Consider the following 144179-nt stretch of genomic DNA (forward strand, 5'->3'; position numbering starts at 1 on the left):
ACTTTACCCTACTTGTGGACCAAGAGAGACGATCAAGCAAAGAAGTAATGGAGGGCCTTCAAGGCAGCACATTTAGTGGAATAAGAGGGCTGACTACCTCCACACAAAAGTTTAGTTTGAAATAACTGCCACCACACAGGCTGTCAGGCACTGGGACTGAGGTCATAATAAAGAAGTTTATTTAAATCTGGAAGCATTACTATTTTCCCCAGCCTAAGATGTTGGTTGCCATCGTATAAATCCTCCTTTCTAATAAAAAATGACATTTCAGAACCAAATAGTGCTATACACATGAATAGTCAGAATTTAACTGGTTTATGTGCAGAGTAATGAAAGCTAGTTTCTCCAGAACAGTAAATTTCAAATTGTGTCTCCTGTCTGACTGTATTCTTTTATCATCCTCCAGTCCACCCACAAATGAATTATCAGGCACGAACCTGGAGGCACGTATCAATGAAAGGTGAGCTATGCATATATGTGTCTTTATTTATCTAATTAGAACTGAACATAGAAGTATTCACACATACAGGCACATAAACAAATATATCTATCCATCCATCCATGCGTCCATCCATCCCCACTTCTCTCAACACACATCCACTAACAACCCATGCACACAATGGAAACATACAATAAGGAGACAGATGGACGGACATTTGTGGAGTTTATTCTGAGAAGCCTGCATGGCCATAGAGAGTGGTTTTTCACAGGGTTTTGAATTCTTCTCATCATAGCTTTTGCAGGTAGCATTGCATCCTTTTCTAATGCAGTCATATAGAAAGGAGCAGGTCACAGGAGAGCTGCTGCTTCCTGTTAGTGTATTTGTCACCCTTAGTTCCTAGTAAGCAGCTTCTTAAAGGACTCATATTTCCTGAGTTTGAGAGCCTGTGAGATTGACAGAAGGCAGGAGAAAATCCTATTTGTAACACGGAGGAGATGGCAGCCGACAAGGAGCAGTGAAGCCCTGGGCAGAAAAGAATGGAGCTAACGGAACATGGACTTGTCCATCACACTCTAGAGCTCTGTCAGCACATGAGGTTGGTGCTAAAACACAAACACAAGCACAGCACCTCATTGGATGCAGCCCTTCCTTAGGCCCACAGCTACTTGCCTGTGTCTCCTGGACAGGAAAGACTAGCATGATGGGTGAAAGGAAAGAGGTGACAGAGAGATCCAGGAAGTGGGCCATAGATGGGATTTGAGGGAGAAATGCCTACAGAGTGGAGTTGAATTCAAAAGAAATTCACCCACAAAAGACTGTCGTGCATTGGCCAGCTCCGGTGGTAGAGAGTTTTGGTGAACTCTTGAGTCAGTGAGTCTTAGATAGGTGTAAAGTATGTGCTGCAATCGTATAAAGTATGATGTATAGGGTAAATGGCATGGCAGATTCCAAAGAACCAAACACACACATGACTTCTGTAAGGGTAAGGCAGTTTACAGGTTGAAAAGTAATTGGAAGGTCGGGTGCGGTGGCTCATGCCTGTACTCCCAGCACTTTGGGAGGCCAGGGCGGGTGGATAACAAGATCAGGATTTCAAGGCCAGCCTGGCCAATGTGGTGAAACACCGTCTCTACTAAAAATGCAACATTAGCCAGGCGTGGTGGTGAGTGCCTGTAGTCCCTGCTGCTCGGGAGGCTGAGGCAGGAGAATTGCTTGAACCTGGGAGGCAGAGGTTGCAGTGAGCTGAGATCGTGGTACTGCACTCCAGCTTGGGTGACAGAGCGAGACTGTGTCTCAAAAAACAACCACAAAACAACAATAAACAAAAAGAAAAAAGCAATTGAAACTATTATGAACTGAACATGTTACATCTAGGAAGTTACATGTTGTCTTAGTATGTACATTTTAAGTTCTTTGGCACTGCCCTGTGTGTGAATTGAGAGTATCTTCTAGTAGGCTGGCCAGTGCAACATGCGATATAAAGGAATACAGTTATCCATGTATCTATGCATATACAAACACATACATCCATGCATTCATACACACAAGAGAGACTGAGTTGGGCTATTGGCTATCACAGGCATCCATGGGAACAAGGAGTTCCCTGGAAACTATTTCTAGAGTCCTCTCAGGATGAGCTTTGTATGGAATATTCTTTTGTTTTTTGGATGGAGGTAGGAAAATGGGGAGGAACTCATAGAGGGAGGCTTTTTATGTTAGTGTTTGTCACCTTTCCTTTCTGTGGGAATGAGACTGTACTCGTAGTGTGGACCAAGGGAGAAGCGAATCCTGCTTGGAGCGAGAAGGAGATAGGAGTGGACAAAGCTCAGAGAAATGCCAGCCAAAAAAAAAGAACAGAGCTAATAACCCTGGAATTATTTCACACCCTCCAGAGCTCTGCCATAATGTGAGGCTGACTCCCTTGGCCCATACCCACCATCACATGGGATGAAGCCCTTGCTTGAGGCCTGCAGCTACTTGGCCACAACTCTTGATCAGGAAAGACAACTAGGATGGGTGCAAATTGAGGAGGTGATTGGAGGTGATAGAGAAGGAGGAACTCAGATGGGATTATAAGAAGGGGGACTTACAAACTAAAGTTGAACTGGAATTAAATGCCCTCCAAAAATGCTGTTACACATTGAGGTGTAGATACAGTTACTTAATCTGGATGCATCGCTATGTTCACAGCCTAAGATACGCACTGTTGGCATATAAAACCTCATTTCTAATAAAAAAGCAAATGCCATCTCAGGTCAATTTAGTGATATACATACATGTGAATAATTACAGTGTAACTGGGGAATAACTCATAGACTAACTGTAGCTATTTGTTGCAAAACATTAGGATTACCCCTTGTGTCTGACTCTGACCATATTTGTCCTTTAGTGCCCATCCGAATGCCCTGGCGGGAGTCGTTATTGAGAGAAGCCCCAGTGACAGGTGAGTTACTAAAGTTGTATACATGGCCAGGTGCAGTGATTCGCACCTGTAATCTGAGCACTGGGAGGCTGAGGCAGGCAGATACCCTGAGGTCAGGAGTTCAAGACCAGACTGACAAACATGGTAAAACCCCGTCTGTACTAAAAGTACAACAACTAGCCCGGTGTGGTGGCAGGTGCCTCTAATCCCAGCTACTCAGGAGGCTGAGGCAGGAGAATTGCTTGAACATGGGGAGGTGGAGGTTGCAGTGAGCTGAGACCATGCCACTGCGTTCCACTCTGGGCAGCAGGAGAAAAACTTTGTCGCAAAACAAAAAAAGAAAGAAAGAAAAAAATGATGTACACACACACATGCACAAAACGGTAACAGAGAAGGAGACTGAGATTGGTGTGAATCACTCTCAGAAGTGTTCACGATAATACAGAGTGTCTTTGACACAGTTTCTTGATCATCTCACTGTATCACGTATAGATAACTTCCACATTTTTACAGTTGTTTAGAAAAAAAGAAACAGACTATAGAGAGAGGCTTCTGTCTGTTACTGTCTTTTCACCATTTGTTAGTAGCAGTCAAATGCCTTGGAAACTCAGATTTTCTGTGTATGAGACATACTAGAGTGGGCCGAGGGAAGAGAGAATCCTATTTGGAGTGAGGAGGAGGTAGGAGTACTTGGGGAACTGTGAAGCCCTCAGCAGAAAGGAACAGAGCTAAGAGCCTTGGAGGTGTTCTCCACCCTCCAGAACTCTGGCACCATGGAGGCTGGTGCTCCAAACCTCATATCACCATCCTATTGGATTGTGCCCCTGTGTCAGTCCTCTAGTTACCTGACCCTTTTTGTGGGGCAGGAGAAACCACCATGCTGGGTGAAGGTAAGGAGGTAATGGAGGGCCTTTGAAGCAGAACATTGAATGGAATAAGAGGGCTGACTACCTGCAAACAGGAGTTGAGTTTGAAATAGCTGCCACCACAAAGTCTGTTACACATTGGGACTGAGGTCATAATAAAGAGGTTTACTTAAACCGAGAAGCATTACTATTTTCTCCAGCTTATGATTTTGGTTGTCGTCATATAAATCCTAATTTCTAATAAAGAAAAAAGACATTCTGTATTCCAACAGTGCTATACAAATGAATAGTCAGAAATTAATTGGTTTCTCTCTAGAGTAATGATAGATAATTTTTCCAAAATATAAATTCAGAATTATGTCTCCTATCTGACTGTATTCTTTTATCATCCACCAGTACACAGACAAATGAATTTAAAGGAGCAACCGAGGAGACACTTACGAATGAAACGTGAGTAATAAATAGTTAAATAAAGACTCCCATCAGCATAAGTGTACACAGAACTAAACACACACAGGCACATGAGCAAATCCATCCATCCATCCATCCATCCATCCACCCACCCATGCATCCACCCACACACACTTCTCTTCAGCATGCGTACACAAATTAATCCATGCACATGATGGAAACCTAGAACAAGGAGAAAGGAAAAAGATGGACATTTGTGGAATTTACTCTCAGGAGCCTGCATGGCCATATAGATTTTTTTTTTTTTAGGAGAGTTTCCAATTCTTCTCATTGTAGCATTTGTTAGTAACTTTGCATCCTTCTTTGGTGGAGTTGTATAAAGAGGAGCAAGTCATAGGAGAGTTGCTTCCTCCTGTTAGTGTATTTGTCACCCTTAGTTCCTAGTAAGCAGTTTTTTTATGGGACTCAGATTTCCTGAGAGAAATTAATTGGTTTCTGTCTAGAGTAATAAAAGCTAATTTTTCCAAAAAAGTGAATTTAGAATCATGTCTCCTAGCTGACTGTATTCTTTAATCATCCTCTAGCCCACACAGCAGTGAATGTAAAGGAGCAGCCCTGTTGTCACCTATCAGTAAAAGGTGAGTTATCAATCCATAAAGACACACGTATGCATAAGTGTGCTTAGAGCTATACACACACACAAGCATATACACAAATAGATCCATCTATCTCCATCCATACACACTTCTGTCAACACATTTACGCAAACCCACGTACACAATGGAAACACAAAACACGGAGACAGACGGACATCTGTGGAATTTACTCTCAGGAGCCTGCATGGCCACACAGTGTTTTTGACAGGGTTTCCAATTCTTCTCATTGTAGCATTTGTAGGTAACTTTGCATCCTTTTTTGATGGAGTTGTATAAGGAAGTCAGTTCATAGGAGAACTGCTTCTTCCTGTTAGTGTATTTGTCACCCTCAATTTCTGGTAGGCAATTTTTTAAAGGATTCAGGTTTCCTGAGTTTGAGACCCTACCATAGTGTGCCAAGAAAGGAGAGAATCCTATTTGCAACGTGGAGGAGGTAGTGGCCAATAAGGAGTCGTGAAACCCTGGGAAAAAAAGAATGGAGAGAATGGAATGTGGACTTGTCCTACCCCCTCGAGAGCTCTGTCCACATGTGAGGTTGGTGCCCAGACCCACCCCAAACCACCACCTCATTGGATGCCGCTTTCCTTAGGTGCGTGGGTACTTCACTGTGTCTCACGGGCAGGGAAGACCAGGATGATCAGTGAAAGGAAGGAGGTGGTGGAGGGTTTTCCCAGTCATGCGAAAACCTCTCCTGGAAATAAATCATAAAGGTGTACGTAATACGGGAAACCTGATTCAAGTTAATTATAGTGTAATGCTCAAGAAAATTTGCAAAATGAATGAGATTCTACAGAAGGAATAAAAGGATTGTGTTTAATCGGTGACTGATTAAGGAAACATCTAGGTGAGAATTCTGTAGTTGCTCATTAGTATCATTAGCAATAGTATGTGAGTTTTGTATGTAGTATTGATTTTTAAGCCAATAAATCTTGAAAAGATTTATTAAACGTTCTTATTTTATAGGACATTGGAGGCATGGGCAAATTAAAATGCATTTCTATTATTATTTTTTGAGACGAAGTCTCACTGCTGCACAAGCTGGAGCACAGTGTTGCGATCTCAGTTCATTAACCTCCACTTCCCAGGTGCAAGCGATCCTCCTGCCTCAGCCTCCTGAGTAGCTGGGACTGCAGTCACGGGCCACCATGCCCGACTAATTTTTTGTATTTTTCATAGGGGCAGGGTTTCACTCTATTGGCCCGGCTGGTCTTGAACTCCTGACCTCGTGATCCACCCGCCTCAGCCTCCCAAAGTGCTGGGATTACAGTCATGAGCCACTGTGCCTGGCTAAAATGTATTTCTAATCTGTACATAGGTTTAATTTATATATAGTTTAATTAATCTCTGATTAATTGACCATTGATAAATGAGTCTTTGTTAATTGTTGGACTTTACTTACTGGGCTTCTGTGGTAGGATTTGCATACCCTCACTTACATACGTACGTATTTCATATTTATGGAAAATCTACTCCTTTTGGTACAAAAAATGTATTTGCTAATAGTGTCAAAAAAGAGAAATTCACTCTGTGCCCATGTACCTTTTTGCTCCATCAGCACTGCCTTCAGTGAAATGACAACAGTAACACATGAAGGGACTTTCAACAAAATTTGAGGTTTAAGTAAATAAAAAACTAGATGTAAACATATATATGTAAATACACACATAGACACACACAAAAGCATACATGTAGAAAAGAGAGATTCAGATTTGGGAAGTTCATTGGAGCATCCATGACAATACAGAATGTTTTAGACACTGTTTTCTAAAGTCTTATTACTGTAGTATCTGCAGTTACCTTTCTTTCTTTGATCTAGTTGGATAAAAGAGGAATAGGTCTTAAGAGAAATGCTTCTTGTTCCTATTCCATTGGTCACCCTTATTTAGCAGCACCCTGAAACCTTAGGAAAATATGAGAATGTGTGTGTTGTATGACACTCTACTAGAGTGAGCCAAAAGAGGCAACAGTCCTATTTGGAGCAAGGAGGAGGTAACAGTGAGCAGGGAGCTGAGGAGCTCTCAACAGAAAAGAACAAAGCTAATAGACCCCGGTCTCTCCGTCTGTTACCACATGAGGCTACTGCCCCAAAGGTAAACACACCGTCAGATCGTATGGAGGCCCTGCCTTGCGTCTGTAGTTACTTTTAGCCCTATCTGAGGGGCCGGAAAGACATCCAAGATTGGTGAAGAGTTACTGGTGGTATTTGAACGTGAGAAGGCAGAAAATTACAAGGGCAAGCAAGGTGATTATTTACAAACTGAAGTTGAATTTATGTAAATTTTGCCAGAAACAGCAACTTGGGGATTACGTTTAGGAGTAAAGAAATGTATATAAACTTGAATCATTAAGTTTTTTTCACAGGCCAAAAAATTTCATTACAAACATCTAAAACTTCATTTCCAGAGAAAAATTAAATACCAGGTTTCAAATAAATAACTGATTAATGCCAATTTTTCAGGGTAACTAGATTATAGATTGTAGAATAATTTTTGCTAATTTGTATCAGAAAATTAAGTCTAGGATAACATGTGGAGTCTTGCTATGTGCATTTTTAATCCTTTAGCTACTACCCCATTGAATTAAAAAGAGTAACGTGTGGTATAGTCATCAATGATGGGTGAGATTTCAAAACATGGAGAGAAAGAAGAGAGGGATGTGTTGAGATTGGTGAAATTCACTCACAAATGAAGTGATAAAGAAGTGCACTTAAACTGTGATTCATTAGACTGTTTTTTTTTTTTTTTTTGAGACGGAGTCTCGCTCTGTCACCCGGGCTGGAATGCAGTGGCCGGATCTCAGCTCACTGCAAGCCCCGCCTCCCGGGTTTACGCCATTCTCCTGCCTCAGCCTCCTGAGCAGCTGGGACTACAGGCGTCCGCCACCTCGCCTGGCTAGTTTTTTGTATTTTTTAGTAGAGAAGGGGTTTCACCGTGTTAGCCAGGATGGTCTCGATCTCCTGACCTCGTGATCCGCCCGTCTCGGCCTCCCAAAGTGCTGGGATTACAGGCTTGAGCCACCGCGCCTGGCCTAGACTGTTTGTTAAGGCCTAAGAGCACCTTTACATAATGTAAGGTTTTCTTCTAGGAAAAAATGATGTATTAATAGTAGACTCCAAATCACTGACATATACATTTTCAGACTTCAACCAGTTTATAAATGTAGAGCAATAGTATATAACTTCAACCAGAAAAGTATGTCTCTGAAGTCACTTGACCTGACCTGTACATTTTTAATCCTTAGCACTGGCCCGGATAAAACGACATCATTAGTCTTTCACTACTTTGATATATCTTTGATATAAGTCGCCTTTCAAAGGTGGTGTCATTGAAAACTACTGAGGTTATTAATTTGGGTCCCTTCTAAAGGATCTATCTACACACACACAACACACATGTATATATGTGTGTGTGTGTATATACAGATATATCTTTTAGCTATATATGTAGTATATATAGGTATATAAATATGTATTTGTGTGTATGTAGATACACATCTCTATACATATGTCTATATATTTGCATATTTAAATGTGTGTATACATATCTATATATAGACATATTCTTTAGCACTGATCCAAATTAATAACATCAGTAGTCATATATATATCCTTTTATATATATAAGCGTGTATGTATATATGAAAACATATGTATATATCCTTTAGTTTATGTATACATATGTGTGTGTATGCAGATATATCTTGTTTTATTGTGCTTTACTTTATTGCCCCTCAGATATTACTTTTTTATAAACTGAAGGTTTGTAGCAACCCTGCATTAAGCAAGTCTCCTGGTTTTATTTTTCCAACAGCATGTTCTCACTTTGTGTCTCTGTCACATTTTAATAATTCTTGCAATATTCCAAACTTTTTATTATCATATCTGTTACGGTGATCTGTGATCAGTGATCTTTGATGTTACTATTGTAATTGTTTTGGGGCAACACGAACCATGCCCATATTAAGATGACCAGCCTAATCAATGCCATGTTGGTTCTGACTGCTCCACTGACTAGCCATTCCCCCATCTCTCTCCTTCTCGTGGGCCTCCCTATTCCCTGAGACACAACAATATTGAAAGTAGGCCATTGAGTAAGCCTGTGATGGTCTCTAGGTGTCCTAGTGAAAGGAAGAGTCACATGTCTCTCACTTTAAACCAGAAGCTGGAAATGATTGTGAGGAAGGCTAGACTTGCACCAGTTCAGCCAAGTTGTGAATGTAAAACAAAAAACAAAATGAAAAAGCCAAAAAACTTCTTGAAGAAAATTAAGACTGCTACTCCAGTGAACATACAAATGATGAGAAAGCAAAACAGCCTGATAGCTAATGTGGAGAATGTTTTAGTGGTCTAGATAAAAGATCAAACCAGCCACAGCATTCCCTTAAGCCAAAGCCTAATCCGGGACAAGGCCCTCACTCTCTTTGATTCAGTGAAGGCTGGGAGAGGTAAGGAAGCTGCAGAAGAAAAGCTTGAAGCTAAAAGGTTGGTTCATGAGGTTTAAGGAAATAAGCCATCTCCTTAACATAAAAGTACAAGGTAAACAGCAAGTGCCAATGCAGAAGCAGCAGCAAGTTATCCAGAAGATCTACCTGAGATAATTGATGAAGGTGGCCACACTAACCAACAGATTTTCAATGTAGACAAGATAGCCTTTTATTGGAAGAAGATGCCATCTAGGACTTTTGTATTTAGAAAGGAGAAGTCAACGCATGGTGTCCAAGCTTCAAAGCACAGGCCAGTTCTCTTGTTAGTGGCTAATGAAGCTGGTGGCTTTAAGTTGAAGCCAATAATCATTGACTATTCTGAAAATCCTAGGGCCCTTACGAGTCATGGTAAATCAAGCAAGATGGGTGACTAGAGATGCCTGGTGTTTGTCTCCCCTACAAGAAAGAACCGAGGCAACAAATACACATCTAAGATTTGATGAGAGTATCAAAGGGATAGTCCTGGAGTGCAGCAAAGGAGTGGAGACACACCTGTGGTGGCTGGCAGTCCCCACAGCATGGAAACACTCAGCCTCTGCAGCCCCTTCTCCCCCATCTGGATTGAATTGGCCCAGAGAGAGGAGGGACTTCTCATTGCAGGGTGAAGGTAAACAGAAGATCCCCACCAGCCCCACTGCCATCACACAAACACAGAGTCTTTACAACAGGAGAATCTCACAGTCTTTGCAAGCCCTGAGGCCAATGTGGAGTACTGCCAAGAATTTACGTAACCGCATGTCCTGGACTAGGAGTACAAGGTGAAGACTTCCCACCCCCAGAGACCTAAGCTGCAGCAACACAGCACCATCTTGAGACCAGAGTCATCTCTTGAGTGTGCCCTCCTCTGGGGGCCAGGAGCCACTGTGCCTCTCCAGCACTGGAGCTTTATCTTCAGTACACCAAGCCCACATGGGTGGGTTAAAGCCACAATCCCAGCTGTGTGGAGGTTGGTCCCAGGATTGGCTGTAACTCAAGTACTGCAGAGCAGGGAAATCGAGCCCCACCACCACACTTCCAGATAGAGGATTAATCTACAGTCCCATCCAGGGTAAACTCACTCTTAAGCCAGTCAAACCACTACCTGCCCTCTCCCAAGTGGGAGGGACCCCTAAGCCTCTCAGCAGCTGATATAGCCCCAGGTCAACAGAGTGACTACGAGCCCATGCTCAGGACCTGAGAAACAGCCCTGCAGGCCCCATCCACCACAGACATGCTCCTGGCCTGCCCAGGAGCCCTCTGCCTTTAATAAGGGCCTGAAAAACAGTCCCCCAGGCTGCCCCCAGCAGGCACACCACTGAGTGGGCCTTGCACCTGTGTCTCAGACCTGAGAGACAAGCAACCGTGTATGCCCAAGTCTCAGGGCCGAGAAACAACCCTGGGAGCTTACTCTGGCCAGCATACCCTCAGGCCACCTAAGCAGCCACATACCTATGTCCCAGGTTGAGGAACATCGTGGGTCATAGAAGCATTCCCCTGGGCTTCCCCTGGCAGGCACCACCCAGGCCACCTGAGCAGCAGTGTGCCCACATCCTGAGCTAGAATAGCCCTGTGGACTACCCCCAGCAGATACACATCCAGGACAGTTGAGAAGTCATTTGACTGTATCCCAGGCCGGAGAAACACCCCCTCTTGGGCAGTCCTGGCAAAGATACCTTCAGTCCAGCTTAGCAGCCGTGCAGCTGTATATTTGGCCTATGAGTTCCCCCAGCAGACTGGCCCCAAGCCAGATGAGCAGCTGTGTACCCACATACCAGGTATGAGAAACAGCCCTTCAGGCCACTCTGGGAGTGCATGCTTTCAGGCCAGGCAAACAGCTGTGTGCCTGCATTCTGGGCCTGAGAAACTGTCCTGCAAGGCACATCTGGCTGGCATGTCCTGGTTGAGCAACTGCATCCCCATGCTGCTGGCTAGAGTGACAGCACCATGGCCAGCCACATAAAGCCATACTCCAAGTTTTCTGATCCACTGTATGCCTGCACACACCCCTACCCTGAGAAACAGCCCAGTGAGCCCACCCTTGGCAAAGCTGCACCACCATCACCACAAACTTCCTTAGCCTAGGCCACTGAGTAACTTGCAAATGTTACTAGTGTGGATCACAGCTGAATAAACTACATGGAGACGACACTTACTGCATCCATGTAGAACCAAGGCCAATATACCCCAATGAACTGACATCCAAGACCCATTCATACAAATAAATTCATACAAGTAAAGCTACTCCATAAAATTGGAAAAGGTGACTTTTACACCAGGTGTGTAGAAATCAGCATAGAAACACACCAACCATGAAATGCAAGCAAACATGTCACCTACAAAGGGAAATAATAATTATCCAGTAATAGACCCCAATCATAAATATATGAAATGGCAGAAAAAAGAATAATCTTAAGGAAACTCGGTGAGATATAAGGTAATACACATAGACCAGTCAATGAAATCAGGAAAACAGGATTTGAAAGAGAAATTCAGTAAAGATACAGATATCATAAAAAGAACTAACAGAAGCCCTAAGAGCTAAACAGTTCAAGGGATGAAATGAAAAAATACAATCAATGGCTTTACAGACAAGATCAAGCAGAATAAATGATTTCTGAACTTGAAGACAAGTCCTTTGAAATAACAGGCAGGCAAAAAAGAATAAAAAAGAAGGAAAAAAGCCTACAGGATTTATGGGACACCATTAATTTGATCAAATATTCATATTATGGGCATTCCAGAAGGAAAAGTGAAGAGAAAATATGAGGAAAACATATTTAATAAAATAAGAGCATAAAAATTCCTAACTCTTGAAAGAGAGCTAGACATCTAGTTTCAGGAAGATCAAAGAACCCCAAATACATTCAACCCAGACATTATAATCAAATTGTGAAAAATCAAAGACAAAGATTTTTTAAAATAGCAAGAGAGAAGTAAGACACTTATAATGGAATCCCCATTAGACTTAACAGCTGATTTCTCAGCAGAAACCTTAGGCTAGAAGAGAATGGGATGATATATTTGAAGTTCTGAAAGAAAAAAATCTTTCAGCCAAGAATATTATACCCAGCACAGCTATCCTTTACAAATGAAGAAAACATAAAATCTGTCATAGATAAACAAAAAGATAATTCATCACTACTAGACCAGCCTTACAAGAAATGCCCAAGGGAGCCTTACATCTGGAAGTAAAAAGATGATAACCACTATCATAAAAACATGCAAAACTTTAAGTCACTGTTAGAGTCAATACATAAAGGGGAAAGAGAAAGGAATGAAACCTTATCACTACAGAAAACTACCCAACTTCAAAAGTAAACAGAGAGGAAGAAAGGAACAAAACATACACAAAACAACCAGAAAACAATAAAACGTTGGAAGTAACTCCTCACCTACCAATAATAACTTTGAATGTCAATAGATTAAATACACCATGAAGGATATAGACTTGCTGAGTGGATTAAAAAATAAGACCCAACTATATTTTATCTAAAATAAACTCACCTTACCTGTAAAGAAACACATAGACTGAAAATGAAGGGAAGGAAAAAGATACTCCATGCAAATGGAAGCCAAAAGTGAGCAGAAATAGCTATGCTTGTATCAGACAAAACAGACTTCAAGTTAAAAACCATAAAAAGTGACAAACAAGATTATTATGTAATAATAAAGGGTTCCATTCAGCAAGAAATATAACATAATTGTAACATGTGTGTAATTGTAAATATGTATGCACTCAAACACCAGAGCACCTAGACATATAAAGTGAATATCTAGATCTAAGGAAGGAGATAGACCCAGTTACAATAAGAGTTGTGCCCTTCAGTATCTCACGCTCAGCATTGGACAAATCATCTAGACAGAAAATCAACAAAGAAACATCAGACTTAAACTCCACCGTAGACCAAATGGACATAACAAACATTTACAGAACATCTCACCTAACAGCTGCAGAATACACATTCTTTTCATCAGCACAGGAAACATGATCCAAGATAGACCATATGTTAGGCTGCAAAACAAGTCTCAACAAATTTTTAAAAATTGAAATTATATCAGGTATCTTACCCCAATGAAATAAAACTAGACATTCATAACAAGAGGAACATTCAAAACTCTACAGACATATGGAAATTAAACAACATGCCCTTGAGTTACAATGAGTGAAGAAAGAAATTAAGAATGAAATTTAAAAATTCCTTGAAACAAATGTAACTAGAAACACAACATACCAAAACATAGCGGACACAGCAAAAGCAGTTTTTAAGAAGTATGTTTTTAACAATAAATGCCTGGATCAAAAAAACTAGGAAACTTTCAAATAAGCTACTGAACAATTCTACCTCAAGAAACTAGAATAGTAAGAACAAACCAAACCCCAAATTATTAAAAGGAAATAAATAATGAACAAACAGAAATAAACAAATTTGAGGCAAAACTTACAAATGTTAACAAAAAGGTTTAAAAATATCAACAAACCATTAGCTAGACTAAGAAAAAGAGAAGACACAAGTAAATTCAGAAACAAAAAAGAGACCTCATAACAGATATGACAGAAATAAAAATTATTAGAGACTATTATGAACAACTCTACAATAAATTTGAAAACCTAGAGGAAGTGGACAAAATCCTTGACAACCTATCAAGACTAAACCAAGAAGAAACAGAAAACCTGAACAGACCATAAGCAAGTAATGAGATTGAATCAGTAATAAAAAGGCTTTCAACAAAGTCCAAGGACCTGATGGCTTCACCACTTAATTCTCACTTGTGAAAGGAAGAGTCATTTGCTACAGCAAACTTCATTGTTGTCCTATTTTAAGAAATTGCCTCAGCCACCCCAACCATTGGCAACCACCACTCTGATCAGTCAGCAGCCATCAACATGGAGGTAACACCCTCCGCCAGCAAAAAGACATCAACATGGAGGCAACACCCTCCGCCAGCAAAAAGACTGTGACTTGCTAAAGGCTCAGGTTATCATTAGCATTTTTTAACCAATAACGTAGTTTTGAATTAAGGTATGTACATAAGTTTTTGAACATAATGCCATTGCAAACTTAACAGGCTATAGTGTAGGGTAAACATAACTTTCATATGCACAGGGAAACCAAAACATTTGTGTGAGTTGTTTAATGCAGTTTTTGCTTTATTGCAATGGTCTGGAATGAAACTCACAATGTCTTTGAGATATGTCTATACACATTATTTATATATTATACATCTGTAGACATGTTCTTTTATGTATCTTTATATACATATATGTAGAAAGAGAGAGGAAAGAAGACAAAAATATGTAAAATTCAGTGTTGGGAGTATCAATGAGGAAAGAGTTTCTGGTTAATGATTGTAATTTTCTTTCTTAAATATTAGGTCTTCCAGTGAGCTAAGTCATGTTTACTATATCCTTTAGATTCATGGGATTCTTGTTATTCAAATATATTTTTCATCACTATTTTGTGTAGCAAATATCTAATGATATATTTTTGCTTTTTTTTTTTTTTTTCGGTGGCTAAAGTATGTTAGAACGACTTTCCAAGTTTGAAGTTGAAGATGCTGAAAATGTTGCTCCATATGAGTAAGTCGGTTTGAAGTTTGAAAGGAGGGAGCCATTGATGGATCTCTTGTCTTTAGTTAAACAGGGCTTATGCTGAGGCAAGAAGGAAAAAGGGAAACTATGGAAGGATATCAAAATGTATGGGTGGGAAGGTACACCACATTTACTCCAGTTGAATTCTTGGACAAGTATTATTTTGAAAAAAAAATTCCATCCATTCAGAAATAAATGTTCTTCTAGCTTGAAAATGTAAAAAGTATTCTTAGAAGAAATTAATTCCATTAAAAGTTTTTTTTTTTTTTTTTTTTTAAACAGGGATGCAGAATGCTCCTTAACTCATCACTAGTGAACATTTCTCATTTTTACTGGATATATTGTGTGATTCCCAATTTTGTAGATTTTGCCTATGAGCAAGTGGTATTGATAGCAAAAGCAAACATGTTTTGCTGACTAACAACCTTTTTATGCTCATTGGGATTTTATTCTTATTTGTTTCAAATCTCACTAGATTACTTCCTGTTGCACTGACTTGAAGGCATTTTATCATGTACTCACTGTAATGAAACAATACATTCTTAAACTGGCTTGTGTCTGAACTGCAGACATATTCAGGAGATTTTTCTTCTGCTTCTTTCTTGCCCAGTTGTATAACCATTCGCCAGCTTGTGTCAATGCTGGAGAGCAAGTACTGCCATAGAGGAAGTTAACTCGCCATAGTTGTAAGCTGTTGGTGTCTAAACAAAGATTGGAAACAAAGAGGGCAAATACAAATAGTTCTTCAAATTACCCTGAATTTGCCACTGAATTAAACTGTGTGTCTACAAATTAGCTATACATTTTCTGTAATGGAGCTCCCCAGGGCTGATGCAAAATTAGACAGATTAAGCAAGGCAAGCATTTCCTTCTCCCCACTCCAAACAAAATAAAGCAGGTTTTAATTTCATTTTATTTTTAAATTACAAAGTCTCATTACGTAGATATAGGAGGAATTCGCAGTAGTCCCTGTGAGAAATGCTGTTTCATACCAGGGGAATGATCTTGGATTTATAGCAAAAGCTGGAATCCGTGCTGGGCTTTGACATCATATATTCATTCACCTGATACTCAGCAAGTCACTAAACCTCTTTAACTTTCAGATTATTCAAATGTAAACTGGTTATGATGCTATCTAGGTACTGGATATTGTATTGTAAAAAAGTAGTAATAAAACTAAAATAACATGCAAAAATACTTTGAAAACTCTGTAGCTCTGTGAATAGGTTTTATTCTAAAAACTGAAAATAACGTAAGAGTTCATTAAAGGAAAATCAGAAAATACAGTCAACACATCTACCCACATATAGTCATTCTTAAACCTGGATGCATGTACTTCTAAGTTCTTCAAGCGTATGCTTTTCTTGTTTACAGATGTGAGGCCATACTTATTATTATTCTTCTGTAAATAACCTCATTACTTCCTGACATCATGACTATTTTTTGTTAATACATGTTCATGTGCACTTACAACATTATTTGTAACAGTTGTGTAGTATTTCATGGTGTAGATGTGCTATAATTAATAGTCAGATATTGCTGAACAATTAAGTTGTTTTTACAAGTTTTTAAGTGTTACAAAACATGAATATATTTGAGGCTAAATCTCTGTATATTGTTGGTTATTTGCTTGTCATAAATTCTCAGAAGTGGAAATTCTGTGTCAAAGGGAATGATTGTGACACTATTGATATTGATATGTGCTTTAACATCAAGAGGCAAAGTGTACATTTCTCCCCTCCCACACTTAGCACTAGCCATCATTGATTTATTTGATATTAGTAAATATATTTGTTTTAATGCACAATCTTGACACACCTTCATTTGCCCTTTCTAAGTTAATATTTCATCATTTGCAAACTACCTTTGCCCAATTAAAATTGGGGTGTTTTTCTGTCTTTGGACTGAAAAGTTAAATCTATTGATCCTTTTTCTGTTTTATGTAATATAGGTAATTTCTCGCAGGTCGTCTTGCTTTTCACTATATAAAAGTATTTAATCTTCATGTAATCAAATGTATCTGTACTTTTCTCTCTTTTTTTTTTTTTTTTTTTTTTTTTTTGAGACAGAGTCTGGCTCTGTCGCCCAGGCTGGGGTGCAGTGGCGCGATCTCGGCTCACTGCAAGCTCCGCCTCCCGGGTTCACGCCATTCTCCTGCCTCAGCCTCCCGAGTAGCTGGGACTACAGGCGCCCGCCACCGCGCCTGGCTAGTTTTTTTGTATTTTTTTAGTAGAGACGGGGTTTCACCGTGTTAGCCAGGATGGTCTCGATCTCCTGACCTTGTGATCCGCCCGTCTCGGCCTCCCAAAGTGCTGGGATTACAGGCTTGAGCCATGGCGCCCGGCCTTATCTGTACTTTTCTTTGTGATTTTGCCTTTAATGTTATTCTCAGAAAGTCCTTCTTACCCAAAGATTTTAAATATATTCACCAAAATTTCTGTTTTGAGTTTATTTTCTTCATTTAAATAAAATATCTGCCCTGAATTTACTTTAAGGTATAAAGTGTAGAAATTTACTTTTCTTCTAAGTGACTCATAGTTTTCTCAGCATGAAAATGTCATCCCCCTGTATTGTCCTTACCCTGTTTTAGTGATCCAGAGTGAGCAGGAAAACCAGAGTCACTGCAGTGTTTTTAGTGCTTTGCATCACAGCCATCTCCCTACCCCCAGAGTCTGTACCAGAGAAAAATGTGTCCAGTGGGAGAGATAGCACCTGCCTTCAATACAAATCCCATTTCATTAAACATGGTCTTGTTAGTGTCATGTAGCTCCCACCTTCTATTGATAAAAAATAAGTCATGTTCATAGTTAATATTTGTGCTTTTAATTCAACTTTGATATTGATATTGGAACTTTTAGTGTTTTAAGGTTTAGTATTGCATATCTTTTTCTGTCTCTCGCTCTCTTTTTTTTTTTTTTTACCTGAGCCGGAGTCTTGCTCTGTCACCCGGCTGGAGTGCAGTGGCGCCATCTCAGCTCACTGCAACTTCTGCCTCCCAGGTTCAAGAGATTCTCCTGCCTCAGCCTCCTGGGTAGCTGAGACTACAGGCACGTACCACCACGCCCAGCTAATTTTTGTATTTTTGGTAGAGACGGAGTTTCACCATGTTGGCCAGGATGGTCTCGATCTCTTGACCTCGCGATCTGCCTGCCTTGGCCACCCAGAGTGCTGGGATTACAGATGTGAGCCACCGTGCCTGGCCTCCATCTCTTTATTTTTAAGTTGTCATTTAAATTTAGTTTTTGTCTCTCGCGTATAGCACATAATGCCTTTAATTTCAAAGTTATCTGAGAGTATTTCTTAATATGCAATATGAGAGTAATATATTTGTATTTATGATTTCTGGTATGTTTGGTTTTATTTATCATCTTTTTCTTTATTAAAAATACTTTGATATTTTCTTTTTAAATTGGTCTATATTTTGCTATTGATTTGTTTTTATCCCTTGCATTTTTTATTGATATGCAAGTCAGAAGCCCATTTCTAGTCTATCAATGTTTATATTTAAACATATAGAAAACATATCATTTTTCTCCATCATTATCAAGAATAAAACTGGGCTTACACCTGTGAAAGATAAGAAACGCAACCTGCCTTTACTTCTGTCTTCTTCCACACCTTGAATCCTAGTGTAAGAATGCCTAAAAATTCAAATCAATACTATTATTCATGATTTTATATGATTTATCTTTACTTCTAGAATCATTTATTTACATTTTCACCTGCTACATTTTTATGCTACATTAACAATTATTATTTAGACTTACCTAATTCTGAGTTTATATTATTTACCATCTTTTCTCTGCAAGTCATCTTCCTTAATTCCATGTTCTTCATTTTGATTCATTGCTCAGCTGACTCAAGCACTCTGAGTAATTGTTTTTAGGAAAGGTACATGGAGGCTATGCTTTGAGTTGCTGCATGTTGGAGTGTCTGTCTATTGCTCCCGAGTGTGAACAGTACTTTTCCTGGATGTGGATTTATTGAGTCATAGTTATTTCCCTGCAAACTGCACATAACTGCTTGAAGCTGCATTTACTTAGTACACTTTTTTTAACCAAAAAAGTCTCAATTGTATATTTACTTGGTATAGTTTCAGTGGACACTGAAACAGATTAAGGGGCTAAAGCCACCCAAGCCACTCCTTCATGTCTTTGTAATCTGTCAGGCTTGGTTCTGTATGGTGACATTGTCAAGTGAGTTCAGATTTATGACATTTCCTTGATACCCAGAGATCCAGTAGACTGTGTGGGATCAGAGGTTCTTGTAGTAAGAGAATGACAACTTGAGGAGAGAATTCACCTCTTTTGGCCAATTGATCCTCCATCTGCATCAGCCTTAACTCTCCAAGCCTGGGTGGAGGTGGTGGGTCCAGGTGGAGAGGGGAAGATTAGAAGGATTGGGGATTTCCTTGATCTCAGGTTAACCTAACATCATTCAGCAAAGTCCAATTTTTTTTTTTAACTTTTATTTTAGGTTTGGAGGTACATGAGAGGTTTGTTACTCAGGTAAACATATGCCAGGGTGTGTTTTTTTTTTTTTTTAACATATCATTTCATCATCCAGGTATTAAGCTCAGTACCCAAATAGTTATCTTCTCTGCTCCTCTCTCTCCTGCTACCCTCCCCACTTAAGTAGACCCCAGTGTCTATTTCTTTCTTTGTGTTCATAAGTTCTTATGATGTAGCTACCACTGATAGGTGAGAACATTCAGTATTTGGTTTTCTGTTTCTGCACTAGTTTGCCAAGGATAATAGCCTCCAGCTCCATCCATGTTCCCACAAAAGACGTGATCTCATTATTTTTTTATGGCTGCATAGTATTCCGTGGTATATATGTACCATATTTTCTTTTTTTTTCTTTTTTTTTTTTTTTTGAGACGGAGTCTCGCTCTGTCGTCCAGGCTGGAGTGCAGTGGCCAGATCTCAGCTCACTGCAAGCTCTGACCCCCGGGTTTACACCATTCTCCTGCCTCAGCCTCCCGTGTAGCTGGGACTACAGGCACCGCCACCTCGCCCGGCTAGTTTTTTGTATTTTTTTTTAGTAGAGACGGGGTTTCACCATGTTAGCCAGGATGGTCTCGATCTCCTGACCTCATGATCCGCCCGTCTCGGCCTCCCAAAGTGCTGGGATTACAGGCTTGAGCCACCACGTCCGGCCGTACCATATTTTCTTTACGCAATCTGTCATTGATGGATACCTAGGTTGATTCCATGTCTTTGCTGTTGTAAATAGTGCTGCAGTGAGCATTCATGTGCATGTATCTTTATAGCAGAATGATTTATATTCCTCTGGGTATATACCCAGTAATGGGATTGCTCATTCAAATAGTAGTTCTGCTTTTAGCTCTTCAAGGTATCGCCGTACTGCTCTTTACGATGGTTGAACTAATTTACACTCCCACCAACAATGTAGAAGTGTTCCCTTTGCTCTGCAACCTCGCCAGCATGTGTTATTTTTTGACTTTTTAGTAATAGCCATTCTGACTGGTGTGAAATGGTATCTCATTGTGGTTTTGATTTGCGTTTCTCTAATCTGTGATATTGAGCTTTTCTTCATATGCTTGTTGGCCACATGTATGTCTTCTTTTGAGAAATGTCTCTTCATGTCAAGGGCCAATTTTGGCAGTGCCCCAGTTCTGCTCAGTATCTGCCCTCTTTGTTCTGCAGTGTTAGGCCCAGACTGTGAGCATTGTCTTAGGATTCATGGCTCTCGGGGTGGAATTTGAGTCCTGTGTTGGAGGCTTCAGTATGACAGAAACTTCCTGAAGACTTCTCCTCCTGAAGAGCCTCCAACACAGGAGGCTTCAGCAGGACAAAAGAATTGTTCCTCATCAGCTACCTTGTCTCCAGCCATAAGGTAAAATGAGGCATTATTGGAGGCTCCATCAAACAAGTTCTCCTTCCTTTGGTTAATGGAAGGAGCCCAGTCTTTTGGGTGTTTCTCCTTTGAAGTATATCTTACTAAAATGTCTTACCTCTGAAGTTCATTTGCAACCTCAAATGCGACTCTTGCTAATGTGTATCTCTTCACTAGGTGTCTAGTTTGGAGAGATGACAAGAGCATCATTTGCTCCCTATGCTCATTCCTGAAATGCCTTATTTTATTGCGGTGGAAACTGAGATCTGGCCAAAGTTTGATGACTTGCCCAGGCCAGCATTAAAATACAGTTCTCTTCTACCACCCTTTTCTGTCTTCATGCTAAACTCCTTGAGTTGATGACCACAAGTTTAAGTTTAGTATTGCCATAAAGTTGGGGTTGGGGCTTTGCATGCAATGGAAATGTTACTAAACATCCAAAGTTTACTGTCTTATTTGCATATATTCTGGATAGCAAAGTAAAATACTTATGGAACAGAAAGAATAAAATTTTAGCTGTTAGTAAAAAGCATTTTGTCATGCAACTTCTGAATAACTTTCTTTTAAAATTGTATTCATAAAGGCCTTTGTTTTTTGGTTAAACTTACAATATATGTTAGAAGAAATCTGATTAATTTTATTTTTACTTCTTTTTGCAGCAGCAAGATTAAGAAAATTGTGCGTTCAATTGTATCATCCTTTGCATTTGGGTATGTGAGACATAGAAAACACCACGTATTAAATATATCTGAGACTTGACTGGGCATGGTGGTTCACGCCTGTAATCCCAGCACTCTGGGAGGCCGAAGCGGGTGGATCACCTGAAGTCAGGAGTTCAAGACCAGCCTGGCTAACATGGTGAAACCCCATCTCTACTAAAAATACAAAAAGAAGGCACAGGTTGCAGTGAACTGAAATTGCACCATTGCACTGTGGCCTGGGTGACAGAGCAATACTCCATCTTCTAACAAAAGAAAAAAAAAATATATATATATATATATGTGACTTAATACTTCAATGAGAAAGACTGAAATAAAAAAACAAAATGTGCCCCATCTAATGTAATCTAATTTATCATGGAATTTTGGTTTAAGCTGGACATTAAGACTTGCAAATAAATGGCTTTTGCCTAAGATTAATAGTAACTTATTAATATTGTTTTTCTTCCATCTGCAAAAGTAACATTAATGAAAATCAAATGTTAAAATTCTATAATTATTAGTAAAGTGTTTTATTAAGTACCTTATACATCTAGAATTACTCTTTAATTCTGGAAACAATTTACTTAGACTCTTCTCTACATAAGAGTAAGATTTCATACTATGATACAGATTTATGCAATGTAATTGTTTCCTTTTGAATTAATACTATTTTAATTTGAGCTGCAAGTTTTTAAAAAACTACTTCGAAGACTAATTCATCTTCATAGATTAGGCAAATAGTCTAATCAATTTATGGAGAATGCATTTAGAATATGTAACAGCAACTGGCAGGAGGTACTTTAGAGTTCAAGACTCATGTGCCCATCACTATGCTAGAAGCACCCATAAATATGGAATCATGTGCTTGTTGAGAAAGTCACTGATGAAAAATCTTGGTCTTTTACGAGCATATGTTACTCATGCTTTCATTTGGTTTTTATTAATAAATTCTTTAGAATTATCCAGATTGAGGGTTTATTTTTTATGAGAAATTGGTATAAATTTTTTATGACATTCTCAAATTTTAAGAAGAATTTACAAACAGCTACAGGATATTTTAATTCAGTTTTACTTTTCTCTTGAGGTGTTGGTCTGATGTGTCTACTATAAAAGGGCATGATAATATCTTGTGAAGTGGTTTGGTGAGAATTTTGTTTATTAAGAACTGCTTCTATTGGGTGAAAACAGTGACTTTCTGAGATTCTAAGGTGTTACAGGTTTTCCTGCCACTGGGCAGCTTAATACTAAAGAATAACATTTTGGTACCCGATCAGTGGCCTAAATATAGTATAGCTATAGCGACAAAGGCCCCTTTATCTTTGCATTTATTTATTTATTTATTTATTTATTTATTTATTTATTTATTTATTTATTTATTTATTTTAGAATATTTGGAGTTTTCCTGGTCTTACTGGATGTCACGCTCCTCCTTGCCGACCTAATTTTCAATGGTAGCAAACTTTATATTCCCTTGGTGTATCGTTCTATTTCTCTAGCTATTGCCTTATTTTTTCTCATGGATGTTGTTCTTCGAGTATTTGTTGAAGGGTAAGTGTGATTATTTTTATAATGCATTAACTGTTTTGTACTTTTATAAGAAGCACTGTCGGAGGCTAAGGTGGGAGGACCCCAAGGTCAGGAGTTAGAGACAATCCTGGCCAACATGGTGAAAACCCGTCTCTACTAAAAATAGAAAAATTAGCTGGGCATGGTGATGGGTGCCTGTAATCCCAGCTGCCTGGGGGGCTGAGGCAGGAAAATCATTTGAACCTGAGAGGCAGAAGTTGCATTGAGCCGAGATCACGCCATTGCACTCTAGCCTGGGTGACAGGGCGAGACTCCATGTCAAAAACAAAACAAAACAAAAAAACAAACAGAAACATTTAAAAATAATTCACAGGAGCATTCACCACAAACTGACTTAAGAGCCTTTGGGCCTTATGAGAACATTGGCGGTAGTCTGGCAGTACCCACCATGGCCTGTGTTTGAGGTGGCCATGGATTGATGCTCCTCTGCCTTTGGAGAGGGGTGGAAAGAGTGGGAGGGACTGCATCTTGTGGTTTGAGTGACAGCTCAGCCATAGCACAATAAAATACTAGGTAGACTTTTAAAGTTTTTGATCTAGGCTGGGCGCGGTGGCTCAAGCCTGTAATCCCAGCACTTTGGGAGGCCGAGACGGGCAGATCACAAGGTCAGGAGATTGAGACCATCCTGGCTAACCCAGTGAAACCCTGTCTCTACTGAAAAATACAAAAAACTAGCTGGGCGAGGTGGCGGGTGCCTGTAGTCCCAGCTACTCGGGAGGCTGAGGCAGGAGAATGGCGTGAACCCGAAAGGCGGAGCTTGCAGTGAGCTGAGATCCAGCCACTACACTCCAGTTTGGGCGACAGAGTGAGACTCCGTCTCAAAAATAAATAAATAAATAAAGTTTTTGATCTAGGCCCTGATTCCCAGACAGCGCCTAGATCAAAAACAAATCTAAGTGGTATTGGCCTTAAAGGGGAGATGCGAGGTGTAGAAAGTGTATTCAAAGGGATAGTAACAGAACTTCCGAAACCCCCAGAAAGATACCAATATCCAAGTACAAGAAAGTTATAAAACACCAAGCAGATACAACTCAAAGAAGACTACCTCAAGGAATGTAATAATCACAGTCTCAAAGATCAAGGATAAAGAAAGGATCTTAAAAGCAGCAAGAGAAAAGAAACCAATATATACAATGGAGCTACAGTATATCTGACAGCAGACTCTTTAGTAGAAACGTTTCAGGCCAGGAGAGAGTGGCATGACATATTGAAAGTGCTGAAGGAAAAAAACATTTACCTTGAAACAGTGTATCCAGTGAAAATATTCTTCAAAGTGAAGGAGAAAAAAAGACTTTTCCACACAAACGGAAGCTGAGGGATTTCGTCAACACCAGACCTGTCCTAGAAGAAGTGCTAAAGGGAGTACTTCAATCAGAAAGACAACGACATTAATGAGCAATAAGTAACAACCTGAAGGTATAAAACTCACTGGTAATAGTAGGTCCACAGAAAAATGCAGAATGTTATGACACTGTAACTATGATGTGTAAACTACTCTTACTCTAGGTAGAGAGACTAAAGGATGAGCCAATCAAAAATATTAACTACAACTTTTCAAGACATAAATGGTGTAATAAGATAGAAACAAAAAGTTAAAAATAGGGACACAAAGTTAAGTTGTAGAGTTTTTATCAGTTTTCTTTTTACTAGTTTATGAAAACAGTGTTAACTTATTATAAGATTAAAATAATGGGTTATAAGATAGTATTTACAAGCCTCATGGTAACCTCAAACCAAAAGACATGACAATGGATACATGAAAAATAAAAAGCAAGTAACTAAATCATATCACCAGAGAAAATTACGTTCACTAATGGAAGACAGGAAGGAAAGAAGGAAGAAAAGACCCCAAAACAACCAGAAAAATAAATAACAAAATGGCAGGACTAAGTCCTTACTTATCAATAACAATGTTGAGTGTCAGCAGACTAAACTTTTCAATCAAAAGACAGAGTGGATGAATGGATGAAAAAACAAGACCCAGCCAGGTGTGGTGGCTTATGCCTGTAATCCCAGCACTTTGGGAGGCCAAGGCAGGTGGATCACGAGGTCAAGAAATAGAGACCATCCTGGCAAACATGGTGAAATGCTGTCTCTACTAAAAATACAAAAATTAACTGGGCATGATGGTACGCACCTGTAGTCCCAGCTACTCAGGAGGCTGAGGCAGGAGAATAGCTTGAATCCGGGAGGCAGAGGTTGCAATGAGCCGAGATGGCACCACTGCACTCCAGCCTGGTGACAGAGCAAGACTTCATCTCAAAAAAATAAAAAATAAATAAAAAAATAAAAAGACCCATTGATCTGTTGCCTACAGGAAACACTCTTCTCCCGTAAAGACACACATAGGCTGGAAGTGGTGGCTCACTCCTGTAATCCCAGCACTTTGGGAGGCAGAGGTGGGTGGTTTACTGGAGGTCAGGAGTTCAAGACCAGCCTGGCCAGTATGATAAAACCCTGTCTCTACTAAAAATATGAAAATTAGTTGGGTGTGGTGACCGGGCGCCTGTAATTTTAGCTACTCCTGAGGCCAAGGCAGGAGAATCACTTGAACCTGGGAGGCAGAGGTTGCAGTGAGCTGAGATCATGCCACTGCATTCCAGCCTGGGTGACAGAGTAAGACTCAGTCTCAAAAAAAAAAAAACAAAGCAAAACAAAAACCAAAAAAAATGCCAACATATCTGATAAATATTGATGCAAAAATCCTCAACAAGATACTAGAAAAGTGAATTCAACAATATATGGGAAAGATCATTCATCATGACAAGTGGGATGTACCTCTGGGATGCAAGAATGGTTCAATATTTGCAAATCAATCAATGCGATACATTATATCAACACAGTAAAGGATAAAAACCATAAGATCATTTCAGTTGATGCTAAAAAGCATTTGATAAAATCCAACATCCCTTCATGGTAAACACCCTAAAAAAACTGGGTATACACACTTCAACATAATAAAAGCCATATATGACAGACCCACAGTCAATACCACACTGAATGGGGAAAAAACTGGAAAGCTTTCATCTGCAATCTAGAACACAACGAGGATGCCCACTTTTACCACTATGTTATTCAACATAGTACTAGAAGTCCTAGCTAGAGCCATCATAAAAGAGAAAGAAATAAAGGGAATATAAAAAGAAATCCAAATTGGGATGGAAGAAATAAAATTATCCTTGTGTTTGCAGATGATACATTTTATTTGGAAAATACTAAAGACGCCACAAAAAACTTAGAATTGATAAATTCAGAAAAATTGCAGGATACAAAATCAATATACAAAAATCAGTAGTATTTCTGTATGTCAACAGTGACCCATTTGGAAAGGACATTTAAAAAGTGATCCTATATACAATAGCCACAAATAAAATTAAATACCTAGAAATTAACCTAACCAAAGAAGTGTAAGACCTTTATAATGAAAATGATAAAACACGGAAGAAAGAAATTGAAGAGGACACCAAGAAATGGAAAGAGATTCCATGTTCATGGATTGGAAGAATCAATATTGTTTAAATGTCCATACTCTCCAAAGCAATTTACAGATTCATTGCACTGCATGTCAAAATATGAATGACATTCTTCACAGAAATAGAAGAAACAATCCTAAAATTTATGTGGAGCCACAAAAGACCCAGAATAGCCAAAGCTATTCTAAGCAAAAAGAACAAAGCTGGAGGAATCACGTTACCTGACTTCAAATTATACTACAAAACTATATAACCAAAACACCATGGCACTGGCATAAAAACAGATGTAGAGACCACTGGAACAGAATAGAGAACCCAGAACCAAATCCACACACTTACAGTGAACTCGTTTTTCGTAATGTGCCAAGAACATACATTGAGCAAAAGACTTCTCTTCAACAAATGGTTCTGGGAAAACTGGATATACACATATAGAATAATGCACCTAGACCCCTACCTCTCACCATATATAAAAATCAAATCAACATGGATTAAAGACTTAAATGTAAGACCTCAATGAAACTGCTATACTACAAGAGAACATTGGGAAGAATCTCCAGGACATTGGTCGGAGCAAAAATTACTTGGGCCATACCCGACAAGCACAGGCAACCAAAGCAAAAATGGACAAATGGGAATGCATCAACTTAAAAAGCTTCTTCATAGCAAAGGAAACAATTAACAAAGTGAAGAGACAGCCCACAGAGTGGCAGAAAATATTTGCAGACTACCCATCTGAAAAGGGATTAATAACCAGAATATGCAAGGAGCCCAAACAACTCTCTAGGAAAAAATCTAATAATCTAACTATTTTAGTGAGCATAAGATTTGCATAGGCATTTCTCAAAAGAAAACATACATAAACAGGCATATCAAGAGATGCTTAACATTATAGATCATTAGAGAAATTGGCAGTGTAGAAAACTACAATGAGATATCACCTCACCCCAGCTAAAACGGTTTATATCCAAAAGTCAGGCAATAACAAATCCTGACAAAGATGTGAAGATAAGAGAACCCTCATACACTGTTCATGGAAATGTAAATTAGTAGAATCACTTTGGAGAACAGTTTGGAGGTTCCTCAAAAAACTAAAAATAGAGCTACCATATGATCCAGCAATCCCACTGCTGAGTAGATACCCACAAGAAAGGAAATCAGTATATAGAAGAGATATCTGCATTCCCTGTTTGTTGCAGCACTGTTCATAATAGCTAAGATTTGGAAGCAACTTGTGTCCATCAACAGATGAATGGATAAAGAAAATACAGTACATATACACAAGAGAGTATTATTTAGCCATAAAAATCAATAAGATCCTGGCCGAGTGTGGTGGCTCACACCTGTAATCCCAGCACTTTGGGAGGCTGAGGTGGGCAGATCACCTGAGGCCAGGAGTTCGAGACCAGCCTGACCAACGTGGTGAAACCCCATCTCTACTAAAAATACAAAAATTAGCTGGGTGTGGTGCTGGGTGCCTGTAATCCCAGCTACTTATAAGGCTGAGGCAGGAGAATCACTTGAACCTGGGAGGTGGAGGTTGCAGTGAGCCAAGATCGTGCCATTGCACTCCAGCCTGGGTAACAACACTGAAACTCCATCTCAAAAAAAAAAAAAAAGAGATCCTGTCATTTGGAACAACAGTGAATGGAACAGGAGATCACTATGTTTGTTAGGTGAAATAAGCCAAGCACAGAAGGACAAACCTCACATGTTCTCACTTATTTTGGGGCTCTAGAAAAAAAAAAACAATTGAACTCACAGCTCTAGAGAGTAGAAGGATGGTCATCAGAGGCTGGGAATGGTAGTAGGGGCTTGGGGGTGGGAGATAGAGATGGTTAATGTATACAAAAAAATAGAATGAGTAGCGCCTACTATTTGATAGCACAACAGATTGACCATGGTCAACAATAACTTGATTGTATATTTTTAAATGACTGAAAGAGTGTAATTGGGTTGTTTGTAACATGAATGACAAATGCTTGAGGGGATAGATACCCCACTGTCCACGATAAGGGTGATTGTTACGCATTTAGTTGTATCATGGCACTTGAATTGCCATATTGGTGCTTTAGTCATATATATATATGTGTCAAATGATGAATATAACTTTATTGTTTGAAAACTTCCCATGAATATTGTATTTTCCCCTTAGTCTACTCTAGAAAATACATTTTAAATAATTCATGAAAGTAGAATTTTTAATGTGGATGAGTCAATAGTTTGTGTTCTTTAAATATTCCTATCTCTTCTTGCAGGGGGGAATGAACTTTGTTTGTTTGTTTTATATTACAGGAGACAGCAGTATTTTTCTGACTTATTTAACGTTTTAGATACCGCCATTATCATGACTCCTCTGCTGGTTGATGTCGTTTACATTTTTTTTGACATTAAGTTTCTTAGGAATATTCCCAGGTATGAAATGTAAGACTTACCTCTCTTAAAGTTTTTCATTAATTTTGCATTTTCTGTGGCTTTTATTCTATATAATCTTTTTAACTTCAAATGTTCTCATTCTATACCAAATACATTGCTTTAAAATGAAATGTTTAGGTAAATTCCGACATACTTTGAAACTAAAAGATCGTGACATCTGGGGAGCGGTGAAGAGCATACACACTACGTATTAATTGAATAAAGAAGATGGAGTACCCAAAGAAGGACCTTCACTCTTGTACTAACTTTAACTTCCTACATTTTGAAGTTCTCATCAAATTCCCATTTGTATCATTTTTTGGCCTTTTGGCTAAGATCAAGTATAATATTCTTATCAGTTTAATATGTGCTATATAAAAAAATTTTATATTAAAAACAATTCCCCTCTGTGCTTCAACTGCAAATCCCTTACACACAAAATGTTCTGTCTGGATTTTTCCTACAGCCAAGAGGGAATTTATTTGACCATATGCAAAACTGGAGTGACTTCAATCATGAGTTTCTAAAACATAGCAAACAGAACAGGAACCAGGAGATGACACGTGTGGCAACACAATGATAGAGCTTTGCAGCATAGTTGTGGTAGAAGCAAAGAAAGCGTAGGCAAAGTTAGAACTGTTAGGGATTAGGAAACTAAAGAGTGTATGAGGACCTGGTGACTTTTTTTTTTTTCTTTTTTTTTACTATGACAGTGAGGAAAATGAAAGAGCAAACGTGTACTAGGATGTAGACGGTGGCTTCCTAAGCTTGTTCGTGGGTCAAATAGCTGATTTCTTTTCGTACTCTAGCTTCCCTGGACTACAGCTCAGGCCCCAACTAAGCAAGTTAAGTGATAGGCTTTTGGAGCTATTTGAAAATAACCTTAGCCAATGTGGTCCTCTGACTAGAAACCTCAGCAGCACTTGAGAGCTTGCTAGAAATAGAAGAAGAAAAATACCATAGGCCCCACCCTGGACCCACTGAATCAGTGTCTCTGGGACCCAGCAATCTGCAGCTTCACAAGCTCTTCCAGGTGGCTCTTATTTACCTGTGCCCAAATCAGAGAAGCACTAGTCCAGACCATCAGTTCTCTGCGTCGGTGTTTCTGATGGGAGGAGAGATACCAGCCAGCACACTTTGGAAGTAGCTCAATCTGTTGCCTGCCTGATGTGCATTAGCAGCTGAAGTGAAACTCTGTTACTCAAGGGAATAACAGAGATGAACAAGAATAATCAATTTTTGATGTGGAAAAATTGAAAATGCTAGTCTTAAATCCCAAAATTAAATTTACAAATGCTAAGAGTCTATTGTATCACTATTTCTCTAGACCAGAATTTCTCAACCTCAGCATTACTGACATTTTGGGCCCGATCATTGTCATGAGAGGGTGGTGAGCAGTTATATTAATTGCAGGATGTTTAGCAAAATTCCTGGCCTCTAGCCACTAGATGTAAATAACACACACACACACACACACACACACACACACACACATCAGTTGGGAAAACCTAAATGCCTCCAGACATTGCCAAATATCCCCAAGGTAGGTAATTGGGCAGAGGAGGGAAAATTGCCTCTGGTTAACAACTGCTGCTCTAGACGTAGTTTGTATTGATAAAATTCTGTTTCTGAAGCAAAAATGGATCTTTTAAATTTATTGTTAGATGGATACATTTAGTTCGACTTCTACGACTTATTATTCTGATAAGAATTTTTCATCTGATTCATCAAAAAAGACAACTTGAAAAGCTGATGAGAAGGCTGGTAAGTGGCAAAACATGCTTATGATTCAGAAAAACTATTTTGTGTTTTGGGACCCATTGGCAAGGGTTGATATCTATACTGTATAATGTTTTTATTTTTATGTTGATGAAGGTTTCACAAACTAACAATGATTTTAAACTCTCAGGTTTCCGAAAACAAAAGGCGATACACAAGGGATGGATTTGACCTAGACCTCACTTACGTTACAGGTTTGTGACACTTAACTGTTGATTTACTTGTATTACTTCACTTTTTCTTGTAATTGTACTTTTTTTTTTACCTCATCTAAGACACATTCATTCAAAATATTCTTTATTCATGAGGATATATGCCACTGTGATAGTGTGACACATTTGTGGTTTAGCCTTAGCAATGGAAGATCTGCATGTCTTCTCAATTCAGGACTACTTGGTCGCAGCATAGGAACTTGAATGGATTTTCAGCTGACTCCATTTCAGTTTCAATTTATTAAGCTCTAGTAGTTATTCTGAGTCTCAGGGATCCCAGAGAGACCTCTTCTCATCCTAGAACCCCAGAGAAGGAGGTCAGTGCTTTGTAGATCTCAGGTTTTCTGAGTCAGAGGGCTGCAAAGCACCTTGGGAGTTCCCACCATCACTGGTGCCCAGAACTCTTGGATTTTCTCTGGTATTTAAGATAAGAAATAAATTCTAAGAACAGGGAGAGCTTCTTACTGAGGCCAACATAAGTACATGGCATACGGTTAGTACTAGTGGAGTCTTAAGAACGCCATGCCAGTTTAATGGTCATTATGTTGGATCGTTTAATATGTTATTTGATTATTCTGAGTATTAGCTCTTTTCTATCAACCTCAATCTTAAAAGTTTTTTTTCTGTGAAAATGGAGTCTGATCATGTATAAATTAATTTTTTGTATGTTATAAGAAATCTATAATAATGTTTTTAATAGTGATGATTTTGATTTTCAGAACGTATTATCGCTATGTCATTTCCATCATCTGGAAGGCAGTCTTTCTATAGAAATCCAATTGAGGTAAGAGTCTTTATCTGACAAATACTCATTTATCAGTGAATGCAGACTATGTAGTCAGAAGTTTAATATTGACCCAGATATGGCAGTATTCTTTTAAAAATATACTCTTTAAAGTAAAAAAAATCATAATGAATTGATACCAGTTACAATTGTGCCAGTGGTTACAAACCACCCCAAAACTTACTGGCTTATAACAGCAACTATTTGTTTGGCCCATGACACTATGGTTTGTGAATTTGGGATGGGCTTAACTGTCCAATTCAGGTGCCTGCAGAAAGGATTTCTTGTCTCAACTAAGCTCATTCATCTATCTGTGGGCAGCTACTGGGTCATCTAAGGACTGACTAGTCTAAAATGACTTGGCTACCCTCAACTGGCAGAGCCACCGCATGCTACATGCACCGCCCAAGGCCCATCCCTTCTGGCACCCACTGCTGCCAACAGCCCCACCCCCTTCACCAGCAGAGCCACCATATGCTGCATGCACTTCTAAGGCACTGAGGACTGGCCTGCCTGGTGCCCACCCTGCTGGTGTCAATACGCCACAACTAGCAAAGCCACTGCACCTAGCATGCATATGCCTAGGGTCTGATAACTCATCTGAATGATGGCTCACAGACCAAAAAAGCCATACCACTGTCTCCACAAACACTCACCATCAGGCCACTGAGGCACTCACAGACACCACTGAATGCTGATTACAGACAAAAAGTCATATGAAGACTGTAATACTGCACCCACCCAGAACCAAAGTCAAAGCACCCTACTCAGCGAACACTATAGGGGACAACTATTGGAAGAAGTATTTCTCATCGAAGGCTCCCTAACATTGGAAGAGGCAACTGGTCCCCCAGATGTGCAAAAATCAATTTAGGGCCCCAAGAAACATAAAAAGCAAGGAAACATTACACTTCCAAAGAAACACAGTAATTTCCCATTAGCAGACCCTAAATTTTAAGAGTATATCAAATGGCTAAGAAGGAATTCAAAATAATGATCTTAAGGAAACTCTATGAGATGCAGAGAATATAGATAAACAAATCAATGAAATTAGAAAAATAATTTATGATCTTATGAGAAATTCAACAGGGATATATATGTCATTAAAAACCAGACAGAGATCTTGGAGCTGAAGAATTTAAGGAATAAAATAACAATACCATCAAGAGTCCAGGTGCAGTGGTTCACACCTGTTATCCCAGCACTTTGGGAGGCCAAGGCAGTGGATCACTTGAGGCCAGGAGTTCAAGACAAGCCTGATTAACATGGTGAAATCTTGTCTCTAAAAAATACAAAACTTAGTTGGGCTTGGTGGCGCATGCCTGCAATCTACGCTACTTGGGAGGTTGAGACACGAGAATTGCTTGAACCCAGGAGGTGGAGGTCACAGTGAGCCAAGATTGTACCACTGCACTCCAGTCTGGGTGGCAGAGGGAGACCCTGTCTCAAAAATAAATAAATAAATAAAAGTACAATCAAGAGGTTTAAAAACAGACATGGGAGAGATATGGCCAAAATCTAGGAAGCTCAAAGGTTCTCAAATAGATTCAACCCAAAAAGTTCTCTGAGGTGCGTGATAGTCAAACTGTCAAAAGTCAAAAAGAGGGAATGTTCGTCAGGTGTGGTGGCTCACACCTGTTACCGCAGCACTTCGGGAGGCAGAGGCGGGTAGATCACTTGAGGCCAGGAGTTCAAGATGAGCATGGCCAACATGTTTCCATTTCCACTAATAATACAAAAAAATTAGCTGAGTGTGGTGGCATGAACCTGTACTTCCGGTTACTTGGGAGGCTGAATCACAAGAATTGCTTAAACCCAGGAGGTGGAGGTTGCAGTGGGCCAAGATCACACCACTACACTACAGCCTGGGTGACAGAGCGAGACTGTATCCAAAAAAAAAAAAAAAAACTAAAAAACAAAAACACAGAAATATCAAAAACAGCAAGAAAAAAAGCATCAAGTCACATATAAGGGAACCTCCATTTGATTAACAGTGGATTTCCCAGTGGAAACTTTACAGGTCAGTAGACAATGAGATGGGATGATATATTCAAAGTACCAAAGGAAAAAAAAACAAAACTGTCAACCAAGAATGCTATACCCAGCAGAGCTATCCCCTAGAAATGAGGGAGAAATAAAGTATTTCCTAGACAAGCAAAAACCGAAGGAATTCATTACCACTAAACTGGCCTTATAAGTACTGCTTAAGGTGGTTCTACATCTGGAAGCAAGAGGATGATTACCATTGTGAAAATACATAAAAGTATAAAACTCACTGGTAGCACAGATATGCACATGAGAAAGAGAAAGGAATCAGACTTTATCACTACAGAAAATGACCAAACCACAAAGATTTAAAAAAAAGGGGGAAGAAAAGAACAAAGGATGTACAGAACAACCAGAAAAAAATGAACAAAATGACGGGATAAAGTCTCATCTATTAATAGTAACCTTGAATGTAATATAAACAGATCAAATTCCCAATTAAAAGATAGTTGGCTGCCAAGATATTAAAAAAAAAAAAAAGAACCAACTACAATAAACTAACTTTACCTATAAAGGTTCATACAGACTGAAAGTGAAAGGATAGAAGAAAATATTTCAGGCAAACAGAAACCAAAAGCGAGCAGAGGTAGCCATACTTACCAGATAAAACAGACTTTAAGTCAAACTGTATGAAGAGACAAAGAAGGTCATTTTATAATAAAGGGATCAACTTAGCAATAAGATAAAATAATTGTAAATATATATGTACCCAACACTAGAGTATTCAGATAAGGCAAATATTATTAGATCTAAAGGGAAAGATAGACTTCAATGCAGTAACAGTTGGGCCTTTAACACCCCACTTATTATTGATCTAAAGGGAAAGATAGACTTCAATGCAGTAACAGTTGGGCCTTTAACACCCCACTCTTACCACTGGACAGATCATCCAGACAGAAAATCAACAAAGAAATATCAGATTTAAGCTTACAGATAGGAATAAGTGCTGGTGTTCTATAGTGCTGTAGGGTGACTACAGTTAACAATAATTTATTGTATATTTTTAAATAGAGAGGATGTTGAGTGTTCCCAACACAAAGAATGATAAATATTTGAGGTGATAGATATGCTGATTATCCTGATTTGATCATTACACATTGTATACAGGTATTGGGATATCCCTCTCTACCTTATAAATATGAACAAGTATTATGTGTCAATTAAAAATATTTTTAAAGAATGAAGGAAACAGATTTTTTAAATGAAAGAAAAGAAAATAACCTGACTTGGCTGAATGGCCCCATATGGTCTCTCACTCTCCAGTAGGCTGCTTCGGGCCTGTTCACATGATGGCAGAGGCAAGAGTCCCTGGAGCAGCAACAAAGCGATGCAAATCCTCTTAAGACCCAGGCTCAAAATTATGTATTACTTCTACCCCATTTTATTGGACAATGCAAATTACACTACCAGTCTGGATTCAAGGAGTAGAAAATAAACTCGAATTCTTGATGGAAGGAATTATAAAGAATTGTGGCCATTTTTGATAGTCTACCGTAGGGAAGAAAGACAGAGATGCTATAAGCAAAATGTGTATTCTTAGGTTGAGATCCTAAATTATAGTGGGGGCATACTGCTATAGGCTCTGTGGAGGACTACATTAATTTCAAACATATAATGCTGTTTACTGTGAAATGCCAGCTGAAAGGATCATTGTTTAATTTTATGTAATTTATAATACTTATTATACCTCAATAAAAGTATAATTATCGAGGGCCGGCATCAGTTGCTGAGAGGTGGAAGGAGTACCTCTCTGCAGTGCGTTAGCTCAGTTCCCAACAGGACAGTACCTCTCTGCAGTGTGTTAGCTCAGTTCCGAACGGCACAGTTTCTCTCTGCAGTGTGTTAGCTCAGTTCCGAACAGCACAGTACTTCTCTGCAGTGTGTTAGCTCAGTTCCGAACAGCACAGTACTTCTCTGCAGTGCGTTAGCTCAGTTCCCAACAGGACAGTACCTCTCTGCAGTGTGTTAGCTCAGTTCCGAACGGCACAGTTTCTCTCTGCAGTGTGTTAGCTCAGTTCCGAACAGCACAGTACTTCTCTGCAGTGTGTTAGCTCAGTTCCGAACAGCACAGTACTTCTCTGCAGTGCGTTAGCTCAGTTCCCAACAGGACAGTACCTCTCTGCAGTGTGTTAGCTCAGTTCCGAACGGCACAGTTTCTCTCTGCAGTGTGTTAGCTCAGTTCCGAACAGCACAGTACTTCTCTGCAGTGCGTTAGCTCAGTTCCCAACAGGACGGTACCTCTCTGCAGTGCGTTAGCTCAGTTCCGAACAGCACAGTACCGCTCTGCAGTGTGTTAGCTCAGTTCCGAATAGCACAGTACTTCTCTGCAGTGCGTTAGCTCAGTTCCGAACAGCACAGTACTTCTCTGCAGTGCGTTAGCTCAGTTCCCAACAGGACAGTGCCTCTCTGCAGTGCGTTAGCTCAGTTCCGAACAGGGCAGGGCTGCAAGTTCAGCTGCTTCCCAGAAAATGTCCTGGATCCCCGGCCTGAGTCATCATCCCATGACTGGAGAATGTGGACAGATTATTTATCAAGAAACTGGTGATAAACGAGGGACTATAGGAATTAAGAACTGGGTTGAAAAAGAAATGTTTAGAGTGATGCAAGATGGCCAATTAGAAGCAGCTGCAGTGTGCAGCACTCACAAAGAGGAATGAAAAGGGGCAAGGGAATTCAGCACCTTCAACTGAGATATCCAGGTTCTCACATTGGGACTGACTGGATGAACAGGTCGACCAATGGAGAACGAAGAAAAGTGGGGAGAGGGTGCGATGCCTCAGCCGGGGGCAGCATGGAGCCAAAGGAACCCCCACTCCCAGCCAAGGGAAGCAGTGAGGGATTGTGCAGTCCTGTCCGGGAAACCGTGCTTCTCCCATGGATCTTGGCAAGCCATGGTTCAGGAGATCCCCTTGTGAGCCCATGCCACCAGGGCCTTGGGTCTGATACACAGAACTGTATGGAGTCGGGCACATCAGCTGCTCAGGCACACACAGAAACCGGGGAGTTTGACACACTCCAGCCCCTGGGATCTTCAGCACAGTGGGAAATCTGTCCATACGTATCTCTGGGAAGGGGCCTGAATCCAGGGAGCCAGGCAGTGTCATTCTGCAGGCCCCATTTCCATAGCACCTCACAAGTTAAGACCCACTGGCTTGGAATCCTAGCCTGCCAACAGCAGCGGGTTGGAATCCACCTCAGATGGGTCTGAGTTCCCGGGGAGGTGGGAAGAGGCAGCCGGCATCACTGTGGTTCATAGACTCGGCCACTCCAGCCTGCCAGCTATGGAGAATACAGTCTGGACAAGGAAGAGTTCCCCACAACACAGCACAGCTGGCTTGCCAGATCGTGACCAGACTGCTTCTTTAAGCAGGACCCCAATCCATTCCTTCTTACTGGGCAGGAATCCCTGCAGGGGCTTTAACCCCTCCAGCAATGGTTCTATGGACAGAGCTTTGATCTCTCCCTGAAATGGAGCTCCTGGCCGGAGGGGCAGCTGCCATCTCTGCAGTTTGGCCAACTCAGCCACTCCAACCTGCTGGCTTTGGAGAATACAGGTGGGCTGGAGGGGGAAGTATCCCCCACAATGCAGCACACCTGCTCTACCCCAAAGCAGCCACACTGCTTCTTTGGAGGGTTCCCTGATCCCATACCTCCTGACTGGGTGAGAACGCACAACAGGGGTCCCCAGTCACCTCCTGCAGGTGTGTGCGGGTTGACTACAGGTCAGTATCCCCCTGGGATGGAGCTTCCAAAGGAAGGAGCTGGCTGCCATCTTTGCTGTTCTGCGGCCTTCACTGGTAATACCTCATTCAGAGTCTATGAGGAACTTAAATTTTCAAGAAAAAAACAACCCCTTTAAAAAGTGGGCAAAGGATCTGAACAGACACTTCCCAAAAGAGATATGCATACAGTCAACAAAAGTATGAAAACAGAGCTCAACATCACTGATCATTAAAGAAATGCAAGCAAAACCGCAATGAGATACCATCTCATGCCAGTCAGAATGGCTATTATTAAAAAGCCAAAAACCAACAGATGCTGGGAAGGTTGTGGAGAAAAACGAATGCTTTTACACTGTTGGGTGTGTAAATTAGTTCAACCCATGTGGAAGACAGTGTGGCAATTCCTCAAAGACCTAGAGGCAGAAATACCATCTGACCCAGAAATCCCATTATGGGGTATATACCCAAAGGAATATAAATCATTGTCTTATAAAGGTACATGCATGCACACATATGTTCATTGCAGCAGCATTCACAACAGCAAAGACATGGAATCAACCTAAATGCCAGTCAATGATAGATTGGATAAAGAAAATGTGGTACGGCCGGGCGCGGTGGCTCAAACCTGTAATCCCAGCACTTTGGGAGGCCGAGACGGGCGGATCACGAGGTCAGGAGTTCGAGACCATCCTGGCTAACACGGTGAAACCCCCGTCTCTACTAAAAAATACAAAAAACCTAGCCAGGCGTGGTGGCAGGCACCTGTAGTCCCAGCTACTTGGGAGGCTGAGGCAGGAGAATGGCGGGAACCCGGGAGGCGGAGCTTGCAGTGAGCTGAGATTCGGCCACTGCACTCCAGCCTGGGCGACAGAGCGAGACTCCGTCTCAAAAAAAAAAAAAAAAGAAAGAAAATGTGGTACGTAGAGCGGGACATCTGGCTTCCGAGCGGGAACCTTTGTAGCGCCAGCGACGAAAGAGAGAATTAAATATGGGTGATGTTGAGAAAGGCAAGAAGATTTTTGTTCAGAAGTGTGCCCAGTGCCACACCATGGAAAAGGGAGGCAAGCAAAAGACTGGGCCTAATCTCCATGGTCTCTTCGGGTGGAAGACAGGTCAGGCCATTGGATTCTCTTACATAGACACCGGTAAGAACAAAGGCATCACCTGGGGAAATGATACACTGAGGGAGTATTTGGAGAATCCCAGGAAATACGTTCCTGGAACAAAAATGATCTTTGCCGGCATTAAGATGAAGGCAGAAAGGGCAGACTTGTTAGCTTATCTCAAAAAAGCTACAAGTGAGTAATAATTGGCCACTGCCTTATATACAAAACAGAAATGTCTCATGACTTTTTTATGTGTACCATAATTTAGTAGATCTCATACAGCAGAATTCAGATTATGAATGACTATCAGAATATTTTGTTGGGCAGTCCTGATTTAAAACTAAGACTGGCTGGGCGCGGTGGCTCAAGCCTGTAATCCCAGCACTTTGGGAGGCCGAGACGGACGGATCACGAGGTCAGGAGATCGAGACCATCCTGGCTAACACGGTGAAACCCCATCTCTACTAAAAATACAAAAACTAGCTGGGCGAGGTGGCGAGTGCCTGTAGTGCCAGCTACTCGGGAGGCTGAGGCAGGAGAATGGCGTAAACCCGGGAGGCGGAGCTTGCAGTGAGCTGAGATCCGGCCACTGCACTCCAGCCTGGGCAACAGAGCGAGACTCCGTCTCAAAAAAAAAAAAAAAAAAAAACTAAGACTGGCTTATGGTTAAATGAATAAGTCTGGTTTTTGAATATTAATAGTAATTCCAATTCAGTAAATGCTATCACTGCTTACCCCTTCTAAAGATATGATTAGACTTTGTTAATAATGTTCAACTTTTCACAAAGATGGTGAGTTCCATCTTAAAACTTATTGGAGATTGGTTTTATATTTATATTTATATTTAGATTTATATGACTGGTTATGTGAATATATGTAAATACCGGGGAAATTCCTTCACTGTCTCAGAACCAAGCAAAATTCACCTGTATTTTGTGTTTATTTGCCTCTTACAGGCAAGGGTTCAGGATAAGGTAGCAATGTCTATTTGTATTTTTGGCCTTAACTATGCCAATCTAATTCGAATTCCCTGTATTTAAGGTGGTTCCTTTTACTGAATCAAAGGCATTTTATGTAGTTTCTGTGTAATAACAAATAAAGAGTATTTAACACTGAAAAAACAACAACAAAAAGAAAATGTGGCACATAAACACCATGGAAAACTGTGCAGCCGTAAAAAGGAACAAGATTACATCCTTTGCAGGGACATGGATGTAGCTGGAAGCTGTTATCCTCAGCAAACTAACACAGGAACAGAAAACCAACACAGCATGTTCTCACTTATATGTGGGAGCTGACAGTGAGAACACATGGGCACATGGTGAGGAGTAACACACACTGGGGCCTGTCGGGAGGGAGGGGATGGGGGAAGGAGAGCATCAGGAAGAATAGTTAATGGGTGCTGGGCTTAATACCTAGGGATGGGATGATCTGTGCAGCAAACCACCATGGCACACATTTACCTATGTAACAAACCTGCACATCCTGCGCACGTACCTCTGAACCTAATATAAAAGTTGAAGTAAAAAAGATATATAAAATTATCTGGGCCGGGCGCGGTGGCTCAAGCCTGTAATCCCAGCACTTTGGGAGGCCGAGACGGGCGGATCACGAGGTCAGGAGATCGAGACCATCCTGGCTAACACGGTGAAACCCTGTCTCTACTAAAAATACAAAAACTAGCCGGGCGAGGTGGCAGGCGCCTGTAGTCCCAGCTACTCGGGAGGCTGAGGCAGGAGAATGGCGTGAACCCGGGAGGTGGAGCTTGCAGTGAGCTGAGATCCGGCCACTGCACTCCAGTCCGGGCGATAGAGCGAGACTCCACCTCAAAAAAAAAAAAAAAAAAATTATCTGTATATACATATGCCCTGAGGTAAGTATACATTATATATGCATGCATATATAACCACATTTTTATTGAGGTATAAAACATATGGTAGGTTGCACTAATCAAGTTATATCTTGACGGTATTATACATAAGTATGTATGCATGTAACCAACACCTCTATCAATATTTTGGTCTATGACTGACCTCCAATTAATTGTAGTAAAGATATAAAGTATCAAGGTTCACATTTTTCACATAGCTATCAATTCCTCCTGTACCATTTATTGTAAAAAGCATAATTTCCCCCAATGAATTGCAGAGGTGCGTTTATTGCAAATAAAGTGCACATATATGTATAGATCTGTTTCTGGGCTTATGTCCTTTCATTATGACTGTCTATACTTAAGTCCAGACCACAGTTGTAATTATTACGGCTTTATAGTGACTCTTGAAAACTTGTGTATAAGTCCTCCAGCTTTGTACTTCTTTGTTTAAAAACTCTCTTGGCTCTCCTAGATTTTTTGAATTTCCATATAAATTTTAGAATCATCTTGGCAATTTACTTACACAATACACACACCTCCACCCAAACCCACACACACACCCACACCCTGTTAGTATTTTGACTTGGGCATTGACTACATAGCTTAATTTGGAGAGAATTGACATCTAAAAATATTGAGATTTCCAACTCATGAACATAATACATCTCTCTACTGATGTCTTCTTTGATTTCTTTTAGCAGTGTTTGTAGTGTACAGGTTTTACACATCTTTTGTTAGTTTTATTTCTACATAGTTGATAAGTTTTAATGCTATTTTAAATGATATTTGAAGATCTCTAAATATTTGCTATTGGTATATAGGAACATAACTAATTTTTGCATATTGACTTTTGTTTATTTGTTTGTCTTAAGACAGGGCCTTGCTCTGTCACCACAGGCTGGAGTGCAGTGGCACCTGGGCTCAAGCAGTTCTCCCACCTCAGTCTCCCACATAGCTGGGACTATAAGCAGGCATCACCACACTTGGCTATTTTTTTTTTATTAATTTTTGTGGAGAAGGAGTCTCTCTGGTCTCATTGACCCAGGCTGGTCTTGAATTCCTGGATTCAAGCAATCCTCCCACCTCAGCCTCCCAAAGTTCTGGGATTACAGGTGTGAGCCACCACACCTGGCCTTGTATGTTGACTTTACATTTAGCATCCTTCGTAAATTCACACATTCATTTTAATAAGGAATGTGTAGATTCCCTGGGATTTTTTAAATGTATACAATCATATAAAGTTACTACTTTCTTCCCACTTTTTATACTTTTTTTTCTTTCTTTATTGAATTATCTAGGACTTTCACTGTAATATTGAATAGAAATGGTAAGAGGAGACAGCCTTGCCCTGTTCCCAAACTCAGGTGGAAAGAATTTTATGCTTTACTATTTGAAATGGTGTTTGCTATAGGCTTTTGTAGTCATTCTTTACTAGATTAAGACAGTCCATTTATTTCTAGTTTGCTAAAAATTTTGAATCATGAATTGGTATTGAATATATAAGATATTTTTTCTGCATCTATCAAGGTAATCAAAATGTTTTTCTGTTATTCCATTAATGAGATTTTCAAATGTTAAACCAACCTTTTTTATTTTTGGAATAAATTCCTTTTGGTCTTAATGTATTATCCTTTTTATATAACACTAGATTCTATTTGCTAGTATTTTATGAAGAACTTTTCATCTGTGTTCATGAGTGATATGTGGTTTTCTTTCCTTGAAATGTCTTTATCAGCTGGTCTACAATTACCTTAGCTTAAGTGTCTTGGGTAACTCCTATCTGCGCAACTCATCTTCATCCTCCATCAGGATGAATATGATGGATATGTTTCAGGGTAATAGCAAAAGGAAAGAGCTAGAGTGGAATCTTGCAAGTGCTTTTGCAGGCCTCTCCTTTGTGGCATCCCAGTGGCCAAATCAACTCATACAGTGGAACACAAAATTAGCGTGAAAGGATACTATGAGGTGAAGTGTGAGGGCTGGGATTCAGGAAAAGTTGAAGAATTGAGACCATTGACGAAATGATTCTACCTTATTCTCAGGCAGGGAGGCGTTTTTATACATGCAGATAGTTCACAAGAAATAACTAATATATAGTCATAGACTCAAGACTTCAGCAATTGTATAAAAATACATTTGTAAATACCTAAAGACCTAGAAAAGAAGGGTCTGAACCACGTCTCACCAGGTTATGCTATTCACGGCTAAGACATGATTCTACCACTCCCTTGGCCGATTTTGAAAACTGTTTCAAACTATTTATTTGAGGTGGAATTACCTTTTGTCGCCCCAGTGGGCACAGTCATGGAGTAACGTGACCAGGGTCCACTGGATGGGTCATGGCACTTGAGGGCAGCCATCCCCAAATTTCCAAATTCCATCTTTATGGGTAAAATACCTCTTGATTGCTAATACTGTTTTTAAAGCAGTTTAAGCCAATGACTGTGAGTTAATTATAGCATGTCTATATTGAGCCAGTTTTCTTTCAGTAGATTTGGTGGTGACTAATATAAATTTGGCAACACTTAATATTAGCTGGGGTGATTTTAAAAAGCCAAAACCTTTTAGAATGTAAAGCAAAACAAAGACATTCCTGTTTCCTTCTGGGGTGACCTCTAGGCTCTTGGTTTCTGTCAGTTATTAAACTGTTATCTCCTTGGCATTGACAAAGTGCTAATGAGTCATTCATTCCTTTTCCATTTTTTTTTTTGTTTGTTTTTTTTGTTTTTTGAGACGGAGTCTGGCTCTGTCGCCCAGGCTGGAGTGCAGTGTCACGATCTCGGTTCACTGCAAGCTCCACCTTCCAGGTTCACACCATTCTCCTGCCTCGGCCTCCCGAGTAGCTGGGACCACAGGCGCCGCCACCTCGCCCGGCTAGTTTTTGTATTTTTAGTAGAGACGGGGTTTCACCGTGTTAGCCAGGATGGTCTCGATCTCCTGACCTCGTGATCCGCCCATCTCGGCCTCCCAAAGTGCTGGGATTACAGGCTTGAGCCACCACGCCCGGCCCCTTTACCATTTTTAATCAGAGTATCCAAAAAGGAGGTAATCATGTGTTTTAATAAATTCCACAAATCATAAACCACCCAAAAAGCAAATCTACCATCCATATTAATATTTAGTCTTTCATCTTTGCCAGAGTGCAGCCCCAAATCTAAGTTACTAGTTCTGCTACCTGGGCAGGCTGGGAATCAGGCCATGGAGCCCTCAGTGATTGCATGTTCAGTGATAACAGCATGTCCTGCACTGCGAGTGTCTCTGTCATATTTGAGAACCATCTACAAAGGGCATTGAATCAAGGTTGACTAAAAGGGAGAAGATTCAAATCCAGGCATACTTAACTCCTGAGAGGATGCTGAACAGTCATGTGATTCCCCTTTGTTCTTAAAAGGGAATAAAGTTGCAGGGTTACATTTTGAGTAACAGCGAATATGCAAAGCAGACATTAGTTTCCTAAGTGGTAAGTTGACTAGTGAGGAAATGTCAGATGCTGCCTTGAAGTAGCCAAAACTTTAGAGATGCAGAACCCTAGAGTCAGTGGAGAGACCAGCACTGTGGTGGAAGCATCAACACGTTTGGCCGCTGCTACCACCTCATGCATGTACAGAAGTGTACCTTTGCCTCCAAATCAAGGAACGTACTAAGAGTGGCAGAGAAAAGAGTTGGTAGATTTAGGAAAACCCAAAGGTGGAGGTTGTTGTAAGAAGGCTTTCCAAGAGGAGACAGCATTTTCTACTGTTGCATCACAAGGAAGAGTTTCAGAAATTATAAACTTAGCCCATGCAAAGGCTGAGCTATTGAGAAAAATCAGATATACAATTACCTACATTCCTACAATTTTCTTAGCCATCTTTTAATTTCTGTTCCTGGTAGAATTGAATGCATTTTATTCTGGCTGAAAACAGTAACTGTCCATCTGGTGACAGATTGTGACCAGAAAAATGTAGATTCTTGGCAGAGTTGAAAGTTTTTCTAGATTCTTTATGTCCTTTCTCACCTAATTTGGACAAGAGGTATTTAGAGTCTTCAGTAAACTACTTAGATCAGAAAACGCAGCAGTATATCATCTAAATCTTGAGTCTCTATATATATATATATATATGATTTAGACATTGAGAGAACTAGGAAGTGGATTCGGAAAAATCCCTAAAGCTTAACCATCCAGGTATATTTGTTTTCCCATGAAAAAGCAAATATTGACTGTTTTTCTGTATGTGTATACTAAGGAAGGCTGCACATAAATTACCAGTGTGAGATACTTACTTGTCGAGAGAATGAAGGACAGGGACAGGCGCAGTGGCTCACACCTGTAATCCCAGCACTTTGGGAGGCCGAGGAGGGTGGATCACCTGAGGTCAGGAGTTCAAAACCAGCCTGGCTGACATGGTGAAACCCCGTCTCTACTAAAAATACAAAAAATTAGCCAGGCATAGTGGCGGGCGCCTGTAATCCTAGCTACTAAGGAGGCTAAGGCAGAAGAACTGCTTGAACCTGGGAGGTGGAGGTTGCAGTGAGCTGATAGTGCACCATTGCACTCCAGCCTGGGCAACAAGAGTGAAACTCCATCTCAAAATAAAATAAAATAAAGTAAAATAAAATGAAGGACAGGACAGTATTCTAGTGGTTGCATGATATTTCATTAGTGCTATGATTAACCTCTAATGTTGGACATTTAAGTGTCACTATAGTCAATAATACAGCAACAGACATCTTTGCACATAAGGCTTTTTCTGTATAGAGTGCTAGGAGTGAAATTACCTAGCTAAGAGTATGAATATTTTTAGGGTTCTTAATATATCTTGCCAAATCCAAGAGCAGTTGTATTCTTGTATCAACAATAAATCAAAGTTTTGAATTTCATCCCTTATTTTGCCAGCATTGGATTTTCTCATTAAAAGAGAAAGGGTTGGCCGGGCGTGGTGGCTCAAGCCTGTAATCCCAGCACTTTGGGAGGCCGAGATGGGCGGATCACAAGGTCAGGAAATCAAGACCATCCTGGCTAACACGGTGAAACCCTGTCTCTACTAAAAATACAAAAAAAAAAAAAAAATTAGCTGGGTATGTTGGCGGCACCTGTAGTCCCAGCTACTCGGGAGGCTGAGGCAGGAGAATGGCGTGAACCCGGGAGGCGGAGCTTGCAGTGAGCTGAGATCCGGCCACTGCACTCCAGCCTGGGCGACGAGCGAGATTCCATCTCAAAAAAAAAAAAAAAAAAAAAAGGGGGGGGTTGATTTCATGGGTGCAAATGGCATGTCATTGTTTTGACTTCTTTGTTGGTGACACTGAATATTTATGTAGGTTGTTAATCAGTTAGATTTTCCCTTTTATGGATTATGTCCTTGGCCCATTTATCTATAAGGTGAGTAATATTTAAGTTGTTGTTAATGAATTATTTATCATACTAGGTATAGTCCCCAGTCAGTCAATTTTTCTGAAAAATCGTTTCCCCTGTTATTCATTATAGCATTTTTAAGCAGAAATTTCAGATTTTTATGAAGTCAAACCCAAGCCTATTGATCTTCCACTGATTCAACACTTTCAGTTCTTCTTCATCCAAAGAACTGATTAAAATTTGCTTAAATTTCTCATAGATATTTGTAGTTTTTATATGTGATTTCTAAACCCGTATGGATTTTATGTAAGAAAGTCCATGAATTCTGAAGTATATAAAACTGTTCATCCTTGCCTCCCCCGCTATGCAGATTCAGAGTGTTCATCATTTTGACTTACTGTTTCTTCCTAACAGAGAGAGCCAGTTGAATAAATGGATGACTTTAGTCCCTTAATTTTATTTTTCTCAATATTAAGCCAGTAAATGCTGCTCTGAGGGTAGCATACTAATCAGTTTTAAAATTTTGTGTCATTTTTGTTGTTGCACAGAGATATATACATATGTGTGTGTATGTTTCAGAAAGATATATTTACTGAAAGTTGGATTCATATAGTGGTATTAACTGTATTTTAAATAACTACTATTTGTTTTTCATTTTAAAGGTTACACATATGTATACATTATATATATACACACTTATAGGTACACATATATCTTCATTTAAAAAAATAGGAGAACAGATGAGCCAAAAAAGTCTCCATATTGTTACCAGTTATTTAAAATTTGGTATGTTTATCTTTTTCTATCACACATACACACAATCATAGTATATACTTTTTGCATTTATTTGTTTACATAGTGCTTAGGTAGACTGTAATATGCAGATCACTCTCTAAAGATGTATCTTTTCAGAATTAAATTTAAATAACTCCAATATGAATTAGATTTAAACAAGAACCACATTAATTGTGAATTAATGATTTAGAACAAATTAAAGTTAGTTCACCAGCTAATTTCCTTATCTGATAGCTTTAAACAGTGTGTATTTACAGTAGAGACTCATCTGAGTAGCCAAACACACTTTGTGGACTATTTGAAAAATCACAGTGGATTAGAACTTGAAATTTGCATACCCTTGTATTCCCTGAATCTCCCGTAGAAGATGCGAGTGAGAGACAAATTAATGAAAGTAATAACCATTTTAGGTTCCCCCTAGGAAATAGCTTATGTTGGTGCCATGTAAATATGTAAGATATGTGTTTGTCTTTTTTAGGAAGTCGTGCGGTTTCTAGATAAGAAACATCCAAATCACTATCGAGTCTATAATCTATGCAGTATGTACATTACTCTATATTTGCTACTGTAGATAGAAAACAGATTATGTAAGAAGATGATTTTTTTTTGTATTGCATTTAATCATAAGTATTTGGTGGTGGCAAGGAATGAATTTAAAAATCCCCATCTTGGACTGGCCCCATTTAGTAGAAGGAGTTAGCCCAGCAGCACAAAGCACCCTATGAAGGAGGCGGCTTTGGCAGGACCAATGAGGCTGAAGTGGAAGCAAACCATTTTAGGGAAGATCTGTTCTAGCGACATTAGGTCTAGGAAAATCTTTCGTTTTTCCTGCCAGATTGTGTTATGAGGACACAGACGATTTAACGAATGAATCCTCTGCCCCAGCAGCACTGGGCTGTGATGAGAGCAGGACCCTAGATGGGAGAAAAGGAAACGCTCTGTGGAAAATAGGCTGTAACCCAGCCGTATACTCGGTCTCTCTTGATTTTTTCCTCTACCTGTCTACTCAATAGACATTTTCAGGGGGCAATCATTTTGGTCAGCTACATTTGCCTCTTGTGTGGTTTCTAACTACCCTGCAATAATATGATGAATGGTCTGCTAGAAAGTTGAAAATTATACCTATTAAACAAAAATAGTTGAGTTTGGGTTACATGAGATGGATAAACCACTACCATCCTTACGTTTTTGAGACCCCGTGTTTATTTTAGAGCGGCAGGAGCAACTTGCAAAGCTCTTTGTGAAGACAGATAAGGAATTCTAATAAGATATGTTAACTTATTTATAACTTCATCATTTATTATGTTATTCCCTATAGAGATATGACATACATATTATTTATTTTAGGTGAAAGAGCTTATGATCCTAAGTACTTCCATAATAGGGTCGGTAGAATCATGATTGATGACCATAATGTCCCCACTCTACAGTAAGTTTTATGCTAAGTTGACTATCAGAAGAGGGCTAAATATATTGGGTTTGATTTTTTGAAAATATTTTAACTAAAAATCTTAAACTTGAAATCAGTGAGATGGTGGTTTTCACCAAGGAAGTAAATGAGTGGATGGCTCAAGATCCTGAAAACATCGTAGCGATTCACTGTAAAGGAGGCAAAGGTAATAACATCTTCCTTTTTATTTCTCCCTTTCTAAAGACATGTAAATGCAGATAAAGTACAAGAACAAGACACATATTGCTATCAATGCGTATTAACAATTGTTAGCATTTTTAAAGATTAGCTCCAAGACTGAAAGAAGGGGAGGAGAAAGGAAAGAGGAGAGGAGGAAGGGTAGGCAATAGGGAGAGGATAAGGAAGGGAAGAAAGCAGGAAAAAAGAACTAAGGAAGGTTGAGCATATTTTCCCTTGTTTTTCTGTATTTGGATTTCTTTATTTTTGGTTTGCCAGTTTATATCTCTCAAAATACAAACAGTCTTTAATTTTAGAATGTCAGAGTACTTTTATTTTATTTAAGGCTGATCTTTTTAAAATTTTAAATTAACGTAAACATCTATTTATGGTGTACAATATGATGTTTTGATGTATATAAACATTGTGAAATGGTTAAATCAAGCTAATTAACGTATGCATTACTCCACAAATTTTTGTGGAGTAATTTAAAATCTACTCTCAGCAATTTTCAAGTATATATTAACTATGGTCACTATGTTGTACAATGAATTTCCTGAACTTATTCTTCCTAATTGAAATTTTGCATCCTTTAATCAACATCTCAGGCTGGGCGCAGTGGCTCACACCTGTAATCCCAGCACTTTGGGAGGCTGAGGCAGGTGGATCACATGGTGAAGCCCTAGCTCTACTAAAAATACAAAACATTGGCTGAGTGTGGTGGCATGCATCTGTAATCCCAGCTACTCGGGAGGCTGAGGCAGAAGAATCACTTGAACCCGGAAGGCAGAGGTTGCAGTGAGCCGAGATCGCACCATTGCACTCCAGCCTGGACAACAAGAACAAAACTCCATCTAAAAAATATAATAATAAAGTAAAAACCAACATCTCTACAATTCCCCCAGTTTTGTCCCCCCAGCCGCTGGTAACCACCATTCTACTCTCTGCTTCTATGAATTTGACTTTTTTAGATTCCGCAAATAAGTGAGACATGCAGAATTTGTCTTTCTATGCCTGGCTTATTTCACTTAGCATAATGTTCTCCAGTTGCATCCATATTATCTCAAGTGACAGGATATCCTCTAAGGCTGAATAGTATGCCTTTATTTACACATCCCACATGTTCTTTATCCATTCGTCCGTTGATGACATTTACATTGACTCCATAGCTTGGGTATTAGGAATAACGCTGCAATGAACATGGGAGTGCAGATTTCATTTCCTTTGGATATATACCCAGAAGTGGAATCTCCAAATAATATGGTAGTTCTATTTTTGGTTTTTTGAGGAATCTCAGTGCTGTTTTCCATAATAACTACTAATTTACATTCACACCAACAGTGTACGAGGGGGATCCCTTTTCTCTACATCTTCACCAACTCTTTTGTCTTTTTGTTAATGACCATCCTAACAGGTGTGAGGATATCTCTTTGTGTTTAATTTGCTTTTCCCTGATGATTAACGATGTTTAGCATTTCCTCATATACCTCTTGGCCACTTGTGTGTCTTCTTTTGGGAAATCTCTTTTCAGGTTCTTTGCCCATTTTCTAGAGAAGTAAATTGTTCTCTTTCTATTGTATTGTCCGAGTTCCTTTTTTAAAAAAATCTATTAACCTATTATCGAATGTATGCTTTGTAGATATTTTCTCCCATTCTGTAGGTTGTCTCTTTGCTCCATAAATGTTTCCTTTGCTGTGCAAAAGCATTTTAGTTTGATACAGTATCATCTGTCTACTTTTTCTTTTGTTGCCCTATGCTTTTCAGTCATATCCAAAAATATCTTGTCCCAGACCAATGTCAAGAAGATTTTCACCTATGTTTTCTTCTAGTAGTTTTTCAATTTCAGATTTCACAGTTAAGCGTTTACTTTGAGTTGATGTTTGTATACGGGTGAGATAGGGTGCAATTTCATTCTTCCACCCGTGGATATTCAGTTTCCCCAGTATCGTTTAGTGAAGAGACTGTCCTTCCCCCATCTTGGATTCTTGGCACCTTTGTTGAACATCAGCTGACTACAAATGCATGGATTTATTCTGGGCTTTCTGTTTTGTTCCGTTGGTCTATATGTCTGTTTTTGTTCCAGTAATATTAAGGTTGTTCTTAAACTTTGTGAGAACCTTTAGATTAAGGGGGCCAACAGAGATGCTATTTCAGAAATTATACTGGAATTTTTATAGTGTAATGATACAAAGAAGCTGACATTGGTGGGGTTAAAATGGGGGGAAAAGACCCATTTTGTAAATCCAACCAATTTAAGTTTAGCTAGATTTTCTCTCATTCAGGTTTAGGTTTTAAATAATCATCTAAGCATATTTCACAATTTTTGACAAACATGAATAATTACATTTTTAGTGGGCTCTAAATCAATGTTTATATCACATTCCAGGAACACGTAACACTGTAAACTGACTTACGTAATTCAGTAAAATCAAGTTTTCGTCTTACTGACTAGTTTCAAGCGCATTAGTTACTATACAGATTCTGTGTTTAGCTGTACAGATTGGAATATTGTATATAAACTGGCAATTTACAATACCATAGTTAAATTAAGAATATAGAGGCTGAATCATTTGAAATTGGCAATTTTTAACCATCTTTTGCTTTAAACATGGCCATTTCACATTGCCCAGCCTAAAATGTTGTTATTCAAGAAGTTAGCATCAGTTTTCTATTAACTAATGCTAATTCCTTGCTTGAAGGAAAGCATTCATTTCAAATTTGACTTTTTTCTTTTTGGCTGAGAGGGGGTTTACATTATTCTGTGTTCACATAATATTTTGTTGATATTGTTAAAGGTTGTTTAGAAGGCTAATATTCAGCTGGTATGTACCAGAGCAGCCTCTTCTTTTAAGTGTTCATTCATATTAGTCTTGCTGTCTTCTGTGGTTGCTGCCTGCAGGTTACCAATAGTATCATGATAGTAAACATTTTATATTAATTTATAGGAGTTCTTCAAAGAACCTGAATGCCAATTTTTCTTAGTATTGCAATTATATTCTCCCAACATGTTGCCTTTTAAATTTGATTGTGATTTATTTCGTTGTACAAGTTTGTAAATTTTTGTTTTGTTTTGAGACATGGTCTCCCTCTGCCACCCAGGCTGGAGTGCAGTGGCACGATCTCAGCTCATTGCAGCCTGAACCTCCTGGGGCTCAAGCAATCCTCCCATCTCAGCCCCTCTGAGTAGGTGGGACTACGGGCAAGCATCACCATGCCTGGCTAATTTTTGTATTTTGGTAGAGACAGAGTCTCACTGTGTTGCCCAGACTGGTCTCGAACTCCTGGACTCAAGTGATCCACCCACCTCAGCTTCGCAAAGTGCTGGGATTACAGGCATGAGCCATCGTGCCTGGAGAGAAGTTTGTAATTTTGAATGTAGTAAAATTTGTTCATCTGTGTGTGTATGTATTTCATGCTTTTCTGTCATGTTTAAGAAATTCACCCCTATACTGATGTAGTAAAGATATTCCACATTTCTTCAAAAATATTCAAGTTCCATTTTTAATATTTGGGTCTTTAATTGGAAGTTGGGGAAAGTATTTTGTTCATATAGATAGCCAATTGCCCTAACACCATCAATTGCATGCTATTTTGTTCTCCATTAATTTGTAATTCCTCAGTAATATACCAAGTTTCTATACATATTCAAAACTGTTTCTAAGTTCTCTCTACCACACTTTTGTAATTATTGTAGCTTTATAATATAGTTTGATAAAGGCAGAATAGTCTTGCTCTCCTTGGAACTTAATTATTACGTTCAATTTTAAAATCATTTTGTGAACTGCCATAATAAAACACTTTTAGGATTTTTATTGGAACTACATTGAATTTATAGATTAACTTGACAGAACTGACAACTGCGATATTGAGTTGTACATGTGAATTATCTTGTTCATTCTTTAATAATATTTTATACTTTTATCATGTCTTTCACATCTTTTCAAAAATTCATTCCTACACAAATTGTGACTGAAAATGGAATCTCTTTTTTTCTATTGCATTTAGGTTGCTTCCAGTTTTTACTGTGATAAATAATGCTGCTTTTTTTTTTTTTTTTTTTTTTGAGATAAAATGTCACTCTATCACCCAGACTGGAGTGCAGTGGCATGATTTCAGTTCATCGTAACCTGTGCCTCCTGAGTTCAAGCAATTCTCGTGCCTGAGCCTCCGAAGTAGCTGGGATTACAGGCATCCACCATCACACCCGCTGTGTTTTTAGTAGAGATGGGGTTTTGCCATGTTGTCCAGGCTGGCCTCAAACTCCTGACCTCAAGTGATGCACCTTCCTCTGCCTCCCAAAGTGCTGGGATTACAGTCGTGAGCCACCGCGCCTAGCCCAATAATACTGCTTTTAAAAATACACGTTTCTTGTTGCACATGTGGGCACATTTTTGTTGAGTATATACCTTGAACTAAAGTTGTTCTGTCTTAGAGTAATGAATCTTGAACTTTACTTGATAATGTCACCTGTTTTCTAAAATAGTAGTACCGATTTTTGCTCCACTGGTATTGTACACTTCAAGCATTCCATGTCTTCCCCAATACTTGCAGTTCGGAGTATTTCTATTTTTAGCCTTTGGGGGTTTGTGTGATGGCATCTTATGGCGGTGACCATTTGCATTTCTGTAATTACTAATAAGATTGAGGAAGTTTTCTTAAGATTATTAAGTATTTGGATATCCTTTCTGTAAAGTAACTTTTTAATTTTCTTAACCATTTTTCTCCTGGTTTATTCATCCTTTTTCTCTTGATTGTAGGAATTATTTATGTATTCTGATTTCAGTTCTGTTATTGATCATAAATGTATTCAGCAAAGCTTTTCTGCTCTGTGAATTGCCTTTTCTCTCTCTCAGGAGTATCCTGTGGTTGACAGAAGTTCTTAGTTGTGTTACCATCATGGGTATCATGCTTTTCCTTTATAAAGTTTGTGCTTTTGTGTCCTGATTAAGACAATTTTCCTTGAGTTTAAAGGACATTTTACTACCATATTTTCTTCTAGAAGCTTCATTCCTTTTAAAATTGATTTATGTGTGTGGTGTGAGGAAGGCATCAGGTTTCATCTTTTTCCATGTATGGCTATCCAATTATTCCAGCACACGGGTTGAGAAGATTTTCATTTCTTTACTACCCTGCAGAACATGAATCTGTTTCTGACCTTTCTGTTCTGTTCATCGATTTTTTCATCTGTGTGCCAATAGCACAACTATCTTACTGTAGCTTTCTAATACGTCCTCATTTCCAGTCATGTGAGTATCATCACCTTTTTCTTTTTCTTCACAATTGTTTGGGTATTTTAGGTCGTCTACTTTTCCATATAAATTTGGGAATCAACTAGTCAAATTATATACACCGGATAGAAATTTGCTTGGAATTGTATTGAATTTATAGACTGGGGAGAATTGAATTTTTACAATATTGATTCATCCAACCCATGAACAGAGGTGTTCTCTCATTGAGTTAGGTCCTCTTCAATTTCTCTTCACAATGCTTTCTTGTTTTCTGTATAGAAAGCTTACATATTTTTGGTGAGATTTATTCCTAGATTTCTTTTGTGGTTATTTAAATGACATCCCTTTAAAATGTTTATTTTCTAAATGTTTTTTGGTGTTTTAAATGCAGTTCATTTTATTTATTAATCTTGCAATTAGCAACTTTCCTAAACTCACTTTTTTTTTTTTTTTTTTTTTTGAGGTAGGGTCTCATTGTGTCACCCAGGCTGGAGTGCAGTGGCACGATCACGGCTCACTATAGCCTCAACCTCCCTGGGTTCAGGTGATCCTCCCATATCAGCCTCTTGAGTAACTAGGACTGCAGGCAGGTGCCACCATGCCCAGCTAATTTTTTGATTTTTTTGTAGAGATGGGGTTTCGCTATGTAGCCCAGGTTGGTCTCAAACTCCTGGGCTCAAGTGATCTGCCAGCCTCAGCTTCTGCCTCCCAGAGTGCTAGGACTGTAGGCCTGAGCCACTGTGGCCAGCCTAAACTCACTTATTAGTTCCACTAATTTATCTATAGATTCTTTTGGATTTTATGGTACATGATTACATCATATGAAAATAATAAATTGTATTTTTTCCATTTCAGTCATTTCTCTCCCCTAGCACTGGCTAGAACCTTTAGTACAGCGTAAAATTACAAGTGGCAATAGCAACCATCAACATACAGTTCCATTCTCAAAGGAAAAGCTTTCAACATCTCGCCAATTGCTTTACGAGTGTGTGTGTGTGCTACCATTGATCAGATTAAGAAATTCCTTGGCTGGGCTCCGTGACTTACACCTGTAATCCCAGCACTTTGGGAGGCCCAGCGGGGCAGATCACTTGAAGCCAGGAGTTTAAGACCAGCCTAGGCAACATGGTGAAACCCCGTCTCTACTAAAAAATACAAAAATGTGCCAGGTGTGGTGGCGCATGCCTGCAATGCCAACTACCCTGGCTTGAACCCAGGAGGCAGAGGCTGCAGTGAGCCAGCATCGCACCACTGCTCTCCAGCCTGGATGACAGAGAGACTCTGTCTCAAAAAGCAAAACAGGCCGGGCGCGGTGGCTCAAGCCTGTAATCCCAGCACTTTGGGAGGCCGAGACGGGCGGATCACCAGGTCAGGAGATCGAGACCATCCTGGCTAACACGGTGAAACCCCGTCTCTACTAAAAATACAAAAACTAGCCGGGCGAAGTGGCGGGCGCCTGTAGTCCCAGCTACTCGGGAGGCTGAGGCAGGAGAATGGCGTAAACCCGGGAGGCGGAGCTTGCAGTGAGCTGAGATCTGGCCACTGCACTCCAGTCCGGGCGACAGAGCGAGACTCCGCCTCAAAAAAAAAAAAAAAAAAAGCAAAACAAAACAAAAAGAAAGAAAGAAAAAAGAAATTCCTTTAGTTTACTAAGAGTTTTTTTTTTTTTTTTTTTTTTTTTTTGAGACGGAGTCTCGCTCTGTCACCCAGGCTGGAGTGCTGTGGCCGGATCTCAGCTCACTGCAAGCTCCGCCTCCCGGGTTCCCGCCATTCTCCTGCCTCAGCCTCCCAAGTAGCTGGGACTACAGGCGCCGCCACGTCGCCCGGCTAGTTTTTTGTAGTTTTTAGTAGAGACGGGGTTTCACCGTGTTAGCCAGGATGGTCTCGATCTCCTGACCTCGTGATCCGCCCGTCTCGGCCTCCCAAAGTGCTGGGATTACAGGATTGAGCCACCGCGCCCGGCCGAGTTTTTTTTTTTTTTTAAATCATGAATGGATGTTGAATTTTTAAAGATTTTTCTGAATCTTTGAGATGATAATTTTTCTACTTTATCCTACAAATAAATGTGATTAATTACATTAATGAAGTGGTAAACCAACATATTTCTGGAATAAACATAATTTACTTGTGCTGTATTATTTTGTTAAATAATCATTAAATTGTTTTATTATTAAATTGCCAGATCCTGTTTGTTAATATTTTGTTTAGGATTTTTAAATTCATGTCGTCTGGGCGATTGGTTATAATTTTCCTTCCTCATAGTTTTTTCAAATCTTGGCTTTGTAAAATGAGTTAGATTTCATTTTCTCTGTTTTTATTCTCTGGGTAAATTTATGCATGCTGATTTTCTTCCTTCTTAAGTGTAAAGTGAAATTCACCAGTGAAGGCACATTGGCCTAGAGTTTTTTCTGGAGAGAAGTCTTTAAATTGTGGCTCAATTCCACATATAGAATTTTTTTTTTTTTTTTTTTTTTTTTTTTTTTTTTTTTTTTCTGAGACGGAGTCTCGCTCTGTCGCCCAAGCTGGAGCGCAGTGGCCGGATCTCAGCTCACTGCAAGCTCCGCCTCCCGGGTTCACGCCATTCTCCTGCCTCAGCCTCCCGAGTAGCTGGGACTACAGGCGCCGCCACCTCGCCCGGCTAATTTTTTGTATTTTTAGTAGAGACGGGGTTTCACCGTGTTAGCCAGGATGGTCTCGATCTCCTGACCTCGTGATCCGCCCGTCTCGGCCTCCCAAAGTGCTGGGATTACAGGCTTGAGCCACCGCGCCCGGCCAAGAATTTTTTAATAATTTTATTTATTTTGCCCATTTTGGTAGATTACAGTTTTCCCAGCATTTGTCCATTTAATCTAACTTTGAACTGTCTTAACATCAAATTGTTCACAATGTCATTTTACCATTTTAGTGTCTACAGAGGTGTTCCCTTTTTTATTTCTACATTGCTTTCTTGGTACCTTCTCCCCTTTTTTCTTTTGATTAGCCTCACTAGGGAGTTAGCAATTTTACTAGTCTTTTAAAAGTACAAATTTTTGGCCTTATTGGTGGTCTCTATTTTTAATTTATTTTTTATTTCATCAATTACTATTATATTTAATATTTTCTTCTGTACTCCTTGGGTTAATTTGTTCTTTTCCTGACTTCTTGACATGGATAATTCTTAGAGTGTCGACCACTCTCTTTTCTATTTACCATTTAAGGCTACAAGTTTTCCCCAAGAATTGCTTTAGCTTCATCCCATAAATTTTTATTTGTAGTGTTTTTATTTTACTTAGTTCAAACTATTTTCCAGTTTTGACTGTGCTTGCTTTTTTTTTTTGACCCATGAGTTTTGTAGAAGTATATTTCCTTATTTCCAAACATATGAAAATTTTGTATTTATCTTTCAGTTTTTGATTTCTGATTATATTGTGTTGTGGACACAGAACATACTACGTATTTTTTTTCTTTTTTAGTTCTTTGAAATTTGTTGAGACTTGCTTTATGGCCCAGAATTTGGTCGATATTATCAGATGTTTTCTGTACATTTGAAAAGAACATGTATGACGCATTGTTGAGAACAGCGTTCTATGTACATCTGTTTAATTATTTTATTTAACTCTCCTATATTCCTACTGACATTCTGTTTTCATTTGATTGAATTTTAATAATATAATTCTTTCCTTCTCACCCTCTGTCATTACCTTCGAAGTCATATACTCCTTTTCTATGTTTTTAGTAATTACTGTAAAGATTTAAACCTGCATCCTTGATTTAGCTATTAATTTTTATTTATGTTGAGCCTGCATCTAGAAATCTTCCTTAACTCTCTCATTAGATTAAGGAGTTATTCTATAGATTTACTTACTACACTGACTTTCTACACTGGTTAAGCCTGCAGTATATTGTTAAATGGAAGCCGTGAAGAGAGGGCATTTTTGTTTAATTCAAGGCTTTAAAGAAAATGCTGTCAATATTATGTCATGAATATGATGTTCCTGGTAGGTATTTTGGTAGATTCTTTGTTAACGAAGTTTCCTAGTTTTTGTTAATTTTTAAAGCCACAGGTGCAGGTTGAATTTTAGTGAATGCTTTTTCCTGCATTATTGAGATAATTGTAAGGTATGTCTTCTTTAATCAATGAATATGATAAATTGCATTAATATAGATTTCTGATATAGGATGATTCTTGTACTCTTTTATTATTTGCCTTTTAATGGGCAAAACACATTTGTTTTCTTTTTGAGCTTAGTTTTTTTGGTATAATGTAACTTTTATTTTAGGTTTGGAAGTACATGTGCAGGTTTATTGGTAATATTGTGTGATGCTGAGGTTTGGGGTATGATTGATTGCATCACCCAGGTACTGCGCATAGGACCCAATAGTTAGTTTTTCAACCTGTGCCCTTTTCTGCTGAGCCCCTCTAGAACTCCCCAGTGTCCATTATTGCCACCTTGATGTCCATGAGCACCCGTTGTTTAGCTTTCACTTATGAGTGAGAACATACGGTATTTGGTTTTTTGTTCCTGCATTAATTTGCTCATGATAATGACTTCCAGCTGCGTCCATGATGCTGCAAAGGACATGATTTCTTTTCTTTTCTTTTTTTTTTTTTTTTTTTGTCGAGATGGAGTTTTGCTCTTGTTGCCCAGGCTGGAGTGCAATGGCGGAATCTTGGCTCACTGCAACCTCCACCTCCCAAGTTCAAGCGATTCTCCTGCCTCAGCCTCCCAAGTAGCTGGGATTACAAGTGCCTGTCACCATGCCCGGCTAATTTTTGTATTTTTAGTAGAGATGAGGTTTCACCATGTTGGCCAGGCTGCTCTCGAACACCTGACCTCAGGTGATCCACCCACCTCAGCCTCCCAAAGTGCTGGGATTACAGGCGTGAGCAACTGTGCCCAGCCTGTTTTTTGTTTGTTTGTTTTTTAAGATGGAGTCTTGCTCTGTTACCCAGGCTGGAGTGCAGTGGCACGATCTCGGCTCACTGCAACCTCCGCCTCCTGGGTTCAAGTGACTCTCCTGCCTCAGCCTTCTGAGTCACTGGGATTACAGGTGTGCGCCACCACGCCCGGATAATTTTTGTGTTTTTAGTAAAGACGGCGTTTCACTATGTTGGACAGGCTGGTCTTGAACTCCTGACCTCAAGTGTTCTGCCTGCCTTGGCCTCCCAAAGTGCTGGGATTACAGATGTGAGCCACTGCACCCGGCCCATGGCTCTATTTTGAAGTATGTTCCTTTGATTCCTAGTTTCTTGTTTTTTTATTTTTTATCAAGAAAGATGTTGAATTTTATCAAATGCTTTTTTTTCTGCATCTATTGAGATGATCATGTGGTTTCTGTTTAATTCTCTTTGTGTGGTGAATCACATTTATTGATTTGCATGTGCTGGACCTTGTATCCTTGGAATGAAGCTTACTTGATTGTGAACTTTTTGATGTGCTGTTGAATTTGGTTTCCCAGTGTTTTGTTAAGGATTTTTGTGACTGTCTTCATCATTGAGATTACCCTTTAGTTTTCTTTTTTTTATTGTGTCCTTGCCAGGTTTTGGTTTCAGGGTGATGCAGGATTCATGGAATGAATTAGGGAAGAGTCCCTCCTCAATTTTTTGGAATAGTTTCAGTAGAACTGGTACCAGTTCTTCTTTGTATATTTGATAGAATTCAGCTGTGAATACATCTGATCTAGGGCCTTTTTGGTTTGTAGGTGTTTTGTTTTGTTTTGTTTTGTTTGTTTTTTTGAGATGGAGTCTTGCTCTGTTGTCCAGGCTGGAGTGCAGTGGCATGATCTTGGCTCACTGCAGCCTCTGCCTCCTGGGTTCAAGAAATTCTCCTGCCTCAGCCTCCTGAGTAGCTGGGATTACAGGCACCTGCCACCATGCCGGGCTAATTTTTGCATTTTTAGTAGCAACAGATTTTCACCATATTGGCCAGGCTGGTCTCGAACTCCTGTTCTCGTGATCCACCCACCCTCCTCGGCCTCCCAAAATGCTGGGAGTTCTTTAGGTTTCTATTAGGTCCAATTGGTCAAGTGTTGAATGTAAGTCCAGAATTTCTTTGTTAGTTTTCAGTCTTTATGATCTGTGTAATGTTATCAGTGGGGTGTTGAAGTCCCCTGACTATTGCTGTGTGGCTAAGTCTTTTCATAGGTCTAGAAGTATCTGTTTTATTAACCCAGGTGAGCCAATGTTGGGTGCATATATGTTTAGGATAGTTAAGGCTTCTTGTTGATTTGAACTCCTTATCATTATGTAATGCTCTTCTTTGTCCTTTTTTACTGTTGTTGATTTAAATCCTGTTTTATCTGTTTTAGGAATAGTGACCCCTGCTCTTTTTTGTGTTTTGTTTGTGTGATAGATCTTTCTTCAGCCCTTTACTTTGAACCTATTGGTGTTACATGTGAGATGGGTCTCCTGAAGACAGCAGACAGATGGGTTTTGTTTTTTTAATCCAACTTGCCACTCTGTGACTTTTCTTTCTCTCCTTCCCTCCCTCCCTCCCTCCCTCCCTCCCTTCCTTCCTTCCTTCCCTCCCTCCCTCACAATCTCGCTGTATCATCAGACTAGAGTGCAGTGGCACGATATTGGCTCACCACAACCTCTGACTCCTGGGTTCAAGTGATTCTTCTGCCTCAGCCTCCCGAGTAGCTGGGATTATAGACATGTGCCACCACGCCTGGCTAATTTTTATATTTTTAGTGGAGACAGGGTTTCACCATGTTGGCCAGGATGGTCTTGATCTCCTGACCTCGTGATCTGCCCGCCTTGGCCTCCCAAAGTGCTGGGATTACAGGAATGAGCCACCGTGCCCGGCCCACTCTGTGACTTTTAGGTGGTGTGTTTAAACCATTTACATTCAAGGTTAATATCGACATGTGAGCTTTTCATGGTATCATGACATTGTTAGCCTTTTTTTTTTTTTTTGTACTTTCTATTGTGTGGTTGTTTTACAGGGTCTGTGAGCTATGTACTTAAGTGTGTTTTTATGATAGCAGGTATCATTCTTTCATTTCCATGTTTACAACTCCCTTAGGCATCTCTTGTAAGACTGGTCTAGTGGTAATGAACTCTCTTGGCATTTGCTTCTCTAGAAAAATGTTTCTATTTCTCCTTCAGTCATGAAGCTTAGTTTGGCAGGATATGAATCTCTTGATTATGATTTATTTTCTTTAAGAATTCTGAAAATAGACCCCTCAATCTCTCCTGGCTTGTGAGGTTTCTGCTGAGAAGTCTGCTGTTATCCTGATGGGGCTACCTTTGTATGTGATCTGGCCTTTTTCTCTAGTGCCTTTAGGGCTTTTTCTTTGACAGTGACCTTGGACAGTCTGGTGAGTATATACCTTGGTAATGTTCATTTTTTTAAGTATCTCACAGGTGCTGTCTGGCTTTATTGTACTTAGATGTCTATCTAGCAAGATTCAATAAATTTTCTTAAATTATTTTCAAGAAATGAAATATGTTTTCCAGGTTGTTTTCTTTTTCTCATTCTAGGGAATGCCAGTAATTTGTAGGTTTGGTCACTTTACATAATCTCATATTCTGACTTTCTTCACTTTTAAAAAATCTTTTTTCTTTATTTTTGTCTAACTGGATTGGTTCAAAAGACCAATCTTCAAGTTCTGAAATTATGTTTTCTACTTTGTCCAGTCTATTGATAAAGCTTTCAATTGTATTTTGAAATTCCTTAGCTTAGTTTTTTTAATTCCAGAAGTTCTGATTGATTTCTTGTAAGATGTTTATCTCTTCCTTCATTTCCTGGATTGATTTAGAAGTTTCTTTTTGTTGATTTCAACCTTGAATCTCATTGAACTTCCTTGCAACCCAAGCTTTGAATTGTTTATTGTCATTTCTGAGTTTTCATTTTGGTAGGAAGCATTGCCAGAGAGCTAGTGTGATTCTTTGGTAGTGTCACTACATTCAGATTTCTCATGGTGCCAGAATTCTTGCACGGGTCCTTCTCATCTGGGGACGCTAGCACTTCTAATCTGTGTAATTATTTTTGTTTGGGTAGGATTTTTTCTTTTTCTTTCCTCTCCTGTATTTATTATTATTATTATTATTATTTTCTTCTTTCCCGTTCCCTCCTCCCTAGGGGGTGGACTGTAGAGCATGCTAGGTAGGGTCTTTTGGCTTTGCTTCTGTAGCCCTGTGCACTTGTCTGCAGGTTTTATATTGCGTGTGTGGTTTGACCTACAAGCCAGTAGATGGCGCCATGGGTAAGAGCTGGCTGTTGCCGGAGCTGCTGGCTGCGTGCTTGGTCCTTGTGTATTGGGCGGAGCTCTCTGTTGCCTCAGGCAATGGGCTGGTTTCCAGAGTGCACAGTAATGGGAGCTCCCTCCTCAGCCCTAGGGGTAGGGGACTGGGGGCACAAGATGGGTGGAGCCCGATAGGGAAGATCCCCCGGTCTTGTCCAGCTCTCAGTCCAGGTTTGGGAAAATGCCGGCAGCGTTTCCCTGTGTCTTTCTCTGACAGAAGTCTCCAAGTCTCGCCTCAAGTTAGCTCCAAGCTCTTCCTCTGCCGGCGGCTCGGATCTCCGGTGGAAGGAGGAGACGGGGCTGTCTGCCTGTCACACTGAGGCGCCACTCACCCTCCTGTCAGTCCAGTGCTGTCATGGGGCGCTCGCCTGCCTTGTCCTCCCCAGGAGCTGGGATGTCCTTCATAATTCCCGGGAATTGCCATTTTCTTTCTTGAATTAAAGCTCACAGAGTTGGTCTTTAGGTACTTGCTTGCTCTTTCCAAATGACTGAGACATGCTAAAGCCTGTCATCTGCCATCTTGGAAAAAACATGCTTGCATCCTTAAGAGAAGTGGCACTTGGTGTTGCTACATGGTGTTTCTACATTGCTGAATTCACTTTAAAAATATGTGTATATTTTTAAATCTACATTTGTATGTGAGACTGGTGTAAAGTTATTTTCTACTGTATTTGTGCAGTTTTGGAATCAGTTATATTAATATACTAAATGAGTTGGGAATTTTTCTTTTTTACTATTATCCAAAAAAAATTATAAAAGACATGATTCATTGCTTTCTTATAGAATTAGTAAAAACCTCATCGTGTCCTTTTGTGGACAGGTGGTGAGAGATATTTTTACTGTAAATGTAACTTGCGTATTTTTACCTGTGATGCGGAGGTTGCAGTGAGCCAAGATTGTGCGACTGCACTCCAGCCTGCGTAACACAGCAAGACCCTGTCTCAAAAAAAGAAAGAAAATCAACTTAAAATGCACTCCTTGAATATTTCTGAGTGTATTTTTATACCACGTGTGTTCCTTGAACTTCTTTTCTTTTTTAGGAAGAACTGGAACAATGATTTGTGCCTTCCTTATTGCCTCCGAAATATTTTTAACTGCAGAGGTATGAAAGATGTTCTACAAACTTTGTCTTATGATAATTGAGTTTGCTAGTTCTGAAACATCACTGGTAGGACGTTAACATGATTATTTTAGTCATGATGCTTAGTAAAATTGTAATTAGAGAAGCAGTTTTTAGAAACTCTGTTTTTGATACTTTCTTGTTTACCATGCACTAGTTAGTAGCTGACTTAAGAATCTCTTTGGGCTGGGACAAGAGTGAGGTCAATGAGGTGCAAAATTTAAGGGAATGCTAAAAATTTCAATAATTAAAATAATTTTAGTGCAATATTTTAACAATAAAAATTAATGCAAAACATTTGTGATGTATACAATATCAACATTTTAAATAAAGACAGGACCTGTTGGGGAAGGACTAAGGTGAGGGAGTAAAACCATGTTACACAGATAAAAACAATTCAGTAATCAAGATGCTTCCCTCACTTCACCTGGCCCTGCTCTTACTCCTACCAGTACCAGGACTTCTTCCTTCCTCATGAGAATAGTATCAAGCTTAATTAGATAACTCTAGCCTTGACCGTCCTCACAATTCTTAGGTAGATAAAAAGCAACATTTTGGCCGGGCGCGGTGGCTCAAGCCTGTAATCCCAGCACTTTGGGAGGCCGAGACGGGCGGATCACGAGGTCAGGAGATCGAGACCATCCTGGCGAACACGGTGAAACCCCGTCTCTACTAAAAATACAAAAAACTAGCCAGGGCGAGGTGGTGGGCGCCTGTAGTCCCAGCTACTCGGGAGGCTGAGGCAGGAGAATGGCGTGAACTCGGGAGGCGGAGCTTGCAGTGAGCTGAGATCTGGCCACTGCACTACAGTCCGGGCGACAGAGCGAGACTCCGCCTCAAAAAAAAAAAAAGCAACATTTCACAACTCAAAACAAAGCCTCTCCTGAATGAAAGGTTTTGCTTAGTCAATACATGTGGAGTCTGTGACCTCTAGAAATTTCTGATAAGACAAGGTGGGCTGTTTCCACTTAAAGCAGAGTTCTCAGTCATTTTTCTTTCTGCCATTTTCTTGCTGAGATGCTGCCGTTTCCAGCAGCTCCACTCGAGTCGTTTGGCCGACGGTCTCGGGAAGAGGTGGTGGTTACGCTCAATGCCCAGCACTCCAGTTCCACCACCTTTGCTTTCTCTAATTTGAGATACACAGATTTTGAAAATGGATGTTCTAGGATGGTGTTTTTCAAGCTATGGATCATGATTTATCAGTGAGTTGTAAAATAAAGTTACTGGGTTGTAACTGACATCTTTTAAAAATAAAGTGGAATAGAGCAGAATAGAAAATACCAAGAGGTTTAAATATTGGTGTGTGTGGGTGTCTCCTAGGTTTATTAATGGGGATTGCAGCTTAAAAAACCAAACGGTTTGAAAGTCATTGGCAGCTATTGATCCAGAGCCCTAGACTGAGATCCAGGGACCTGTATTCCAGGCCTGAGCTGCTCCTAACTGGCTGCAGCATCTCCAGGGCAGATTGCTTGGTTTTCTTTTGGTCTCAGTGTTGTCATTTGTAATATGGAAAGAAGGGTTGGACCAGATGCTTTCTAAGGTCTTTCCAGCTCTAAAATTTTATGAATTTGTGAATCCTTGAATGAGAGAAGTCCTAAATTTGTTATTTTGGGTAGCCTCTGCCCAAAGATCACTGTGGCCGGGCACGGGTGGCTCACGTCTTTAATCCCAGCACTTGGGAAGCTGAGGCAGGCGGATCTCTTGAGGTCAGGAGTTTGAGAGCAGCCTGGCCAACATGGTGAAACCCCATCTCTACTAAAAATACAAAAAATTAGCTGAGCATGGTGGTACACACCTGTAGTCCCAGCTACTCAGAAGGCTGAGGCAGTAGAATCGCTTGAACCCAGGAGGCAGAGGTTGCCTGCCACTGTACTCCAGTCTGGGTCACAGAGCAAGACTCTACCAAAAAACAAACAAACCAGTCACTGACTTTAGGAAAGAAGGTGGGCGTAGAAACACTAAGGTACTTCATAGAGGAAAGGAAAGAGTGCAAATGAGCCATGGTTGGATTGTGCCCTTTTCTTTTGTAGGAAAGCCTGTATTATTTTGGAGAAAGGCGAACAGATAAAACCAACAGCAGTAAATTTCAGGGAGTAGAAACTCCTTCTCAGGTAAGTTTTCTTTTAAAAAGCGGGAGTTTTTTAGGGGAGTGGGTTAAGATTGCCACCTGTTACTTGATTTCATTTTAGACTCTTCTTTGGTGATCAGGCAGCAGCAGTTGGGTGCCCTGCGACAGGCCTTGGTCCCTCCCGAGTCTGAGGGTCATGCTTCAGGAGCTGCCCACATTCTGGGGGCTCTGGCTTCTCCCCAGAGCATCCTGCTTTCTATTCTGTCCTGGTTATTGTTTGCGGAGCTCAGGAGTTGATTACTTCCCCAAAGCAGGAAGGTCCAGTACCCAAGGCTCCAGGACCCTGAAGTTTATCTGAAATCACCAGCCTTTGATTTCAATGTAAAAAAGATCCAAGTTCTTCACAAACCCTTACTAGGGCAATTCAACCCTTGCAAAACATCACAAAGACTGTTTTTGGATGACTCCTGGTACGTGTGTGTGTGTGTGTGTGTGTGTGTCTTTTCTGTGTGTCGGGAAGGTGTATTTTACAAGAGAAAATAAAAGGGGAAATAAACTTTCCAAAACCCCTTCCGTATACCAGACAGTATTGCACTTTCACATCTCTCATTTAATACCCATAACGCCTGTAGGAAATCCACACTGTTACTCTGTTTTTTGTTTTAGAAACATTTTGTTATGGAAAATTTTAATCATATACAAAAGTCCAGAGTATCATACAATATATCCTCACATAGTCATCACATTGCTGCAACAGTCATTTCAGCCTGCAGCCAGCCACGTTTCATTCATTCTGTGCCCACTCCACTCACACCTCCCAGCCCCTCTCCACTCTTGCTTTCCCTAAATCTGAGTTATTTTAAAGGAAATTTCAGCCGTCAGATCATTTTATCCCGCAAGCATTTTAGTATGACCTTTAAGTACTCTTAAAACAAGCACAAACCTTAACATTTTCTATCATGTCTAAAAATATTATACCTTAAAAATCCTTAATATCAAATTTGTAGTCCATGTTTGTTTCCAAAATTGTCTTCAAATCTTTGAAAATTTAGTTTGTTTGATCAGAATTCAAACAAAGTCCACATATTTCATTTGGTTGCTGTGTCTCCTAAGTCTCTCTTAAGAATCTAAGTTCAGAGATTTCTCACCATTTTTTATTACTTGTAATTTGTTTATTGCAGAAACCAGGATGTTTATCCTATAGCATTTATAACATTCTAGACTTTGCTGAACTATTCTAAGAGTTGTATATTCACTGTCTCATTTAATATTCTCAGTAACTCTATGAGTAGGCACTACTATGATTCTCATCTTATAAATTAGAAAATTGAGGTTCAGAGAAAGTAACTTTTGAATCAAGGACTGAAATCTAGATGTCAGTCTCTGAAGCCCGTGCTGTGCACAGCCTCTCATTTATTTTGCCTTTTCTATGTTGCCCCTGAAACCGAAGTGAGAGTGGGTTGGGAATTCCTGAATAGATTTGGATGTGGCTGTAAATGAGTGTTTCTTTAAGTGGTGGGAGCTGAGTAAGTACTCTTGGCCCCGTTAGAGGAACTCTCTAACTACTGGCCCCAAACCTTGAGTTTGGGCCAGAAGAACTCAGCCTTATCCACTGATACTTTGCTCCCACACCCAAGCCCAAAACAAAACAAAACAAAGACAGTCATAGACCCTAAGCTAAAAGTAATAGGTGAATTTACTGAAGTGCAGCCCTAATCCTGCCATTTCCATGCTCAAAATCCATACTATGTCCCCACTGCCAATGGCAATAAACTACATGTTTCAACCTGGCACTCAGGAGCCGCAGTTTGACTTTTCCACCCTTTTCTTCCGCTGTGTGCATGCACACATCCCACACTCCACACATTTAGACTGTGTGCTGTTGTTTCCCGGCCTATGGACACTTCATACCCTCATGCCATTGCTTGTGTCCCTTTTCCTAGAGTCCCTTTCCCTTCTCAGCCTGAAGTCGTCTCTTGCTTTTTCAATTCTTAAAGCCCTTTGTGTTTCTTTTAGGGACTACGTCACTTCGTGTTATTCTCTAGTTAATTGAAGTGGTGATTTCTGTGTCCCTTTAAAGGCAAAGCCCATGGCTTACCCATCTTTCCACCCTTTTCTCATAGTATCTTCTTTGTTTGTAGTGAGTGCCTCCCATGTGTTGGTTGTATTAATTTCTACTACAAGTCCATGTTGTCTTAGGTTGTAGGAGAAGGAAGCATGGGAGTACACGCAGCTTGAGGGCCCTGGTGGTTTACAGCCCTTAGGGAAAGGTGGAGAATCTAGTGGCAGAAGCTAAGGGGATACTAGATGGAGCTCCTTCAGCAACTCTCCCCACACATCTCCCCATCCCCATTTCTTCTACAGTCCTGCATAGTTTCCCTAACTTTAGTCCAGAACTAGCACAACAAAGGCTGCAACTGAATCTTCTCTGATTCGCTGAAAAAGCAACACAGGACTCAGCTGCACGTTTGAGAGTTCTGTTGGCAAGACCTTAGGACAGAGTGCCCTCTGTGTCTGCTGGTGACTCTCAGACACCATCACATTCTGATCCTGCGCTGTGGGCCATTCTACTGACTACATCTACTCCTAAGTTAAGAACTTTCATGAGCCTTCCTCATGACTGGCCCTTTCTAAAGGAAAGTATGGCAGTTAGTTACTTTAATGAACATTTCCCAATGGGTTAGTTACTTTAATGAACATTTCCCAGTGGGTAAGGAACAGCCTGTGAACTTATGAGGTTTTTTTTGTTTTGTTTTGTTTTTAATTTTTGAGACACAGTCTTGGCTCTGTCGCCCAGACTGGAGTGCATTGGTGCAATCTCAGCTCACTGCAACCTTGACCTCTTGCGTTCACGTGATTCTCCTGCCTCGGCCTCCCGGGTGGCTGGGATTATAGGGGCCCATCACCACACATGGTCTATTTTTGTACTTTTAGTAGAGACAGGGTTTCACCCTGTTGGCGAGGCTGGTCTCAATCTCCTGATGCCAGGTGATCCGTCCACCTCGGCCTCCCAAAGTGCTGGGATTACAGGCGGGAGCCACCATGATGGCCAACTTTTGAATTCTGAACCAGTTGATTCAGGACCAGAGCTCTTCAATACCTTGAAGAAGGAGTCAGGGGAGAGCCACTGTGAACAGCCTGCCCCAGGGAAGGGACAAGGGCTAAGAGGATTCCGGGGCTTCCTTGTGAAAACAGAATCGAGGAAATGCAAAGTGAGGAAATTTTAGCTGTCAGGAACCAGAGAAGAATGACAGGAAACCTGCTACTGAGGTATGGAGGCATCCTCTGGGGTTTTCACTTACACCGTCTTCTCGCATGCCCAGGAAGCTGCTCTTCACCAAACCGCAAGCCTTCCTCCAACTCAGTCACAGCTCAGCTTCTCTCTGGACACTGATGATGCTGTAACTGGTTTGTTGTGCTGATTAGATGCTGTCTCCACCATAGGCAGCCGATAAACAGGACCTGGCTCCATCCTTGTTAACTTCCCCATTGCTCTGAACTCAGTATTTTTCCCTCGAGGTAGATAGTTGTGAGGCAGCATCCCGAAAAATGTCTGGTTATACAATGGCATCCAGTCAATGTTTTCTTAATTACTTACCTCCTTTACAAGCTTTATGCAAAAAAAGGAATGCTGACTTTAGACTTTTCATCTCCGCTTAAAGTAAGGTTTCTGTTGCTTTTCAGAATAGATATGTTGGATATTTTGCACAAGTGAAACATCTCTACAACTGGAATCTCCCTCCAAGACGGATACTCTTTATAAAAAGATTGATTATTTATTCGATTCGTGGTAAGTGCTTTATGTATAATTGAAGGATTGGGCAGGAGGGCCAGTGTTCCCACTCTGGGAGGGTTTCGCTCATAGTTGTACATACCAATGATCTGACTCACACCTGTCGTCTTACATGTCCTCACACGTGATCTCCTCCTCCTGTATGCCCCTCCTCCTGCAATTGCCCATTGATTGCCAGCCCTTCGATGTTCTTCACTTTTTCTTTTCCATCACCAGTTTGGGGAACTTCACCCCTTCCCGTCTCTCTCGTTCTCCTTGCTCCTCTGGTCTCAACGCAGGGTGGAATTTTCAGGGCAGAGTGAGCCTCTGATGAGGGAGGAGGAGGAGGACCATGTGCCCTCGAGACTGCTTATTTCTCACGACCACCTCTAGTTCCGAGTTTGCCTTGGTGGAGGTGTCTCCAGATCTATCGTTTTCTCACCTTCTTTTAGAGGCATACCTTTTTCTCATCGCCTTGGGCTCTCCCTTTCCCCTCTCTCCTCCATCTGTAACCCTCTCACTCACAGCTCACACTCAGGGGAGGTGGGAAAGCAGATGTGTCTGCGTGGAAGGGATGGGGCCTCACCACTCCCACTGCCAGAGAGGTAGCAGTGAGGCAATGCTTCAGAACCCCTAAGGTAAACCTCTTTTAGCAGCCAGCTTGTGGACCTGAGATGGTGCCAGTGCTGGGTGCTATAGGTGCCATGGTGCCAGGATGCTGGTGTCCACACAGACAGCCTAGGATTTTTAGCCTTCTGAGTTTAGTTCTACATTTCACTGATTACTGGTCGACATCAATAGAAAGAAGTTCTGCACCTGGAATGGGAAAGCGGGAACTGAGGCAAGAAACTGATTTCTAATGACAAATGAATATCATGGTGTTAGTGAAAACAAAATTAAATGAAAAGAAAACAAACAGCATATGAGATGATCTATCAAAGATAGTTAATACACTAGTTTATTAAGATATTTGTTTTAATTTTCTACCTTTAGTTTTGTACATATTTGAATTAAAATTAATGTCGAGAGGCAAGCAATAAAAAAATTAATTGACTGAGAAACCAAGTCTTTGAGGAAATGCTAAGGGAAGTGGGTCATTTGAATTGAAGAAAAGGAACAAAAAATCCTTTGTAAATATATACTGAACACCACGGGAATTTTTGGATATAACTATCCTATATTTTTATAGAGATTGCATCAGGAACTGGCCTTAAAGTAGGGCCAAAGTAGTTGAACTACAGTATTTATTATTAAGAATCATTATGATCAGAAGTCTGAAGAAAGCCACACATTAGCAAGAAAGGTTGCAAGTCACCTTCCCTGAATTTTCTTTTTCTTTTTCTTTTTTTTTTTGGAGACAGAGTCTTGTTCTGTCACCCAGGCTGGAGTGCAGTTGTGATCTCCGCTCACTGCAACCTCTGCCTCCCGGGTTCAAGCAATTCTCCTGTCTCAGCCTCCTGAGTAACTAGGATTACAGGCATGTGTCACCACGCCTGGCTAATTTTTGTATTTTTAATAGAGATGGGGTTTCACCATCTTGGCCAGGCTAATTTAGAACTCCTGACCTCAAGTAATCCACCCACCTTGCCCTCCCAAAGTGCTAGGATTATAGGCGTGAGCCACCGTACCTGGCCTACCTTCCCTAAATATTTTTTCTGGAAAGATAAAGTGATGAGATTTTAAGTCTTTGAAGCTGAACTATAGGTATTTTTTTTTTCTCTTCTCCAGTCTTATAAAATCTGCTTTAGGAGACAGAACTTGGCTTGAAACCTTGTCTTTCAAAGACAAAATCCATGCAAGACCAAATAAGTAACTACTGATAGATTGTTAGCTTGGATAATGTTTTCTCTTTTCAATCCATGATGTTAATTGGTGAGACATATTGATCTTCACGCTAACCAACCTACCTTTGTAATTTCATTTAGGTGTTGAAACAGGTGATGTATGTGATCTAAAAGTCCAAATAGTAATGGAGAAAAAAGTTGTGTTTTCCAGTACTTCATTGGGAAATTGTTCGGTAAGAGAAAACATGTGAATTGAAAAAAATCTGATGTTTGTTTTAAGGCTGAATGTCAAACTAGCAATGTTCACCTCCCTAAACTATCACTCACCATAAAGAGATTCCGTAACGCTTTCTGGTTACCATCAACTTGGTGTCACTGGGTTCGGATGCAAACCAGAGATAAATTAACCTGTTTGCTCGAAAGTTTTTTCAGGGTGCTTTCCAGAATTTATTTCTGTTCAGTGTTGCTTTGCCTTTCACACTTCCACAAACTCTGAGCATGTTCCCAGGAATGTATTAAGGATTTTAATTTACATATCTGGTCATTTTTAGCCAATTCTCTTCTTCTCAGTCATTTTATCTTTTATTAAATAGCACTCATTCTAAAATTTTAGTGTGCATGAAAACCACCAGAGCTTGTAAAGATTTACATTCCTAGGCTGTCCCCCCAAAGTATGATTCGGGAAATCTGGAATGGGGCCCAGGAATCATAGACTTAGCAATGTCCCACGTGATTCCAACTCAGAGGTTCTATGGGAGGACCCTGTGAGAACAATGCAAGAGTGAATGAACTGAGGAGGGACCTCTTTATCCAAAGCAAAAGGGACCTGGGAGGCAATGTTTTGCTACAATGAAGAAATGCCTAAAACTATATACCTTTTCTGAAATAGTAAGAAAGCATCCTTCATGTCTAATAACCATAAACTTTTAGAATTCCTACCCAGGCCTTTGTCTCAAATTCTATTACTGCCCCTGTTCCCTGCCACCCCCTCCCCTCACCGCCACCCACTTTTTTTGGCCTCTCCCGCCTGAGGGCGTTCACCCAGGCCTGACCTTTGCTTTCTGTTCTTAGCAAATGCTTTATTCTTAAAGAATGACCCATTCGCCTCGCTTCAACTGTTGCCTGTTCATTTACTGAACAGATATTTATGAGCGCCCACTGAGTTGTAGATGCAGGAGCTACAACATGAACAGTTTCTACTCCGACTCAAATGCATCAGCCAGTCTGGATTTTCAAGGAGCTTTCTCTCTGCTTCTGCAAGTGGCACCAGCATTCTTCCACTCAGGCCTTGGGCTTTGATTCTCTTCGCCTCGGCCCCTAAATCCAGTCAGTCATCAGTCTCTGTACATTATGCCTCTGACAATTTTCTGTGTTCTCCTTCCTTTCTGTTCTCACTGCCACTCATTGTCCAGAATCTCCTTTGCTCGTGCCTAGATTTCTGCAGCGGTCTCCTTACCCTTTCTTTCTCCTTATATAATGCAATGTAGAGTCCTGAAATATGCATCCTGAAATACTGCTCTGACTGTGAAAAATTGTAGGTCGAGCAGAAGACACACTGTGTGCCCGTGGTCAGAGCCAGTTCACACCTTTCGCTCAGTGTCCTTATCTAAACTGCTTTATCATGCCCAATTCAGTTTCTACCTCCTTAATGAAATTTTCGCATTCTACATCTCAAGTGTAATGGGAATTAAATTAGATAATATACAGAAAGTTTCTTTGTAAACTGTAAATCACTAAATAAGTGTTACGTGTGATCATTATCAGGCCTGTCTGTCCCATAGGAAATGCCCCACCATATTTTTCAACACCTTCACTCTTATTTCCTTGGCTCTTGAGCTCTTGAGATATAAGTAGCCCTAACTTAATACCTGAGCTTTTTCCCATCAGTAGCTTGACCAGCAGACTTCATTCCAAATAAACTGGGTCATCCCTTTTGGCTCTTGGAACACAACTCACAACTCTAATTTAGTTAGTTAGTTGGTTATTTCTTTCTTTCCTTCCTTCCTTCCTTTCCCTTTTTTTTTTTTTTCTTGAGCCAGGGTCTCATTCTGTCGCCCAGGCTGTAGCGCAGTGGCGTGATCATGGCTCACTGCAGCCTCAACCTCCTGAGCTCAAGCAATCCCCCAATTTTTTTTTTTGATTTTTTGTAGAGGCTGGGACTCGCTATGTTGCCCAGGCTGGTCTCACACCCCTGGGCTCAAGCAACCTGCCCACCTCAGCCTTGCAAAGTGCTGGGATTACAAACGTGAGCCACACTGCCCGACATGGTTTGCTGTTGTTTTCCCAGTTTTTTTCTTTTATTTTTTTGAGACAGAGTTTCGTTCTTGTTGCCCAGGCTGGAGTGCACTGGCACAATCTCAGCTCACCACAACCTCCGCCTCCCGGGTTCAAGCGATTCTCCTGCCTCAGCCTCCCAAGTAGCTCGGATTACAGGCATGCGTTACCACGCCTGGCTAATTTTGTATTTTCAGTAGAGACGGGGTTTCTCTGTGTTGGTCAGGCTGGTCTCAAACTCCCGACCTCAGGTGATCCACCCACCCCAGCCTCCCAAAGTGCTGAGATCACAGGCAGGAGCCACCGTGCCGGCCTCCCAAAGTGCTGGGATCACAGACGGGAGCCACCGCGCCCGGCCCATTTTTCTAATTTCTACTTTGTGTTATTGCTGGTCTTTTTCCCTCCATTTGGACTGGATTCTGTTTTCAGAGCTCTTCTTCCTTTATCTAAACTGCTTTATCATGCCCAATTCAGTTTCTACCTCCTTAATGAAATTTTCGCATTCTGCACCTTCTGTTAACTAGCCCCCAGTAGTGCGTAACAGCACACCCAGTCTTTGTCATACAGGTTGAGTTGTGTACCAATCTGCTATTGTTTCTTATGTGTACAGCTCCCTGAAGGGGCCAACTGAGTCTGCACCTCCTTTTGTGTTTTTCACAGGGCCTCCCGTAGACCTTTCCTATTGTGGGTGCCATTATTTACCTGAGAGTGAGTCAAAGAAATAGCTTCACTTCAAAGTCATTCATTCCAAAACTTGACCTATCTCTGGTCACTCCATCCAGCAGCCTGCATTGGCCAAGTTCAAAGATCCCATTGACAAACACAAGAGTTCTGATAAAACATGATGAGCAGGGGGACCCTACTCTCCCTCCCTTGGGAGGGGCGTGCAGGCCCAACCTCCAAGTGTTACAGACCCCCGTTGTTATTTTTTAAATTTAGAAAATAAAAAACCATGATGAATTACACTTTGCTTTTTGAATGTCAATGCTAGCTTTAAAATTGAGCTTCTTAATGTATTCTCAAAAAAGGCCCTAACACATGAACATCAAATGACACACGTTAAACAGTAACATTTAATTGATTAAAGTCTAATAGAAAATTCAATGCTTTTTAAAACTAAAGGACTTTGGAAAAGTGGCTCATGGCCGAGCACGGTGGCTCACGCCTGTAATCCCGGCACTTTGGGAGGCCAGGGGCAGGTGGATCACAAGGTCAAGAGATCGAGACCATCCTGGCCAACATGGTGAAACCCCATCTCTACTAAAAATACAAAAATTAGTTGGATGTGGTGGCACATGCCTGTAGTCCCAGCTACTTGGGAGGCTGAGGCTGGAGAATCACTTGAACCCGGGAGGTGGAAGTTGCAGTGAGCTGAGATCATGCCACTGCACTCCAGCCTGGTGACAGTGAGACTGTCTCAAAAAAAAAAAAAAAAGTGTCTCATGATAACTCTCAAACATGTTGGCCTTTAAAAGACATTAACAACAGGTCGGGTGCAGTGGCTCATGCCTGTAATCTAGCATTTTGGGAGGCCCAGGCGGGCAGATCACTTGAAGCCAGGAGTTTGAGACCAGGCTGGCCAATAGAGTGAAACCCCATCTCTACTAAAAATTCAAAAATTAGCTGGGTGTTGTGGCATGTGCCTCTAGTCCCAGCTACTCGGGAGGCTGAGGCACAAGAATCACTTGAACCTGGGAGGCAGAGTTTGCAGTGAGCCGAGATCACACCACAGCACTTCAGCCTGGGTGACAGTGAGACTCTGTCTCAAAAAACAAAACACACACACACACATATAAACAACAGTATTGCAACTAGAAAAGGTTATTCATAATTATTTATACATGTGGTGATTGGGCTGTGAAACCAAAAGTACTTGATAAATATAGGACGTCATGATAAGTGAAAAGGAACTGCATTGTTACCATTATCTAGGTTCATAGTTCTCAGCTCCATGTGTTCATTCGCAGATACTGCCTGACATTGAAACAGACAGAGTGTTAATTGATGTATTCAACGGTCCCCCTCTGTATGACGACGTGAAGGTACAGTTTTTCTCTTCGGTGAGTGATCACAAAATAGCCTCTGCCATTGTTCTTGTCTGGTCTAATGATTTTATTTAAGATTTGCTTTACTACAATTCCCAACAAGGGAGGGGGAGCAAAACAATAAATCAGATCTATAACAAATTTTTTTAAAGGAGCATATGTAATGTAAATAGTTTTTGTTCATTTGTTTTTTTCTAAATTGTAAATTGTCTACATTTTTCTAAATTTACATGTATTCTCAAATACAAAACATACAAAATAAACAAAAAAAAAATAAAAGCCAAGATGCTAAAAGAAAACCAAAAAAACCAAAAGGTATGTTTTACTGCATAGCAATGATTACGTTTTGTTTTGCACCTTTTTTAAAAAATTAAGAAATTGAGACAGGGTCTCACTCTGTCACCCAGGCTGGAGTGCAATGGCGTGATCATAGCCAACTGTAGCTTCAGCCTCCTGGGCTCAAGCAATCCTCCCACCTCAGCCTCCTGAGTAGCTGGGAGCACTGACTGGAAAGAGAGTTAGGTTTGGGTGACTCAGTTGGGTGAAACAGAGAAGGCAGCACAATACAACACATGAAATAACCAAAGCAGTTTTTATTAATTCCAGAGAGAAGAGGGCAACATGCTTTGCAGGGCCAGCTGGAAGGGGGATCCATCCAGGAGACCTGTGCTCGACTGATGGGTGGGGAGCAATAGTGAGAGAGAGGGAGGGACCTGAGAGTGGAAGCCTTTATTGGGATGTAAGGTGCTACCTGAGCAGGTTTCCTGTGGGGAGGTCTAATTTGGTTTAATGCAAGCAGCCATGAGTCACTGATATATCCACATGGTCCCTGCAGAGTATGGGGGTCTGTGGGGTGAGTCAAGTAGGTTATATCTAGCTGTCCCATGATGAAGTGGCCACCAGGAGAAGGTTGCATGAGGCAGATACCAGGATCAGTCACATGGAGAAACTGGGAAGTGGTGAACTGGAAACTGCTGAGGGTGACTGAACCCCACTTCTAATATCAGAAAGTCTAATTTATATTTAAAAGGGATGCTGAGGCAACAAAAAAATTATAAGAATTCACTACAGTATACGTGGGTATATGTAGGCACAGGTCCTTAGCAGAGTCTGTTTGGCACTATCGAAACCAGATTCAAATATCAGCATTTAAGTTAAATACCTATCATGGGAAAAATACTATTCCTTGAAAATGTTGATACAAACAGCAAGAGAATAGAATAGCATTTTCTTCAAGCCTCCTCCTTTGTGTCTTGAGTATATTGTTATAGATTGCAGAGTGCTACATATTTAATGGTTATAATTGTTTGATAAATATATAAAGGAATAAAGGAAGGAACTTTAATTTCTTTGGAATGATTAGTTCTTGGTATCATTTTTACTTTGAAATTTTTTTTTTCCTTTTTAGAATCTTCCTAAATACTATGACAATTGTCCATTTTTCTTCTGGTTCAACACATCTTTTATTCAAAGTAACAGGTATGAATATAATATAAACCCATAGAAACAGCCTAATCTTCAATGTCTATGCATAAAGTGTAATGGCAAGTCTTTTGCTGGTTGTCATAAACTTAATTTATAGAAAGCAAAAAATCCTTGAACCACCACTGTTCATTGCCTTACTCCTCTTACTTTGGTTATTTTAAGAATACGTTTGTTCTTGAGACCCACTGTTGCAGTATCCTCAAGGTGCATGCCATAGGACTGTGTTATGAATTCAGAAGTATTATAATCAGATCTTAAGTGGGGTAGAAAATTCCTCTTAGAGAAGTTCAGTATGAGTCTACTCAGCACCTTCAATATGTCACGTCCCTGTCAGTAGGTGCTGATTTACCAATGACGAACCACCACCAAATTTTGTGCTAAAGTAAGGCAGGACCTAGGGAGGCTTCAGCTAGCTGAAAAGCTGACTGACACACTTTTATCTAGGAGAAGTTACACGACACAGTATTAAGGAATACAGCTAAAAAATATCATTAAGTAATAGTCTATTTAAATAGCCATTTCAATGTGGCTTTCTAAAAACTGAATTGGGCAAACTTTCTGAAAAATGATTAATTGGGCTTGGAGATTATTGTTCCAAAAAAACCTTCTACCATACTTGGAAACTCATTTCTCAGTCGATAGAAGTTCTCCACTATAAGTAGCATTTGTTTTGTGATGGTGAAAAATTGAGATTTTTTTTTGTGTCAACCATACTATTCAATACAAAAGGACATTTTTTTGACTGATTTAGGTCAGAATTGAAAAGTGGCTATGATTATATGTGGCATGAATTGAGTTATTGTTACATCCAGTGCTAATCTTTTCTTCAAATGTGAACTGGATCTAGTAACTCCTTAATTCCAGCAAGGCAACGGTAAATTAAACCTCTGGCCTCCACACTTGCAATGCAAAACATTTCATGGCTTTTGATACAGTGAACTTTGGATTTGATGGAAATTTTTTACAAGTGTTTTTTTTTGGATGCATACAAACAATAAGCTTTTTCTTCTGACGTGAGCAAAGTCCTCAAAGTGAGAGCCGGGTGGAGCTTCCTTTGATGCTGCTCCTCAAAAGGGGTTCTTGCTAAAGGATAGTTTTTTTCCTTTAAAACACAATGTTCATTTTGGAGAAGTGATAAGCTAGATCACGTTTATTCTTTTATATAAATTTCTAAAGATTTCTGTAACATTTAAATTCACGTACTACTTGGTAAACCTGTTTTTGTTACTTATGAGATTGTTGTTTAGCCAAAAACGCTAACTTCTATCATTTAGAACACTAGGCGTAAATGGGTTAACCAATTTACGCCTAGTGTTCCATTATTGGAACTCTCAGCATGTGGGAGTTACATCTCACTGCTCAAGGTCATTTCCAAGGTCTGATTGTAAAAATTCAAAAACTTGCAAACCTCACATATAAATTAAAAGAGATACTGTAGTTTATTACTGGGTTTTCATTCATGTCTGTCCTGACTGATTTCTGTCACATTTAGAAATGTAGATATTTAATTAAACTTGGATGCCATTAATTCCATATAAAGCAATGGTAAGAGAGTCAGCATGTGTTTCATGTGCTGCTGAAGATTCAAGTATTTTTAAGTCTCACTAAAAAGGTGGAAGGAGCCAACTGAGACACAAAAAAGGGGCTGAGGTTCTATTCATGCTGAGGTTCTTTTTTTGATTCTTCCAGCTCTAATGTGGGTACCCAACTGCATGGCTTTTCCGTGAGTCCCGAGAGAAAATGTAATAATTTTTTTTTTCTATTCTTAGGCTTTATCTACCAAGAAATGAATTGGATAATCCACATAAACAAAAAACATGGAAAATTTATCCACCACAGTTTGCAGTGGAGGTACTTTTTGGTGAGAAGTGACTTACAATTACGTTGTAGCTGGATCCGATTAAGTATAGTTCCCCCTTCCCCTTCTGGGAAAGAATTATGTTCTTTCCAACCCCTGCCACATGTTCATCTGTCCTAAATCTTCCTTGATGATATATCTATATTTATATATGTTTACATATGTTCTTGATAAATCTATTAAATATATAGAGATAAAATGTCAGTTTTTTTTTTTTTTTTAAGGCACATACTTCACAGTTTCCATCTTGTATTTACATAAATTTGGAATACAGTATGCAGGAACATTCAGCATCATTTTGAAGAACTTTGAAATAGAACTTTCATATCAAAAACTTGAGATATTTAAAAATTGTGATTGCCTAGCCCCCACTTACTTACATATTTTTGGTCAAGTATTTATTCCCTGCTGTGGTTCACATTTGTAATTTCAGATTGATTAGAAAGCTAATTTATATATTTTTCTTCCCCTTCATTTACAAACTGTTAACAGATTGGCAACAAAGACTAAGTTTTAAATCCGGAAGAGAGAAATGTTTCACACAGGCAGTCCCCCAACTCCCAGCACACCCTCTCTCTTTCCAAACATTCAATAGGTAGCTTACTTAACAAGCTTCCTTTAATTACACACAGACACGGGGGTTGGGGTAAGAAGATTGTGGTAAATATGAAGGATAAGTAATCTTTGGTAACTTCTGCTTTTGTATAAAATTGTAAGTGAAGTCAAAAGAAATACGTGTTCTTAGAGTAATCTAGGTGTATTATTTTGAAATCCACTACTCCTGCTCACAACCAGCTTCACCTAAGCTTGGGGGAGCTCTGAAGGGAGGTTACCTTTTCGTTACAAACACTGGTTAGCCTTATGTCTACAGGAAACCATTATTATTTCCTCTTTGGTGCTGGATGCTACTTTTTTTTAACAAATTTTTTCTTTGTATTTTTTATTTTTTGAGACAGCATCTCACTCTGATTGTCGAGACTGGAGTGCAGTGGTGTGATCTTGGTTCACTGCAGCCTCAACCTCCCAGGCTCAGGTGATTCTCCCACCTCAGCCTCCCGAGTAGCTGGGAGCACATAGGTGCATGCCAGCACACCCGGCTAATTTTTTGTATTTTTAGTAGAGACGAGGTTTTGCCATTGTTGCCCAGGCTGGGCTCAAATTCCTGAACTCAAGCAATCTGCCTTCTTCAGCCTCCCAAAGTGCTGGTATTACAGGCATGAGCCACCATGCCCAGCCTGTGGGTGTTACTTTATTCAAAATGCCTTTTTTGCCACTGTATCTTCAGGCCGTGATTATCCCTGAAAACGTTCTATTTTGGCTTTATTGACATTATTCTTATTTGATTGATTTTCCTTTTATTGGCAAGGCCCTCAACAATCTAGACCAAGATGAGTTCATCAGGAAATGAAAGGTAACAACTGGTAAGGAAAGTGTCACTGCTAACACACGATATACTCATTTCTGAAAAACCCTGCACTCTAAAGAAAGCACTAAAAGCAGCAGCAGTTCATGAAAATACAGGGTTTGAGAGTTCAGGGCAAATCTCTCCAGCATAGCAACTTTGTAACCAGCACACTAACCGCTCGGACCACCCACGTCAGCAGCTCAATGTCTGGAGTTTGCCATAAGAGCTTTTTAATTTTTGAGTGGAAACAGAAAAATACTTGATATAAGGGCTGTGGGTACCAGAGTGGCACAGAGGACAGGAGAGCCCTGAGCCATGGTAGGCATGGAAGGCAGCAACCTGCCAGGAGCCAAGAGCCCCACTAGGCTGGTGAGCGGCCTCCCTGCGGGTGATTTTTTTCTCCTCTAAATATTCCAAAAAAAGTTCCAACTGCCAGTGCAGCAGCAGCCTAACTAAAGGCCTTTTTCCTTTACTCCCCCTGATTTGGCTCCCCTTTGAGGAAAAGATCATAGAACATACTTTCAAATTCCTTTCATGTTAATATTACACCATTCATATGACAGAAACATGTGTAGGCACAACATAGGTTATACTATTTCTTTAGAATTCACACAGCAATAATCTGGAGGGCAGATTATGTCCTGGGTTTAGGTGAATAGGGAGGAAAATACTTAGCTGGCTCAGTGAAGATTAAAATCTGTCTTTTTCAGTACTAGAAATACAGGAAGGAAGGAAACGCCCTTTTTTATTTTAAGAATTTCACTTTTTGAAATAAGGAGATTACCATTAAGGTTTCTCTTCCCCAGACCTCCAAGACCCACCACAATTTCTGGAAATTATGAGTTGTCACACTATTCTGCTTTTGTTTATTCAAGGAAAACTTGTTTAAGGTCTCTTTGGGTATTGCTTTCTTATAATACAAAATGAATGATTCTTTGAACAACTCAAGAAACTTAGATCAGAATGATACTCATGTTTTAAATGTTTTAACTTTAATTTTACATATGGGGGTATGTGTGCAAGTTTGTTACATCAGTATATTGCACCCTGGTAGTGAGTGTAGTGCCCAACAGGTGGTTCTTCAACCCGCACCCCTCTCCCTCCACCCCCTCTAGTAGTCCACAGTGTCTGTTGTTCCCATCCTTATGTCCAAGAGCACCTGTTGTTTAGCTCATAAGTGAGAACATGTGGTATTTGGTTTTCTGTTCCTGCATTAATTTGTTTAGGATAATGGCCTCCAGCTCCATCTATGTTGCTGCAAAAGACATGATTTCACTCACGTTTATGGCTGTGTAGAATTCCACGGTGTGTATGTACCACATTTTCTTTAACCAGTCCACCACCGATGCGCACCTAGGTTGATTCCATATCTTTGCTATTGTGAATAGCACAGCAATGAACATATCAGTGTGTGTCTTTTGGTAGAATGGTCTTTTTTCCTTTGGGTATATATCCAATAATGGGATTACTGGGTCAAATGGTAGCTCTGTTTTAAGTTCTTTGAGAAATCTCCAGACTGCTTTCCGCAGTGGCTGAACTAATGTACACTCCCACCAACAATGTATAAACATTCCCTTTTCTCTGCAGCCTTGCCAGCATCTGTTGTTTTTGACCTTCTGTTAATAGCCATTCTGACTAGTGCGAGAGGGTATCTCATTGTGGTTTTGATTTGCACTTCTCTGACAATCTGGACATTAGACCTTTGTTGGATGCATAGTTTGCAAATGTTCTCTCCTGTTCTGTAGACTGTCTGTTGACTTTGTCGATCGTTTCTCTTGCTGTGCCAAAGCGCTTTAGTTTTATTGGGTCCCACTTGTCAATCTTTGTTTTTATTGCAATTGCTTTTGGGGACTTAGTGAAAAATTCTTTCCCAAGGCCAATGTCAAGAAGGGTATTTCTGAGGTTTTCTTCTAGGATTTTTATCACTTGAGGTCTTACATTTCAATCTCTCATCTATCTCCAGTTAATTTTTGCATCTGATGAAAGGTATGGGTCCAGTATCATTATTCTGCGTATAGCTAGCCAGTTACCCCAACACCGTTTATGGAATAGGGAGTCCTTCCCCCATTGCTTGTTTTTGTCAGCCTTGCAATATCAGATGGCTGTAAATGTAAGACTTTATTCTGGGTTTTCTACTCTGTTCCATTGGTTTATATGTCTGCTTTTGTGCCAGTACCATGCTGTTTTGGATACTATAGCCTTATAGTTTGAAGCCTCTGGCTTTGCCCTTTTGCTTAGATTTGCTTTGGCTATGGAGGCCCTCTTTTGGTTTCACATGAATTTTAGAATACTTTTTTCTAAGTCTGTGAAGAATGACGTTGGTAGTTTGATAGAAATAGCACTGAATCTGTCAATTGCTTTGGGCAGTATGGCCATTTGAATGATACTGATTCTTCCAATCCATGAGCATGGAATGTTTTTCCATTTAAGTGTTTTCTCTGATTTCTTTCCACAGTGTTTTGTAGCTCTTGTAGAGATCTTTCACATCCTTTGTTAGCTGCATTCCTAGGTATTTCATTTTCTTTCTTGCTACTGTAAATGGGATTCTGTTCTTGATTTAACCCTCAGCCTGGACATTATTGGTGTATAGAAATGCTGTTGATTTTTTTTGTTGTTGTTGTTGAGACAGAGTCTCGCTCTGTCGCCCAGGCTGGAGTGCAGTGGCCGGATCTCAGCTCACTGCAAGCTCCGCCTCCCGGGTTCACGCCATTCTCCTGCCTCAGCCTCCCGAGTAGCTGGGACTACAGGCGCCCACCACCTCGCCCGGCTAGTTTTTTGTATTTTTTAGTAGAGACGGGGTTTCACCGTGTTAGCCAGGGGGTCTCAATCTCCTGACCTCGTGATCCGCCCGTCTCCGCCTCCCAAAGTGCTGGGATTACAGGCTTGAGCCACCGCGCCCAGCCAATGCTGTTGATTTTTATACATTGATTTTTTTATTCTGAAACTTTGCTAAACTGGTTTATCAGTTCTAGTAGCCTTTTGGTGAGTGTTTGGTTTTCTGGATAGAGAATCATATCAGCAGCAAAGAGAGATAGTTTGACTTCTTCTTTTCCTATTTGGATGCCGGTTCTTTCTCCTGCCTGAGTTCTCTAGGTGGGACTTCCAGTGCTACGTTGAATAGGAGTGGGGAGAGTGGGCATCATTGTCTTGTTCCATTTCTCATGGGGATTGGTTCCAGCTTTTGCCCATTCCGTAGGTTGGTGGCTGTGGGTGTGTCATAGATGGCTCTTATTATTTTGAGGTATGTTCCCTTGATGCCTAGTCTGTTGAGGTTTTTAACGTGAAGCGATGTTGGATTTTATCAAAAGCTGTTTCTGCATCTATTGAGATGATCATATGGTTTTTGCTTTTAGTTCTGTTTATGTGGTGAATCACATTTATTGATTTGTATATGTTGAACCAGCCTTGCATCCCTGGACTGAAGCCTTCTTGATTGTGGTTTATTAACTTATTGATGTGCTGCTGGATTCTGTTTCCTAAATTTTGTTAAGAAATTTCTGTGTGTATGTGAATCAGAGTAATTGGCCTGAAGTTTTGTTTTTGTGTGTTTCTCTGCCAGATTTTGGTATTAGGCTGATACTGGTTTCATAGAATGAGTTAGGGAGGAGCCCCTCATCCTCAGTTCTTCAAAACAGTTTCAATAGAACCAGTTCCAGTTCTTTGTACATCTGGTAGAATTCAGCTCTGGCTTCATCTGGTCCAGGGCTTTTCCTGGTTGGTCGATTTTTTATTAATGATTTGATTTTGGAACTCGACATTTGTCTATTTAAGGTTTCAATCGCTTTCTAATTCAATCTTGGGAGATTGTATGTTTCCAGGAATTTATCCATTTCCTCTAGATTATCTCATTTGTGTGCATAGAGTTGTTTATAGTATTCTCTGAGGATCTTTTGTATTTCTGTGGGATTGGTTGTAATGTCATCTTTGTCATTCATGACTGTACTTATTTGGCGCGTCTCTTTTTTTCTTTGTTTAGCTATCAGGCTATCCATTTTGTTTATTTTTTTGTAAAAACTAACTATTGGTTTCATTGATCTTTTGTGTGGATTTTTGCATCTTGTCTTAAAAAAAAAAACAGCACTTCAAAAAGCACTTCATTCAGTGCTTCTCTAATTTTAGTTATTTCTCTTCTGCCAGCTTTGGGGTTATTCTTTTTTTCTAGTTCCTTAAGTGCAATTCAGATTTTCACCTCGGAGTTATTCAGGAGCAAATTATGTAATTTCCATGTATTTATGCAGTTTTGAGAGATCTTCTCGATACTGATTTCTGCTTTTGTCACACTGTGGTCAGAGTGTGTGCCTGGTATGATTTCAAACTTTTTTAATTTATTGAGGCTTGCTTTATGGCCAAGCATGTGGTTGATCTTAGAATATGTTCTGTGTGCACATGAGAATGTATCTTCTGTGTTTGTTGGGCAAAGTGTTCTGTAGAAGTCTATCAGGTTCAATTGGTCAACCGTCAAGTGTAAGTACAGAGTTTGTTAGTTTTCGACCTCAGTGATCTACAATTGCTGTCAGTGGGTTGTTGAAGTCTCCTGCTGTTATTGTGTGTCTGAATCTTTTCGTAGGCCAGGAAAAGCTTGTTTTATGAATTTGGGTGCTCCGGTGTTGGGTGTGCACACATTTAGACTAAGTCTTCTGGTTGAATTGTGCCTTTATCATCCTACAAGGAATGCCCTTCTTTGTCCTTAATTTTTGTTGGTTACAAATATGTTTTATTTGGCTGGGTTTGGTGGCTCACGCCTGTAATCCCAGCACTTTGGGAGGCCGAGGCAGGTGGATCACGAGGTCAGGAGTTCGAGGCCAGCCTGACCAACATGGTGAAACCCTGTCTGTACTAAAAATACAAAAATTAGCCCGGTGTGGTAGCACACCCCTGTAATCCCACTTATTCGGGATGCTGAGGCGGGAGAATTGCTTGAACCCGGGAGGCGGAGGTTGCAGTGAGCCGAGATTGCACCACTGCACTACAGCCTGGGCAAGAGAGCGAGACTCCTTATTTAAAAAAAAAAAAAATCAACCGCTTAGAATAGTACACACATTAAGCAGATCCTACATCTAGAATGGGTTAAGCAACCATTTATGAGCATTTTCATGAGGAAATGATCACCTCTGGGTTTTTCTGGTAATATTTGAAATAAACATGGAACCGAACTGTATTTCCCTCAACACATAACTGTCCAAATTGCATGTGCAAGTAGAGGTTTATGTAAAGGCCCTGACAGAGCTATACTCAGCCTTTTGAATTAGGCACAGAAGGCTGCTGACCACTCTCTATTTTACCAAGGGAAAGAGAAGTGACTTCTCTATTTCAGTACAATTATGGGCAGAAATGATATGATGCAAAATAGAGGTTCTTCCATACGATTTAAGATGTAGGGTAGAAGGGAAGACAGAAAAGCAAAATCCCCAAGAAATCAGAATAACTTCACGCTGGTCTTGTACTCCAAGAAACCCTGAGATGAACCGTAGTCCTCAAACCCCTGTCCTCGGCTCAGGCCCTCCAGGACACTTCGGTATGCATCCAACTGGCTCATCATTGACTTCCTTCTATACTCGCAGGCCAAAAAGAGTGCTCCATTGGCAGGAAATGCTCGAATCATAGTAGGTTTCAGTCCAGAATATAAGGCCATTATTCCTAGAAGACAAAAGGGCAATCAAAGACTGCAGCAATCCCTCCTCTGGGGACACCCAGGCAGCTGCAGAGCACAGGTATATTTACACAGGCAAATCCAGACGAGTGCTAAAACCAGCAAGTCATGGAAGGACGCATCCCCAGCTTTCCCTAAAGAGACCAACAGAAACAAGGACAAGTACCAGGTCTCCTGGCAAAACTGACTGATGCTCAGGTAACACCCCCCAATTCCATGCTTGGTTCACTCTTAGGATGCGGATGGGGCAGAGCTGAGGCCTGAGACGGCCAGACAGAGGCAACCATGGAGAGAGGGGGCTGCAGCTTCACCTGGGCAGTGGCAAGAGCACCAACCTTGAGGCTGTAGACTGGTTTATAGTATTAGTACTGCCCAGGGTGGTTATGAAGACTGAATTAGATAAGGGAGGTATAAGTACTTTGTAGAACTTTACATGTTATACAAATTTAAGGGAGGATTCCTATGAGTAATAGACAAGGTGTCTGTGCTCTATTTGGGACACAAGTTTCTGTGTTACTGTTCTTTCTTTTTACAATCAAAACAGAGAAGTTCTTATCTCAGATTTGAAGATGTATACTAGATGCTGGAAAAACAGGTGTTTACTCACCTTCATTTTTCACAACATTTATAAAGGTTCTGAGAAATCCTGCCTGTTTTCCAGACATGGAAAGAACTTGAATTCTGGATTTGATACAATCCACTGGGTATGCTGTAAGCCAGAGGCAAATCCCGCCGACTCCATCCGCCGCTTAACATCGAAGGGACGAGGCCGAGAGAAAAAAAAAAGCAAATGGTATTTTGTCTTGAGAACAGCTGATGTGACATTTCCAGAGGTCAATGTAGTAATGGCTGCAGGTAGGTGAAAATAAAACTGCTACTGCTGCGGAATACAGTTCTTTGAGGAAACTGCCAGAGCTCTTGGTACCAAGCTCTAAGAACACAAGTGTTTGTTTGGTAGCCCAGGTCTACCCCTGGGTCTTGCCAAGTACAGGAAGCCCTACTGAGGGTTATATTTAGTTTGGTCACTGAGGTGTTGAGGGCTGGCCCACACGAACCAGGAGGCCTCTAGCTGAGTGGCAACCCCTTACGGTGGGGAGAAGACAGGCCAAACACAATCTACGTCTTTTTTCAACTTTCTCACTCTTGAGTATTTTAATAGCCCTGATTCTTCCTTTACCATTGAAAGCCAAAATTGTTTTTATTAAACATAGCAGGTACGTCTGGGAGCTTGTCTAACCCCAGAATAGATTCAACACACTGAGGGAGATGGTAAGAATAACTAGGTAAATACGTTTGCATGGACAGCAGTGGGGTGTGACGGTGTTTGCTCCCTGCAGCTGTGGTTTCTGTGGCTTCTCTGCTCTTTGTGCTCTCCTCCCCACATTGGTGGCTCCATCTGGCACAGGGAAGCTTCTGGATGCCAGAAGGTAACATGGGGGTAGGCAGTTGATAGCACCCCACCCTCCAGGCTTGATAATTTCCTTAGGACAGGGGCTGAAGCAGCACATCCCAAACTTCCTTACTGGAATAAAGTTTGTTAATTTTTCTAGATCATTTTAGAAGAGAAGAGATTCAGAAATGACTTTCCCAATGGGGGAAGCACCTATAAATAATCTTGAATAAGCTTAAAACTTGGTGATCTCAGTAGTGGTTTGCGAGCAGCGAAAACCATAGTTCTTTGTCGTTTACCATGTTTAGTTGGTTGGTACAACCGCATGCGATGTTTGGCTCACATAGTGAGTTTTTCTTCCCTGCTTCCCTGTCTTCTCTCCCCATTTTGTCCTTTGCTAAGGAAACTGAACCGAACTGAAGTCTGGGTCTTCTGTAATAGAGTGTCTCTCCTTCAACAGGGAACAAAACTACAGTCGCCTGTGGTTTTGCTTGTGTTCAGTCTCCATCATGGCATGCCACACTCTGCTGGTTTGGGCCCTGCTCGTTTCTTTACTGCCTTCCTGCCTGCCCTCCTCGGGCAATCGTATCCAGTCCCAAGCCTTCTATACCCATCCTGGTGGAATTCCTGCCTATAAAAGGGCACACCTTCAGACCTCCAGGCACCTCCAGCGAACACTGCTGTGCACAAGGAACCGAATTCAGTCGTGCGGGACCTGCAGCTGCAAAGGATTTCAAACTCCTATTGCTGATGATCAAGTTAAAATATGACTGTGCTGGATTAAATGCTTTATTTAGCTTATCTGCATCTAGGTTATCTAAATTACACACCCACTGAAAACATTCTGTCACCTCTTCTCTTGGAAAAATTATTTTAATGTAATTCAGATCTCATTTTATCCTAGCCCAGCAGTACCTGGCAGAGAATGACTCTGAATTAATCATAGTAAAATCATATTAAATTATATTCCACTAATTCAGAATTGGAGATAATTTGGCAATTAAAGGGAGAAATGTGTCATTCCTCTGCTGGAAGAAATGAACAGTAATGATGGGATCACAGAGATCGTACATAGAAGAGCCCAATACATGTTCAAAACATGCCCACCAGCAAATGGCTTACATACCGGGCTCCCAACCACACTGTTACAGTTTCTATCTTTCAAACTAACTGTGAATTATAAATGTGGTGCCCAAATACCTGTATGCACATAAATAGGAAAAGGTAAACTCTTTTTTTTTTTTTTTTAGATGAATTCTCCCTCTGTCACCCAGGCTGGAGTGTAATGACACAATCTTCGCTCACTTCAACCTCTGCCTTCTGGGTTCAAGCAGTTCTCCTGCCTCAGCCTCCCGAGTAACTGGGATGGCAGGCGTGTGCCAGTACATCTGGCTAATGTTTGTATTTTTAGTAGAGACGGAGTTTCACAATGTTGGCCAGGCTGGTCTTGAACTCCCAACCTCAAGTGATCCACCTGCCTCGGCCTCCCAAAGTGCTGACATTACAGGCATCAGCAGTCTTGCCCAGTCAAAAGTAAACTTTTAAATTCTATCACAATAGGTTCTAGATCTTTGACTGACTGAAAGACATAAAATGTCCAAAGGTGAGACTCTCTCATGTGGCTAAACACCCTTCTACTGCAGAGACAGAACTGAGCCCAAGCGCCTTCATGTGCTGGTGACAGGTGGCCCGGGGCAGGCAGATGGTTGCACCATTCTCAGGGTCAGCCTCCTCCCCATGTGGCAAGGGGGAGGGGAGGGGGCACGGGGCCTGGGAGGCTGTAGCCAAAAGGCATGCAGTGGGCAAGAGACGACTGGGCGGGCCCCTGCCAGCCTTCAGTTCCCTGAGCGTCTGGTGCCAGGACACTCCTTGTGGGCTCTGCCCTGAGAGAAGTGCCCTTGCCCAGTGCTCCTTATCAGTGTCTGACACGCTCTCTCCAGTCCTCCTCATTAGCATACCTTGGCCAACCTTTGGCTCATGGAAAAACACTTTGCTCTTCTCTGAACAATTTCTTTTTCACCATTGTGCAAATGACTGATGAGATGACCACACTCATGACCATACTCATCTGTCGGTGGTGGTGAAGAGCTGGGTTTGAGTCCTGACTCTGCAGTCACATGATATGGGTCACGTGATACTGTGTGGCTTTCATTCAACACTGGGAATCTCAGTTTCCTCTATTACGAGAATAACATGAGGTCCTATGGGTTTGTGGTGGAAATAAAAGCTTATACTTTTAACATGCTTACTAGTCTCTGGTACACAGTAGGCACTCAATAAATGTTCGCGGCATGTCATGATAGAATGAACATACTAAATAAGAAGCATACCCAAAGTGGTTAAAAGACCAATGTTTCCTAGTAAATGTTTATCTACTGATATTTACTAACTGCTGAAAACAACAAAACTGGCTTTGAATATTTTCGCTAATTCAGCTGGCCTCCTTCAGTCCAGTGGCCTCTACACTTTTTGGTTCACCATTCCACTAATAAGACAATCTTGTGACTACACCCCCATGTAATGTGCTCCTGCATCAGTTACATACATCTTGAAATAGAAAATACTAGAAAAAAGTTTCAAATATGCAATAAAAAGGAAATTTAAAATATTTAATTTTTTTTCTTTTTTTTTTGAGACGGAGTCTCGCTCTGTCACCAGGCTGGAGTGGAACGATCTCAGTTCACTGCAACCTCCGTCTCCTGGGTTCAAGTGATTCTCCTGCCTCAGCCTCCTGAGTAGCTGGGATTACAGGCACACGCCAACATGCCAAGCTAATTTTTGTATTTTTAGTAGAGTACGGGGTTTCATCATGTTGGCCAGAATTGTCTCAACCTCCTGACCTTGTGATCTGCCCACCTCAGCCTCCCAAAGTGCTGGGATGATAGGCGTGAGCCACTGCGCCTGGCCTACAATCGTATTGTCTTATGTACTAAAGTGCCAACAAACCATTTTGTTAGCACAATATCAGTAATGTAGTAAGAGCAATATGCTGGAATATACTTGATCAATTTTGAAAATCTTGTTTTAATACTTTGTGATATTACAGTTCAAAAGCAACTTCAAAGTTTATACTTGTTCTAACAGCTATAATTTATTATTATTATTATTTTTTTTTTGAGACGGAGTCTCTCTGTGTCGCGGAGGCTGGAGTGCAGTGGCCGGATCTCAGCTCACTGCAAGCTCTGCCTCCAGGGTTTATGCCATTCTCCTGCCTCAGCCTCCCGAGTAGCTGGGACTACAGGCGCCCGCCACCTCGCCCGACTAGTTTTTTGTATTTTTTTTAGTAGAGACGGGGTTTCACCATGTTAGCCAGGATGGTCTTGATCTCCTGACCTCGTGATCCACCCGTCTCGGCCTCCCAAAGTGCTGGGATTACAGGCTTGAGCCACCGCGCCCGGCCACAGCTATAATATTAATAATTGGCAATGATCTAAATAGAATAAGTGCCTCTTTGGATGTGCCTATTAGGTCAAATACTCATCTTTTAGTCCCATCTCCTAGCTGTTCAAAGTGTTTTCCTTTGATATTTATTTAATTAATTATCTTGGCCAGTGGCACTGGTTTATTTTAAAATAAAATACAAAAAATAGGCTGGTGCAGTAGCTCACTCCTGTAATCCCAGAACTTTCAGGAGGCCAATATGAGCAAATCAATTGAGGCCAGGAGTTTGAGAACAACATGACGAAACCTCATCTCTACTAAAAACAGAGAAATTAGCTGGGCATGGTGCTGTGCACCTGTAATCCCAGTTACTCGGAAGGCTGAGGCACAAGAATTGCTGGTCTTAAACTCCTGGGCTTGATCTTGCTGGGCTCAAGTGATCAACCTGGGAGGCGGAGCTTGCAGTGAGCTGAGATTGTGCTACTGCACTCCAGCCTAGGGCGACAGAACGAGACCCTGCCTCAAAAAATAGATAGATAGATAGATACATACATACATACATACATACATACATACATACCCAAAAAAAGAGAAAACCAACAAAATAGAAAAAAGAATAAATTCTCATCTTTCTTGGCAAACTATTGAAAAGGTACTACTTTTAAAAAATGGAAGTATAGGCCGGGCGCGGTGGCTCAAGCCTGTAATCCCAGCACTTTGGGAGGCCGAGACGGGCGGATCACGAGGTCAGGAGATCAAGACCATCCTGGCTAACATGGTGAAACCCCGTCTCTACTAAAAAATACAAAAAACTAGCCAGGTGAGGTGGCGGGCGCCTGTAGTCCCAGCTACCCGGGAGGCTGAGGCAGGAGAATGGCTTAAACCCGGGAGGCGGAGCTTGCAGTGAGCTGAGATCCTGCCACTGTACTCCAGCCTGGGCGACAGAGCGAGACTCCGTCTTAAAAAAAAAAAAAAGGGAAGTATAAATTACATATAGTAAATTATGATTTTCCTTTGTTTTTAGACAGGGTCTTGCTTTGTCACCCAGGCTGGAGTGCAGTGGCACAGTCACAACTCACTGCAGCCTCGACCTCCTGAGCTCAAGCAGCCCCCCACCTCAGCTTCCTGAGTAGTCACACACTACCACACTCGGCTAATTTTTAATTTTTTTGTAGAGACAGGGTCTTGCTATGTTGTCAAGGCTGGTCTCGAACTCCTGGAAGCAAGCAACCCTCCTGCCTTGGCCTCCCAAAGTGCTGGGATTACAGGCGTGAGCCACCATGTCTGGCCCAAGGGCAGATTTAAATATTATCAAGGATGCTAAAGATGAAATAATATCCAGGCATATTGAGGTCATATGTAATAGATAATTCTGTGTTTTGGTTGAGAAACTCCCTCACCAAGGAAAGACAAGAAAACACACAGCAAGTCCTCAGAAACGAGTCTGTGATTAAGGATCGAACATACCTGAGCAAATCACTGAAATAAATCCCACTTCCAAGGTTTCCGACGTCTGTTCTTTGCACACCACCATCTTCCACTGCTTTGAGTAAAAGCAACCCTCTGAAAAGAGAAGGGCAGGATAAGGTGTAAGCCCAATGCTGACTGCATCTCTCCCTCATTCAGAACTTTGGCAGGTTCCTACTGAACTTCTGACATTCAGAGAACTCTACAATCGGGGTGAAACCATGGTTGTTTCTGGGAACACAAGTAAAGGGAGATTTCTGCATTTTTATTTATTTATTTATTTATTTTTTTTGAGACAGTCTCACTCTGTCATCCAGGCTGGAGTGCAGTGGTGTGATCTCGGCTCACTGCAAGCTCCACCTCCCAGGTTCACACCATTCTCCCTACTCAGCCTCCCAAGTAGCTGGGACTACAGGCGCCCGCCACCATGCCCGGCTAATATATTTTTTTTTTTTTTTTTGTATTTTTAGTGGAGACAGTGTTTCACTGTGTTAGCCAGAATGGTCTCGATCTCCTGACCTTGTGATATCCGCCTGCCTTGGCCTCCCAAAGTGCTGGGATTACAGGTGTGAGCCACTGCACCCGGCCCCTGCCTTTTATTATATAAACATCTATTGTTTGAATTTCATATTAGGATATTGAATGAATTTTGTAAAATAGCTTTTGGATTTTAGTCCTACTTAGAAAGCTCATCCCTACTTAAGGATTATTTTTAAAAGATTCTCCCATTTTTCATTTAGTATACTTTTGATTTGATTTAAAATATTTGCTCTATCTGGAGTTTAAGTATGAGAAATGAGGTAAGAGTCCAACTTCATATTTTTTCCTCGTGGTTACCCATTTATCTCCATAGATAGTATTGAAGAACTTGTCTTTCTTCCACAGAGGTAAGATCTACTTGTATCATATCCTAAATCTTCTGTGTTTTTAGTTCATTTGTGTTTAGTATTAATGTCACCCTCATTATGCTTCTTTTCCAGAATTATTCTGGTAATTTCAAAATTAAAAAAAATACGTGTTGTAGAATCAGCTTTTCACTTCTTTAAAAAAACCTTATTGGTAATTTTATCATGTTAGCACTAAATCTATAGATTAATCCAAGAAAAACAGGCATCCTTCTGATTAACGCAAGTTGTCTTTTGGGTCCCTCAGTAGCAGTTTAAGGGGTTTTTGTTTTTTCCTTTTTTTCCCCAGGTGGATCTTGTATGTTTATTTTTAAGTTTCTTCTAAGTACTTAATTAACAGATCTACATTTAATACTATTTTCTCCTGCTCCTGTGACTTGTCTCAGCCCTAATATTAAGTAGTAATTCAAAGCAAACAGAATCTTAGAGTTAAGTTTCAAATAAACAGCTCATGTTGTCTGGTGCGCACTCTAATTTCTGGACTCTTCTCCTTAAATATTGGGCTATCCCTAGATTAGATACACACGGAAGAGTCATGAATATAGAATCACTTTTCTTCTTACGATGCAGTCTGCAAGAAGCAATTCATACCTATGTACTACATTTTTTAAATGATAAATAAACATAATTTTTCAAAATAGAGATGAGTCTTGCTGGTTTTCCAGGCTGGTCTTGAACCCCTGGCCTCAAGTGATTCTTTTGCCTCAGCCTCCCAAAGTGCTAGGATTACAGATGTGACCCACCATGCCCAGCCATAAATATGTAATTTACATCACACACTTCATTATAAACTGTGCAATTCTCTCCAGAATGCAGTAAGCTAGCTGATTTTAACTGAAAAGACCCATGTAATATAGAAAAAAAGTAGGGGGGGAAAAAAAAAGTAAAACACTTTACGTTTGTGAGGCTGAAATTTTTGAAAAATAAAGATGGCTACTCTTACCGACACAAGATTCCTACGATGTTTCGTACAGGAAAACCATGCAACAAGGACCTCACATTGCCAAGTCTGCTCAGAAACTCTGTGGTTTCGATCCCTCTGCCAACTCTAAATACCTGCAAGATATCCACTGGGCTCTTACTGTAAAAATTAGAAGAAAAGCCTTTAGATGACATAATTGGAAACAAAACAAAAAGTCATCATAGCAGAAGAAATCCCAAGAGTCCAGATGTCCATTATCAGGAAACTGATTCAATGAGTCACAACACAACATATCTTGGGAGCATTATGCACGTATTAAAATCAGATTCGTTAAAAAAAAATAAGGACATGTAGTAAAGCATACAGTAAAATGTAAAATTTAAAAGTAGATTACAAAACTTTATAGTATGATCCCAATTTTGTCAAATATATAATAATATATGGAATATATAGTTCTTGCTCTGGGCAACAGGGCAACACCATGTCTCTGGAAAAAAAAGAATACAACTTCTGGCCGGGCACGGGGGCTCAGGCCTGTAATCCCAGCACTTCGGGAGGCCAAGGCGGCTGGATCACTTGAGCCTGGAAGTTTGAGACCAGCCTGGGCAACATAGTGAAACCCCATCTCTCCTAAAAATACAAAAATTAGCAGGGCATGGTGGTGTACACCTGTAGTCTCAGCTACTCAGGAGGCTGAGAAAGGAGAATCACTTGAACCCGGGGCAGGGGGTGGTGTACAGGTTGCAGTGAGCCGAGATCATGCCACCACACTCCAGCCTGGGTGACAGAATGAGACTGTCTCAAAGAAAACAAAGTTATCGGCTGGGTGTGGTGGCTCACGCCTGTAACCCTAGCACTTTGGGAGGCTGAGGCAGGCAGATCACAAGGTCAGGAGATGGAGACCAGCCTGGCCAACATGGTGAAACCCCCGTTTCTACTAAAAATACAAAAATGAGTGGGGCATGGTGGTGCACACCTGTAGTCCCAGCTACTCAGGAGGCTGAGGCAGGAAAATTGCTTGAAGCCGGGAGGCGGAGGTTGCAGTGAGCCAAAATCGCGCCATTGCACTCCAGCCTGGCGACAGAGCAGGACTCCGTCTCAAAAAAAGAAAAAAAAAAAGTTAGCAAAGACCTTATTTTTAAGTGCTGTTTAGGAAACCAACCAGGTTTGGAGAGAGGGCTGTCAAGAAAGGCCTCTCTTGGGAGGTGACGTGTTGGAATGTGGCGCCATAAAATGCCTATTCCAAGCCCTCACTGGCTGTTACGGGGTGGATGGAGCAGGAGTGGAGAGAACATCCGGAAGGACGTTGTAGACGGGATAACGTGACCCGGAGTAAAGACGGCGGCGGGGTGACCGGAAGTGAGCCCACGGATGAAGGACACTTGGAAGGCAGAATTGACAGAACACGGGTATGTGGGGCGGAGGGAGAGAGAGACCCCACACTGGCTCTGAGTGGGTAGCTAAGATGGGGCAGTTGTGGGGGAGACTGGGGTACGGCTGAGGGCAGCTGTGGTGGGAGGAAGGGCACATCTCCCCAACCCCACGTCCAGTGGCCTCAGGTCAGTACCTTGACATTAGCTATGGTGGGAGTATTTGCTTCCCAGAACTCAGCAGATATTCCAGACCGGGGCTTTTCCTTCACGGAGCTGGCTTACCAGCACCCCCCCTCCCCAGGGTGAGCTGCATCGGGGTGATTCAGGCTGGGTTATGTTCTACACCCAAACGTTAACAGTGGTTCTAGTATCTCTGGGTTGACTCTGGGTGGTGAGATTCTGAGTGATTTTTAATTTTCTTCATATTTTTAGATATTTTCTAAGCTTTTATCAAAGAACATGAGTTTTATAACTAGAAAAAAGTCATAGAAAGAAATCATGATTAGTGAAATGAAATGAAGAAAATCTAACTCTTCACAGCAGCAGGATCTTTCCCTAGGAAGAAGCCCACTTTAGTTGTGCAACTGCTTTTGTACGTAGCGGGTGGGGTGGCGGGCCACAGGCTTGCTCAGGTAGCCCTGGAGGGCTGAACTGCAGCTGCCACTCCTGGGGCTTGACGTGGCTCTTCCTGTCTTCCTGGAGAAAGCTTATTGCCCTCTGGATTCTACCTTCCATGTCAGGAGACTCTTAATTAGTATAGATCTCAGCGGACACCTAGGGGAGGGTCAAAAGTCAAACCAAAGGAATTAGATTACACATGAAAGCAAAATCTGGGCCCGGTTCAGTGGCTCACGCCTGTAATCCCAGCACTTTGGGAGGCCGAGGTGGGTGGATCACGAGGTCAGGAGATCGAGACCATCCTGGCTAACACAGTAAAACCCCGTCTCTACTAAAAATACAAAAAATTAGCCCGGCGTGGTGGCGGCGCCTGTAGTCCCAGCTACAGAGCGAGACTCCGTCTCAAAAAAAAGGAAAAAAAAAAAAAAAAATCTGGAGAAGGCCTGTGGAAATGAATGTTTTTGAGACAAATGTGTGCCACCATGCCCGGCTGAGTTTTGCATTTTTAGTAGAGACAGGGTTTCATCACGTTGGACAGGCTGGTCTCAAACTCCTGACCTCAAGTGATCTGCCCACCTTGGCCTCCCAAAGTGCTGGGATTATACGTGTGAGTCACCATGCCCAGCCCAGATTTTTTTAAAATTAAAGTGAAATTCCAAAAAGATAAAATTAGCCATTAAGTGTACAATTAGGTGGTATTTAGTACAGAACATCCAAAATGTCATGTAATCACCACCTCCAGTTCCAAAATTTTTATTTGCCCAAAAGAAAACCTCATACCTTTTGACTGTCCCCATCCCTCCCTCTAATGGCACCACACAATTTGCTGTCTCTGTGGATTTATCTATTCCAGATATTTCAAATAAACAGAGTTGTACAATATGTGGCTTCTTTCACTGAGCATAATATTTTTGAGGTTCACCCATCTGTAGTATGTGTCAGTACTTCATTTTTCATGGGTGAATAATATTCTATCACATATATTTATCAAGTTTTATTTATCCACTTCCCTGTTGATGAACATTTGGGTTATTTCCACCTTTTGGCTATTGTGAATAGTGTTGCTATGAATATTCATGTACAAGTACCTATTTGAGTACTTGCTTTTAAGTCCTTTGAGTATAGAACTAGGAGTGGAATTACTGGATCTTATGGTCATCATATGTTTAATGTGTTGAGGAATCATCAGAGGCTGCATCATTTTTCCCTCCCATCGGCAATGTGTGAGGCTTTCAGTCTCTCTATATCCTCAGCAACACTTATAATTTTCCATTAAAAAGAAATCATAGCCCTGGGAAGCCACACTACTCAGGATAGCCATAAGCCGCCCTCCCAGATAGGAAGGCTGCAGGACGCCTCTGAAACTTGGAAAAAAGAAGTACCTGTTGAAGTCACTCTGTTTAAGAAGGTAGAGTTTAACGTCATTTTGGAAGATTCCCATCAAAATGGTTTTATTAAGCAGAAGGGCAAGCTGGAAAGTCTTCAGCAGAACCACGGGCTAAGGCTCACTGCTATAAGGTGGACAGGCTTCTCTGCTCGGCAAACCAGGCTCACCCAAGGGGTGCTCTACACAGACGTGGGCTTGCTAAGGGAGGAAGGCACCGTGAGGGATGTCCTGGCCTATACAATGCTACAGTTTTCTTTCTCAATGAAGAAAACAATAACACATTCTATCATGTTTTTCACCTTCATTTTTACTTACTTCTTACCCAAACAACTAAATCCTCCACAAAATACAGTATGCATTTCAGGGTACGAGGTTAACAAAACCCCTTCTCCTTCTTGGACATATTTGACGGTGGATTCGCTTTCTAGCTCTGTTCCCATAGAAATCTGATAAAGATGGCATGTCCGCTGTAATAGTAGGCAAAATTGCTTATGGAATGCTGGCCTCTCATTGATAAATTGCATTGAGACTAGGGGTTCAATGGTGGGAAACCCAAGCTTTGGGCGTGTCAGACAGCAGTGACTCGTATAACTGGGTATGTCCCTCGAGGGCATCTGGAACCTACGACAATGTTACAAGAGCTCTGGGCTCTTGTGGGGTAGGGCTTCCAAGCCAAGTGGGTCTCACATCCACCTGATGCGAGTCTCTTTCTCTTGTACCTGAGCTGACACTCAGAGTGGGAACAACGGGAAAAGCTCCTGGAGCCTGTGTGGACCTCTGTGAGGGCCACTCCCACGGAGAAGTGACTGTTTCCTGGCCCAAGACAGATCTGTAGGCAGGGCACGGTATCTCACGCCTGTAATCAATCCCAGCACTTCGGGAGGCCAAGGCAGGCGGATTGTGAGGTCAGGAGTTTGAGAACAGCCTGGCCAATATGGTGAAACCCTGTCTCTACTAAAAACACAAAAATCAGCTGGGCGTGGTGGCACGTGCCTGTAATACCAGCTACTTGGGAGGCTGAGGCACGAGAATCGCTTCAACCTGGGAGGTAGAGGTTGCAGTGAGCCGAGATCACACCACTGCACTCCAGCATGGGCAACAGAGTGAGACTCTCTCTCGGGGAAAAAGAAAAAAAAAAAGATAGATCTGTAACTCTGAATGTCTACTTAAGAATGTATCCTGGTGGGTGTTGCAGCATTTTATTTGAACTTCAGGCATTAATTCTAAATTTATTTTTGTTTCATGATTGCTTTAGATTGGAACTGTGCTCTTGACCTGATACTGACCTAGGGCAAAGGTTATGGCCTCTGCCAGGTCTCCCTTGTTGTTCCCAGGGCTCTGTGACCTGGAGCCCTCAATACCTCATATATATATTCAGGACTGGAACTGTCACAGTGGATTGTAACGATGAGTGTTATTTCTTTCTAGGCAGTGATTTCTGAGGGCCAGAGTGTGAAGCTATTTTTATCTTTGAGTGTCAGCCCTACTCGATTGCTTGGTACATAGCAGGTGCTTAATGAACTGTATCGGTGGAATGCTTTCAGAGGTGTAAATATCAGGAAAATATCCCAGAAGTGATATGGAACAAGAACAGAAATGCCATACACCCTGCACCCAGTAAACATTCCCTTCTAGTGGGACCCTGTGCTGATCTACTCAGGGGGTGAGGTCCTCCCCTCCCACACTCCAAAAGAGAACACATTTCCCCTTCGCAAAATTATTTACCAGGTGTTATGGCTGAACTGTACCCCTACAAAATGCATATCCCGAAGTCCTAACTCCCAGGACCTCAACAATGGGACTGCGTTTGGAGACAGAGCCTTTAAAGAGGTAATTGATTAATTAAGTGAGATCACAGGGGTGGGCCCTGATCCGATATGACTGCTATCCTCATATAAAGAGATAAGGACACAGAGGCCCACAGGTGGAAGACTGGAAGACCATGTGAGGACACAGCAAGAAGGCAGCCGTCTGTAAGCCAAAGAGAGAGGCCTCACCTCAGAAGAAATCAACCCTGCCGCACTTGGACCTTGGACTTCCAGCCTTTAGCACTGTGAGAAATGAACGTCTGTTGTTTAAGCTCCCTAGCCTGTTGCATTTATTAACAGCTGCCTGAGCTAAGACACCAGGTAAGAAGAAAAAGGTTGGGAGGCGGGCTGGTTCATTGAAATGAGTTATGAACAGAGGTCAATAAACACATAGGAATCAACATAAACAGCATTACCTGCATGCCATCAGCCAGAAGGAAGTGTGAGGATATCAGGAAAGGGCAGTCCCTGGAGTCCCGCGAACACTGCAGCTCCACAACCACAGCTTCCTGGCCTCCCTCCATTCCCACCTGGAACACAGGATGTGCTTTCAGAAGCTGCACTCGGGAAACATCAAACTACATGTGCCATTTGAAAATGTTGATTATAATTATAAAATATGTTCATTTAGAGATACAATTTAGAAAATACAATTATCAAGAAGGAAATTAAAATCTCCTAAAATCCTATGACACCAATACAATCACTATTAATATTTTGATATGTTTCCCTCCTGTATTTTTGCCATACTGTAAATAGATCTGTATATGTTTACACCATACCATTTTTCATGTTTCATCAAAGAGGGAAATGTTATTTTCAAATTACATTTTATTAACATATCTAAAAATACAAATGGAACATCACTTTGAAAGCTAGAGTCGATTTAGATCTATACATATATTTTACAGACAGAGGTCTTGCCATGTTGCCCAGGATGGCCTCAAACTCCTGGGCTCAAGAGATCCACCTGCCTCAGCCTCCTAAGTAGCTGGGACTATAGGCGAGTGACACCACACCAGACACTAGTGTTGATTTTCATTTGCATGACTTTGTGAAAAAGAAAAAAAAAAAGGATTTTGCTTTACTTTCTAATGCAAAAGGAATGGAAATGCAACATAGTGTAAATACTTAGTGTCAAACCTTCCCTTTCCAAATACAAGAAACTGTTACTAACAGGGAAAAGGACTTTTATTTTTAATGCCATATTGATATTTTGTACTATTTAATTTTTGCTATGAGCATGCAATACTTTCATAATATAAATACTAAAAATTTAAACATTAAATTCTAAACATAAATATTTTCTTGACTGTTAAAAATCAGGTCCGAGTGCAGTGGCTCATGCCTGTAATCCTAGCACTTTCAGAGGCTAAGGAGGGCGGATGGCTTAAGCCCAGGAGTTTGAGACTAGCAACATAGTGAGACTTTGTCTCCACAAAAATAAATAAATAAACATACAAATAAAATCAACTCATATTTTAAGGAGTGTATGATATTCAGAATATGCATAATTTTTCAAAACAATGAGAAAATGATCGAATAAGAAAAAACAGAAGACATTCAAACAGGTTTTTGTCTTTTTTTTTTTTTTTTTTGCTAACTAGAAATCAGATTCTTACTTTCTCCAAGGTGTTATATTTTGCAACTTCAAAATCTTGAGGAAGATGAGGAATTTCAACATTCTCTGTACAAAACCTGAAATTTGTACAGTGTATAATTAAAATTTTAACATTAAATGGATTTTAGGCAAAACAGAATTTCACCAATTTTTTCTTGTACATCTTTTTATTATTATTATTATGCTATAAGTTCTAGGGTACATGTGCACAACGTGCAGGTTACATATGTATACATGTGCCATGCTGGTGTGCTGCATCCATTAACTCATCATTTACATGAGGTATATCTCCTAATGCTATCCCTCCCCCCACCCCCTCCCCACAATAGGACCCGGTGTGTGATGTCCCCTTCCTGTGTCCAAGTGATCTCATTGTTCAATTCCCACCTGTGACTGAGAACATGCGGTGTTTGGTTTTCTCTTCTTGCAATAGTTTGCTGAGAATGAAGGTTTCCAGCCGCATCCATGTCCCTACAAAGGACACGAACTCATCCTTTTTTATGGCTGCATAGTATTCCATGGTATATATGTGCCACATTTTCTTAATCCAGTCTGTCACTGATGGACATTTGGGTTGATTCCAAGTCTTTGCTATTGTGAACAGTGCCGCAATAAACATATGTGTGCATGTGTCTTTATAGCAGCATGACTTATAATCCTTTGGGTATATCCCCAGTAATGGGATGGCTGGGTCAAATGGTATTTCTAGTTCTAGATCCTTGAGGAATTGCCACACTGTTTTCCACAATGGTTGAACTAGTTTACAGTCCCACCAACAGTGTAGAAGTGTTCCTATTTCTCCACATCCTCTCCAGCACCTGTTGTTTCCTGATTTTTAAATGATTGCCATTCTAACTAGTGTGAGATGGTATTTCATTGTGGTTTTGATTTGCATTTCTCTGATGGTGAGTGATGATGAGCATTTTTTCATGTGTCTGTTGGCTGTATGAATGTCTTCTTTTGAGAAGTGTCTGTTCATATCCTTTGCCCACCTTTTGATGGGGTTGTTTTTTTCTTGTAAATTTGATTGAGTTCTTTATAGGTTCTGGATATTAGCCCTTGGTCAGATGAGTAGATTGCAAACATTTTCTCCCATTCTGTAGGTTGCCTGTTCATTCTGATGGCAGTTTCTTTTGCTGTGCAGAAGCTCTTTAGTTTAATTAGATCCCATTTGTCAATTTTGGCTTTTGTTGCTGTTGCTTTCGGTGTTTTAGACATGAAGTCCTTGCCCATGCCTATGTCCTGAATGGTATTACTTAGGTTTTCTTCTAGGGTTTTTACGGTTTTAGGTCTCACATTTAAGTCTCTAATCCATCTTGAATTAATTTTCATACAAGGAGTAAGGAAAGGATCCAGTTTCAGCTTTCTACATATGGCTAGCCAATTTTCCCAGCACCATTTATTAAATAGGGAATCCTTTCCCCATTTCTTGTTTTTGTCAGGTTTGTGAAAGATCAGATGGCTGTAGATGTGTGGTATTATTTCTGAGGACTCTGTTCTGTTCCATTGGTCTATATCTCTGTTTTGGTACCAGTACCATGCTGTTTTGGTTACTGTAGCCTTGTAGTATAGTTTGAAATCAGGTAGCGTGATGCCTCCAGCTTTGTTCTTTTGGCTTAGGATTGTCTTGGCAATGCGGGGTCTTTTTTGGTTCCATATGAACTTTAAAGCAGTTTTTTCCAATTCTGTGAAGAAACTCATTGGTAGCTTAATGGGGATGGCATTGAATCTATTAATTACCTTGGGCAGTATGGCCATTTTCACAATATTGATTCTTCCTATCCATGAGCATGGTATGTTCTTCCAATTGTTTGTGTCCTCTTTTATTTCACTGAGCAGTGGGTTGTAGTTCTCCTTGAAGAGGTCCTTTACATCCCTTGTAAGTTGGATTCCTAGGTATTTTATTCTCTTTGAAGCTATTATGAATGGGAGTTCATTCATGATTTGGCTCTCTGTTTGTCTGTTACTGGTGTATAAGAATGCTTGTGATTTTTGCACATTGATTTTGTATCCTGAGACTTTGCTGAAGTTGCTTATCAGCTTAAGGAGATTTTGGGCTGAGATAATGGGGTTTTCTAAATATACAATCATGTCATCTGCAAACAGGGACAATTTGACTACTTCTTTTCCTAACTGAATACCCTTTATTTCTTTCTCTTGCCTGATTGCCCTAGCCAGAACTTCCAACACTATGCTGAATAGGAGTGGTGAGAGAGGGCATCCCTGTCTTGTGCCAGTTTTCAAAGGGAATGCTTCCAGTTTTTGCCCATTCAGTATGATATTGGCTGTGGGTTTGTCATAAATAGCTCTTATTATTTTGAGATACGTTCCATCAATATCAAATTTATTGAGACTTTGTAGCATGAAGGGCTGTTGAATTTTGTCAAAAGCCTTTTCTGCATCTATTGAGATAATCATGTGGTTTTTGTCTTTGGTTCTGTTTATATGATGGATTACATTTGCTGATTTGCATATGTTGAACCAGCCTTGCATCCCAGGGATGAAGCCCACTTGATCATGGTGGATAAGCTTTTTGATGTGCTGCTGGATTCGGTTTGCCAGTATTTTATTGAAGATTTTGCATCAATGTTCATCAGGGATATTGATCTAAAATTCTTTTTTTTGTTGTATCTCTGTTAGGCTTTGGTATCAGGATGCTGTTGGCCTCATAAAATGAGTTAGGGAGGATTCCCTCTTTTTCTATTGATTGGAAGTTTCAGAAGGAATGGTACCAACTCCTTCTTGTACCTCTGGTAGAATTCGGCTGTGAATCCGTCTGGTCCTGGACTTTTTTTGGTTGGTAGGGTATTATTACCTCAATTTCAGAGCCTGCTATTGGTCTATTCAGGGATTCAACTTCTTCCTGGTTTAGTCTTGGGAGAGTGTAAGTGTCCAGGAAATTATCCATTTCTTCTAGGTTTTCTAGTTTATTTGCCTAGAGGTGTTTATAGTATTCTCTGATGGTAGTTTGTGTATCTGTGGGGTCGGTGGTGATATCCCCTTTATCATTTTTTATTGCGTCTATTTGATTCTTCTCTCTTTTCTTCTTTATTAGTCTCGCTAGCAATCTATCAATTTTGTTGAGGTTTTCAAAAAACCAGCTCCTGGATTCATTGATTTTTTGGAGGGTTTTTTGTGTCTCTATCTCCTTCAGTTCTGCTCTGATCTTAGTTATTTCTTGCCTTCTCCTAGCTTTTGAATGTGTTTACTCTTGCTTCTCTAGTTCTTTTAATTGTGATGTTAGGGTGTCAATTTTATATCTTTCCTCCTTTCTCTTGTGGGCATCAGCAATAGCTAAGGTCACTTGAAGCTGAGGACTAGAATTATCTAAGGGCTTTTTTACTCACATTTGTGGCAACTGAAGCTGGCTTTTGGCTGAGACTTTAGCTGGGACTGTGAGCTGGAACAGCTACATAAGGATTCACCATGTGGCTTGGGCTTCCTCAGGATATATGGTGGCTGTATTCTAAGGACAAGTTTCTATAAAGAAAGAAAGTAAGCTGGAAGCTGTATTACATTTTCTAGCCTAATCTTTAGAAATGACACTGCACTTCTATATATAATATATATATTATATATATTATTATAATTATATATATACACCTTCTATATATAATATAATATAATTCCATTATATTATATTCACCAGAAGCTAGTTACTAAGGCCAGCTCATATTCAACAGAGGGAAATTCAAGGGAGAAATATGTCAACCAACTAGTTGATGTATTTTAAAACCACCATACTGCTCACTTTTCTAAAATCAAATTCTTCACCAAGAGTCATTATCTATGAAAACAACGCAGAAGAAACATGAAAAATTTCAGAAGCTTAAAAAGAAGTTGGAGAAAGTAATAGTAAATTTCAGAACTCATATGAAAAGAAATATGGTGGGAAGTGAAAAATTTGAACAGTATAAAAGGGAGATAAAAGAACGAGCAAGATAGGAGACAATAAAAAATTAGAAGACCTGAATCTATTCTTAGAGATTAGTTTATTTTTCTGATGGAGGGAAGAACACATACAGAGAGCTGGAGCTGAGGAAGGTCCCTGTGTTCTGCATAGCCGACTTTGGCGAGATGCTAGAGCGAAGGGGCAGAGTATGGCAAGTGATGAGAGATGAGGCTGAATAACTTGACAGGAGCCAAACTGATTTGGGCATTTTTACTCCATGCTAGGAATCTGGAACCTTTCCTGGGGCCAAAAGTAAACCAATGACAAAGTAAATGACTGGAGATTTAAAATGTCACCTGTCATGTGGCTGCCTTTGAACTGGAGTAGCCTGAGTGTTACTAGATGAGCCTGGAGTCTGTCTCTTGGCCTTAAATCACCACCATAAACCCAGGAAGTCGATGATTCCTTTGTTTTCTGAGAACAGTTTCAGTGTGCTGGCTGGCAGGTCCACAGGGATAGCAGAAGTGAAGAAAATGTAGAGCCAGAGGAAAAAAGATACACAGACTTCTTGAGATTTCTCTGAAGCTACGGAACATGATGAATTAACGACGGGTTAAGTATACTTTTCATTATAAATGTTAATGCTTTCACATCTTTCATTAGTGGTATGTATGAAAAAATATTTAATTAATCTATAAACCAGACAATAGAAAGGGATGCCATTTACTATTTATAGTTTATTTCAGAAATCAATTAATTTAATTCATAAACATTGGTAACATACCTTTTTGTATCTCTGTAGTTGTACTGTCTTGCAACTCCTGCTGCATCTGTAATATGTAAAATATTATTTATAATGTTTAAGTTAAACAAGAGACATTATTTTGAGAATGATATTTATTAAATCTTTCATATAAAAATTTCAGAGGCTAGATCGAACTTGAGAATTGCTTAAATAAAAAAAAAAACCCATAAATAAAATTCCTTATTTTAAGTTTAGATAATAGAGAACATATATGTGTTATGCGGTTTGGATTAATCTGACAAAAATACAATTAATATTGGTATAATGAAATAGTAGATACTTTGTGGTGATAATGATATGATATCCAATACCTCCACAGATTTTAGGTATAAAGACCTATTTTCCTAACAGGTTTAGGAATAGTTTGAGAGACAGTTTTCCATACCACTTCTGTGACAAAAACCTCATAGATAGGCTTTATAAAATTAGTAAATGACAACAGCATCATCAGACAGGCCTTGTAGAATAACTCAGCATCAGATAAAGGGAGAAGCCTTTATTGGAGGAATCTTATATTATCTTTCATTAACGCTACGTAAAATGTACAGTTTCACACGACTTGAACTAAGAAACTACTAATGTTATTATTTTCTTTTCTTACAAAAGCTCTTCTCCTAAATATTTCCTATGTGTAATAGATTTTATTAGTTCGTTATACCCCAGTCACAAATACTTTCATAATACATACATTTTACTTAGATTAAAAATCAAATACTTTTCATGATAGATTGCTTACTGTTACCCTTACAAAAGTAAGCTAGAGAAAAGGAAATGTTAAGAAAATTATAAGGAAGATAAAGTATATTTACAGTACTGCACTGAATTTATCAATACCGTAAGTTTACTTCATGTGTTTCTGAGATGAATCATCTGTCTGAAAATGCAGGCAAAGATACAGATCTCAAACTGTGGTACATATCAAGCAAATCAGCTTTTTCTTATAATGTTATTTCTCTGCTTCTTGGAAGCACTTTATGCATCGCTAGTGGTACTTTCTTTGGGTTCTATGATTTACACTATTAAACTAAACATGATGAAAAATACAAGAAGTCCTAGCTAGAGCATTCAGACAAGAGAAAGAAACAAAGGGGATCTATTTGGAAAGGAAAAAGTAAAATTACCCATGTTTGAAGATGACATAATTTTATATTTGGAAATCCTAAACACTCCCCCTAAGAACTGATAAACGAATTCAGTAAAGTTGCAGGATAAAAAAATAAACATAAAAAATCAGTAACCTTTGTATATACCAACGTTGAACAATCTGAAAAAGAAATCAGAAACTATTGTCATCTACAATAGCTCAAACAAAATAAGATATGTAGGAATACATTTCACCTAAGAAGTGAAAGACCTCTATAGTGAGAACTATAAAACATTGATTCAAGAAATGGAATAGGAGACAAAATTGAAGATATTCCATTTTCATGGATTGCAAGAATCCATACTGTTAAAATGTCCATCCTACCCAAAGCAATCCATAGTCAATGAAGTCCCTATCAACATACCAATGATATCTTCACAGAAATAGAAATAATAATCCTAAAATGTTCTGATGGAATCAGAAACACCCAGAACAGCCAAAGTCATTCTCAGCAGAACAAAACTGAAGGAATTACATAATCTGACTTAAAATTATACTACAGAGCTATGGGTAACCAAAGCAGCATGGTAACTGGCATAAAAAAAGACACATGGACCAGTACAACAGAATAGAGAGGCCAGAAATAAATTCATACATCTACAGGGAACTCACTTCAACAAAAATACCAAGAACATACATTGGTGACAAGACAGTGTTTTCAATTAATGGGGCTGTGAAAATTGGATATCCATGTTTAGAAGAATGAAACTAGACCCCTGTCTCTCATCACACACAAAAATCAAATGCATTAAAGACCTAATTCTAAGATGTCGAACTATGAATCTACTGAAAGAGAACATTTGGGAAACTTCAGAACATTGGTCTGAGCAAAGATTTCTTGAGTAACACCCCTGAAGCACATGCAACCAGAGCAAAAATAGACAAAGAGGATCACGTCAAACTCAAAAGCTTCTACACAGCAAAGGAGACATCCAACAAAGTCAGGAGATAACCCACAGAATGGGAGAAAATATTTGCAAACTATCCATCTGACAAGAGATTAATAACCAGAATATATAAGGAGATCAAACCACTCAATAGGAAAAAAAAATCTAATAATCTGATTTTTAAATGGGCAAAATATGTCAATAGACATTTCTCAAAAGAAGAAATGGCAAACAGGCACATAGTGGCATACAAATGGCAAATAGGTCTATAGAAAGGTGCTCAACATCATTGATCGTCAAGGAAATGCAACTCAAAACTACAATGAGATAACATCTCACCCCACTAGAAAGGGCTTTGATACAAAAGACAAGCAACAACAAATGCTGGCAAGGATACAGAGAAGAGGGAACCCTCATACACTGTTGTTGGGAATGTAGATTAGTACAACCGCTATGGAGAACAGCGTGGAGAAGAGGGAACCCTCATACACTGTTGTTGGGAATGCAGATTAGTACAACCGCTATGGAGAACAGCGTGGAGAAGAGGGAACCCTCATACACTGTTGTTGGGAATGTAGATTAGTACAACCGCTATGGAGAACAGCATGGAGAAGAGGGAGCCCTCATACACTGTTGTTGGGAATGTAGATTAGTACAACCGCTATGGAGAACAGCGTGGAGAAGAGGGAGCCCTCATACACTGTTGTTGGGAATGCAGATTAGTACAACCGCTATGGAGAACAGCGTGGAGAAGAGGGAACCCTCATACACTGTTGTTGGGAATGTAGATTAGTACAACCGCTATGGAGAACAGCGTGGAGAAGAGGGAACCCTCATACACTGTTGTTGGGAATGCAGATTAGTACAACCGCTATGGAGAACAGCGTGGAGAAGAGGGAACCCTCATACACTGTTGTTGGGAATGTAGATTAGTACAACCGCTATGGAGAACAGCATGGAGAAGAGGGAGCCCTCATACACTGTTGTTGGGAATGTAGATTAGTACAACCGCTATGGAGAACAGCGTGGAGAAGAGGGAGCCCTCATACACTGTTGTTGGGAATGCAGATTAGTACAACCGCTATGGAGAACAGCGTGGAGAAGAGGGAACCCTCATACACTGTTGTTGGGAATGTAGATTAGTACAACCGCTATGGAGAACAGCGTGGAGAAGAGGGAACCCTCATACACTGTTGTTGGGAATGTAGATTAGTACAACCGCTATGGAGAACAGCGTGGAGAAGAGGGAGCCCTCATACACTGTTGTTGGGAATGTAGATTAGTACAACCGCTATGGAGAACAGCGTGGAGAAGAGGGAGCCCTCATACACTGTTGTTGGGAATGTCGATTAGTACAACCGCTATGGAGAACAGCGTGGAGAAGAGGGAGCCCTCATACACTGTTGTTGGCAATGTAGATTAGTACAACCGCTATGGAGAACAGCGTGGAGAAGAGGGAACCCTCATACACTGTTGTTGGGAATGTAGATTAGTACAACCGCTATGGAGAACAGCGTGGAGAAGAGGGAACCCTCATACACTGTTGTTGGGAATGTAGATTAGTACAACCGCTATGGAGAACAGCGTGGAGAAGAGGGAACCCTCATACACTGTTGTTGGGAATGTAGATTAGTACAACCGCTATGGAGAACAGCGTGGAGCTTCCTCAGAAAACTAAAAACACTGCCGTATGATCCAGCAATCCCCCTTTACCAGTCTTTGCTCCTGTACCCCATCAGGAGAGGCAGATGCCATAGCCAAGTATTATGAAGAGGTGGCTCAGCAGTTTGAGAAAAGCAGCATTATTTCTACATATCTGTCAGTTCCAGCTGCTGTTATGCACAATTATATGATGGATCCAGTGTGGAAAGATGTTAAAGAGAGCATTTGGGTATTTATCCAAAAGAATGGAAATCAGTATGTGCAAGAGATAATTGGTACTTCCAAGTTTACTGCAGCACTATTCACAATAGCCAAGATTTGGAAGCAAGCTATGTGACCATCAGGCAAATAGATAAAGAAGATTATATATATATACACACACACACACACACACAATACACACACACACACATACATACACACAATGGAGCATTCCTCAACCATAGAAAAGAATGAGATACTGCATTTGCAACAACAATGAAGGAACTAGAGGTCATTATGTCAAGGGAAATCAGCCAGGCACAGAAAGACTTCTCACTCATTTGTGGGAGCGAAAAATTAAAACAATGAAACTCATGAACACAGAGAATTGACTGAAGGTTACCAGAGGCTGGGAAGGGTAGTGGGGGTTGGGGGTAGGTGAGGATGGTTAATGGGTAAAAAAATATATAGTTAGATAAGATCTACTACTTGATAGCACAACAGGGTGTCTACAGTCAACAATAATTTAGTGTACATTTAAAAATAAAACAGTATGATTGTAAGCTTTGTAACTCGAAGAAATGATGTTTGACGTGATGAATACATTTACCCTGATGTAATTATTATGTATTGATTGTATGCCTCTACCAAAATATCTCATGTATTTTATAAATATATACCTACTATGCCTCATACAAATAATTTTAAAAAGAAAACTACATGAGTACCATGAGATCACTTTCACTGTGAAACATGATTTCCCGGCAAGACGAACTCCTCCTGTGGAGACGATGGGCGTCACCTGGCGTTTTAAGTGGATACCCGCAACACTGGAGCTCACTGCAATAGCAACAGGAGGTGGCTATGAGAACATTACAATAGTGTAATTAATACTCGATTAATAGGCCGAGTTTGAACACACAGGCACACAGCATGGACACTGTAAAACTCATAAGTGGGATATTATATGCAGATTGTAGATTTCGGCAATTTGACTTTTTTTTTTTTTTTTTTTTTTTTTTTTTTTTTTTTTTTTGAGACGGAGTCTTGCTCTGTCGCCCAGGCTGGAGTGCAGTGGCCAGAGCTCAGCTCACTGCAAGCTCCGCCTCCCGGGTTTAGGCCATTCTCCTGCCTCAGCCTCTGGAGTAGCAGGGACTACAGGCGCCCGCCACCTCGCCCGGCTAGTTTTTTGTATTTTTAGTAGAGACGGGGTTTCACCGTGTTAGCCAGGATGGTCTCGATCTCCTGACCTCGTGATCCGCCCGCCTCGGCCTCCCAAAGTGCTGGGATTACAGGCTTGAGCCACCGTGCCCGGCCCGACTTTTTTTTTTTTTTTGGAGACAGAGGCTTGCTCTGTCACCCAGGCCGGAGTGCAGTGGCATGATCTTGGGTCACTGCAACCTCTGTCTCCTGGGTTCAAGTGATTTTTCTGCCTCACCCTCCCAAGTAGCTGGGATCACAGGCACCCACCACCATACCCAGCTAATTTTTATATTTTTAGTAGAGACAGGGTTTCACCATATTGGCCGGGCTGGTCTCAAACTCCTAACGTCAAGTGATCCACCCACCTCGGCCTCCCAAAGTGCTGGAATTACAGGGGTGAGCCACTGCACCCAGCCTGCAATTTGATATTTTTACCTGTCTTCAAGATCTTTCCTTTCTCATGGAGATACTTCAATTTTTATAAATATAGCTACAGGAAATCTTTAAATGGCTTCAATAACAAACTTGGCCTCTTTGGAAGAGCACTGGAACACAGATGCCTTAAAAGAATTCTACATAATGAAATCTATTAATTATTCAGCATTTTAACAATCACAATTCAACAACTTACAGTGATCTGAAGGTCCTCAAGGTCCTAAATGACTTCTGAAATTAAATTATGTTCAGTAAAAAGCCGCTAAACTCTTTAGGTTTTGAATAAACCTAAGTAAACTACAATTTTGTTGCACTAAAATAATACCTATCTTAAAGGTGGTTTCCCTAAACTATTAGCCAATCTCTTTCTCTAAGCACTATTTTACCAGATTTTCAAGTTGATAAAAATAATGGTTATCTCTCATTTGGTAAATACCACTTTATAACAAAGAAAACACTTCAAATACAAGACTTTATTTGTTTATTAATAAAGTAATTCATTATGACTTTTGAAAAAAAAAAGTTGTAAAATGTTCTGCGTACATGTCCATGTAGGTTAGGCCAGCCAAAAGACAAAGCAAAGCGTCAACATTAAGTCACAGGCTAGGATTATACAAATAAGAACAAATACACGGCTTATGGTACTTGTTAGGTAAACACAACCAAACTAAACTGTACTTCAAATCTGTTTATATAAAAGCATATTAAAGCTCACTTTAAAATAGTGTCCATCTTTTCTTTTAAACAGGCATAGACTCATTTGCAGTCATGTACAAATATACCTAATAGCTTTCTTCATCTTTTAATACAAGTGCAATTCCTTGCTTCTTTATGCAACCTAACAAAATAATATAGAATGAAGTCATTAGAAAAATATGAACCTTTCTGAATCTATATTACATTTTAATTTAAATCGGAAAATACAGTTTAGATCATATGAAACATATAGATTTCAGACACGTATTATCTGTTTCCAACAGATTATCAGAGATGGTCTTTATTTTGGCTGAAATGCAAAAATATGACTTTCTTAATAACAGATTAAAAATACTTTCCATTGATAGCAGTGCTAGTCCCTAGAACAAAAGGTAAGCAAAACTTATTTGTAAGTTACTGCCTATTCAATGCCCAGAATATGTAGATCCTAACTCTAAGCCCTTAATATACATCTGTTTTAAAGATAACTGAAAGGAGATCTCACATGCCTGATAATCCTCAATTTAAACAGTCCTGTAAACATAGTCAAAATCTGCTAATAGAAATACAATTCAAGTAAACATTGCATATTTGATTTAAATCACCTTACAGTTAAATTCACTCATGACACATTGGATCATAACCACTAATATGTAAAAAGTTTTTAAAAAATCATCCTTACGTATAGATGAAAATAAACTTTGTAAACTTGTTCATTTAAAATAACTAAAGTACTGCAGCTGCGCTTTGGTTTGGCATGGTTTCAGGTACTGAATATTTAAGTAAATTTGTTCCCAGGTAAACCACGTCTCCTAATTTGTTTTTAATGGCAATGGTAAGCCCTGAACTTCATTTTTCTTCGGGTGTCATCACAAATGTTCGAGTGTTTGAAGGACCACAGATAGTACTCATAAAATTTGACAGGGCTTCATTTTGATGTTTTCTCCCCAAAGAGTTGCTAACAATAATCAATACCAGTTGAAATACCAAAGAAGCAGCCCTTCCCTGACCCCCACACCACCTGTAGGCCTTGGCTAGAATGGTCATTAATACGTATGAATCAGTTCAGCTAAATATTATTTAGAATGTGGCAAAATGCTGGCTGTAAATTAAACCAAAGATAAATAATTCAAAGGCTTTAACTGAAAATTTCTGAAAAGATGTTTGCTGTGCTATTATATTAAAGATGTTAAATAACAAAAATTAAAAGAACTGAGAAAGACTATACTACCATGAAAGTGCATAATAGTGAAGAAGAAAATAAAGTTTCCCTGGCGTTAGCCAGGTACATGCAAATCTTTTGATCTGAATGTAGAAATACTCACAAAAAGTACCAGGAGAACATTTCTGAAAGTAGTCAAGTATGTTCAAACATTTATCTCCTTATAATATGCAAACTGCCAAACTGGGAAGTTACGTTCTTAGTTGGTAGTTGATATATATATTTTTTGAGATGGAGTTTCACTCTTGTCACCCAGACTGGAGTGCACCAGACTCCCGGCTCACTGCAACCTCTGCCTCCTGGGTTCAAGTGATTCTCTTGCCTCCACCTCCCAAGCAGCTGGGAATACAGGAGTGTGCCACCATGCCTGGACAGTTTTTGGGGTTTTTTTTTAATTTTTAGTAGAGAGAGGGTTTTGCCATTTTGACCAGGCTAATCTTGAACCCCTGACCTCAGGTGATCCGCCAGCCTCGGCCTCCCAAAGTGCTGGGATTATAGGCATGAGCCACCATGCCCAGCAATAATTGATATCTCTAACTCTCATTCCAATTTGCTAGAATTGAGATTATTAAGACTAAGGAGTTGAAACAAAGGTAGAAGAATCCATACTACAGTATTCCAAACTGTGTTTTCAAAGCTAACTCATTCCTTTGGTTCAAAGAGAAAAAAAGTTGCCTCCTTTTAAAACCTAATATTAGTATGGCTGATGGAAATTAGACCAAATTATAAACAACAAATTATAAACCTACAGTAGCAACCATAAAAGTTATGCTGTACTAGGAAATGATAGAGCTATTCCTAGTGTATTGTTGAGCATATAGAAGGTACTCCAAAAAATTGACTGGGGCCGGACGTGGTGGCTCACGCCTGTAATCCCAGCACTTTGGGAAGCTGAGGCGGGTGGATTATTTGAGGTCAGGAGTTCGTGGCCAGCCTGGTCAACATGGTAAAACCTTGTCTCTTCTAAAAATGTAAAAATGAGCCGGGCCTGGTGGCGTGAGCCTGTAATCCCAGCTACTTGAGAGGCTGAGGCAGGAGACTCTATTGAACCCGGGAGGTGGAGGTTGCAGCGAGCCAAGATCCCACCACTGCACTCCCACCTGAGAGACAGAGCAAGACCGCCTGGAAAAAAGAAGAAAAAAATTTACTGGGTGAATGAAAAGTGATTTTGCAAAATTAGGCATCACAGAATGTTAGAAGTCATCCAGTCCAACTCATTCACAACACCCCTCCCCTGCAGTCCCATTTTACAGACAGGAAACTCCAACCTGCAGTACTCACAGATGCTGCTGAGATTCATCTCCACCCATCAACTGGAAGCAATCGATTATTTTGGCGGGGGGGGGGGGGGTGTCTGACTAAAAGGTGTAAATGAGGAGTAACATTTCGACATCGTTTATTCTGTACTTTTCTTTGGAGTTAATGCAACAACTCCTGTCGCTTAGATTAGATTTAAAAGGAAAAGGGAGAAATGTTTCTAGGCAGAAAGTGGTTGCTGTTAGAAAGTCAGACTCGAGACTGTGCATCTAAGAGTAGAATCCACTTCTCAGAGACTGGGAATGTAAAATGACCACTCAGGTTAGACTTTCCAACTGAGAGCCAGGAGGAAAACTTATTCTAAAGTTTTTTTGCCTAGTTTGAATTGCATTTTAAGTCACTGTTTAAGCTGTTACAGTATTACTGTAAAAAAGTTTCAAAGTAATTTTTAGTCATTACCTACCCTGAAATTTGAAAGTCAAGTCAATAGCATGCTTTATTCTAACTACTGGTAAACTCAAACTATTCTTTTTTTAACAGATTACAATATTCCTCTTAGCTTTTCTTCTGGACACTTATACTTCTTCCTACTGTGTCCAGTATTTCTCCAGCACATGTACCTTTGTGTTTCTCTGCCCAGGTACATACCCCTGAAAGTTCAACAACAAAAGTTATAAAATAGCAGAGAGAACCCAAAATAGTTCTTATGCTGCCAAGTTCCCTTTAAGCCTTGGGCACTTGTTCCACTACATGGTTGTATTAATGCTTATAACTAAGCTTTCGATGAATTAGACCAATGAGTTCTATGTTCTAAATGATATTTAGATATCTGAATCCTTCTGTTATAGCCAACAATAAAAGTTATTAAAAATGTTGAAAAGTATAAAATAGCAATTATAAATTAGCAAATACCCAATTTAAAAAAGCATTTTCCTTATACAGTACAAGCAACAGTAATTGGAATATTATTCACTTTCAGCCACCATTTGTCCGAGATGTACTTTACTTTCAAGTTTTTAAGCTTGTGTTTTTAGAGTGAAAATGTATATGGATACTAATTCTAATAATGTAATTCAGGTATCAAAAAATACATATGCATGTTAAAATGTGATGACAGCTCATATTACAGCATCTCATGACAGGTAAGTATTATTTCCAGAATGATATTAAGTCACTTTTGTGGCTCTAAGTCAATGCTGCGCAAATGGACACTGAAGATTGAGGCATCGTTCTGCTCTGGAGTAGTGCTTCTGCGGGTCCCAGGAACTGGGCAAAGGCTTTCTTTTTTAAAAATATATCTTCTGTTATACTTCAATTATTTCATTCCATTGATCATTTTCTTGCAAATGAAAATTGAAAATATCAGTCTATAATGTTTTCATACACCTACAAAAAAGAAACAAATTGTTGGTTAAAACTTGATTTTTTTATTTCTGAAAATATTTACTAAATGGTTCTGTGGGCTAAGGTACAAAGCTACTAATATAACAAGATGGAATATAAGTAAGTCCTTAACACTACTAATATTATAATAATGAAGATTTTTGTAGCAGTAAATGAGGGGGTATTACTTTCTTCCCCTGAAGCAGTCAAAAGAGTATTTTAAAAGGGAGAATCTTACAGTACTCCCAGACTGCTAACTTGGACATCATTTGAGAAGACATCTGGTCCACCTACACCTGTCCTAAGAATGGTGCAAGATGTAGAAAACTTCCCACAGCAACTGTTAAAAGAACTGCAGCTGAAGATTCTCAACCACCACAAGCATCAGCAATTATTCCGCCCACACTAAGAAGAAACGTAGACCTCGGCCTGAGGGCTTGTCTGGACACCAAGCATTACTCCACAGCTCCAGCTCTTGGTGACATGGACCTGGCTTACGATCACCGTATGTGCGTCATACAGCTCCTCTTCTGACTGCAGCCACTCTGCCCAATGTGACCTCCACCCCGAGTGCCTGTGATCTGACTCTGTCCTGGGTCTTAGGCTCTGGCTGCATCCCTGCACACAGGCTCAAGGTCCCCTGCAAGGGCCTAACTGCTGAGGACAAGCCCACAAGTGAGGAAACAGATGCTCCTCTAGCTGACACTCCAGATAAGACGACTTCAGAAAAACAAACTCTGTTATACAGGAACAGGATGATAAATGTGTTAAGCTCCATGTTTGTGGTAATTTAATACTTAGCAATCTTCTCTTGCTGTGTCTTTTACAAACCATATAACATAAATAAACCTCTTAATTCTTTTTTAGAATCTTTAATTTTGGTCATTTTTCTCTGGGTTGAATTTCCTCAATAGTGGACAAAAGTCGCTTTTTTTTTTTCTTTTTTCTTTTTTTGAGACAGGACCTTGCTCTGTTATCCAGGCTGGAGTGCAGTGGTGCCATCTTGGCTCACTGCAGCCTCGACCTTCTGGGCTCAAGTGATCCTCCCACTTCGGCCTCCCAAGTAGCTGGGACTGCATGTGCGCATCAACACAAACCTGGCTAATTTTTTATTTTTTGTAGAGATGAGGTCTCACTATACTAATATAAGTGTCTCACCCAGGCTGGTCTCTCACTCCTGGGCTTAAGTGATCCTCCCACCTTGACCTTCCAAAGTGCTGGAATTAGAGGTGTGAGCCACCTTGCCTGGCCACCTTTTTTTCTTTAATTAATAGGGTACTGTTTACTGAAAAGGCCAGTGGTCCACATACCAGTCCTAAACTATTTTTATTACTTTCTTCATTAATTTACCAACAAATAGTTACTAAGATTGTGCTATAAGGAATAAAGAAAATGAGATTTTGGCAGATGTTACACTCCAGTCTTTACTGTACTGCCTAATTTGGCTGATACAATTTAAAGGACTAAAAAAAAAAACTGCAAATTGTTTAAAGATTATGAAATATGAAAATAAGCTGCATTTATTCAAGGATTACCTTTACACTGTCTTACCTTGCTCTTATTCAAATGGTTAGTTATGAACAAGTGGTACTCAATTTTCTATTGCCACTGTTACATGGTTATTTGTCCCTGTAAGCACATAATTATGTATGACATGACAAAAAAAAAAAGAAGTATTAAGTTTCTGGCTAAATGGTAAAATTGATTACAGCAAAAATGACTATTCTGTAAATATAAAATAGGCTTATGGTGTCAACTATTTGTCTTCTTATAGAACCCAGAAGTAAGTAAAGAGCTAACATTAGGAGTCAAAAAGTTTGACTTTATGTTTATCCTTGTAGAAATACCCACTGGCTTTAAAGATGTTAAACAGCAATAATTAAGAAGTTCGTAAAATGAACCTTTCCCTAGATCTTTATTTTTTAGAGATGGGCCTCAATAGTATTGCCTAGGCTGGCCTTAAACTCTCAATAGTATTGCCTAGGCTGGCTTTAAACTTCGGGATTTTTCCTTGACCTTATACAAAAGGTGTAATGATCCTAATGAAGATCCTAAAGATACTAATTTAAGAGAATGTTTTAAATGCTGCTAAAAGTCAAGACAACAAAAAAACCTCAGAAATTCTAACAGTGTTTTAAAGGGTATTTAGGGTATTTGCTACAGTTAGTACAAATGGAGCTAAATGTCTGGAATCGTTTGTCTTTTTCCTTTTCTTTTTTGAGACAGGGTCTTGCTCTGTCATCCAGGCTGAAGTGCAGTGGCATGATCATAGCTCACTGTAGCTTCAATCTCCCAGGCTCAAGCAACCCTCTTGCCTCAGCCTCCCGAGTAGCTGGGACTACAGGCACATGCCATCAGGCCTAGAAAAATTTTTTCCCAAAGTTTCTGGTAGAGATAGGCTGTGTGGCCCAGGCTGGTCTCCAACTCCTGAGCTCAAGTGATCCTCCTGCCTCAGCCTCCTAAAGTGCTGGGATTACAGGTGTGGGCCACTGTGCCTGACCCAAAACCACTTTTCTATCTATAGTGCAAGGAGATAATCACAGTGTTATTACTATTATCATTAAAAATTACCTCAGATGTGTTTTAGGCTGTAATGCTAGTTAAGTAGCCAGACAATATTTTAAACCCAGGTCTGATGAAAATTCCCACTTCAATTTTGCTGACTATTCCATACCTAAATCCTCAATTCATAAACGATTAAGAGTCACCTAAAAAAGGTTAAAATATATTCAGTGTGCTCTTTTTTTTCTTTCTTCCCCGAGACAGAGTCTCACTCTGTCGCCCAGGCTGGAGTGCAGGTGTGCCTTCTCGGCTCACTGCAACCTCCACCTCCTGGGTTCAAGCAATTCTCCTGCCTCGGCCTCCCGAATAGCTGGGATTACAGGCAAGTGCCACCACACCTGGCTAATTTTTGTATTCTTAGTAGAGATGGGGTTTCACCATGTTGGCCAGGCTGGTCTCCAACTCTTGACCGTGTGATCTGCCCACCTTGGCCTCCCACAGTGCTGGGATTACAGGCATGAGTCACCGCACCTGGCCAGCGTGCTCTTTTTAAACTAAGGAAGCAAAGAATGTAATGCTTTTCAAGAATTATTGTCAACTAAGCAAAAGCTGGGACCCTAAAGAATAACATTGCTGGCCAGACACAGTGGCTCATGTCTATAATCCCAGCACTGAGGGAGGCTGAGGCGGGTAGATCCTGAGGGCAGGAGATCAAGACCATCCTGGCTAACACGGTGAAACCCCGTCTCTACTAAAATACAAAAAAAATTAGCGGGTGCAGTGGCAGGCGCCTGTAGTCCCAGCTACCTGGGAGGCTAACGCAGGGGAATTGCTTGAACCCGGGAGGTGGAGGTTGCAGTGAGCAAAGATCATGCCACTGCACTCAAGCCTGGTGACAAAGCGAGATTCCATCTCAAAAAAAAAAAAAAAAAAAAAAAAAAAAAAAAGAATAACGTTGCTTATTCAGAACAGCCAATGCCAAAAGAACTTTCCACATCTGTGTGGAGAAGTATGTGGCTGGGTTAACAAAAACCTGCAGTTGCACAGAAAAAAACATGAGCCACTATACTCTCCTCGCTCTATCCCTTCCTCATAGAAGCTACTAAGAACCACAAACACCCTACATATTTTACTTATTTACTTATTTATTTATTTGAGACGGAGTCTTGCTCTGTCACCCAGGCTGGAGTGCAGTGGTGCGATCTCGGCTCACTGCAAGCTCCACCTCCCGGGTTCACGCCATTCTCCTGCCTCAGTCTCCCAAGTAGCTGAGACTACAGGCACCTGCCACAACGCCCGGCTAATCTTTTATATTTGTAGTAGAGACAGGGTTTCACCGTGTTAGCCAGGATGGTCTTGTTCTCCTGACCTCGTGATCTGCCTGCCTCGGCCTCCCAAAGTGCTGGGATTACAAGCATGAGCCACCGCGCACAGCATATATTTAAAAGTTTCACATATTTTAGTATTTTTAAAATGTTACATTATTTTGAGTTTTCCACATGTATTATATCTGATGCTTTTCATTTGAACCAAAGCAGTGTTTCAAATGACAACTATTACCTGATTTGACGATGCCTTCTTCAGCTCCATTCTCCAGCCACTGAGATTCACTGTCCAACAAACGGTTTTTTGATTCACTAAGTGGTTTGATAGGAAAAGGCTGATTTGAGCCACTACTGAAAAGAAGAGCAAACAACTTAATAAATAGCTTAATGCTCAATGATGGATACTTAATAAATTAATAAGCAGCAAATTAGTATTCCTTCTCCTAAATATGTGAGGGCAACTCATGAGATCTTAGTACTCTGAAAAAACTATCTTCAAAATAAAAATATGCCCACAACCCCCCATTAAATGGCTCTCTAGACCCAAGAATCTGTATTCCAACGCTGCCAATGAAAACAATTAGTCAAAATCTAAAAAGCTTCAGAGGCCAGTCTGAACTGTTCTTAATATGTTAATCGGGAGCCATAGGCAGTGCAAGGACAGGTGGGGATCTATGTCTGTGGCCAGTACAAAACAATTACCTGTCATTTCCCAAGTTTTCTGCTTTCTACCTCTGCAGTTTAGATCTAAGGGGAAAAAATGATTCAGTGATTTAGCGTAGACTTATTTTTCTAGCTAAAAGATCCAGGGAGGGAGGGAATGGAGGAAGGAAAGGAAGAGGAAAAGGAAACTAATATTTGTTGGTTCCCTATTATGGGCCAGACACGATGCCAGGCACCTTATATACATTATCTCAGCGCTCCAAATAACCTTCGGTGGTGAGTATCATTATCCCAATTTCATAGAGGTGGAAACTGAGGCTCATAATTTAAGTGACTTGGCCAGAACCCTAACAAATGTTAGAGCTCAAAGGTCTAAGCTACATTCTAAGACTTTCGGTTCTTCCAATATTAATATGCTAGTTTAGAACTTAACATTCCTCTTCTCCTACAACTTGTTTCTGTAATGAATAAATTAGGAATGTTTTACTTGGACAGAAGTATCTCTAGCTTCTTTAAAATTTCATTTAAAATGAACTGTTACACTGAATGTATGAAAGTTTACTTGCCACGCAAAATATTATGGGAAAATTTCCTCTAAGATGAATTAACGAAAAAAAAATTGTAGTTTTGAATTCTCATTATTTTGATAGTATATTAAAATTTGTTTGTCAAAATAAAATGGTGATTAGTATAATGACTAATTTATTTGAAAAAACATAACTGACATAAACCAACCTAATCAAATCTTGAAAGGTCTTAGTTGCTTCCCAGCTTGCCCAGACATTTCCAGCTTTATGCGATTATCCTGGTTTAACTATCAATAAACAAGCATATTCTTTCCTACTCTTAAGTGTTCTGGTTTAGATAATAAAAAATTATGGTTATTAGCACATATACCTTTATTAACCCACAGTTAAAAAAATTTAAATTTCTCTTTCCCTAACTATGCTGATTTACTAAATCACTACTGTATTTACTCATAAGATGCACACACAACACATGTATACGGTTTGCTTTATGATGAATGTGGAAAAGTGTAAGGACAAGAAGCACACCTTCTGGCGTACTCATTCTGGTTTGTAACAGAAGCTTGTTCTGGATCCATCCCCACAAGGCGAGTTGGAAAACTGCAACCATCACCCAAGCTGCATAATGAAAAACAGTAATAATTTAAATAATGTTAAATTAAATCAAAATGGTCAAATTTAACACCCATTTTTCAGAGACACGGCATAAATTATAACTTGTCATATAAGGAAGTAATTCCTAAGATTTCTAATTTAGGGGTTATTACCTTGATATGGTTTGGCTGTGTCCTCACCCATATCTCATCTTGAATTGTAGCTCCCATAATTCCCATGTGTCAGGGGAGGGACCCCGTGGGAGGTGACTGAATCATGGGGGCGGGTTTTTCCTGTGCTGTTCTTGTGATAATGGGCAAGTCTCACGAGATCAGATGGTTTTATAAACGGGAGTTCCCCTGGCACATACTCTTGTGTCTGCCACCATGTAAAATGTGACTTTGCTTCTCCTTGCCTTCCACTATGATTGTGAGGCCTCCCCAGCCATATGTGAGTCAACTAAACGTCTTTCCTTTATAAATTACCCAGTGTCCGGTATGTCTTTACTAGCAGTGTGAGAACAGACTAATACCTCCATTGCAGACATAAGGCCTTTCCTTTTATAATTTACATACACTGAGAAACAATGTCTTTTGTGCCTATTAAGATTCTGATGCCTAGTATAGCACCCCAAGCACAGGCATTCAAGTATTTGAGTAACTGACCTGCTTATCGTAATCATTTATGAGATCATTCAGGCTCAAACTGAAATTCATGATGTAAGTTCCACATATTTATTTATTCAACAATATTCATTAAACAAATATTTACTGAATGCCTATGATGTTCTAGGTACTATTTTAAGCACTATGGATATAGGAAATAGTCAACAAAAGAGAAGAAACTTTCTGCCTTCAAGAAGCTTACGGTCTAAAAAGAGCACACTTATGCCTTATTTTCATATTATCTAAACACATCGAAATTGTATCCTACAGGGACTTTTACTTCTTGCCAAGATGGAATAACTGGTAAACTGTACATAGTCAGAAACTGAACAGTACAAAATTATTTTTTTTGAAAATAGGCAGCAGAGAACTATGGTCTCAGAAAAAAAGAAAACAAAACCAAGCAAGGCACAGCTTTCTGCCAGGACCCTGGCACTACGGGGGTGGGAAACCAGGGCCCTGGCACTACGGGGGTGGGAAACCAGGACCCTGGCACTACGGGGGTGGGAAACCAGGGCCCTGGCACTATGGGGGTGGGAAACAAGCAGAACAAGGTAGTTTCACTGAATTGAGATGACAGAGGTGGGAGTTTTGAGGCTGAGGTGGGCCGGGTGCAGTGGCTCACATCTGTAATCCCAGCACTTTGGGAGGCCGAGGCAGGCGGATCACTTGAGGTCAGGAGTTCAAGACCATCCGGGCCAACATGGTGAAATGCCATCTCTACTAAAAATACAAAAATTAGCTGGGTGTGGTGGCACGCGCCTGTAATCCCAGCTACTAGTGAGGCTGAGGCATGAGAATCACTAGAACCCGGGAGGCGGAGGTTGCAGTGAGCCAAGATTGCACCACTGTAAGCCAGCCTGGGCACTCAGCCTGTCTCACTTTGAGAGAGAGAGAGACTCTGTCTAAAAAAAGAGGGGCTGAGGTGGCTTAAATCTATGGGACAGAGTTGAGAGAGAGCAAGATATGCAGAGAAATGGCTATAGAAATCTGCACTGTGGTGTACCTGAGTCTTCTGATAAATACTAAGCTGCACTTGTGAATCCAGGAAAATAACTGGGAATAATGAATGATGAATAATTCACAGAGCTTTCACAGCACTGGGAAGCATTCACATTTGCCCAGCTTGACTGGAGCGATCTCACTGAACACATGGATTTGGTAAAAACTCCATATTTATTGGAGTGCTAAACTAGCTCTAGAGAAAGTACTACTCGGACTCAACGTAATAAAGCTTAAAACAAGCCTCAGGCCAAGCGCAGTAGTAATGCCTCTAATCCTAGCCCTTCGGGAGGCCAATCTAGACAGGCAGCAAAGTAGCATTCAAAATGTCCACCACCCAATCAAAAATTACTGTACATGAAAAGTAGCACAGATGTGATCTATAGCTAAGAAAAAAAAAGTTAATAGAAAAAAATCAGAAACTTAGCAATTTCAGTGAAAATTAGCAAACGAGACTTTTAAAAAATGATTATAAATGTAAGACATTAAAAAAACCAAACTGAACTTCTAGAGCTGAAAAATACATCTGAGCCAGGCACCGTGGTTCATGCCTGCAATACCAGCACTTTGGGAGGATGAGGTGGGTGGACTGCTTGAGGTCAGGAATTTGAGACCAGTCTGGCCAACATGGTGAAACCCTGTCTCTACTAAAAATACAAAACTTAGCCAGGTGTGGTGGCACGCACCTGCAATCCTAGCTTCTTTGGAGGCTGAGGCACGAGAATTGCTTGAACCCAGGAGGCACAGGTTGCAGTGAGCCTAGATCGTGCCACTGCACTCCAGCCTGGGCGACAGAGCAAGACTCCGTCTCCAAATAAATAAATACATAGATAGATAGATATTTTTAAAATCTTACGTGAAAGATTCATTGGAAAAGCTTACCAGCAGGCTAGACATTATAGAAGAGATCAGTGAACTTATGTATATTAGCAGTAGAAATTAACCAAAATGTCGCAAACAGAGAAAAGAAGATGGCAGAGAAGGACAAAATAGCAATGACCTGTGGGTCACTATCAAGCAATTTAACATATGTATACATGAGAGTACCAGAAAAGCTGGTCAGGGAGGAGGTGAAAAGAGGGGAATAGGCAGAAAAAAATAAAGACATAATTGATGAAAATCATTCAAATCTGATGACAACTATAAACTTACAGATCTAAGAAGCCTAATGAACCCCAAGGAGGATAAACACCAAGGAACTCATCAAACTGCTTAAAACCAATGACAAGGATAAAATCTTTTTTTCTTTTGAGACAGAGTCTCACTCTGTCATCCAGGCTGGAGCGCAGTGGCACAATCTTGGCTCACTGCAAGCTCCGCCTCCTGGGTTCACACCATTCTCCTTCCTCAGCCTCCCAAGTAGCTGGGACTACAGGCACCTGCCACTATGCCCGGCTAATTTTTTGTATTTTTAGTAGAGACGGGGTTTCAGGATAGTCTTGATCTCCTGACCTTGTGATCCGCCCGCCTCAGCCTCCCAAAGTGCTGAGATTACAGGCGTGAGCCACCGCGCCCGGCCGATAAGGATGAAATCTTAAAAGTAGCTACAGGAGGGGAAAGGATAGTATTTACAAACAATGAAATCAAGAAATGAAAGTCAGGCTGACTTTCCACTAGAAACAATGCAGACCGGAAGATAATGGAACATCTTTAAAGGAAGGAAAACAAAAAATAACAACAAAATCCTATCAACTTATAATTCGCTGTTTACAGAAAATAACTTCAAAATTTCTGTTTAGAGGAAATAACTTCAAAACAAGTAATCTGTGTTCCAACCAATGGGAGGGGGAAAATCTTGAATACATGAGAATGGATAAAGTATACAACAGACCAATGAACTTGAAGATACAGCAATAGGATCTATACAAAATGAAACACAGAAAAAAGACAAAAAATGAACAGTGCATCAGTGAGCTGTGGGAGGACTGTGACTGACAACACGTGTAACTGGAGTCCCCACAGCAACAGGGGAAGGAGATGACAAAAGAAATAATGGTTAACAATATTTTTCGAATTTGATTAAAGCTCTAAAACCAGATCCAAAAAGTTCAACTAAACCCAAGCACAAGAAACTAGAAAACTAGATCAAGATATATCATAATCAAATTGCATGAAGTAGTGAGTCTTAAAAGTAGCATAGAAAAAAACATTATATATAGACTAACAAAAATAAGAGTTATCACAATTTCTCATTAGAAAAATGCAACCCAGAAACATAACATTTAGCAACATCTAAAATTTTTTGTTTTGTTTTGTTTTTGAGACAGAGTCTTGCTCTGTTGCCTAGGCTGCAATGTGGTGGTGTCATCTCAGCTCACTGTAACCTCTTGTCTCCCAGGTTCAAGCGATTCTTGTGCCTCAGCCTCCCGAGTAGCTGGGACTACAGGTGTGCGCCACCATACCCAGCTAATTTTTGTATTTTTAGTAGAGACCGGGTTTTGCCATGTTGGCCAGGCTGGTCTTGAACTCCTGGCCCCAAGCTATTCACCTGCCTCAGCCTCCCAAAGTGTTGGCATTACAGACATGACCCACTGTGCCTGGCCAACATCTAGAATTTTATACCAAGCAAAAATGTCTTTAAAAAATGAAAGCAAATAAGTCATTTTCAGACCAAAAAAAGGCAATTCAGTTAATCTCGGGAAAAAAAACCCGTAACTCTTACAAATATGTCACTCAATCTTCAAATATTTTTTCCTTCTTTATGATGACTTTGATACAGAGCTGGCGTAAAATGGATGAAAATGGGAAAGAAATGGAAACTATCAATCATCTCAAGAATACACTCTCATTTACATTTGGGGAAAAATTGCAATACGTCGTTGGTCTTCTTTGATTTAAAACACAACAGAATACATAATTCATTTCTGTGATAGAATCTTTGAAGTTGTGGCTAATAACCATACATTTTTATAATTCTTTATTTCAAACTTATTTGCATTTTGAAGAAAAAAATCTTATTTTCATAGCGAATCATCTTTTTCTTCTACTTTCCATTCAAATATATAAACTCTCCTTAACCTTATCTAATTAAAAAATGAAAAATAAAATATTTTATGTATAAAAAATTTTGAGTTTTCATTCTCAAAGTCTATAAGAATATCATTATATATTATATTCTCTAAATCTGAAGACATTTAACCAGAAAAAGACCACCACAGATGCCATAATCCCTGAGACCCACATTTTATAAATTACCTTGAAAATATTGGAAGTAGCCAATATTTCTTTTCATCACCAAAGACTTGCCTCCAATTTTTACTGTATCCAAGAGAGAAACCATTTCCATCAGGCCCGTATGAAAATGTGGGTGCGCGGAATGATTCTGTTAAATATACATACATATATAAACTAATTAATCTATTTAAAAATTATAGAAGGGAAGTACCATTTTCTTGTTTATATCTTTGACATTAAAAAATTATAAATATAATTTAAAATAAATAACATATTGGTAGCAATTAAAAGATAAATTTCTGAAACTTGGGGAAAAATAACACATTTAATATTTCATCAACCTTATAAAGTAACATGTCAAAATAATTATCAAATATTACTGAAAATCTAGTATTGTGTGCTCCAGTATCTCTTGGCTTTTTTTTCTACAAGATATTCTAACTCCTGCAACTTCACTCATTATTAATGAATTTCCTACTATGTTCCTGATAGCTTCGTACCAGATATTTGGGATTCAAAGATAAATTACATAAAATTCCTATTGAAGAACCTAGAGTCTAGCAAAATTACAATGTAATAAGTGCTAACATAGCCAGGTTGTACTGGGAGCACAGAGGTGAAGGAAGCTAATTTTGTCTCGATGGGGGGCATATATGTGCTTTGGGGGTGCTTGTAGGGAAAGGTGAGCAAGCTGAGGGTGACCAGACCATTATTTCAAGCTTGGTTGTTAAGTGATGTAGAGTGAGGTCTGGAGAAAGATACAGGCTTCACAAACAATGTTTAATCTAAAAATAGAATGCACCTCAGTGTGTTTTATAAGCTAAGGATGAGAACCCAGGGCACTGGGAGGGATTGCCGATACAAACAAGTAAACTACACACTGAAGAAGGAATCCTAGAGGAGATGGGAAGGAGTCTAGAAAAGTTGTAAAGATTCACCTTGAATACCAGAAAAGGCATCTTTCTTCCTCAGAAGTTAGAGACAGGTGAGAGTGATAGGTGTGAAAGAAGAAATGTTTGTATGAGGCTATAAAGATGTGAAGATGAGAGTTTACTTGTGACTCCTAATTTTTCTACTAGGGACTCAAAAAATAGGTAAGGAGAGTGGGAGAATTATGAAAATCTGGAATAACCGTCTTGGGTAGTAGGTGAGGGACCTGACCAGAAACATGTCACATTACGGCCAAACAGAGCTAAGGTCCTCAGTGAGGCCTAACATCTTCAATCTGTAGCTATAGCAAACCTTATGGAGGAAGACATCCTTCGACAGCTTTCAACAGCCCCACTGTGCAGAGGGATAAAGAGGATGGCTGGGTAACCACAGCCATGAATTAGCAAAGGAATGATGGGAGAAAGTCTAGGCACCAAAGATGTAAGGAGCTGTTTTTGTCAAGACCTGTTAAAGTCATTTATCACAGGATCTAGAATGGACATGGGTGAGAAATAAAACCAGAAGGGAAAGAAAACCTTAGGAGAAAACTGTTGGAGAATAGAAGACTCAGGAAGTACATTAGAATACAGTAAACAGAGAATAACATATTCAAGTTTAAAATTTCATTTTCAGAGGCTCTTCAGTTCTAAGCAATAAAAAAGCTCAGAAGCAAAGGGACTAGCTTGCCTGTTTGCGATCATGAAATTAGCTTAAATGCAGGAACTCACTAAATGAGGGTAAACGATCTCAAGGTGAGCAGGTGACAGTTATGAAGAAGATAGAGGTGATGCAGCAGAGTAAGACACCCTCAGAAGATCCAAGAACAAACATCTGAATGTAGCAGTGGAGAACTAGCTGAAGACCAGGGCTGTGGGAGACGAAGCTGTAAAAAAGTGGTGTGCTAGGCCGGGCACGGTGGCTCAAGCCTGTAATCCCAGCACTTTGGGAGGCCGAGACGGGCGGATCACGAGGTCAGGAGATCGAGACCATCCTGGCTAACATGGTGAAACCCCATCTCTACTAAAAAATACAAAAAAAAACTAACTGGGCGAGGTGGCAGGCGCCTGCAGTCCCAGCTACTCGGGAGGCTGAGGCAGGAGAATGGCGTAAACCCGGTAGGCGGAGCTTGCAGTGAGCTGAGATCCGGCCACTGCACTCCAGCCCTGGCGACAGAGCGAGACTCCGTCTCAAAAAAAAAAAAAAAAAAAAAAAGTGGTGTGCTAAGCAATGTTTTTTCAAAGTGTGGGTTAAAACACCTTAATAGACCACAATATCAACTGAGTGACTTGCAACCCACATTTCCTTTTAAGAAACTAGAGAAGAAAATATCAGAATACACTGCATATAGTAGAGATTAAAGAGGTTTTGTGAAATTTTGCTTATTTTATTTATATAATTTTATAAATATTTGTGCAAGTTCTAAGTCACGATACGAAATGCTACATTTCTTACTGCGGCCACTGGCAAAAAAAAAGTTTGAAAAAGATTGTTCAAGACAACAGCAGGTTCCCTAGAAATGCCAGTCTCTCACATACCTGCGGGGACTGGGCAGGAAACAGAAAAGGCACGACTGGCAAGACCTGCGGCAAATGACAGTGTCCACACCCTATCTAAATCCATGCCCTATCTTGGGCAGTCCACCCCTGCTTAGCTCCATTTCACTGATGCCGAGTGGGAAAACAGGCCTACTACCACTAGATTCATCAGTTTTGAACAGAAGAAATCTGGTCTTCTTTGTGAAATCGCTCACACAGATCTTATTGGTTGGGGAGAACTTAAGGGCTGGACTTTGCCTGTAGGCTGCCTTTCTGTCATTTTCAATTAAAGGTAGAGAGATGGCAGAATATTCTATAAAGATGACCAAAAAAAGAGTAGTTAATAGGGATAAGAAATTTTGTTTACATGGAAAAGGGATGAAGGCATGACGGAATTGGAAGAGAAGGAACAAATCCTCACACTGGAAGCCCACCATAACTTACAACACAGCTCAATAACACAACATTAAAATGATCCAATACTAAAGCATCTACATGTCTCACCCCAAATCCTTTATTCTTTCTATAATTAAAAACTGTTTCCCTCCAACTTATCTGGCAGATATATGGCTCTAGATTGCAGGTAGATTTTAACTTTTTACAAAACATTACCATAAAAATCCTTATTCTGTGTCTTGGTATGTTAGCAGATACATGAGTATTTCAATCACAGCACAGCAGGGCTTCTTACATGTCAACAGTTCAGTGAGCAATGCCACCACTGTTGTTTGGGGAATGTTTGTCCAATTACTTGAATACCTTACTTTTCCCCCTACATGTTCATTTTTTAAAATGATCAAACAAAAAGAGAAATAAATGCTAATACTCGTGATACAATACATAAGTCTCACTGACAACTGACACAAAGATGGAAATAATGAGGCATATCAAAAGCACTACTCCTTGGCTTCAGTCATGGAACATATGCCAGTTAAATGTGTTTAACTGTGGGGAAAAAGTAAAGAATATATATGGGCTGGGCAGGGTGACTTGCATCTGTAATCCTAGCATTCTGGGAGGCTTAAGTGGGAGGACCACTCGAGCCCAGGAGTTTGAGACCAACCTGGGCAACAGAGCAAGACCCCATCTCCATAGAAATAAATAAATAAATTAGCCGGGTGTGGCAGCACACACCTGTAGACCCAGCTACTTGGGAGGCTGAGGTGGGAACACTGCTTAAGTCCAGGAGGTCAAGGGTGCAGTGAGCTGTGATGGCACGACTGCACTCTAGCCAGGGCAACAGAGTGAGACTCTGTCTCAAAAAAAAAGAAAAAAAAAAAAAGAATATACATGACATACATTGTTATGTTTTAGCTAAAAGATAAGCTGTAATTGAGGATGTAAGGGTTTTCTTGTTTGAGAACAAACTTCCTTAAAGCATGTAAATCTACTGTGTATCTCTCATAGATTAATTTTTTTTGAGACAGGGTCTTACTCTCATTGCCCAGGCTGGAGTGCAATGGTGCAATTTTGCCTGACTGCTGCTAGTTTTTTTTTTTTGTATTATTAGCAGAGACAGGGTTTCTCCATGTCACCCAGGCTGATCTCGAACTCCTGGACTCAAGCAATCCACCCACCTTGGCCTCCCAAAGTGCTGGGATTACAGGTATGAGCCACTGTGCCCGACCTCTCACAGATTAATTTTTGAAATGACACTGTATAAATGCAGGAAAGTTTTTATTTATTAAAATTTATAAAATAGTTCTCTACTTTTATATATAACACGTTACTGAAAATATGTTAAAAAGCCAATCTCATTTCCTCAACCTTCTCCAAAATAATGAACTTTATTATAAAACCATTGCTCCCATCCAGTCAAAATTAATTTTACTACAGAATTATTTTATTATTTTTATTTTTTAGAGACTGGGTCTCCCTATGTTGTCTAGGCTGTCCTCCAGGACTCCAGGGCTTCTCCCGCCTCTGTCTCCTGAGTAGCTGGGATTAGTAGGCACATGCCACCAATTCCAGATTCAGAATTGTCTTATACTTCTCTATCATCTGACCCTGTCCTTCTCTAGATTTCATATTTATTTATGGTCATTGTCCTAAGCAATTATAATTTATTTTAACCTACTTACCTATTGTTGTCCTATTTTTTCCAACTAGCCAGCAGTGGTAGCTGAAAAGTGAGAGGACGCTGATGAAGAACATTGCAGACACAAAGAAAAGAAAAAGTACGTGGAATTTTGCACGTGTATCTGTCAGTTCATTCTGAGGAGGAAAAAAAGAAGTTAATTTTGAGGACAGTCAACCTCTAAAATATAACTTATAAGTTAGTTCTGCCTAAAGATCGTTGAATATATCAAAATACTTGCCATATTTGAAAAATAATAAATTACTTAATATATCCCAATGCAACAACTGCAAAAGCAAGAATTGGTATTATCAAAAAGCAACTTGCTTACCTAGGAGTTCAGGAAGAGTTATTTAAAATACTGCTCTTAAATTTTTTTTAATTTTAGCTTGGCATGGTGGTACATACCTGTAATCCCAGCTATTGGGGAGACTGAGACAGGAGGGTCACCTGAGCCTAGGAGTTCTAGGCCATCCTGGGCAACACAGTGAGACCCTGTCTCATTTAAAAACAAACAAAAAAAAGCAATACTTTCAGTAATAAAGTGCAAAGATCAACTCTTCTACCCAACACGTTTTCTTTTGTACTTTATGTATATATTCAAGCTTTCTCCAACATCCAACATATATAAGCTCCCCGTATCTATACTAAAATATTTGACTATTTTATTTAGATTTGCTGCTAACTAAAAACTAATTGTGAAATATTTTTGAACTTCTCTAATCTCTATTTTCGGACCACCACTGAAAGGTGCCCATGCCTTCAGCTGCTTCAATTCCTACTTTTTTCATCTGTATGTCTATAGAGCCTTTGTGCATAGTTAGCAATTTTGATAAGTAAATTTACCACAAGGTATTAATGAATGAAAACAGCTTCTCTGGTATCCCTTCTTATGGCTATATACATTTTAACAGATGCAAACTAGAGCCTAGAAGAAATTCATATCTTTAATAGGAGGAGGAGGCCTTTAAATGTTAGCTCTTAAAATAAACCATATAGGCAAAGCACCTACTCCACCAGAACACGAGGCTGTTCTGCTCTGCTTGATTTAAAAAGTATTACAGACTAAAAGAAGGCTGTTAGCATTAGGTTATTTTGACATTGATCTTTTTCTCTTTTCTTCCAGAGTAACCAACATATGTTTCAAACGTTTCAAGCATATCAAGTGAGTCTTCCATCTGACCATCTTGTGAAGTGAATTTTTGTTAAACATATTCACTATAAATGTCACAAAAGATATCATGAGAATGTCATGGTAATGATGTATTTTACCTTTGGACAACTCTCTATAGATTTCCTGCGGCAAAGCTTGTGCAAATCGAGACAATACATTAAGAAACCAACTTTTATGCAAAATTATCCTAAACACTAGTTTTATAAATCCTGTTGAAGGAACACTAAGATGTTGCTTTCTAATGGCCATCTACAACATTTTCTCAAGAAACACAAAAGAGAAAATAGACAAGAACATGTAGCTCTTCGAGCACATTTTCTTTTTAAAAAAAAAAAAAAAGATACAAGGTCTTGGCTGGGCGCAGAGGTTCACAACTGTAATCCCAGTACTTTGGGAGGCCGAGGTGGGCAGACCACCTGAGGTCAAGAGCCTGGCCAACATAGTGAAACCCCGTCTCCACTAAAAATGCAAAAATTAGCCGGGCATGGTGGTGCACGCCTGTAATCCCAGCTACTTGGGAGGCTGAGGCAGGAGAATCACTTAACCCTGGAGGTGGAGGTTGCAGTGAGCTGAGATCCCACTGCTGCACTCCAGCCTGGGTGATACAGGAGTCACAGAAAAAAAAAGATACAAAGTCTCACTAAGGCACCAGAGCTAGGGCTAGTCTTGAACTCCTGGACTTAAGTGATCCTCCCGCCTTGGCCTCCCAAAGTACTGGACTACAAGTGTGAGTCACCTGTGCTGCGCCTGCAGACACGTTTCAAGTATCCTTTAAATACACACTTTTCCAGTGAGGTTTTAAAACAAAGATTTGTGTCTGGGGAAGAATAAAATAAAATGTCTTTAGCCAATATTGAAAACAAACTAACTTCTGACTAGTAGTTTCCAAAAACTAGATCTGATGACTTCATACCACCTTCACTGCTTCTACCTTATTCCGGCCGGGATGCTACAACAGCCTCTACCATGTGAGCCTGCGTATTGGCACTTGCCCTCTCCCATCTATTCTCAGCTCAGCAATCAGAGTGAGCCTTGCACAAGTCAGATCATGTCCCCACTGGGCTGCTAGTAAAAGCCACAGTCATTTCAACACTCTCCAAGGCCCTCTGACATTTTGGCCCCCTCTTGGTCCATTCCTTTCAGTCTCCTTTCCGCTCATTCTACCCCAGCCACGGTAGCCTTCTTGTGTTACTGAAACATGGCAGGGACACGTACCATGTTCTCTGGGCCTGAATGCTCTTATCTCAGATATCCATCAATTCCCTTCTACATGAGGTCTCCCCGACTGCGCTATTCAATACTGCCATCTGCCCTACCACGCCACCGCCCAATACTTAAATCTTTCACCCTGCTCATTATTTATTACTTGTCCCCCTCCTTCTCAAAAGCAAGCTCTGCAAGGACAGAACTCTGCCCATTTTTTCAGAGATATACTACAAGTCTCTAGAGTACTACCTGCCATACAGTAGGTACTAAATATATATTTCCTGAATGAAGAAAAAGGTAGATTTATGTTTACTAGTCTTTTATTACTCAGAATCTAAAAAAGTTATTCATTCTTTAATAAATCATTGCATACAAACACTGCTGAATTTTCTGATGGAGAAATGTGAAATTAAGTAATTTAGATTTCATCTATCTGGCACTGAATCTGTTTAAATAAGGGGTATGGTTAGTATGTTGTGAACTGAACAAAGGTGACCAGCTGAGGGGGAAATCAAAAGCCAAAATTCATGAGGCTGACACTATACAGTCAGGGGCGTTCTCTTCTAATACGTGCAAAGGCATTGTAAGTGCCAGCATCCCCTGGTTTTAAGTACCCAAACTTTAAACATCTAATGATGTTTAAATCCTTCTAAAACGTAGTAGGTATCTCCTAGAAATAGAATTGTGCTTGATGACTCAGGGCTTTAATTATATTCTTCCCAACTATGAGTAGCAAGTTATAGTGGTAGCTGGATGCCGGAACAGCCAGATTTTAGTTTAAATTCTTCCTCCTTTTTTTTTGTTCTTTTGAGACCAAGTCTCGCTCTGTCGCCCAGGCTGGAGTGCGGTGGCGCAATCTCGGCTCACTGCAAGCTCCGCCTCCCGGGTTCCCGCCATTCTCCTGCCTCAGCCTCCCGAGTAGCTGGGACTACAGGCGCCCACCACCACGCCCGGCTAGTTTTTGTATTTTTTAGTAGCGACTGGGGTTTCACCGTGTTAGCCAGGATGGTCTCGATCTCCTGACCTCATGATCCGCCGGCCTCGGCCTCCCAAAGTGCTGGGATTACAGGCTTGAGCCACCGCGCCCGGCCTAAATTCTTCCTATGTTAAGTATGTGACCTTAGGTAGTTGTATAATTTCTCGAATTTGTTTCCAACTCTGAAAACTGAAATAATAATGGCACCCTTCTATATCAACCATATTTTCTTCTTTTCTTTTATTTTGAGACAGAGTCTTCCTCTGTTGCCAGGCTGGAGCGCAGTGGCGTGATCTGTGATCTTGGCTCACTGCAACCTCCACCTCCCTGGTTCAAGCAATTCTCCTGCCTCAGCCTCCTGAGTAGCTGGGACTACAGGTGCGTGCCACCACGCCTGGCTCATTTCATATTTTTAGTAGAGATGGGGTTTCACCATTGTTGGCCGGGATGGTCTCAATCTCCTGACCTCGAGATCCGCCCACTTTGGCCTCCCAAAGTGCTGGAATTACAGGCATAAGCCACCACACCCAACCCTATTTTCTTATTTTCTATATTCCTGATGCTCTGGCATCTGGGGCCTCACTAACGGGGGAGAAACTGCCCCTCCCCGGGCTAGCCAGTTCTTAAGAGACAGCAAACCACTCACGCAGGAGCACATCTTTCACACACAAACTCAACAATCCAGATCCCACTGAGAACCACCTCCTCTGCCATTTACATTCCAGAAGGCAGCAGTCCTCTGCCTTCATCGTCCCAGGACCAGGTATAAGACAACTAGAGATAGCCCAGACACCTAAGTCCTCTGCAATTCCTGGAGCCAGCCAATCCAACATCTGCTTACCCTGCCTTCCCCACAGGAACCACAATAAAGGCTCTGGATCCCACGTGGTGCTTCCTATCCTGGGGCCCCTTTCTCTTGGCACTGCAACAAACTATCTTTTCAGTGGCAATTGCCTCCTGATCTATTGGCCTCACCATACCTAAATAATAACAAAACCTACATTCTAAAACACCTTCATAAGCTTTTTAGAAAGAGTAGATGTAAAAGTACTTTCTAACCACAATAATCCCTCCTCCAAAATCAGAGATTTAAAGGTAAAAACAAAAGTGCCAGAGGAAAAAATAGGACAGTATCTGTATAAATGTATATGGAATAGACAACAGACAGGTATCATATATAAAAAGAACTGCTTTAAAAATGTAAAACTTTGATGTGACAAAACAAAAGAAAGCAGGAATATAAGACATAAACAGAAAACGTGGGCCAGGCGTGGTGGCTCACACCTATTATCCCAGTACCTTAGGAGGCCAAGGTGGGTGGATCACCTGAGGTCAGGAGTTCAAGACCAACCTGGTCAACATGGCGAAACCCTGTCTCTACTAAAAATACAAAAATTAGCCAGGCGTGGTGGTGCATGCCTGTAGTCCCGGCTACTCAGGACGTAAAGGCAGGAAAATCGCTTGAATCAGGGAGGTGAAGGTTGCAGTGAGCTGAGATTGTGCCACTGAACTCCAGCCTGGGTGACAGAGTGAGACTCTGTCTGGAAAAAAACACAAAAAAAAAACCCCAGAAAACGTGAAAAAAGCATTTGCAACCCATGACAGAAAAAGGATTATCTTTTAGCAGTGTCTCACATATTCTGGATAGGAGCCCTTTGTGAGATTACATGCACTGTAAATATCTTCTCCCAGTCAGTAGCTTGCTTTTTCACTCCAAAAGTCACCTTTTTATAAAAAGTTCTTTATTTTAATGAAGCCCAATTTATAATCTTTTCTTTTATGGTGATTTCTATGTTCAATGTAAGATATCCTCATTTGGGCTGGGTGTGGTGGCGTGCCTGTAATCCCAGCATTTTGGGAGACTGAGGCAGACAGATCACCTGAGGTCAGGAGTTCAAGATTAGCCTGGCCAACATGGTAAAACCCTGTCTCTGCTAGAGAATCACTTGAACCCAGGAAGCAGAGGTTGCAGTGAGCCGAGATTGTGCCATCACACTCTAGCCTGGGTGACAAGAGCAAAACTCCATCTCAAAAAAAAAAAAAAAAAGAAATCCTCATCTAACTCAAGGTCAAGAATAAAGATTAGTGGCTGGGCTCAGTGGGTCACACCTGTAATCCCAATACTTTGGGAGGTTGAAGTGGGAGGACTGTTTGAGATCAGGACTTATAGACCAGCCTGGGCCACATGGTGAAACTACGTCTCTACAAAATATACAAAAATTAGCCAGGCATGGTGGTGCCTGCCCACGGTCCCAGCTACTCGGGGGCTTGAGGCAGGAGGATTGCTTGAGCCTGGGAGATTGAACCTGCAATTAGCCGTGATCGTACCACTGCACTCCAGCCTGGGAGACACAGTGGGACCCTATCTCAAAAAACAAAACAACAACAAAAAAGATGAGTATCTTTAACATAAGACAAACTCCTTCATGTGTAAATATAAAAACCTACTAGAAATGGGCAGAGAACACAATAGAAATTTCACAAAAGACATGTCAGTGGCTAGCAAGCGTATCCTCTTCAGAATATGCAAAAAAAAAAAAAAATTTCCTCTGCTCATAAATTGGCAGGGATTGTACTTAAGAAAGGAGAGAATACAGACAGGAAACTAGGAGATGGAGGGTCTAAACTATGCCTGTGATATTAGGAATAGGAACAATTGAGGCACAGAGTTGGAAAAAACAAAACAAACATCTACTGACTGCTTTCCATGTATTGACACTATTTATTTAAATCTTTATATAAATCCTGTAAGTTACTAGCTCCATTTTAAAAATGAAAGAACAAAGAGTCTAAAGTTGAAGTGTCTTGATTCTGGCTATTCACTCAGCAAATATTCACTGAACAACTACTGGGCGATGAAGAAACACAAACAAACAAACGAAAGAAATATCTGTGCTCTCATGGAGCTTAGATTCTGGCAAATAAAGGCATACATGGCATTTACATGTAAAGAACGCTCATTTTTCTTCCCTATACCACCCTGATTCTATACCTCAGTTTCATAAGGGAATAACAATAATTCCAAGATGCTATTAATTTTTCTAGCTTGGAAACTGATAGATTTGTAAAGATTTTGTTCCCAATCAGATAAACATACAAAGAACAGTGAAAAGAAAATGAGATTGGTTTGAGAAGTGCTGATTTTTATGGTGTCTTCCTCATGTCTGCTGGGTCAATAAATAGCAACTGGGAACAGGGGATTGGGCTCGGCCCATGTGAGCGCTAGGGCTAGGAACAGCAACTGTGAATGCCACGGATATATGCCCAGAAAAAGAGTAGAAAGAACCAAGAGTGAGACAGCCCAGGACTGAACCTATATTTAAAGGGCTGAAAGGGGCAAGAAAAAGGAATGAATATTATCTTGAAACTTAAAGAGTTCAAATGAAGGAGAAAATTTTCATTTATTTTGAAATTATTTCGGCCAGGCACAGTGGCTCACACTTGAAATCCCAGCACTTTGGGTGGCTGAGGCAGGCAAATCACTTGAAGTCAGGAGCTCGAGACCAGCCTGGCCGAAATGGTGAAATCCTGTCTCTACTTAAAATACAAAAATCAGCCGGGCATTGTGGCGGGGCACCTGTAATCCCAGCTACTGGGGAGGCTGAGGCAGGAGAATTGCTGGAACCCGGAAGGCAAAGGTTATAGTGAGATGAGATCCCGCCACTGCACTCCAGCCTGGGTGACCGAGCAAGACTCCATCTCAAATAAAAATAAAATAAAATAAAATAAAATAAAAAAATGAGACAATAAAATAATTTCTAAATTTAAAAAAAATGGTACATGCACAGAGAAAATTAAAATAATGCTAAAAAACTATTAATGAAAAACAGCAGTTCTCCCACTTCCAAGAGGCAGTTACTTTCAATGTTTTTGGTAGTTTTTCCCCAAAAAAGATATACTTCCATACTAAAAAAATTTTAAAGCTATATTTATCTGTTTTGAATACATTACTATTTGTCCATGTTACACAAAATCCAAAGGATAACTGTAAAAAGCAAGTCTCCCTTCTAAGTGCCCTCCCCAGAGGCAACCACTGTTAAGAAATTTTTACCGCATTCTTCCAGATAAGACATATATAAATATAGACATGTTATTTTGCTGTAGAAATGGCAGCATAGTATATGCATTCTTCCATGCCTTGTTTTTTTCACGTTAATAATAGATCTCAAAGATCACTTCACATCATTTGTTATAAAGAGCTTCCTTATTCTTTCTTAAGCTGCACTGCATTCCTTTGTATAGATGTATCATAGTTTAAGGAGACCTCAGCTGAAAAGACATTTAATTGTTTTCATTCATTTGCCATTTTAAGAAATGCTGTAAAATCTGTAAAGACAGGAAGCAGTTTAGTGGCTGCCTGGGGCTGAGGCAATCACTAAACTGCTTCCTGTCTTTATAGATTTTATTACTATAAAAATTGCAGTAAGTCTCACCGACTCAAAGAAAAGCGATTTACCTCCCTAAAATGAATATGTTTTTGTTAGAATGTGGGTGAAAATAATTTGGATCACTAAAAGAGGCTCACTATATCCTGCTTAATATACATTTATTTACAAATAAACATGTGTGTATATGAAAGTAAATTGTAGCCCTATCTGTCCTCTGAGTCATTTATAAAACTCTAACTTGTAAAATTAAAATATATCTACTTGTCACAAAAAATGAAGTAATTTATTAGAAAGATAGTATCTTAAAGTCTTAAATACATGTTTCAAGATAGAAAAAAAGACTTACCGTCCAAAATTTTATGAAGTACTCTAAAACTGTTGCAGCCACGAAAAGGCAATATAATAGGGAATACAATAAAAACAGCAGGAAGAATTTGTAATTAGAAAATCCCACACAGTTATTCACCCTGGAAAAATAAAGAAAAGGCACATTATAAAAGCAAGACAGATCAAATTCACAGAAATAGAAAGTAGGGTGGAGGTTGCCAGGGGCTGGTGTGCTGTGGGGAAGGGGAGCTCTTTAATGAGAAAAAAATTTCAGTTTTGCAGGATGAAAAAGTTCTGGAGATTAATTGCACAATAATTTAAACATACTTAACACTACTGAACTGTACCCTAAGAAATGGTGAAGATGGTACACCTTATGGGAGTCTCGCTCTGTTGCCCAGGTTGGAGTGCAGTGGCGTGATCTCGGCTCACTGCAACCTCTGCCTCCCAAGTTCAAGCGATTCTCCTGCCTCAGCCTCCCAAGTAGCTGGCACTACAGGTGCCCACCACAACACCCAGCTAATTTTTGTATTTTTAATAGAGATGGGGTTTCACCATGTTGCCCAGACTGGTCTTGAACTCCTGACCTCTCAGATGTTTTTTAAAACAATTAAAACGTAATAATTTTAAAAAAATAAATTGGGCCGAGTGCAGTGGCTCATGCCTGTAATCCTAGCACTCTGGGAGGCCAAGGCGGGTGGATTACTTGAGTCCAAGAGTGTAAGACCAGCCTGGGCAACATGGCGAAACCCCATCTCTATTAAAAATATAAAAAATTAGCCAGGCGTGGTGGTGCATGCTTGCAGTCCCAGCTGCTTGAGAGACTGAGGTGGAAGAATCACCTGAGCCCAGAAGGTCGAGGCTGCAGTGAGCTAAGATCATGCCACTGTACTCCCGCCTGGGCAACCAGAGACCCTGTTTCAAAAATAAAATAAAATACAACAAAGAAACACAAACAAAGACAAATCAGAAAACTTAATCATTATTACCTAGAAATGGGTCATCTGGGAAGTTGAGAGTGGTGTCTTAATTGTGAAGGTATGTATTTAATAAATTCTATAAGAATGTGGAATTTTAATGTTAATTCTTAACACACTGTTATTTGTGTTAATGTCAGCAGATATTTTTAATAGAAACCATTTAATATAATTGTGTACATACAAATATATGCATATATGTAAAGAGATCAATGTTAACATCTATGAGTAAGCTGGCCTTCAAAATTTAGGAACACTGAAGTTACTCTAAATTCTCTCTTTCCCACCACCAATGCAATTTCTTCTGCGTTTTTATACATACCAAGGACAGTGATGATCCATCTTAAGAATACATCTAGGAAACAAACAAGCGTAAGAAAATCCATGCAGAAAAATTCTTCTAATTCTAACTTCTCATAACTTTCTTTTACTTGACTTAAAATTTTCTCTTTACAACTACATCTTAAGAGAATCAACCCAGAAACTAGGTTAGAGATAATTTCTGATGCTTCCACAAAAATGTTCATAGGTAAAAAGTCACGGTTTTTATACTGGGAATTCAGCTGAACATATTCAGCTGCCTTAGACCACATCAAATGATACTGTAATACTTAGATCTGGGCTGGGCACGGTGGCTCATGTGTGTAATTAATTCCAGCACTTTGGAAAGTGGAGGCGGTAGGATCATTTGAGGTCAGGAGTTTAAGACCAGCCTGGCTGACATAGTGAGACCCTGTTCTGAAAAAAACAAAATTCAGATCTTGTGCACAGTACTTGGTAAGTAAGATAGATCCAGCTAACAAATTAGCTGAAGGAGATAAAATGCAATACAGATGGCCCATATGTTATTTTAAACATATGCAGGTCATAAAAAGAAAAGTTTAGAAGGAAATAAGCCAAAATATTAACACTGATGGGCTTGGAGATGGTTATTTTTCCACATGTTCTATAAAATTTTACCCCATGCATAAGCACTACTTTTTTTTGTAATAAGGAAAAAAAAAAAAACCAAACCCCACATTTGCCTCCCTACTAGAATATGTGTTCTATATTTATATGAAGTTAGACCGCAGATCATCTTAAATAATATAACAAAATGAGTAATCTAATAGTTAGAAAGTTAAGTAACTGTGTTACTAACAGTCACGGATTAGTGAGATTCCAAACTAGTGATCTTTCCCTCAACATATTATCCCCTTGCATGTGCACAAAGACTTGTATTAAGCACAAGCACAGACAGCATAAAGTTCGAGAAAATTCTATTCACTGGTATAGGAACTGTTATCAAAGATAACTTGTGAGTATATTCCAGCTTTTAGCAATTTTTTGTCTGCCCTGTATGCACAGCAAATAATGGGAGAGGATGAAGTGTTCTTGTCCAGTGTAAAGCATATAAAATGTTCCTTCCCCTTGCACTCTCCCATCACTCATTTCCAGTGCTAGATAGTAAGCATATGTGTGGGTAACACTTACGAGTCACATGCTGAGCAGTGATGTGCCCGATCAGGTTTAATCAGCTGACATTTTTCACAATATCTGATCGCTACATGAAAGAAGTAAAAGGAAGATGTCGAAGGATGTACAAACTTAACTAATTTGACATTAAAACTTGCTTTTTTAAAAAAATAAACAACTCTGGGTAATTGATAACTAATAATTTTAAAACAATACCAAAATGTATTATACTAGAGAGCTTCTCAAATCAAAATGTAAAGAGATAAAAGAGAACATCAGAATGTAGTTTGCTCAGCAATTTTTAGATGAAAAGTAGATACAAAGCAAATAAATGACTCATACAAGGTCAAACAACAGGGTGAGCAGCAGAACTAGACCAGAACTCAAGACTTAGTAAGTCCCAAGTCTAGTGTTTCTTCCCATTATACCACAACGCCTATAGCAATATCAAAATTTAGACTTTTAAGGCATCCTGTGGGATTGTTTTTGAAATTTTGAAATAGCTTTATTAAGAAAAAAAAAAACAAAACACCTTTTATCTGCCATCCATACCCTAGATAAACAATAAAATTGGGAATGCATTTTTGAATAAAAATTCTGAAATGTTTTCCACTGGATCCTATTATATACTATTGTTGCCCAATACACATGTTCATTTAAAACGTATGGAACACCTGCTAGATGCCAGATATTGTTCATGCCTTCATGGACCTTTCATTGTACAGGAAGCAATGGGGAGTAATAACAAACAAGTTAACAAAATAAACAATGTATTAGACAGTGATAGCATAGATAGCAAGGAAAGAAACATTGGGGAATTATAATTTTAGAAAGATATGAGAAAAATGAAATTGAAAGCAGCAAGTTAGTGAGACAAGTCTATCAGGGAGAAGGAGGTTGCCTTTTTTTTGGGGGGGCGGGGGCGGGGGTGGGAGCGGATGGAGTGTTGCTCCGCCACCCAGGCTGGAGTGCAGTTGCACAATCTCGGCTCACCGCAACATCGCATCCTGGGTTCAAGCAATTCTCCTGCCTCAGCCTCCCGAGTAGCTGGGACAACAGGTGTGCACCACCATGCCCACGTAATTTTTATATTTTTAATACAGACGGGGTTTCACCATATTGGTCAGGCTGGTCTCGAACTCCTGACCTCAGGTGATTCACCCACCTCGGCCTCCCAAAGTGCTGGGATTACAGGCTTGAGCCACTGTGCCTGGTGGGAGAATGAGGATTCTAATCAGAGAATGGCCCATGAGGTGTGAGTATGCTTGGCTTGTTCAAGGATGAGTGAAGAGTGATGTTCATTACAGCATTGTTTTTACTAAAACACTAGGAATAATTTGAATTATAAAAATAGTTAGCCATCTTATGGTATATCCAGTGAAACACTATGCAGACTTTAACAAAAATTTTCCATACAAAATACATTTATGACTAGGTGCGGTGGCTAACACCTGTAATCCCAGCACTTTGCGGGGCCAAGGAGGGTGGATCACGAGATCAGGAGATCAAGACGAGCCTGGCCAGTATGGTGAAAGCCCATCTCTACTAAAAATACAAAAATTAGCCAGGTGTGGTGGCACATGCCTTTAGTCCCAGCTACTCCGGAGGCTGAGGCAGAAGAATCACTTGAACCTAGGAGGCAGCGGTTGCAGTGAGCCAAGATCGTGCTACTGCACTCCAGCCTGGGTGACAGAGCGAGACTCCATCTCAAACAAAACAAAACAAAACAAAACATTTATATCTTGTTAAAGAAAAGACAGCAGGCCAAGCATAGTGATAGTGGCTCATGTCTGTAATCCCAGCACTTTGGGAGGCTGAGGCAGGCAGATCACTTGAGCTTAGAAGTTTGAGACCAGCCTGGCCAACATGGTGAAACCCTGTCTCTACCAAAAATACAAAAATTAGCCAGGCATGGTGGTGCATGCCTGTAATCTCAGCTACTCAGCTGGCGGAGGCAGGAGAATAACTTGAACCCAGGAGGCGGAGGCTGCAATGAGCCAAGATGGCGCCACTGCACTACAGCCTGGGCAACAGTGAGACCCTGCCTCTAAATAAATGAAAAAAAGAAAAGAAAAGAAGAAAAGAAAATGGGGGGGAACGGGGGGGGGGGAGAGGAGACGAGACAAGACAGCAGGCCCAAAATGGAATCATTCACGCTAAGGCTCCACTTCACAACCTGAAACCTAAGTTGTTTACTTGTAAGAGCTGAGCTTCTGAGAAATCTGGAGAGAGATGACAGTCAAATCCCATTAAAACAAAATTTTGCTTATGCCCCTACGAGGAGAGCAAGTTGGAAATAACCAATCTGCTTTCTGTTCTTTGTTTCCACTTTCTTCAGCCTTTTTCTAAAGCCGACATCCCCTGTCCAGCTCATTGGAGCTCTTTTCTATTTTGTAGACTGCATGAGGCCTAGTTCATAAATCATTAATAAAAGGCAATTAGATCTTTCAAACTCAATTTATTGAAATTTTGTTTTTTGACAGCCCTAATATGGAAAAATACAAGGACGTTACATGGAAAAAAGCAATTCAGGGCTGGGTGCGGTGGCTCACGCCTATAATCTGAGCACTCTGGGAGGCTGAGGCGGGTGGATCAGGAGGTCAGGAGATTGAGACCATCCTGGCTAACACAGTGAAACCCCATCTCTACTAAAAAAATACAAAAAATTAGCCAGGCGTGGTGGCGGGCACCTGTAGTCCCAGCTACCTAGGGAGGCTGAGGCAGGAGAATGGCGTGAACCCGGGAGGCGGAGCTTGCAGTGAGCTGAGATCGTGCCAGGGCACTCCAGCCTGGGCAACACAGTAAGACTCCATCTCAGAAAAAAAAAAGCAATTCATACAATAGTTAGTAGATACAAAGAGTTCCCATCTCCAAAGGGAAAAGAATATATATTTTCATGTTATAACTATATACCCTATCCCAATAAAATGCATCCATTTTCAGATGTCAATTAATACATATAACAGGGAGACAGAGTATATTTTGAAGCAATGTTAGAAGCTATAGCTCATAGAAAGTTGTATCCAGGTAACCAAATTTGTATTAGTTAATATTTAGCTATTTGATTGTCAACTGTATATAGTTCTACAATACTCTGTTATATATAAAACATTTCTGCTAGGATACACAAGAAAAGGTGATAGCATCTGATGAGTGGTGTCACGGATGAGGTGTGTAGACTCAGTCTTTTTTTTTTGGTGCCCCTAAAATTATTTTTTTTAAATAATAGGCATGTATTACTTGTATAATGTAAATAAGAATTTCCTTAGAACAAAGGGAATTTACACAAATATCTACTTCTTAAATGTTTTTTAACAAAAATAATTTTCATTTATTTAAGCCTTTAAAATATTCATTTAATATGATACAGAGGCAATAAAATACATAATTTAATCAACTTTTCAAATTCATTTAAAAATAGAGAGCTACCGTTTTAGAAAGCTTAGCTATTTTTTTCCCCTCTAGCACGTTAGGGAAAAACACACAAGTCACAAGACACCGCATCACATAAGAAAAAGCCAAGTTCTGTCTCACTCACCTGTCTGGACCAACAGGGAGGAGAAACCTGTTTGCTGCTGCTGCTGGCATCTGGGCCCTTGATTTTGGATGTGTTGAAATTACAATATGAGTTCTCAGGGTGCCTTTAGTGCACCTGTTTTCTGATTGATGAGAAATGTGTAGGAGGTGCTTAGCCACTAGACTGAGAATCTTCCTTTTCCACTACTGGGAGCATATTCTTTGACATTCTCTAAGAAGGAAATCTGTACCCTCTCTCCTCCACTATCGCTTAAAATTATTTAGTCCATTTTAGTATTTGTCTAATGATGGAAAAACATGAAGACCTATTCAACTGTAAATGAAAACCTTGTATAAAAAGATAAATGCTACAAATTTTAAAAGCTGAATCCCTCATCACTCTATCGGAAGAGCTAAGTTAAGTTCCTGT

General features: G+C 40.2%; 4 protein-coding genes and 1 pseudogene across 13 annotated transcripts in view; 3 read left to right on the forward strand and 2 right to left on the reverse strand.

Annotated features, from left to right (window-relative positions):
* Nucleotides 1–317: 317 nt before the first annotated feature.
* On the forward strand, nucleotides 318–78221 carry TPTE2 (transmembrane phosphoinositide 3-phosphatase and tensin homolog 2). The gene is given in 22 exon segments (XM_030921929.1): nucleotides 318–460; nucleotides 2832–2885; nucleotides 4127–4180; nucleotides 4726–4779; nucleotides 14777–14836; nucleotides 21367–21417; nucleotides 22795–22956; nucleotides 28764–28883; nucleotides 30548–30647; nucleotides 30793–30856; nucleotides 31594–31658; nucleotides 47011–47071; nucleotides 47880–47961; nucleotides 48060–48148; nucleotides 62657–62718; nucleotides 64767–64847; nucleotides 68489–68594; nucleotides 70502–70593; nucleotides 74602–74694; nucleotides 76088–76158; nucleotides 77934–78031; nucleotides 78034–78221. Coding segments are annotated over 22 exon segments (1797 nt in total). The 3' UTR covers nucleotides 78069–78221.
* On the forward strand, nucleotides 29195–29313 carry LOC115894670 (annotated as a pseudogene).
* Nucleotides 38252–38949, forward strand: LOC115894533 (cytochrome c-like). Its single transcript, XM_030921930.1, has one exon. The coding sequence runs from the start codon at nucleotides 38415–38417 to the stop codon at nucleotides 38730–38732; it is 318 nt and encodes a 105-aa protein (XP_030777790.1). The 5' UTR covers nucleotides 38252–38414; the 3' UTR covers nucleotides 38733–38949.
* A 6110-nt stretch (nucleotides 78222–84331) lies between the features above and the next one.
* Nucleotides 84332–109554, reverse strand: LOC104654061 (mitochondrial ornithine transporter 1-like). Of its 5 annotated transcripts, none has more exons than XR_004054636.1 (10): nucleotides 109269–109554; nucleotides 104626–104671; nucleotides 104198–104339; nucleotides 103297–103429; nucleotides 99951–100026; nucleotides 98745–98858; nucleotides 93164–93301; nucleotides 91316–91411; nucleotides 85685–85825; nucleotides 84332–85064 (listed from the first exon to the last, which is right to left on the reverse strand). XR_004054636.1 is itself a non-coding variant. In XM_010353143.2 (5 exons), exons 3-5 carry the CDS (start codon nucleotides 91380–91382, stop codon nucleotides 84844–84846), a joined length of 429 nt encoding a protein of 142 aa, XP_010351445.1. In that variant the 5' UTR covers nucleotides 91383–91411; nucleotides 93164–93301; nucleotides 94119–94169; the 3' UTR covers nucleotides 84332–84843. The 5 variants fall into 5 exon arrangements, 1 of the variants encoding a protein (XP_010351445.1); XR_004054635.1 differs by having other exon boundaries at nucleotides 104198–104426; XR_004054637.1 differs by lacking the exons at nucleotides 84332–85064; nucleotides 85685–85825; nucleotides 91316–91411; nucleotides 93164–93301 and adding exons at nucleotides 94174–95289; nucleotides 96516–96718 and having other exon boundaries at nucleotides 104198–104426.
* A 1082-nt stretch (nucleotides 109555–110636) lies between these two features.
* Nucleotides 110637–144179, reverse strand: part of ZDHHC20 (zinc finger DHHC-type containing 20) — an 89999-nt gene continuing 56456 nt past the window's right edge. Inside the window, exons 5-13 of one of the 6 annotated variants that reach the window (XM_030922085.1) lie at nucleotides 140252–140321; nucleotides 139101–139133; nucleotides 137821–137941; nucleotides 129735–129867; nucleotides 125210–125336; nucleotides 120282–120371; nucleotides 118799–118911; nucleotides 116288–116365; nucleotides 110637–114739 (exon numbers count right to left, since the gene is read on the reverse strand). In XM_030922085.1, coding sequence (XP_030777945.1) covers nucleotides 116328–116365; nucleotides 118799–118911; nucleotides 120282–120371; nucleotides 125210–125336; nucleotides 129735–129867; nucleotides 137821–137941; nucleotides 139101–139133; nucleotides 140252–140321 — 725 coding nt within the window. In that variant the 3' untranslated portion in view covers nucleotides 110637–114739; nucleotides 116288–116327. Of the gene's footprint in view, nucleotides 114740–116287; nucleotides 116366–118798; nucleotides 118915–119265; nucleotides 119311–120281; nucleotides 120372–125209; nucleotides 125337–129734; nucleotides 129868–137820; nucleotides 137942–139100; nucleotides 139134–140251; nucleotides 140322–144179 lie in introns of those variants that run through there. The other 5 variants (XM_030922084.1, XR_004054665.1, XM_030922087.1 and 2 more) reach the window with 5 other exon arrangements.

The sequence above is a fragment of the Rhinopithecus roxellana genome, chromosome 18 (genome assembly GCF_007565055.1).
Source record: "Rhinopithecus roxellana isolate Shanxi Qingling chromosome 18, ASM756505v1, whole genome shotgun sequence".
NCBI classification, from domain to species: domain Eukaryota; kingdom Metazoa; phylum Chordata; class Mammalia; order Primates; family Cercopithecidae; genus Rhinopithecus; species Rhinopithecus roxellana.

What these genes read in the sequence shown, in the direction of transcription:
- LOC115894533 (XM_030921930.1), top strand. Translation starts at nt 38,415, where the DNA reads ATGGGTGATGTTGAGAAAGGCAAGAAGATTTTTGTTCAGAAGTGTGCC.
- LOC104654061 (XM_010353143.2), bottom strand. Translation starts at nt 91,382, where the DNA reads ATGGTGGTGTGCAAAGAACAGACGTCGGAAACCTTGGAAGTGGGATTT. An exon ending in TATTTCAGTGATTTGCTCAG is followed by an intron (nt 85,826 to 91,315) that starts GTATGTTCGATC and finishes TTCGATGTTAAG; the next exon opens with CGGCGGATGGAGTCGGCGGG. An exon ending in AAATGTTGTGAAAAATGAAG is followed by an intron (nt 85,065 to 85,684) that starts GTGAGTAAACAC and finishes TTTGTCTTCTAG; the next exon opens with GAATAATGGCCTTATATTCT.